The sequence below is a fragment of the Ammospiza nelsoni genome, chromosome 6, assembly GCF_027579445.1.
Source record: "Ammospiza nelsoni isolate bAmmNel1 chromosome 6, bAmmNel1.pri, whole genome shotgun sequence".
Classification (NCBI taxonomy): domain Eukaryota; kingdom Metazoa; phylum Chordata; class Aves; order Passeriformes; family Passerellidae; genus Ammospiza; species Ammospiza nelsoni.
The window spans coordinates 55,014,808-55,158,986 of record NC_080638.1 but is presented as its reverse complement, the minus strand read 5'-3'; the positions used below and the strand labels follow the sequence as shown (position 1 = coordinate 55,158,986).

At 39.4% G+C, this 144,179-nt stretch overlaps 3 protein-coding genes and 1 long non-coding RNA gene across 5 annotated transcripts; 2 read left to right on the top strand and 2 right to left on the bottom strand.

The window, feature by feature from the left end:
- Positions 1-10,369: 10,369 nt before the first annotated feature.
- ASPG (asparaginase) lies at positions 10,370-55,077 on the bottom strand. Its single transcript, XM_059474422.1, has 16 exons — positions 54,877-55,077; positions 49,917-50,046; positions 47,178-47,289; positions 44,370-44,495; positions 42,817-42,900; positions 41,707-41,833; positions 35,499-35,611; positions 33,806-33,991; positions 30,706-30,819; positions 27,315-27,434; positions 26,176-26,271; positions 25,125-25,288; positions 18,735-18,821; positions 12,728-12,827; positions 12,362-12,420; positions 10,370-10,791 (listed from the first exon to the last, which is right to left on the bottom strand). Exons 1-15 carry the CDS (start codon positions 55,037-55,039, stop codon positions 12,367-12,369), a joined length of 1,776 nt encoding a protein of 591 aa, XP_059330405.1. The 5' UTR covers positions 55,040-55,077; the 3' UTR covers positions 10,370-10,791; positions 12,362-12,366.
- Positions 55,078-67,827: 12,750 nt separating this feature from the next.
- Positions 67,828-120,294, bottom strand: TDRD9 (tudor domain containing 9). The gene is made up of 35 exons (XM_059475303.1): positions 120,193-120,294; positions 113,543-113,640; positions 112,862-113,083; positions 110,762-110,884; positions 108,367-108,447; positions 105,346-105,510; positions 100,544-100,647; positions 99,717-99,775; positions 96,785-96,836; positions 96,546-96,630; positions 95,759-95,816; positions 95,103-95,207; positions 93,315-93,412; positions 92,821-92,952; positions 92,055-92,217; positions 91,909-91,972; positions 91,377-91,440; positions 89,868-89,912; positions 88,329-88,382; positions 86,645-86,761; positions 85,738-85,845; positions 83,648-83,748; positions 82,843-83,016; positions 81,487-81,598; positions 79,917-80,129; positions 78,905-78,994; positions 77,486-77,746; positions 76,098-76,247; positions 75,011-75,081; positions 74,547-74,656; positions 74,290-74,383; positions 73,483-73,621; positions 72,276-72,385; positions 69,921-69,993; positions 67,828-68,597 (listed from the first exon to the last, which is right to left on the bottom strand). The coding sequence occupies exons 2-35, from the start codon at positions 113,567-113,569 to the stop codon at positions 68,502-68,504; spliced, it is 3,720 nt and encodes a 1,239-aa protein (XP_059331286.1). The 5' UTR covers positions 113,570-113,640; positions 120,193-120,294; the 3' UTR covers positions 67,828-68,501.
- An 8,952-nt stretch (positions 120,295-129,246) lies between these two features.
- On the top strand, positions 129,247-132,336 carry RD3L (RD3 like). Of its 2 annotated transcripts, none has more exons than XM_059475301.1 (4): positions 129,247-129,427; positions 129,666-129,757; positions 130,404-130,709; positions 131,587-132,336. In XM_059475301.1, the coding sequence occupies exons 3-4, from the start codon at positions 130,411-130,413 to the stop codon at positions 131,882-131,884; spliced, it is 597 nt and encodes a 198-aa protein (XP_059331284.1). In that variant the 5' UTR covers positions 129,247-129,427; positions 129,666-129,757; positions 130,404-130,410; the 3' UTR covers positions 131,885-132,336. The 2 variants fall into 2 exon arrangements, with proteins under 2 accessions (XP_059331284.1, XP_059331285.1); XM_059475302.1 differs by having other exon boundaries at positions 129,303-129,427; positions 129,669-129,757.
- Positions 132,337-139,799: 7,463 nt separating this feature from the next.
- Positions 139,800-143,949, top strand: LOC132075106 (uncharacterized). Its single transcript, XR_009418715.1, has 4 exons — positions 139,800-140,026; positions 141,148-141,271; positions 142,876-142,896; positions 143,752-143,949. It is a non-coding gene; the product is annotated as an uncharacterized LOC132075106 (long non-coding RNA).
- Positions 143,950-144,179: the final 230 nt, after the last annotated feature.

Sequence of the window (144,179 nt, the reverse complement as noted above, 5' to 3'; positions counted from 1 at the left end):
TTAAAGAACTGAGTGCTGTTTATGCATTTTGGTGCTCCAGATCCTATGATCTTTGGCCCTTTAAAAATACATAGGAGACTGAAGCGGTCCCAGAGGAAATGCCCATACAGGAGGCATCCCAGAGCAGCAGAGCAGGGAGAAGGCCTTGTGGCTGTGCACAGCTTGTGTGAACGTGGTGCTGCACCAGAAGCTGGAGTGATGGAACCAGAACAGGTTGCTCTAGAGCCTATGCAAACCTCATGCTGAGGAAGCTCCCTGGATCTAGGCTGGAGGCGTTTCCGTCTGCTTTGGTACAGCCAGCTCTTGCTCTTCTGCTCTGCCCTCTCACACTCAAACCCAGAGCTTAATTTTGTGCTTTCTTCCAGATAGCCCAAGCCATAGGGGGTTTCTGGACCTTCTCTTTCTCCCAAAAGGATATTTGCTTGCCTTGGATAAAGGAGAGTGAACTATTTGTGTGTTCACTCAAAGGACACCTCTGTCCTTGGCATCCATGGAGATCTGTGGAAGCAAGACTCTCTTTACACCCATTTGTGCTGTGACACAGTGTTCTAGGTCGTCCACTCCTGCCAGGGATGTGTACAGCATGTGCAGCATGACTGCATGGGCTGTATTTTATATATAATCCTTCATGGACTGCACTGGCAACTCTCACCTCCCTCTGACAAACACAAGCTCGCACCCACACCCACAGCTCCACAATACCACCCAGCTAAATAATCACCTGACTGTCCATACTGGCTTGGTTCAAGAGTCCTTTCCAGCCAAACCAGTCAGAACCTGCTCCTGCACTGGTGAGATATATAATCCCCAGGGATCTCATTGCTGTTCTGGTCCTGGGTCACACACACATTGCAAATGGCCCCTAAAGGACTCTGAGCAATAAGGGGGGAACCTGTCTGAGGCAGCCAGGCTTCTCTGAGGTACCAGAACCTGTGTGGTCTTTAGGCAGGATGAACCATCTCCTGCTTTCAACTTCTTTTTAATAAGTGTCAGTGGTTTTACAGTGAATGGGTAAACATACCTTTCATTTAATTATATAAGCATTTAGTAGGTTCTGTTTCTCACCCATATACCCTCAATTATGGAAGTAAGAAAGTTAACATCCTGCTTGCTCCCTTCACTAGGTGGAATCTCAGAGAACAGGCTGAAAGCTTTGAAAGGTAGAAGAGTAGAGGTGCCCAAAAGTGGAAATGGACAGGCAGCACTAGCCAAGGCATGAGCAATGTGGTGTTCTTCCTCTGTGAAAGGTGATTGAAGCATTAAAGTAATGGAATCAGTTCTGAAATTAAATAGGGGGGAAATGAGGAGTATTAGAAGGAATAGTAATTAGTCCATTGTTTGTAGTGATGGTTAAACTAAGTATTGTTTATATCAGTGGGACCCAAATGAAAAGGACTGTGGTCCCCCCCAGCATGGCCTCCTACACTGGGTGCTGAGAGCTCTCTGACTGCACCAACACTCCTGGAACCTGGAGGAGCAGCACATGTACCGTGGAACATGATGGCTTGGGCCCCTTGGACAGAATTTTCTTGGATGAGGAAAGCAAATACCAGTCACCTTATGGTGTCAAAGAGAGAGGGCAGCACAAAAGGAGACATAACGCCAGGGGTGGTTGCAGGAGACAAAGAGCTGGTCTGGGAGGAAGTGAAGATGAAGGGCAAGCTTGTGGGAGGACATAAAAGGCTGTGCTGTTTGCATGGCAGAATATGGAAGATCATGAATACTTGGTAATGAGAGGAGGATTATATTTCAGGGAGGCTCTGCTTTGAAAAAATTGAGTTATGAAAAATGACTGGAAGGTGCTATCATTATTACCAGTCAATATCCCCACGCTTGTTTGGCAAAAGCTCCCAATACTTTCCTGCCAATTCCTTATTCCACAGGTAACATTATGGAAGGGCATGGACAACCCAAAGTATTATTCCATGTATGTTTTATCTGACAATTCTGGACTTAAATCCAGCATTAAAAGTAAGCATGGACATGGAGCTTACCATGTCTCTGCTTATTGTTTCTACTTTCCTCGTTATTTCCCCACCAATTTCCTACTCTTACTCATTAATGCTCACCTAAAATTAGGCTGGAAGTTTCTTAAAGAAAGACCCAGAATCTGACATGTCCTGGAAAGTACTTTTAATATTTTTGGGTCTGGTAAACAGGGAAAAAAAAAATCTCTGCAAGTGGATTTTCTCCCACCCTGGGAAATCAGCATTCCATATGTTCATAGCAAACAGTGATGGGGCAACTTCATGTTTACTTTAGTTGGTGTAAACTCATTTGTCAATGCAGCAGCCCACTGTGTGTCACATGTGAGCATAATAATAGTTTGATACTAACTTGATTTGCAGTAATAAACACCCTGAGAGATGGCCTAATGCTTCCTCATATAAATAGGAAGCCTTTTGAGATTACTGCCTACATAACAGCAAGTGATTTATAGATAAATGGATGAGGTGGGATGTTTTTCCAACCAAGAACTTTTAGAAAGATTGTGGGTTTGCCATTCAGTGGGTAGATTAATAAAGAAGTGTTAGAAATTAAAACATGGCTAGCAGCTTCTTATGAGGCCAAGAATTCACATTTCATTCAAAATGCCACTATTGTGTGCACAAAATTTTGATTAAATCCAAATTTAGCAATTTAGCAGGAGTGAGATTTGTATCTCAAATGCTTTATCTAAGCATGCATTTCAATGTCCCTGAGCACTACAGAGGTTACATACCAATTTAATGTGTAATACTGCTTTTCACCATTTTCCTTGTTCTGACTTAACATCTTGTTCATTCCAGAAGCTAACTGTGTAAATTACATTATACAAATAAATGTAGTTTTTCCCTTTTTGGGAGAATTTTTCAAGTCAATCTCTGTCTGTATTCAGTGGCACAATAGCAAGCAGCAGATTACCAATTTTCTGGTTTCTATTTCAAATTTTCAGTTTAACTGTTAAACACATCAGTTCTTCTAATAACAGTTTTAGAATAAGGAGACCTTAAGGCTTTGCACAGTTCCAGGCTGGTTCTGTGGGTACAATTTCCTGTGCTTCAGCAGCTACAAAAAGGAAAATATGTGAAGAGCAATGGTTGTGCTGCAGAGATGGTGTGTGAGTTATCAAGCAGATGTGTCCTGGGAGATCCATCCATCCCTGCATTGAGACCCTGATAGGAAGGAGAAGCTTCACCTCTGGCCCTAAAAACATCAGGAAAAGCTCATTGGAAACAACAAGGAGGTACTTCTGCAGCCCTGGTGTAGATTATACTTTGTCATGACTTTCCACTCAGGAGTCCCAGCAGTGTGCTGAGATGAGAGCTGGAGATCAGATGATCACAGAATAGTCAGGGTGGGAAGGGACATCTGGAGATCATCCAGTCCAACCCCCTGCCAAGGCAGGGTCACCTGGAGCAGGTGACAGAGGAACATATCCAGGTGAGTTTGAATGTCTCCAGACAGGGAGACCTCTCTGGGCAGCTGTTCCAGTGCTTTGCCATCTTTACCATAAAGAAGTTCTTCCCCATGTTGAGGTGAAACGTTTTGTGTTTTAGTTTATGGCCCTTGCTCCTCTTGCTGGGTACCACGAAAGAGAGCCTGGCACCATCCTCTGACACTCACCTTTGAGACATTGGTATGGATTAATGAGATCTCTGAGTTTTCTCTAAACTAAACAGACCCAGCTTCCTCAGTCTACTCATTAAAGAGATGCTCCAGTCTTCTGCTGGACCCTCTGCAGTAGCTCCTTGTCTGTCTCCTGTGGAGTCCAGAACTGGACACAGAGATGTGTGCATGAGAAATGAGTCCACCGAGTCCTCTTTTGCAATCAGCTCTCCCTATAGTATTTCAAACTTCAGGAGAGCATGGTCTCATGGTTACTTTTTTATCTCCTCACAATCAATTCTCCTTTCTCTCTCTCTCCCTGTTTTTAGCTGACTTTTATTAAATGCTAGCCACCTTTTACTCTACCATGAAGTTTCACGCTAAACCCTGGAAGCTAACACTCGAAATCACTCACTTTTTCTGAGCATTTCAGCCAAGCAGTTCATATTTAAGATTAGCTGCTATGCATTAAGTCTGCTTCAATAACTTTATAATTGATTGCAATGCTTAATCGTGATAGCCATCAGAAACCTTGTAGCAACTTGATTTTTCATGTTCACCAACCAGCTGTTTTTTCAGAGTTGGCAGGATTACGTGTCCTGGCCCATAAAACCATGAGAAAGGAAGTGATTACTAATTATTTGACCATCTATCAAGATTTCCTGGGCTTTTGCTGGTTCAGGCTACTGAACATACAGAGTCAGAGTGTGACTTTGCCCTGACGTAGCATGGTCATTTTTAGCAACATCTCCTATTTCCGGTTTTCTGTCCTTGGAATATAGAACTTTCCAAACAACAGCGGGGAATGGTGACATAGTTGTGGGCAGAGAGCTTGGTCAAAGTGGTCCAAGTAAATAAACTGACTTATTTCACATCACACTCTTGTCAGACAGAGAGATAACAGGCCAATTGTCTGTGCCCTGAAGCCCTGGAGCTCTACAGGATTCAACAAAGATCTTTGCTGGATGCCTCAAGGGTGCTGGAATCCTGTCATCCCAATCTGACCCTTCAGTGGGAATAAGAAATTCACATTTGCCACAGAAAGAATTGAATGCATTGAAATCCCAACTTCACTGGGCCCTGGTCATAAAGATCCATTCCAAAACATACCCAGGAAGGAAGCCACACCCCCTGGGAGATGCAAGTGTAATTATTCATGCACAGACAATCCTCATCAGAGAATGTCCCCAGCACAGCAGCTTCCTGCATGACAGGATTAATTGACAACTGCCTGTTCTAATTGTGATAACTTCATATCTCTCAGCAAATGATTGCCATTAAGATTCCTTTTTTCTCACCCTGAAATTCTTTTCTTTATACTCAATTGCCAGGATTATCATTTCCCTTCTATGCTAATAATTAATCATTTCGTGTAGAAATAATCAGCTGGCATAAACAAACATAATTGTCATTATCTTGCCCCTTTCTTAGCACCTTTTACTGCGTGGAGTCTCATCTAATTTCACTTTTAAGTGCTTAAAACCGGGATTTGGGCTGGTGAACACCAAGCACAAGAGCCTAATGGGATCTGCAACAGTGGCAGTGGAGGAGAAGCACATTAATTATGTACATAAACATGTAATAATGAGGCTTATCTGTACTCAGAAGTGCCGCTGAGGATACTTAGCAGGCAGCTTTGGCCAGGCAATATCTCCCCTGGCCACCATTCTTCTGATCCCATGTGGAAGCTGAGGAGATGCGAAGGAATACTGTGGCTTGAGAGAGGGTTTATTTATTGCTGTGGTGTTTAGTGCTGCTGCAAGACAGGGAATGATATCTCAGCCTTTTCCTGCCCCGTTGTGCAACGTGCCCCGCATCAGGTCGCGCAACGCCGAGGCCTGGCAGGGCCTGCCTACGGAGGAGGCTGCGGAGCAGGGCTGCAGGATGTTGTTGGTTGGCACCTTCCCATGGGTTCCCTGTGATGTGCAGCATCGTGGAGTGGGAGGGAGGTGCTGGTGTGAAGCTCACAACGCCAGTGGGAGTGCGCGAGATATGCACCGGCTGAGCGTGTCCCGACAGGAGAGCCCTGGCAGGGCACGCTGAGGGGGAAAGGGGCACAGCCTCTGCCCTGCCAGCCTCTGAGAGCTGGGCCCCACTTGTTACAACCTCCTGGTGTATCAGTGGCAGACTTGGACATCAAGGACCAAATCTTTTGCCCCTGAGATTTGAATCAACTCTTCCCAAATGGAGCCACGTTAAGTAGTGCTGTGTGGTTCACACTAGACGTTTTGCTGCCATGGTTCAGGATTCTTCTCAGCTACACTTTCGAGACACAGGCTTCTGCCTCTTCCCATTCAGCTGATCACAGGTAAACAAATGTATGTATAATGAAGTCTCTAAAGTAATTTCCAGATAGACACTTTGCAAAATAATAAATCTGGTAGTACGAGATTTTATTCTGACTCATGGACTATCTAAGATGGCAACGTTTGAGTCCCACAGATTCATTTGTATGGGACTTTACATATCTTATAAGCATTCTACATTAGTAGCTTTTCCAAAAGAGCCACTAAAATTAAAGTGCTGCTAGAAACATGCAATCAAACACCACTGTGTCATAAAACATTGTTAAAGAATCATGGAAGACTAGTCTTACTAGTCTAGAAGATGATTATACTGCTGATAGAGTCCACTTGGAAGACACAAACATATCAGCTGTGCTTCTGATAATATATGCTGCACACATTTGATCAGTTCTTTATAAATTTCTTGTTTTCACCCACCATGCAATTACTTCAGGTTTATCTCAGTGATCTAACAAATTGCGTTGCTGGGAACTGAAAGGATTTTGTTTCTTAACTGCTGTAATAGGTCGTATGGAGGGATGAGCATTGGTGCCTGGAGAAGGTGATTACCCCTGTGGGTGCATTTGATCACTCTTTGGGTCCCTTAGTGCTTTGTGTAAGTGGAACTGGGCTCACTTTGTCTTCTGTGCACCAGGGATGCATTTACCTCCTACTTATCTCACTACTTGAACAAGCCTTAAAAATGGAGGAATCTTCCAACTAGATCACAATCCTTTTGGAAGAATTCCAGTTGATCACACTGTTCAGAAGACTGCAAATAAAGGAACTCTGATGCAAGGAGGGGTTTAATTTCAGATGAGGGACTTCATTATCACTCACTGCTGAACAGCAAAATCCCTGTATGAGGCAACTGAGACATGCTACAGTATAGTAAATCTAAGTTAAGATGTGCAAAACTGGAGATATTTACCTTTTTAAGTAGAAGGAACAGATCCTGAAGCCTTGTTGGACATGATTAATTCAGCAAATACTGATCAGACACAGTCAGTGTGTCCGGGGGTCAGGCAGCCTTGTCAGATGTCAACAGTTTATTATGTCAACATTCAGTAGGAGAGCAAGCACATGCTGATTTTTCAAATAATTAACAGTGCCCTTCCATGACAAACGTTTTAGAAGAGACTCTCCAAACAGAAACTTCATATTTTCAGCCATCAGTAGAAAAGAAAGTGATTGCATTCAGGAAAGAAAAGCTGTAGCTCAAGTCAGACAGGAACTTGGACATGTTAGTTGTGCAAATCTCTGCTTTCTGCAGTGTTAAGAGAAGTGCTGACATAGGCCAAGTAGTCCCTATCCCTTGGCAGTATTAGCTGGATCATTAGGAAAAAGAAACAAAGCGGAAGCTGGGTGTTGTCTTTCAAGTGAGGAAAGCTGTAGAATTGATGTAATGTTTGACTTTTAGAGGAAGCATTCAGTGTCTTCTCCGTGGAGAGGAGCAGAGCTTCCAGCACCAGCATTCATTCCCAGAACGTCACTGCAACTTAAAACATTCAACACTGGAAATAAATCCAACATTTGTGCAGCAGTTACAAGTGTCACATTATTGATTGTGCCTTTATGCTGTTCTATGGTCACTGCTGGAACTTTGTACAACAGGATGGTCCAGACCCTCAGGAGCCTCTCTGACACTCAGGTGCAGGCTGGGAGCTTGTGCACTTTTCTGCTGTGGCATTTGATCCAGAGGTGATTCTGCAGGGCAAGGAAAACTACAGCCTGACCACTTGCACTATTACACTGAGGCTGGAAAAGAATGGGAGCCACTGCCATTTCCTAGCACAAAATAAAATGCCACTTTATATTCTAATTAAAAACTGATAGTAAATAATATCACAAGCTTTTCTGCACAAAAAACCACAAACAAAAAAACAGCAAAAAAACAAAAAGAAAAATAAAAAGCCCAAACCAAAACCCAAAAGTAACTTTATCCAGTTTCCACCATGCCATTTCGATGTGTACTGTGTATAAAACACCAAGCACAGATCTGCAGCTGATCCTCACAGGCCAGATCTCCCAAACTGCAGCTGGATGTAGCTGTGGAAGGGTACCTGCACATCATGGGTGTCTGGAGCTGCTTGAGGAGTTGTGAGCTGTACCCACAGTTGGTGCTGGCAATGGAATGAGTGTGTTTGCAATACCCAAAGCCCTGTAGGGCTGCTTAATCTGCAACCCTTTACTGAGGATTGCTGGATGAAAAGAAGAGTGTATGGGATCTTTTCAGGAATGATCTGAAGGAGAAAAATTAGGATGTTTCAAAAAACGAAGCTGCCTCTGGGATGTCTAGCATACTTCAACTAATGAAAGACAGTATCTGCTGCTCATAGTAACTGAAACAAATAGGTAGAAACAAATAGGATCAATTTTATTCCTTACTAATATTTAGATTTTACTTTTGAGCAATAACTATGCAAAACTGAAGAGTTACTACACACAAATAGATTCATCATAAGACTGGGAGTTATCACAGAGAGTATAATTATGATTATTAAATCCAGCATGAAGCAAAGGGTGTAGTAGATGAACAAGACAACACAGAATCTCCAAGGTGTTACTGAAGTTCATCTCCAGCACTGAGTCAAGAGCTGAAGTTTCTGGCCTTTGTTGGGTGGTTCTTGCCACAGCACCCTCTACATTTAAGTTAAGTCAAGTTTCTCTTAACACTTAGAGACTGTTAACAGTTCCTGAATGAAATTCTGATATATATAAAAGAGATCCAGTTCTTTCTCAGATAAAAATTAAATTTGCATTCATATGTCTGCCATTAAAACACACTGGTTTATTTATAAGGCAAATCACAAATTTTCTAAAAAGTTGCAGGAACATTCTTAAGTAAGATGAGATATTAACAGGATATATATATATATTTCTGTAAAGATTTGTCAGAAAGTAGCTAATACTGCTTAATTCTTAATTTAAACATGACCCAAACCGTTTCATTTTAGCTTCTAACTAAAAGTCTTCTTTCTGGATAACATCTCAAAATGTTGTACTTAGTGTCTTTAACTGGCTTATATGCAGGACCAAAATGGTTGGCTATTTTCTTCCCTCTCCTTCAGTTTTACTGTTGAGACCTATTATTTCAGTAGTTCACATTAGAATATAATTTTTTGTTCAAAAGAAAAAGTATTTTTGTACTACAGATGGATATTTTAGAAATGTAAGATGTTTTATTTAGAAATTTTTCTGTAAATCAAATGGGCCTTTATTGAAAAGTATGAAGAAAATATTGATGCTTCTGTCTGTGCTGCAGTCAGTCATTTTGATACAGAAATAAAGAATGGGTGCTGTTGTGAATAAATGATGGCATCTGAGAATAATTTAAAAATAGAAAATATTCTAATGCCAGGAAAGTCAGTTGTGGAGAAATTTATCAAGGGACTTCCTGGTTCAGTGCATCAACACTCAGACTATTGAAGAGGCAAGATAATAGTTCTGAACACCATAGGAAGAAGACTCTGTGCATGATTTTACTCCTGATTGTAAACATTTTCAGAAACAATACTTTGCTACATACATCATCAACTTTATGTATTTACAAATAAGACACCAAAAAAATACTACAAATTTGATGTCTGATTTTTGATGTTAGATCTTATTTATTTAATTCTGTATTCATTTTATTCAATCTAAATCATGTTCATTGCTATGTAATATCAATAATTTAATAATGAGGCAGCTTAGTTGTGATTTTTATGACCACAGTGAAGATGTGCACTACTCTTCACATTAATCAAGTATTTTTACCATTTTGTTTTTAACTGGAGTGTATGCAGCATTTTCTCAGACTGCATGTACAGCCCCCTTGTTTTGGTGTGATCTGACATGCAGTACACCTTGGGAATCTTTTAATACCAGCAGGCTCAGCAAGTAATCATTTCTCCATGATAAGAATAGCTGTGGGAAGGTTGAGTGGTATAAAAAGGAAAAAGAAAAAACTATCTGCACTTCAAAGATTCCCTTCAGATGCAGCAGATAGAAAATCCACACAGATCACTGCAGAAGCTGTAGGTGAAATTAAAAGTTGCCATCTCCAATATATGCATTTGCCTGAAGTATTCCCTACATTTACATATTCTAGGGCAGACACAGCTGTACACGTACATATCACCTTCTTTATTGAGTCTGCAAGAGTTGGGACTTTAAACTGGGGTCTGTTAACAGTGAGATCCCATTTACAGTCCAAAGAATGATGTGTCCAGCATGTAGCAATCTTGATTATATTCCGGTCAGGATGTGGGAAAGATGCTATTAGAAACAAAACAATCAATTCACTCAGGCAGTCCCACAAACATGCTTTATGGCATCTGCCTCCTACTCATTTCAAGTGAGGGTTTACAGTGACACATTGGTGAAGATTAGTACACAACTGCAGGCAGATGCCCATGACTGATTCAATTGTTTGCACTGACACTCACAATTGCTGTAATTGCAGCTGGAGTGATAAAAGTCATTGCAAAAAAACAGACCAAGTGAAATCAACATTGTTCCTCAGAGGTTTTATTAGCTGAAACCCAGAAATGCACAATCCACTGTTTTTCCTTGGTATGAATTCAGCACAGCATTTCCATTTGCTATGCCTGCAATACTGTCCTCAGTGGTTTAATGTCAGAACATTCAAAAGGCCTCTTTAAAATCAGAACTTGTAGCAGGAACAGCCATGCATTCCAGCCTCACTCACTTAAAATAATTTATTTCCAGAACAGTGATTAAAAAATAAAGGCAGCAAATGATTTTTAGACAATCAGTGTGATCCTAAATAAAGAATCTTTCTAAGCTGCAGCTTTCCTGCATGCCCCAAGCAGCACCACCATTGTTTCTTTCCTCTCTTCCTCCCATAATGGCTTAACACCATGAATGCTTCAAGCTGGTATTGCTGATGAGCAGTGACCATCTTCTCCAGCCCCTGGAGAAAGAGGGAATGGATGTTTAGAGCCAGGCAGTATCCAAAGCCTTCCTGAGAACAGATCCCCTGTAGCCTGCCAAGCCAGTTCTCAGGCAGTGCTGGAGACTTCCTTCAGACCGCCTACACTGCTGGGGGTTCAGTCCAAAGGAATTGTGAGATGATCCATGGAGGAGCTGAGGATTTAACACATTCACTCCTCACTTACAAAAGAAAAGTGACTTTTGCAAACTTATTTTAATGAAAATGGAAATCCCTTTGTAGCATAACTCATATTCTAAAGGTATTTTAGCATTGCCATCCTGACTACTGGAAAACTTCCATTTAAATGCTCAAGACTGTGATTGTATCTAGTCCTCCTATATCAGATAAAACCAAAGAAAACCCCAAAACTTTAATGGAAAGCAAAAAGAAATTTGCCTGATTGCATTCTTCATTAATTTATACCAGTATAGAGAAAATAAAAAATTCCAGTTGCAGTCCCCTCTAACATCTCTCAAATGGGACACACAAGTGGTCAGATAACCACTGATGCAGCAAAACCTTTAACTACATTTTGTGCTAATTTTAAGAAATAAAGGAGATAATCTCCTCCCAGTATTTAAATTTGGATTAGACTTGCCAATATATTGGAGATATCTAAATCAACAATGTATTGCATCAGAAGGAGCTCTGAGAAATGAAAGGCAAGTGTTTTAAATGTTTCCAGTTCCAGCACAGCACTGGAGAAGGTCAAATGCCCCAACAAGTTCCCTTTAGAGGGACTTGCCAGATCTGATGCTCTGAACAGGAGGCACACACACACAGGGCCAGGGACACACACTGAGGATGATGGCAGCACAGAAGGGATTCGTGCCAGGCACAGCCAGGAGCCGCCCCCTGGCCTGAGGAACAGGGAGGGAGGCTGTGGCACTGCAGCCCTGGGCACAGCTCTCTGTGACAGAGCTGCCTGCAGGCCTCCTGTGGAGTGCAGCTAACTCTGCTCTGTGACAAATGTGAATTTCCCATGTGGCTGATGATGTTACACCAGGAGATTGTCCAGCTTAGGGTGCTCCATCAAAGCCAGGAGGAGAGGGCAGCTGGAGGTGCTGCAGGTGGCACAGTGGCCCCTCCTGAATGGCTGTGGTGGCCGTGCAGCTGTCCTGGGAAGGGGACACTCCTGTGCTGGGACACAGCACCCTGAGAGCCAGGCCTGGCCAGTGTGCCTGATAAAAGGCATTTCCTCTCCAAAGCAGACAAGACAGAGGAACCTTTTATTGCAACAGGCTGATGAAACATCACATTGTTGCTTTCAGTGGTTTTATTTAGTAGCTTTTACATTCCCAACCAAGTTCAGAACTTCATAGTGGAATGCACAAAAAAGCATTTCCAGGTTCAGGCAGAAGGAATAATAAACATTAGCCCCACTCTACAAAGAAGGATTAAGTAGTCAGAGTCACATCAGGAACCAAGACAGGGACAGCAGATGAACCCAGATGTCCCGGGGTGTACTAGGGCTTAAATACAAGATCCCTCTTCATGCTTGTGCTGATGATACATTTCAGTACTCCAGCACTTAAGAACAAAATCTTACCTTTCCTACTGCTTTTGTCTAAGGAAGTCAAGAACCTCCTTCTGTCCTGTAGCCTCTGCCTGTAAGTAGAAACATGAATAAATTCTGTCATCCTCTGCACCAGGACATGCAAATACTCACTTGTGGGAATTAAGACTACGTTACCACAAAATCATTAAAATCCAATTTAAATTTTAATTCCTCCAACATAGAGAAAACTCTTGCTCCAACTATTTACTACTTCACAATAGCACCAGATTTGAGTTTGTAACAAATTCTAATCCAGTTTATAGTCCAACATATATTTTTCCCAAATAAATATTATCCAAGAGCACGTGTCATTGCTCAGCTAGCACACCAAGGGAGCACAGCTGTATGGACACTTACTACTTGTAGGGGATTCCTGCCATCATAACCAGTTTGCTCCAGGTCTGCACCAGCCAGGTACCAGGCATACAGCCCATCCAAATCACCTTTAGCTGTAAGGCTGGAAAAAGAATAATTAATATTGGTTCTAAATCTTTCAGTTAATTTCAGTGAGCTCCTGGCTCCTGTCAATGAGCTCAGCAGGTGAAGGCTGAACCAGGCTCAACATGGTTGCCAGGGTAGAGAGGTAAGGAACACTATTACAACAGCTTTGAATAGCTGAGCAAGCAACACAGCCTGATGAATCAGTTCCTTAAATTATTAGGGCTGTGCTATAAGTACTTACAACAGGCTAGTTTCACATAGTGGGTGTGACTATGACCAAAGGGGAAAAAAAAGTCATGCAGTTTCATATTTCACAACACAATATTTATCTCATGAAATGAGTTGGGGAGAGGGCAATGGCTAAATCAAGATGCAGCTGAGTGAGAGCACAAGCAGATGTGCCAGCAATCCACAGGACTTATTTAAAACCCCTGAGAAAGCCCCTTCATGAGTTTGCATAACTGTGCTTGCTATTAGTATTAGACATTAAGTTCATTTATGTGATATTATTTGGACAGTAACACAGCTATATTTGAGTTTCACAAAACACTTTGTGGGATTTAAATGGGCAGCAAACCGAAAAAAGAATAAAGGTCTTTTCAAAGATGACCTCTGTCTGCCACATATAATAAGCAATAGAAAGGATCAGAATGAATCCTATATAAAGAAGTGAGTTAAAGTTCTCAGAGGAATGCACACCAGGTAATTTCTTTGCACACCTGCTGGTGGTCGCATCCACAATATGTAAAGTTGATTTTTAACTCTCATTTTGGTAAAAAGGCTAAGAGCATATGCAGAATCATGCCAGTCTGTACCAAGCCTGAAGACGGGCTGAACTGAGGGGAAGATTGGGAGGATGACCTTCAGACTTTTCAGGATACCAACATCTCTGAGGCTTCAGACCTGAGCTTGCCATGAGCTTGCAGATTGTTTCAGCAGAACCCTGCTGATAATCATCAGGTGAGGTTGAATCTCATTAAGAAAGGGGAAGCTTCCCCAACATTATTAAGTTCAGAGTTTTCTGCCTTAACCAGAGCTTGCTGTGGGTGACAAGCACTGTGCTGGCAGCAGGGATGGGGATGGGGATGAACTCCTGGGGGTGATGGCCAAGCCAGGCAGGCCTGGTGAGGGATGGAGAAGGCTCAAGATGCAAGGGGCAGTCATGGAAGAAACCATGAAAGCAGGGCTGCAACCTTCACTTCTCTGCTAGGCTGAAATCACTTCTGTTGTTGATTAAATCACTTAAGTACCTGAAAATATGTTTTCAGGGGAGTGGACACCTCTAATTGCAGCAATCCCAGAGGCTGGGCATGAAAAGGGAAAGCAAATGGTCTCTGTGTTCCTCCATGCAAGCCCCAGGTGACCCACAGCTGAGGCCTTTGAGGACAGGGAAGTGGTAGTGGGGTACTAAGAGGTTTAGCAGTGCTTCAGTCTGGCATCATGAAGGAAAGGATCAATAAATCATTAATGAAAACTGCCCTCAGAACAGAAAAGGCCCCTCAGAAGCAGTAAAGAAACAGAGGAAAGCAAAGGAGGTCCAACAGGAAGCTCAGTGGGAGGTTGGTAAGGAAACTTCAGGAAAGAGGGGTGAGCATTAGTAAAGAAAAAGTGTAAGCATTAGTAAAGCAAAGAAATTGCTTAGCAGCCACTTCTGGAACACATGAATTATCTTTATTTACAAAGCCTAGTCTCTTGCTGTTAACACTGTAAGGTCACAGGTTAAAGGAAGAAACAGAAAGCCTACCAAGAGAGTTTATATGAGCATCACCAACACTGGACAGGACAGCACACTGTATTTGCCAAACAGAATCACATCATTCAGCCATGCGTGAAGTGGAAACCACTTTGGTCAAAGACTTTCAGAAATATTACCAACCCACACACCCAGGGCACCTCAGCCACATCTGTGTAAGCAACAAACAAGGACAGCTGTGCTAACTCGAAAATTAACTGCCTGTTAACAGCACCATTCAGAAAGAGAAAATTAACCCTCGCTGCAGAGGGCAAAACTGTGGTCTCCTTTTGTGACATTAGAGCAATCCAAATACACAGAAGTATCTTCATTTTGCAGCAGCCATTTACTGATCAAGTGAGAACTTTATTCTATGGAGACTGTGATCAGAGAACAAAAGGTGATGTAGCTTGTGAGAAAATGTAGATACCAGTCTAAATAAAAGATACCTACTATTTAGTAGATTGATTATCACCATAAGCACCACAAAACATCTCCTCCAAATCCAGATTTCCACAGTCAAGCCATAGACATCTGGATTTCCTTTATACACAGTAAGTGTTAAAATACATACAGAGGCCTTCTCAATTTACACTATAGGAACCCTGACTCTGTATTTATCTCACAGATATTTATGCCAGCAATTCCAACTACAAGTGCAACCTCCAAGAAGCAAGTCCATCACTGGTATATAATTGAATGGAACAAAGATATCTTCAATTTACACTTCCCATGATGTTTAAAACCTGCTTTGTTGATAAAGAACTATCTACCACAGTTTACTAAACTCTGATACCTTTAACAGCTGATAATCCCAGGCATCCTGCCTATCAGTACTCTTGCATTCAGAAAAATGATTATGTATCCAGTTCACAGTTTCAGCAGGGCTAATGTACCATGATGATGACAGAGCTAAGATCAGGAACAGTGACAGTGCTGTCTGTGCCTACAATCACACCAAAAGCTGCATTTTAAGGGGTGCTCTGTTCCTGCCAGGGGACCAGGAGCAAAGCTTGTCAGGGCTCAGAGGGTTATAAGGACAAGGACCAATGCAGCTGTAGATTTGGGAAGTAATAAGTACAGTCAAATACACCTTGGGTTCCTTCCTGCCTCTTCATGTACTGGGATTTCATCCTTCCCTGGGACACAAAGCTGTGCTTTATCAGCAATTCTCATTTTTCCATGTCTATATAAAGTAATCAGGACAGACTTCCTTTTTTTCAGGTATATCATCAGCCTGACATAAGAGAAAAATCTTTTTCCTCTTTTTTTCTCCTTTTAAGATGAAGATCCAAAGGGGGAAAAAAAAGTCCAGCACAAGGCATGGATTGTTCTGTCCTGAACAGATTTGGGAGTGCTGTTCTTAGCTTGTCTGCACATCTCTCTCAGCTCAGACAGACTTCTTTGAAAAACAGCAAGCAGTAGAAGCTTGGTCCTTATCCTGCAGAGGGATATTTACCTTTCCTTCCCCAGCCTTACCCCCTCTTTATGTTAAATTGAAGAGGCCTCTTATTCTGAAAGGTGGTGATTTTGAAAGGCTCTATCTTTCTATATATCATAAAATATCATTTTATGAAATCTAAGAATATGAGAAAGCTGGTTTGGCTTTGTGCCCCTGTTTCATTTTGTGAAGTACAGACTTGAAGTACCTCAATTCTACACAAGCTTTTTTCCCTTTAAAAAACAAACACACAACAACTGTTTACCAACTCCAGAAGTCCAGAAGCTTTCAGAATAAGGGTGTCCCAATTTATCTCGTCATGGTTTGGTTTTTCAGACAAATGACAATACTAGTGCAAAATGAGAAGATATTCTGACATTTTAAACAGATTACTAACACTGAGATCTCATTTCCAAACAAAGCCTTGAACCAGATACCAAACATCAACAAAGTGATTTTAAAACCAGACTAACACCTCTCACTTTAAAAAAGACACCAGCAAATGAAACCATGAAAGATTTAATAACTATGTGCATCTCCACTTCCTACACAAGAGTTCCCACTGATACTCTCAACCCTCAGTTTTGGCTGGTACTCCTTTCTCTCTCAAACATCACCAGTGCCAAAGGAACACATTTATTTTCATTTTATCTCCATAACCTTCCAAGTGAACTATTCTACTCCTATCCTATTCTATTCTATTCTATTCTATTCTATTCTATTCTATTCTATTCTATTCTATTCTATTCTATTCTAAAATTATGAGTCTAAACAGAAGGAGGCTGAGGAGACTATTCATGGTCTTTGATAACAGTCTGTTTGAGGATTGGTAGGTGCAGAGGGAAACCATGCTTATAGTTTAATTCAGAGAGAACTGCATGGGGGAAAAAGTTAAGTTAGCCAAGTGCAGAAACACTGAGCTTATCAGAAAGCAAGCAGCTTTATCCTTCTAAACCCCAAGAACTTGACATATTGCCTTGGTGACAAATTCAGACTTGTAGAAATTGCAGCTTAAGGCTCATTACAAGATAGAAGAAACATAGGAAAATAGTTCAAATTAGACAAAGGGAGATGTTATAAACAGATGGTTCTGTAAACAGCTTGACCATGTGGCCATGTTCAAGCTGTGCCATGAAGGTGCCAGTGCTTGCAAAGAGGGGCTTAAAACAAGAGAGAGGACAGAGAAGTGAGCCAGAGCATGCTGGAAAATGAGCCTATCACTAAGGTCATCTGGGGACACTGTGGAAATATCAGAGACAAACACCAACACCTCAGATTTAGTAACAGCTGAGTAACACTGTGGAAAAAGTCCACTTTGTTAGAAATGAGTATGCCAGACCCTCTGAACAGCAGAGCAAATGAAGAGCTGCAGCTCTGCAGGAGCAGGGTATGAGCAGCCACTTCAGCACTGTCTTGAAGGCTGACCACTGCCTGGCTCTGCTCCTGGGACAGGCCATACAGATCCAGGTGCACAATGATCCCTAAAAAGCTGTAACAAACTGCATGGGAACCCCATTTTGTTATTGTGTGTGAAGAACCCTTTTCCTCTTCTTGGTTTGTATTTTTTTTTGTTTGTTTTGGACATGTTACTGCCAGGTCAGCTAGCCAAACTGGTTCTGCACATGCCACCAGAAAGAGGCCAGTTTATTTGCAGAGAAATGTCATTCCCTAAACCTTTTTTTGGCAAACTGCACAAACCAAGGGTTTAATTCTGTCCTGTCACTTGCAGTGCCCTGTGAAGTGCATATTTTTGACTCCATGGTAAAAGTCTTATTAGCCAGTCTCCTCTGAGCATGTTATGACAATGGAAACACTCCAGACAGTGATCCTTAATTCCAGAATTACTCAAAGGACAGAGTCCAGTCTCCACACAGAACACACATAAGCTTCACCTTGACCTTGTTTGGTGAACATTATACAGCACTGACCAGTCCCTGCAGTCTCATGATTTCCTGCCAAGTCCTGAATATAGAGGCCAGTGCTCAGGGGTTTTATGTTTGTTTTACAAAAGAAGAGAGAAGAGGAAATTAAGTAAAAATTACAAGTAACTTTTGGAAATACATGGAACCTTCTCAGAATTTTCAGAGTAATTTGTAATTCAGGACCAGTACTGGAAAAAATGAAATCTAACATCTATTTCTTTTTATAACACATATCCACATTGCTATATATTGAAAGTAACTGTATGGAAAGCCAGCTTTAAGAGAATTTTATCCTCTTAAAATTAATTATAGTGATGGTGAGCAGCAGTTCACAAGTTTTGGGGTTAAACCTATTAGTCTATTTGATTATGTTATTTTAAGAACAATACTATGTACTAATTAGAATGGAAGCCATTCCAAAGTAAGTGAAAAGTGGACTTTAAGACAATAAAAATGGTGATTTGTGCAGCTTTATTTTTAGAGAGATATTAGAAAATCACACCTTGAAGAGCTTCTTTTCACCATTCCTTAATAAGAGACTTTGGGGGGAAATGGGATATTTATTTTCTTCCAGTTCACTTATCCTCACAATCCTCTCTCCCTTGGATCTCTCTTGAGTTATTGGTGCTTTGAAACAGAGTTGATTCTTCATTTCATCACTTCCCTTGTTGCCTTATTATTCATCTATCACAGAAAGAACTCCCTCATGTGCCAGGAACCAACTGTTTATTGAAAGTGCTCCATTTTTGAGTCTCCTCTGAGAGGAGAAAAAAGAAAAACCATCCCACTCCATATCCATTTTAGGGCCACTTCATAGATCACATTTACCTGCAGAGAATTGTTCCAACATCCTCCAAGTCATGGCTTGACAGGTGTGCTCCTGTTTCTCGTAGCAAGTTAATCACTGAGAAGTGCCTTTATGAGAGGAATTGAAAAAAATGAGAAAGTGACTTGACCTTGAAAGTGACATTTTCCCCCTGAATCCAACATTGTCATATACACAAACAGTCAGGGAAAGTTCTCACATTCTCTTTTCCACAATCACAGAACCAATGAATCTTTTCCAAGGTGACAGATGCAGTAGACAGAGCTTCCCTCCCTCTCAAAAACTCATTCACACACTAAGCTCAAGGAAGTGTTAAGTTCAGCTCTAAAAAGGAAAGGGATGCACACCCTTCTCTTCCAAGAGTTCTTAGTGTCTTAACCTTAGAGCTAGTTTAATTAAACAGTAGAAATATTAGTAACTGAAATACATGCAAATAGGCAGAATATTTATTACATAGCATCATTCCTGTATTTTAAAGAATACAGTCCCCATACATATCAGTCTTAAATAAAACATTGTGTCTTGCAGATAAGCAACGAATCTTTATGTTAATGGAGAAGCTAATCAGATTTTTAGGGCTTCAAAATAATGGTAAGTATTCTTACGAGCCTCTGTAAAAAGCACATATTTTCCTAACTTCCTCCCCCCAATACATTTATTATTGATTTCTACCTGGAGATTTTAGGAGGTTTTCCTTGTCCTTTCCTTTAAGGTGAAGGGACAAATGGCACTGCCAGCCAACACCTACATCTTAGTCAGATGCTTAAGAGACTCTATGGAAAGGCTGCTCTCTAAAGGTACTATTGTGGGTAGAAAATGACAAGTAAAAAATCTGCAAAATACATTTTTCATAACTAACCTAGTGGAAGGTTTAGAACTAGGTTTGAAAAGGAGATGACAGAATGCTTCTGTGTTAAACAACTGATCTAGTTTACAATTTAAAACACAAGTTTTTTTCCTCCAGAAAGAGCATGATGACCCAGTAGATCTGGAATAGTTTCACAGTTCCTGTTTTAAGTAAATTTATATAATATAACACTTTAAAATAAAGAGGTAGGCTTATAATTTATTAGGAAATACATGAGTTTTTCCAACCAATAACCTAAAAGATCATCTGTAGTAATTCAAAATTACAAATAAGCTCACATACACTTTCTGCTTAATCACTTGGTGGTAGCCATGGGCCTTTCCATTTTTGAATTGGACTAAACTACTTATCTAATCCCTCTGCCTGTTTTTAGGAAACTCCATCTTCAATCAGAAGTTACTTTACAGTTATCCATATAAAGCTTATATGTTCCATATAAGAGCTTTAGCTTCTAAACTAACCAAAGAACTGTGCATGTGCTATAGGAATCATTTCACCTTTCCAAACACAGGTTATTGACCCTAGGAGACAGATTTTATTTTTTTTTTAATTATACTTTGTTCCAGTTGACAGCCAAAAAAAAAATAAATCTTCCTTTGCTTCATAGCAAAGCATTGCTGGGACAGCCCATGCCTCAAGTTTGCTTAGTTATCTAAAATATTTCCTCAGGTGGGTCCCTTACAACATGGCTCGTCATCCACAAGCATCTCCTTGAGCCAGCAAACAATGGCATCCTCTCCTGCTCCTCAATCCATGGTAAGGCATGAATTCTACATGGAAGAATTTTTTAGTTTTTAGTCTTAATCCAAACAGCAATTAGCTGAAATGAAATTTGACCTGAAATAGATTAAAGTAGAACATGTCTGTTCACTCAGGCTCTCATTGGGTACTGAACAGAACATGGGGAGTGTCTGTTTACTCTCCAAGGACTGCCCTGGAGTGTTCTTCATTTCCCACCTTATGCAGGAAATCTCAGCATGAAATGAGCATTTTTTAAAACAAAAGCTTTGCTATGGGACAGCACTAAAAGATAAAAGGCTGCAAAGCATGTAATGTGTGGTATCTTCCCTCAATGTTCTCCACCTGTGAGGACTGTATCTTGATACCAGCAAAAATACAGATTTTCTCTTTCTGTTGTAACTATTTACTCCTTACTGGTAGGAAGAATCTCTCCAGAAAGCCCTTCACACCCCACAGCCATTCCTGCTCTGAGTGGGGCTCTGTAAATATCTGGTACAGACAGATCTGGGATCATTTACCCTGCTCATTTAATTTAAACAATAAATTTAAACAAGGAAAAATAAAAGTAGTTTGAAATAAATTATGTTTGTAAGCATTGTAACTGATAGTGTTTACAATAAATGCTTACAATAAAGCATTTCTAAACAGAAGTACAATGTCCTGATGAATCATTCAAAGTCACATTTCTTGGCAAAATGGGAAGAAGTGCTGTGCACTACTGCTTGTTAAAGACAGGGCAAGGGAAGGAAGACTAGGGACAAATAGCAATGCAAAGTTTAGAAGTGTCAGATTTAGTAGTGAGGCTGTGAAGTCCAAGAAAGCAAACAGACCACTGTGACATTCCCACCACTCCACATGGAAAGTATGTGGGAGGCAAGGCTCCGCAGCGTGTTCCTGCCTGCACCGAGCGCCATCGACATTCTGAGCAAACCTCAGCTCTCCTGAGCACCACTTCTGCTCTCCTGCACCCACCACCAGGGCACTGCTCATATCTCAAGAGCCTGGCTGTGAATTTTCTGATACTGTTATGTCTTAGGCACAGGAGAGGTATTTGTCTTTAGAAATTGTTTCTTTAAGTGCTGCTCTCCTGTGGCTTTACAAAAGCCTCACAAGGGTCACAGTGGAGCTGATCTGAAGTTCAGGTGATGTCATGAGCCATGAACTTCTTGGGAACAGATCAAATGCAATTCCTGTTCTAAGGTGACAGCACAAAACCAAGAACAGAACTGCTGGACAGTCAAAGCTCAAGGTGCAGAGGGATGGCAACCTCCACATGTCAGCCCTGGCTTGCACAGCTTCATGCTCATTTTAGCCCCACCTGATAATGCTTAGCAAAAAACAAATGCTTAACATTGTCACCTGTGAGCTGTTCCTGACCCTCCCTTTTCTTACTGTGTTCTGTCACCAAACCATGGCTCTTGGTCAGACACAGGCTGTAGAAACAATGTTATTCTGCATATGTTACTTGAGATAACTTTTAGTAGTATCAGTTATTCATCCCTCTCTGAAGGAAAAAACAAGAAGGCAAAAGGTGTTTCTACTGTCTCCTACCTGTTAGGTTCCATTGTTCATAACACTGGACATTAAAACTCGAGTGTATACTACTATTTTTAATATATTTGTAGCAGAATATCTGATTTGGTGCAGTTTTCAACATTCAGCACTATGAGCAAAGTTTGAGTTCCAGGTAAAGACATCCACACTCTAACCAGTTCTTGAGGGCTCTGGACTCACAGGAATCCAGGTTCTGTGCAGTACCTGTCATCCCAGGCCCTCAGCTGGCAGACACTTATTAAAAGTGAATTGACTTCAAAAGGGATGAATCATACATGTGAAATTAACACACATGTAAGAGTTTGCAGGACTGGGGCCTTAGGCTGCACACCTTCCACCAACTCTCCTTAAAGAAATGCAGGTGTAATGTAGATCCAAACTTGACTGGCTTCATTCTTTTTCATGCTTGCTCCCCTAGCAACCAGAATGGTTATGGCAGGATCAGCTTAGTTTCACTTATTTGGTTTTCTGCATGGTATCACTGGGAATTTTGTGCTCAAACACTGTAAGGACAGGCTGCAGTGTGCTTCTTGGAGTCAATGGTAGGTAGACTTTCACTCTGCCTTAGATTTCCTGAAGTAATGTAAATGTAACCTTTCAAAATATCAAGTATTTAAATTCATATTTACGTGGGAGGTAATTTTACTACCTCTAATCTGATGTTCTCACAGCACTATATGAGCAACTCCCCATTTTCAACCTTTTACCACTGCTCTACAAGTAAATGGAAGCACTTTTACTACTTAAAATATACACATTTTTTATTCAAGACATTTTCCTGCTGAGAGAGTTTCTGTTATTAAAAAAGTATTATTCTATTGTTTTGAAAATTAATTATCCCTTGAGGGTGCTGTAAGAAATTAAAGGAATGCTACTTATTTTGATATGTCAAACAACTGGCCTAGATTAACAGTGGTCTGTTTAGCCTCATGCATAAAGTGAGAGAGACTACAGGCAAATTGCAGAGTTACAAATGAAAAAGCGGAAACGCAGTAGTTTATTTCTTATTTAGAAAGAAACAAAGAAAGAATCACTTAAAGTCAAAAAATGTAAGAGACTATCATTGACATAAATCAAGTCACTGGTGTATCAGCTGACAGTGCTATGTTAAGAAGCTTTTAAGAAGAGACATAACTCCTGGTCATTTTTACAAATGAATAAATGGAAGAGAGAAATCAGTCATCATTACACAGGTTTGCATGCTGGTTAAAAGGCAAGCCACTGAGAAACGTTACATAAAAGACTGGAAGAAAGCTATTTTTAAGATGAGTGGATACTGTATTGCAGTTAAATGCCAATTAAACAAATATTAATTCTCAGAAAATGGGATTAAGCTGATGCAATGTTCAGTAAAATTGAGAAAGTTACAATATTAAACAGTTTAAAGCATTGACTACTCATTATCATCAGTTTCTCCCCCTTCCCTCTCTGCCACTTTCTATCAGGATAATCTCTTCACTTTCAGCTTGCAAGTGTTTAATAAATAGAATTTAAATACTTCTGTAGCAGAAATCTTTTTAGTGGGTATCTAATTACACACATATATAGCTGTCTGCTCTTTAGCATTCTCCTTTATATGCTTACCAGTGTGAAATGCAGTGTGAGTACACAGCAGATCATAAATACACATTTATGAGATTAGTTCTAAGTCAACTCTTCCTCTCATTCCAACAGTAGAAACAAAAAGAGAAACTGAAAACGGTTATGGTGCAGTTTCCTTTTACAATTCCCTGCATCAAAATGGGTGTGCAGTTTTAAAGAGCTTAAGAGTCATAGTAGGAGACTAACATAGGAGTGGCAATTCTGAGGAATCCAAACAACAAGCTCATGTGAAATTCCTCAGGCGGTAGATGGGTGCGGTAAAAGAAGTAGGTGCCTGATTTGCAGGAACATCTAATAGTATCTAATGCTTTAGCATTTTCTCACATTGGACCAGAGCCACCTCTATTCAACTCCAAGGTTATTTGTTTGATTTGCTGTTGGGCTTGTTTTTGCTTTAAGACTGTAGAGCTTATACATTCATGAGGTAAAGCAGCAGGCACAAAGCAGTTTGGGACCATGCAGGAGGAATGGCAATAGCACAGCGCGGCCACGCCGCACTCCAGCTCACAGCCAGGGAGCTGCTGGGCTTCTGCAGCTGCTCCTGGAAACAGAAGAAGCCTCCAAGTTATTCCTGCAGCCCATGGTAATCCAGGACTGCCAGACCTCCCAGGGAGCTAACTGCAGCTTGACAGACCAGGTGAACCTGTCAACATTAGAAAGCTGCAGGAATATCTGAGGACATTCACCCAGAAAGACCATGAAAATTCAATCCATCTGAGCTCTTTTACAGAAAAAAATGGCTTTTCTCCTCTTTTCTCCTGCCATGATACAGACTGAATATGAGATAAGGAGCTGAAAGCGGATCAAAGACAAGGAGAGATTATGGTGTGCAGCTTCTAACATGCTGGAAGACCAATGGCTCTATGAATCCCCAGGCTATACAAACTAAATCTTAGAAAATTAAATTCTGATTACTGATAACTTTTATATTCTGTGATACGGCCATTCCTTAGGACTGTACAACATGGAAGAGACCAGTAAAGGGCAAGTCCATGACTACCATTCAAGAACTGCTGACATTCATAACAGCAGGAAGAGGAAATCCACAAAGCAGGCAGAGCCATGCAACCATCATATAATTATGAGTGGGTGGAAGGGGAAAATCAAAAAACCAGTCATCCAGCAAGAGACTCAGGAAAGCACTGGTGGAAGGAGAAGATTAAAACATGTCAACCTACCGGTATATTTTGTGCCAACTGAAACAGTCTGGTCTTGATGAGAAAGGGAAGGGCAGAAAGAGAACAGACAGCCCATGGTCCTGCACTCTCACTTCTGATAATCAAAAGGAGTGATCAGTTTGGCTCTGTTTTATAAGGAAGCTTCACAATAAAGAGTGGAGCCCTGAAATTATGGACAAAGTCTTGGCAGGAGGACAGCAATAATTACCTTATGCTAAAATTCTGCATGCATAACAAGTTGTTTGCTTTCATTCCACATTATTTTAAAAAATCTTTTCATTTAGGCTAGGCACATCCTTTGAAATAAGCTGATATGTGTTATTTAAACTGCTGTCATTTACACATGACTGCTGAGACCAGACAAGACCAGACCACAGGATGGATGGAGTTGAAATCCAAAATGACAGAAGGTTTATAAACCTTACATGGAGCAGCACATGAATTGTTACCTGAACTTGATGGCGTTCATCAGAGGGGTAGATCCATATCTGTCTCTGGCATAAACAGTTGCACCAGACATCAACAAATACTCAACTAAGGGCAGGTGCCCTTCAGAGGCTGCAATGTGCAGGGGAGTTCGGCCGTCGTAGTCTCCACAGCTCAGGTTTCCACCCTACAAAAGGACAAATCCTTCACATGACAAAAAGAGAATGGCTGCACATCAAGCTGTTGCAAACATCACACAGTAGCATGTATACATCACACTTTCATTCTGCCACCAAATAGTTAAGCCTGCACATTAAGTATCCAAATAAGCCTGTCAAACATAAAGTTTATCTTGTAGCATTGTTTTAGTGCCAATAAAGATATTTATTCCACCTCCTGCATGTTTCCCACTGAAATATATTCTTTATTACAGCACACCATGGTGCAGCTTTGTGCCCATAGACTGCTAATTGTTCTTGTCTTAGTTAATTCCTACTTTCAAGATATATTTATCGTTTCTTGAGGCCCATTACCAAAATCTCAATAGTAGGGTAAACCAAGGCAAAGAGGGGGGAAAAAAGAAAAGAGATGACAGGGAAATGCCTGATTTTTCTTTGGGTATAACCCAAGTCAGAGCTCTAGGGAGAAACAGAAATTCTGAATTAGCACTGCACTGTGTTTTGCTTAAATATAATCTTCAAGTTCTTTTTTTATTCCTGACAGATTTACATCCAAAAAGTGGATACTATGAATATGTATAGAGAAAGTTAAGTGAAAAGAAAGCAGCACAAATCATTTTAAAATGTTCCAAAGTTAGCAGATAAGAACTTGCATTTTAATCTACCTGTATTTTCACAGTTCAAAAGAAAATGTAAACAGCTGAAAACCAGAGAGGGACAAGAACATACCAGTTCTGAAAAGCAAAGACCAAGAAGTCTAAAAACCATTTGTAACTGTCATAGCACCTTGACTCTACAACTTAGGCTGTCACTTTCCATGAGTATGGCTTCCTATCATAAATTACAGTTTTATTTTAAAATTAATGTTTTGTACACACCGTTCATTCTACATTACCATTTCTGCTATGGCTCTTATTGCATCTATGTCACCCAGTTTAGCTGCAGCACAAGCCAAAGGTGGAATTAATGCATCTCGTACAGCTTCTAACTCCTGAGAAACAAATAAAATTAAACATTTAATATCAGCCTTGCCTCTAATGCGACTGACACCCAAGTCATAAAAACACTGCCCTTGCTTTCATGTAAAGTTCCAAATTAGTCATTTGTATGTTTAGAAATGGTAGCACTTAGTTCTTGGAAGAAAAGAACTCTTGTGTTTATTTTACATTTTGTCAGTCGCACATCCATAAGATTTATACTCCTCTCTGGCAATACTACAAGTACCTGATATCTTTATAAACCTTTTAAGGTGCACAAACTAATTGCCATCTCTGTACTTCCATAGCTACACATCAGTACAGTAGGAGAAACAGTGCTGGGGGGAGTTGGAAAAGACCATATCTTCAAGACTGGATCAATTTTATTCATGTTATTCCTCAGATATTTGAGTAACCTGTACTTTCAAACCTACACTGACAAGCCTCCTAGGCCCCTAAATATTCTCCCATTTCTCATGCTTACTAAAGAAGAACTAAAGAATACATTCAGTATTCATTAGTTAATAAAAATCCCATCCTCCCTGAACCTAAGTCAAGAGAAAAGTGAGTATTTGTATAACCAGTACTTTATTATCTAATTTATATTTATATTTTCTAATTGGGTGGGACTACACACCACAAATTACACTTGTGTAATGCTTCCTTAGTATCAGCTTTCTATGACTGCATGTACAATTAAGCTCTTTTACCCATTATTATTTGGATTGCTCCAAACTGTCAATACATTTGACCACAAAAATATAAAGCAATTCTTCATATCATTGATACCCTGAATTAGAGCATCTGTCTGAGGCTGGTTATTGCAACCAGCCAGCCAAGAAAGTAATCCCAAGAGAGGGCTACAAAGGAGGGGGGGGGGAAAACATTAATATGTTTTTAATTAAAAACATTGTAGTTATAGAATTGTCATTGTGTCCTTTCTCCCTAACTCCATATTCCAATTTTCTTTCAGCTTTGCTGTTCATCTTTAATCTAGGTTTATTTAACTCAGTTTACAGCTTTACATGATACTAATTTTAAATATTTAAGTATATACCTCCTTGCTGCTGATACTTAGAGATTTGGCAATCACTTGAATAAACTTGCTATCTCTCAAAGAGATCTTGGCTCCTGTGGGTACAACAGTCATTTCTCCTCTTAGATTCTCACTCAGCATCTGAAAAGCAAGCAATCAAACTCTTTGTTAGCAGAGGAAAAAAAATGGTGGCAGTCTAATAAAAAAAACCTTATAATCAAGTTAGAAAACTGTTTGGAGGAATTATGGAAACTAACTGAATGCAGACAAAAGATTAAAGAAATAGTTACTGTCCCATGCAGACTGCACGTTTAAAAAGACAAAGGAGGGAGAGAGACAGGCAAACAAAACTTTCTTCCAAAGCAAAGAAAACCAAAATAAGCACATAACAAAACACCCCAAATTTTAGAATATGCGGACAAAAGTTCCCTAGTGGGGTAAGCTGCAGCCTGCTTAAAAACACAAAGATAATGAGTAATGAGCAGAGTGAGGCTTAAGACCAGAATATTCTGAAATGCTGCTGCCTCTTGCCAGCATTCACAAACCTCAGGACTCCTACACAGACTGTGTACATAGACCTCAAAACAAAGCCCAGTGCTGCCTGTAGACAGTCCTGTATTTCCATGGGTTTTCAAACAGCTCCATTAGCCCTGATTTTGTTACAATTTGGACATAGATCCAGCTTTGAATGCAGAAAATCTACAGTAGTAGCACTCCTTCAGTATCCAAACAGGCATGTAACAGTTTGCAGGATGGGTGCCTCCAATATAACTGGGAAAAAAACCCAAATCAAAATGTAAAAAGGTCAGCCAATTCATGTGTAGAAAGTACTTGAATAGGGCAATAAAGAAATGAAAATACCCTAAATGACAGACTCTGAGAAACTTGAAGAACGCAGATAGAAGCCAGTCATCAAGAAAAAGCAACTAGTTTCCTCAATTCTGACCATTTTACACACTGGCATTCTTTCAGAAAAGGTTGCTGATGCAGCTATAAAGCACATAGTTATTTCAATTAGAATTTTAAAAAGCAGGATTGTGAAAGTTTGCAAGAAACAGATGTGATGTTGGCAGGAGGAATGCCCCAGGTTTACTTATGTCTAGGCATGCCCTTTATTAAAAAAAAACCCTCCAAAGCTGACAACACCATAGCTGTCTGCTGGAAGAGTCCCATATACATGTAACTCAGAGGATACCAACTGCTTTGGCACACTTTTAGAATTTGACAGGTTGAGATCATTGCTTTACACAGGTAACCTTAGCAATTGGCACCTGTGCTAAATGCACCCAGTGCAAAACCCTGTGTGCTTATTCAGTCCTACCAGCTCTTCAGACATTTGTATGTGTCTGGGGGCACATTCCTTGCTCTTCATGTTGAAAAAGAATCCTAAAATAACCACGCCAGCTTCAGGAGAGCTTCTGTCTCTTGGGAGACTATTGTTTGGTGATATGTTTAGCTGAAGATATTGCCACAGACAACATATTTCCAGGCTTTCTTCTTCTCCTGGTCTCTATAACTCATTCCTGCCCAGACAATGTAGCATGTTGTTCCCTTAGTTGTGCCAGCACAATTGTTTGTGGGTCTGTACTATGATTCAAATGAGGAAACCAATCCTGCATACTCAAAGAAATTGCAAAAGTTATTTTGTTTTTCATCCCATATAAAGGAGGTCCAGCACACCACCACACAAAAACTGTGTAGCACAACCCAAAGGGCAGCACATGAAAATGCAGAACTATCTTGTGACATGGTACCTAAAACACCTTATCAAATCCTCACCTGAGTAAGTCAGCTATCTCACCTCAGCAAATTGGATCTCAAATTAAGTTTTAACTCACACACCCAGGCAAGACTGGGAAGGTTTCTCCTGTCCCAGGTCAAATAATCTGCTGTGCAAGATTAAAGTGAGCATAAAAAAAAAACCAAGCTAGTGCATGTGTGTTCCAGGGTCAGTGAGTATGCCAAAAGGGTCTCAGTGAAGAGTTGGGGTTTCTGAAGTGCAAATGTGTGGGTACACAGTTTGTGGTAACTGGGAGTGGGGCTGGGCCCAGCCTCATCCCCGGTGGGCACAGCTGTGAGCAGCACTGACAGCAATGAGCCATGGAGTGCCCAGGGGCACTGACCAACCACCAAAGGGAACAGAGGGCACACAGGTGCAATGCATGAACCATGAGGGGGATAAAAGGCTGGGCTAAAGAACAAGAAGGGTGGCTGCTTTAAGCTTTCTGAAATTGTATGGTGATAGTTTGTGTGTTATGGCCCTCTCAGCTCCATCACAAATGCACAAACACATCCAATATCCCTGCTCCTCACAGCACCGTGTCACCTGCCAGGCACATCCTTGCACAGAGCATGTTCTGGGCATCCTCACCAAAAACACAGTTCCTCCTCCTCCTGTTTCACAGCTTTAGCAAACAACCGCAAGCTCAGAGGCTGAAACTGTGTCTAAGCACAGTGAGTGGTACTTTCAGCCACTGCACTTAAGCTTCACAGGTATCCAAATATGTTTGTCTCAAGTGCTGCTACTGGCTGGAAGATGTAGAGCATGAAATAATGATCAGGTTTGTTATGGTTTTAATAAAAATAAAGCACCATCATGAAATACACATGTGCCTGCAGTGTTAAGTGTGGAGAGTGACTCATCATGATGTCATCTCCCAAAGTGTCAGGATTAAGATTTCACTACATCCAAGCACAGAAATTCATGCATTCCTGCAGAATGCTGCTCCCTTATCTAATTCATAGCTATATGCTCCTTGTATTAAGGGAACACAATAAACAGCTATTTAACCTGCAGGAAAAAAAGCCTTGATTAAGCAACCAACGAACAGTAAGAACATTTTTAAAGGGACTCTGATTTTAAAAAGAGTTACAATTGGTTCTAGAATAATCCTCTACTTTTTATGTATTATAAAGTGCATCGCCTCTTACAGAAATAAAATCTAATACTGTCATGAGTAATGCTGTAAAGGAAGAGGCTGTAGGCAATATTTATTTTCAGAATAAGCTTTGTGTGAATGAGTCTGGGATGAAATCTTCACCACACTAAGATCAGTGACAAGATCTTTGCTGACTTCAGTAGGGTTGGGATTCTGTCTCTCATAAGAGCTTCCACATAGAGTTTTCAGTACAAAGTGTCCAAGCTAGACTACTAACACTTAAACATGGCATTTTTATGGCTCAGATATGATCTTCACCTGACTTATGCAGAAAATTCTTTTCTCTCCCTATCTTCATACATTTGTTTGCTTAATACTCCCTTCCATAAGAAAAAAACCAAAAACTGTTCACATTACAGTTCTGGAACCAACTGCTTTTAAATGCAAGAGAAGCTCAAGGCATGAAGCTAAGCAGAAGTTAGCACAGTAGATGTGAAACTTAAAGTCTTTCAAGGTCACACTGAAATATTTACCTGCTTCTTCTCCTCCCAGCTAAGGTTTCCCTTGCTGAGTGTGTATGACAGTTTAGTTAGGGCTGCCTCTGGTGTCATATCACCTCCAGGAATTACTCCAGCATCAGCAAGAATCTGAATAAAAGGGAACAATGATTCTAATTAGCATAGCATTCAGAAATACCTGCACATACAGAAAAGGTGTTTGGAAGATGAGTAGCTACACAGAATGCAGTGTGCAGTCAAGCCTCCACTCTCTTGCTTCTCCTACTGCCACTGTAATTTTTGTACTTTTAGTTATCAAATACCAAGCAAATACTAGAGCAACCTGAATAAAGATGACTTTTACTTTAAATTCCTTTTTCTGCAATAGCACTGAAGAATTCCACCAAATGCTTGCCACGGTCGCTTACCATGCTAAAAGGGAAAGGTTACAGGTCTGTATCAGCTATCTGCAGAGTTGTCAGATTCCCTTTATTGAAAAGCTGCAGTTTCTCTGTTTTAACCCAGTGGCATTTTGAACACTGCCAAGTAGGCTGTTCTCACACAGACATATTTACCATTCTTTTATGGGGCATTGCTTTGGATGAATTCCAGCACTACAGCGTGCTCACAGCGGGAGTGCTTTCAGATTCTTGCAGGCTGTGCTAGCAGTGTATGATTTAGAAGATACAACTAAAATATGTAATTTACACAGTTCTGACAAGAACAACTGAAAAAGATGACCTTTTAACTTATCTTTCTGGTAGTTAAAAAATAAAATGTCTGAACAAAAGCAAAAAGAAGAAGGATCTTTGCTATGATCAGCAAGCCTTGTAAGTGTACAAGACAGCAAAGACAAAGGAGATTTCAGATCTCTTGTCATTAAACTGTACCTGGGCAAATCACAGATCACCTTCTTTGCCATAATGTGATGCCTCACAGTAAAGCATCATGAACTAGGTTCTTTGCACTGCATTTTACTTTTAAAAGTAAACTTTTACTTTGCACTGCATTTTACCTTGTATATAAGCTTCAAAACTTGTTGCGGCTTAACTAATATTTTCAGCAAGATACAGAGCCTAATAAGCTCATTAACCACCTCTGGGAGACCCAGAGTAACATTTTTTTAAAGTCCCATGGGAAACCATATACAGAGAAGGTGAGAAATACCTTCTGTCCTGCAGAGCTAACCAAAGAACAGTTAGGGCTTTTTCAGTGGGTTTGTGAAAGAGGAGGAGGAAGGGATTTCCCAGCTTCCTTCCTATACCTAAAGTCCCCTCAGTTACAAGTTTCTACTGTGTAGATGGATCAGAGGCCAGACATTCAGTTAATTAAAACAAACACTTCAAGGGAAGCCAGGGACTCAGCTGACCTACCTGACTAGCTCAAATGAGTCAAAACTGGCACAGCCATATGCAAAGACCTTTGAAATATTTCATTTAAAGAAAAATCAAAGTAAAATTAACATTACAGCAACTTTACAGCATTCACTCATGATACCTCCTCCACTGAGCAGTTCCTCATGAAAAGGAGAGGGCGGTGAAAGAACAAATGTGAAGTAATTTTGTAGGACTTGCCTTGGTCAGTGTTCTCCTCACAAGATGCCAAGAAAACAAGGGCAGCCTCCAACAACTGATGCTGAAGCAACATAGAAAAAACTCCACACAAAAAATGGAAGCCAGAAGGGAACACATTCCTATACAGCCTTAAAGTGGTTCAGTAAAATGAGTAGAATCATTCAATTCAGCCTATCCAGAGTCTGGATCAGAGTGCAGAAAGCCATTTTAGGTGCCTACTTGGAGAATCTTATAACCAAAGCATAGGAAAGAGGTTTCCTTCTTCTTTCCATAAATTTTAGCAGTTCGTTTCAAGCAGAAGAGCACATAAAACCTAGGGTTCATTTTCATGAATATAAATTTCAAATATAAATTTGGTGTATTTTATTGACTTAACTGCTTTTTCCCTTCTGAGTGAGCTGTTCTATATAATCTATATATTCCTGCAGTATTTGCTACAAAGCACAAGATCTTTGCAAAATTCACTAATTCTCAAAACATCTCCATAAAGTTATGCAAAAGTTTTGCCAACATCCAAATAATTGCCCATATCAGAAAATAGCAAGTTTGGACACTAAGGAGGTATGAAGAAAGTCTTACAATATCCATTTGTATTGGATACTCAAAACAGTCCTTGTGCAAATATTATCTAAAGCTGTGTCAAAACCAAAGCTAAAAGAGGCAGGTTTCAGCACCAGACCAGGGTATTTAGGTTTGCCAGGCAGTCAAAGGAGAGGCTGGCTCTGCCAGACGGGTGGTTGCTCCCAACAAAACCAGGTGTCCAAGGCAGAGGGATGAGTCACCCTCTGGTAGTGCTTCTTGGCTATTTAATATCTGGTCCTTTTCTAAAGGCCAGTTAAACCAGCTTCCCTCACACTAATATATGCAGCACATATTCTTATACAGCTTTGTGCTCTTATTAGTCCCAGTGGTGTCGTGTTTTGGTACACAACTTGTGGTAGAAACACACTACAAAATTCCCTGAATATTAACAGTATGTACACAAAACCTACTTTAAGCCAGCCCTTGTGGGTTAAACAACTGATTTCCATTCTTCAATACAGACAATTCCTTAGATGCTGTTCTGCAATCTCACCCTGAATTCAGTTGTACTTCCAGTCAAATAAAGAACTGGGATTTGGAATATTGCTTGCATCTACAGGCTTTCTTCATGCTCCTACATTGTAGCTAAGCAACTGTTATCCTATCAAATACTACTCTATTTGATCATCTGACCCCTAAGCTAGCTTTTAGCTCAATAGAATCCCTCTGAGAGAGATACTACAGATCTAATGCAAAGTATCCTGGAGTGCTGCACATGACAGGAATGAGCAATCACTAATTTGGGATTTGAGCTACCTGTTTTGACTATTCAGACCAGGAGTAACAGGATATTGTTTATAGATATGTGTTTAAATGCTTCCAGCTTAAGATTTTTCAGAGGTAGTTATTTTATGAGCAACAACTTTATAGTTAATAAACCTGGTTTTATAGGCTGGGACTAGTAGTGGGAGTTTAAAGCAAGTGTCAGTGGGATGTTTGTTTGGCACAGCAGTGGGGAATGAAGTGGTTGCACCCCTCACCTGGCCTGTAGCATAGACTGTTTTCACAGCCCCACGCAAGCACTGCGTGCAGTTCAGGATCACCACTTTGCGTTCGGCCGCTTTCCTCAGCTCCTCCAGCAGATCTTCTCTCTTGTCTGGGGCATTGCCACTGCCATAAGTTTCAAGTACTATGCCCTCAATGGGAGGCTGAAGAAATGCTCTGACCTGGTTAAAAACAAGACAGGGAACAGAGACAAAAGGTATGTTTAGGTTTTCCTTAAAATTTTCACATGTGGCAGAGCATTTTTAAAAGTGGTCTATTCCTGCTATAGTCTTACACACTCTCATGCTCTACAGTCTTCTTACACCCTTCTGTGCTTCCTTTTGCAAAAACTGAGACTGTAAAATAAGCTTTTTAAAAATGAGACTTTTCCTCTCTGGCTTCCTTTAAAGTTTCTGGAGGGTTAGATTTTAAATAAACTGGTTTGTACAGTCATTAGCTGATGTGAAAAAAGATGTTATTGATCAAGTGCTATTAACAGGCTGTACTGTTGCACCACAGTTTGGTGCAACAAAAAGGTACAGTTACACTTATGAAATAAATGTTGAATTATTAACTGAGATTAGAACTCCACACCCCTGCCCAGATTTTGTTTGCTTTAGCAAAGAGTTAAGTTAACCAATGTCTGCCTAAGAGACAGAAGTTTTCACCTTTCAGGAAAGAGCATTCTAACGAAACATGAAGTTTTTCAACCCCAAACCAAATTGATTTAACTTAGAGACACTTATATATTCTAGGCCAGTTGACACTGAAGTAGATATTGTGCCTTAGTGTAAGAGAATGCTGTCAGAGAATGCCTAGCAAAGTCCTCTTCCTAGAAAGATGTATTTTCAACAACCTGGATATTTCCTTGCTGATCACATATGGTAAATGCAATACACTGTAAACCCCCCTGAGGCTAACTATGCAGTTGGTGTTTTATTGCAAATATACCACCCCTCTGTCTTTCCATCTGTTCATATTCACCTAAAAAGAATAGTGATATAATTGGGGAGTGCTGCTTAAACTACTGGATTCAATTTAAGAATGCAAGAGCCACAAAAGACCTGTCAATTTAATGGAATTAATATTAGACAAAAACTTAAAGACCAATTTACCTAAAATCACAGTCTGCAAAATAATTTCTAAAGGCAAAAAAATTGCACTTCTCATTTTCAGCAGCAAAATCCCACTTTTCATTTTCAGCTCTGTATGAATGCTGAGGGTCATGTGAACCATCAGTGTGAGACAAAATGAACCTTGAAAAGAAAAGAGTTGTAGAAATAATCACACTCCACCCTGACAAAGAATAGACAAAGAATATTGTCTATTCTTTGACAAGATATTTATTAATAGGCCTCAATATATACCAGGATAATCTTTTCCTAGTCACTGTAGCTTGCAGCTGTCTAGAAAACCACACTTGACCTATTTATGAGTCCTGATAAGAAATTAATTTTAAGTTCCAGAGCCCAAGCAGTTTATTAAAAAAGATATTTGAAAAGCTTTTATCATTTATGGCATATGGAAATAGTCTTTGAATGCCCTGATATTTCAAAAAAATGCTTATCAGAAGAAGACAGATTCTTTCCCTTCCCTCCAAACCCCAACCACTGCTCCAAACAATGCAGCTTTCCTACAAGTATTTGAGCATCATTTCAGCCATTTCCAAAGTGAAGTGGGGACACTTACAGCAGCAGCTGTGATTCCTGGGAAGATCCTCAGAAGTCCAACATTCCTGTTCATATTGGTGTGAACTCGGAATTTCTTTGTGGTGTTGGCTCTCCAAACCGTTTCCCAGTTTACTGTTAAGAGAAGGGGCCTTTTTAATTTAATATTAAGACATGCTATTAAGTACGCTTGCAGTACTTGATTCTTACAACTCTGTTTTTAAAATTGTTCTTAGGCAGGGAATTCATGAAAGACAACACACTTTTTAAAGAGGAAATGAAGGCTCATTTAAGACAGAAGAATTAGGAGCTGGTCTGGCATAGGTGTGATATTTACTTGTCATACAATGACCTGAACTTCACTGTTATGTAGTTGGCCTGATACAAGCCTGGATTCATGTTTGAAAAACAGACCTTGATCTTCTCAGATGTGAGAGATGACAAATGCAGTTACTGTTGCTGCTAATCACCTCCAGAGTTTATTAGGTAGTTATTAATGATTAAATAAAATAGCAAGGATTCAATTAACTCTGATTATACATTTAGAGCCAGAAGCCAGCTGTTTAACTAATAGTTTGTTTGTGTTGCATTATTAGAAGCCAAGTCATGCATTATTGATTTCAAAATTTTACTACTTCAGTGTAGGAGTGCAGCAGTGGTAATGCTGACGGCTCCTACAAGGCAGTGGAAGAGCTTTAACAAACAGCAGCCAACAGCTCAGAACATTGTGCCTCCATGAAGATAGATCATGCTGTAAAGCTGCCTGCTTTCCCTTCATGAGCTAAGCTTTTGAGATTTTGGAGAAACTCCCAAGCAGCAAGACAGATAAAAGATCTGCGTGCATAATACCGACTTGCTCTCAGCCATGCAGAGAGTTACTCACACCAATTACGGTTGCAATTTCTTGCAATCAGCAGACAGCCACTTCCAACAAAAATATAAAAACCAAGAAAAAATTTAAAAGCCTGAATTGAAGCCTGCTCTATTGCTACACTACCAGAGATACTAAAAACTATACAATCCATTAAGTCAGGACAAATAATAGCATTCTCCTATAAGACTCTATGAACTTTTCTTCCCTGTCAGCAACTAGAGTCTTTTCTTTCTAAAAACTTCCATAAGCCATTAACCAGGTCACAAGCAGTTGGCCTGGCATTTTTTTATCCATCCAGTCACACTTCAGCACATGGATTCCTACTGTTCTGGGAGTGAGAACAGAAATATAAACCATTTCTGCAGCTTCTTTCTTTCTGATAAGCTGTCCAGCATGATTCTGAAACCACCTGGCTTAGTAGCTATCCAAGTAGCTCTCAAAGGCCTCCAAGAGCTTTCCAGAACCATTTAGAGACCTGCAGGAGGAACCAGAGAAGTGCAGAGCCTGTGCATTTGTTCTGCATGAGGTTCATGGGCCTGGCTAAGCACATTCAACATGAGCACTGTGCTTTAAGAAGCAGCACGGTTTAGCAATAAATCCATCCTTAAGCCTTCTAAAAATAGGTTAACTCTTTAAAAGCAGCCTCCTCTCTAAGAAGGGGTGGCAATAAAATTGTACCACAGCTTGCTTTTCTTTTATCCTCCATAAGGTAGGAGTCCCTGCCAAAACTTCACAAATGCATTCTACTACGTTTGGCAACTGTGAGCATCCCTGATGCCTGCAACCAACTTGAAGAATGAGCTGAGGAAACCTGCCTTGGCATGGAGCACTAACACACTGCCAAAAACAGAAGACCAAGGAAAGAGATCAGAGCACAGGTTCAGAAGTCAGACCTACACCAGGCCTATACCTGTACTCTTGGAGAACGCTCTACCAAATAACATCTCCAAGATAAATTTAATGCATGCAGACATAGTATAGTGATGTAATTCCAAATTATATTAAAAAGAAGATAAAGATTGCCCTTCCCCTGAGTTAACATTCGCTTGGTCATGAACCTCGTCAGCCTACATAATGTGTTTGGTGCTGCAGACTCCACAGATGTCAGATTTCCATTTGCCAAACAAGTCTAAAAGGCAGAACAAAAGGCAAATGTGATGCAAGAGCCAAAGACAAACAAATATACATAGAATTCATCTCAGATTTACTCAGAACTGCTGTAAGTGAGGCAGGACACCATGCAGGGGAAAAAAGATATTAGAACACACCCTTTGCATCCTCCATCCCAAAAGGAACATTATTTATTCCACATAGGTAAGTTCAAGCATCTTCATTGTACTGAATAAACCAGCTGTCTTGCTGTGTCATGTCACACAGCAATCTTCTTTTTTTGTTAAGTCAAAGAGCCCAAGAACATAAGAATAATTAACAGTTCTTAAGTAAGAAATTCATATACAAGCAAGTGAAATGCAAAAAGCTCTCTTGGTGTTCACAACTCTTTTTTATCTTATGGATAAGAGTGATTAATTAGGGATACTCAGTTTTGGCACAGCACAGAAAACTCTAACCTGCTCTGACTTGGGTGGCCTGTGCTTGTGAAGAGTTTAACTGATATACAGCACAGTGCATCATGTAGATGTGGATGCAAAAGTGAGGAACAAACACAAGCTAGCTACTGGTGTGGCACAGCAGAAAGAACATTTCTAAAGCAGTGTACATAACATAAAGAAGTAATGGCTATTTACAGACTAAACTCATAATGGCTCTGGATAGATTGCTCTATTCAGGGAGACTGCATTCAAGATATAAAGGCCTTCTGTTTGCTCTTCCAAATCAAACCATCACATAAACAATAGTCTGATATTTCCAATCTCCCCCTCCATACCAAACACTGTAGCCTCTTATCCCGGGGTGACTTCATGATGGTTGTATCATACTGCCAAATTACTGCCAAAAAATTACATCCTTATCTTATGCAGCTTTATTCACACACATACACAAAATATGGTGATTGGGTTAGTGCAAGAAAAAACCCAGCCTGATTTAAAATAAAAGTAACTCTACACAGATCAGAAAGCAGAAAATCCCCCTGCTGTTAACACAGTGCAGGTTTCAACTTATAACAGGAGAGCAGCAACTCAGAGTGACACCTCCCTTAGGAGTGGCAACTGAATTCCAAGTTATGAAATCAAACAAGAAATACAGCTTTTCTTGATTGCAGAGCTGCAGACAAACAGCAGTGCCCTCCTCTCATCTCTCTCTGCAGGGCTATGGGTGAGCCCTGCCATTATATGAACTGCCCCAGTGATTCACAGCAGCAGCAGCTGAGGGGTGGGGAGCACAGGCCAACCCATGGCTGCAAACTCCTGCAGGAGGCAAATGAGCACAGACCCCTTTCTTGGCAGTTTGTGATAAAACAGTCAACATATATCTTTGGGAATTAATATTTCAGCTGACTGGTGTCATTGCACCAACCAAGATGCCTGCTTAGAAGGGAGCAGGGATGGGGACCAAAAGCAATCCAGTGAAGAGAGCTGGGATATGCCTTCATACATAAATGACCTGGGCTTTCTATATAAATAACCAACCAAGATACACACTGTGCCAGTGCCTAACAGCTTCTCTCTAATGAGATTTGTGGGTAGATGAGCCCAAAAGGGCCTTCTGACTGTGTGCTGCTGTGCCACATTTGCTCACACAATCCCACAGGCTCTGTCCCCTGCACAGGTCCCACACATGTGCACCACTCCAGAAGTTATATGCATGTGGGATGAAATAATTGCAGCCACAGAAACAAAGCAAGTTTCATGTGTGCTTCATTAGAACAATCAAGAATAAAGCAATCAATTACAAAATATACTGAGAATCTTTACAGATCTCAAGAGAAATAGTCTTCCTTGTCTCTCCTGTTTTTAAAATATGGGAGAAATCAGGTAATGTATTTTATCTAATAAGCTTGGAGATTTTAGAAATATTTCTTATTATTTCCATACTGTCCATTTCATACAGAGATTTCTGATTCTGCTGCAAAAGTATTTCCCATCAGCACTGGGTTTCTTACTCAGGAGTGGACTAGAATTTTTTCATTTTTTACAGGATTTTCCTGTGCTAAGTTGAAAAGCCTAAGGAAGTTGATACACTTGCTCATCTAGAACTGGGTAACACAACTCCTAGGCATTGCTAACACAGCTAAGGATCTGGCTGAGAACACAGCCAGTTACAGGATTAAACATCCACTGGGAGCTTCATCTAAAAAGGGAACAGGATAAGAAATGGATATCAGATATGAAGCAGAGAACTGGAAGGGTAAAGGAGCGAAGAGGACTAAGCTTCTCCCTCTCCTCTCTAGCTCTGAAGTAGACTTTGTTGCCTCTATATGCTTTGCTGAGCCATGAACAGAATGTCTTATTCCTGTGCACCAACCCATGATCCCACTATGCTCCCCACTTCCTCACCCTCTCCCCTTCTGCCTCCCTGGAATTTTCATTCCTAGCTTTGTTAGAACCAGGGAGCCTGAGGAAGACTTTCTGCACATGGCCTACTCCTCCTGGCATCCTCAGGCTGCTCTCTATAATGCTGAATCAGCCAGAGTCAGCCCTGTCTACAGGAGGATTAAGATATATTATATAAAGTCATTTGGAAAAAAAAAAAAAGTTAAAAGATGCTAGATTTGTTTGGCTTGTTTTTAAAAGCCCAAGTGGTTCCTTATCTCCATGAAAGCTTCATGCAAGGACTGTACAAGCAAACTCAAGGGAGACAGAGATGTTTCAAACAAATACTTTGGACAAAATAAAGCAGCACCAGTAGATTGCCCTTACTATAAACTATGTTCTTTCAAAATGAAACAATCCTTCAATAGTGACACCGTCATCTTGGATAAATGATGCTACTCTAACTGGGTAATCAACTGAGGCAAATAAAAATAGAGCCTATCACACCATCAGTTTTTAAATCAGAAATCCCCACTGATCCCAATGAGGCATTTACTGAAAAGATAATGGGTCCCAATATGGGCCAAGGGAAGTGCTTAATAACGTTCTCATTTTTCTACTCTAGACAAGGAATCACAAAACAATTCATTCAAATCCAAGAGAGGAATAGCCTGCAATTTGCAGCTTGATTTCATTATTGATCAGTCAGTAAACTGAATTTATTTATACCCTGTTTGATGCAGTTCATAAAAACCCAAGAAAGAAGATTCTCCCCAATTTACTGCAACAATCAACTAACAGCACTTCTGCTGATTTCAGAGACATCCTATTTGACACAGCACAACAGTGGCACACTCTCTGCCTGAGAGATGTCTTACAGGCAACTACAGTATTTCACAGGCTTCCTCAGTTTGTGTCTAGCTGTGGCAAACTTTGAACTTTGATCCTGAAATTTTGTTAAGTGACTCCCAGTCATTAGGTGGAAGGGAGAAGTTAATTTTTCCAGATTGCAGAGTGCCTTTCTCTAGAAGTAGAATCCCTTCAGAATGGCACATTGCAAGGCACAGGGCTAGGTCTCCTACTGCCACTAATGGCACTTGGCTGAAGAATTCAGGAACTGTTCCCATTTTTTTTCTAATAATGGAGACTGTCACCAAGTCTACTCCTTTTTAATACCTATTCTATAGAAAAGCAGCTCACATGTTTTTAAAAACTGTACTTTAGTATGTTTGCTGGAAGCTCCTCATTTGGCTAGATTCCAAATTTGTCTCTCTTCTCCAAAGAAAGGGTGTCATTTATCCATGAACATTTAAAAACTTTGCAAATGGTACTGAAACCTTCAGGTAGTTTTTCCCCTTCTTAGGAAACAGACACATCAAAATTACAGGGAGCCTGAGTAAGTTTGGGGGGAAAAAACCCTTTTTAGGTCTGCTGCTATCAGTGTGTTTGCAGTTCAGGTAGGTCCTAAATATCCAGTAAAACATCTTACACAATGACATGCAACAGAGAATCTGTTGAAGCTGGAAGTACTCTGCAATGACTTTTTTCCCCAATTTCAGAGCACAGCATGGTCATTAATGAGATGAAACTCTTTGTTCTTTCAGTTCAAACTCCCTCATTTTATCTTTGGAGCAAGCTTTTTTCTGACACAGGGGCAAACTTCCCTCTGGTTAATCTGGATCTTTACTCAAAGTCAGCCTAGCTCACATCTATATTCAACAGATAAATGCAGTTGAGTCACAAAGTCTCAGCCTTACTAATATTTAAAGAGGTTCAGAGCAGATGAAGTGAAGTCAAGCTACAGGACTTTCAAAGATATTTGACTTTAAAAACGACGTTTCAACTACACAAGCACAGGTTCTTTTCAGCTACAGTTCTATTGCATGCAGCATAAATTACACGGCTTAAGAGATGATGTTGCTTACTTGTAATATCAACCTCAGCATTTGCAAGTGGAGGCAGGTTAGGTGAGGAAAAGGCATTGAAACTCCCAGCATCCACCTTAGTCACCCTATTTCCCCTGTACAGTTTATTATAAAAATACAGGCACACCTGCAAGACAAGTAAAGAAACAGGTCTATGAATAAGCCAGTAATTAAAAGATGCAGTAGATAAATACTGTAGTCCGTCCTTTATAAAGTGTTTTCTAAATCTTTAAAGCAACTCAGAGGCTAGTAGATGTTTACAAGTCTAACCCTTTCAAAAAGTGTTGGCACTTCTGTCACACATTGGTTTAAGAATTTAAGAATAAAATTAGGTTCAAGTTAAGAGCTAACTAGTTTCATAATGCTCTCATGAGGCTTACTCTAGGAGACAGCAAATTTGCCTGAGTTCACTTCAGAGATGGAGGAAAGAAATAGTGTGAGCTTTTTAATAAATTCATCAGTTATGTATAAATTCAGTGTCCAAAACATAACAAAAGGCCTGGTGAAAATGAGGATAACTTCCAAAAGTTACCACACATTATGTTCCTTCTCAAGTCTATTAAAGTTTGTCAATTTGAAGGAAAAGAGATACCTCAAAGCTGTTACCAGTTATGAAGATCTTGGCCAGTCAGCTGTTGCTGTTGTCTTCAAGAACTGGCTTTGGAAGCATGGCAGATGTAAAATAAGGTGTAACCTGCCCCATTTTCTCTCTGAGTTTTGAGCTGCACAGCACACACAGCATGGTACTGAGACTATGGAGGTACCTCCAGGGTGTATCACTCTCAACACTTCAATCTTCAGGAACAGAGCTAGAAGATACTCCTACCAGTTCTATAGTGACTGGAGAAGTTCAAAGTAACATTCAGTTAAAAAACATACTTACAGGTATATTTCAGACTTGAGAGTCTTTCTGGATTGTGTATGGGCAAACGGAATATGACCAATGTGAGAACAGCACGTGCTTTGCCATGCAAGCACTGTTACCTCAGTTGAAATCCATTCATCTTCCTGATTAAGTACAATTCCTTACTGCCTACCAGATATTTAGTGAGTGTTTGTGCCCTAGAGGGAGAAATGCAGCTTCTGAGATGGTCTTGCCAGCAAACAGACCTCAGGAATCACGAACTGCCCAGCCATCAGCAGTGCCCCCAGCAGGTTGTCTCGGCCGTCATTCTGCAGCTCATAAATGGGCACCTGAAGAGCACAGACTGGAATTACACCCTGGCCCTTATGTAAAGCCTACACAGCAGAAAAAATGAGTCCAACTTATGCAATACAAATACATGAATAATTTATGTAACAATGATTTATGACAAAAAAAGTTTTCCTTCTTCGCCCAAACTATTTTAGACTGCAGCAGATGGCGAGACTTCTCTCTCTGCTTAACAGAATTTTGTAATTTAAGTGCTTAAAAAGTAATACAGAGATTTTTCTAATGTGATTAAGAATATTAACACTGGTTCAAAAAAAAATATAAAAACTAGCAAGTAGGCATAGTTAAAAGTGACTGAGCATAGGAGAAGTGATGATAGAGAGAAAAAGCAACACCCCCAGAACATACAGCCCATGTCACTATGGGCTTCACAACAGCTCTCTTGCACCATCTTTCCTCATAGCATAGCAAAACTGAGCCAGCAGGTTATTACTGACAGAAAAGGGCAAGATTAAAAACAGAAATTTAGTCTGCTGAGTGATGATTTCCATGCCTTTTCAGACTGCCTCTTTATTAAAAGAGAGTGCTTCTTTCAGCAATTATTAAAGAAAATCACATGCTCCCTTGCTGGATCATATGTCAGACAGATCTCCAAGCAATAAAACCAAAAAGAAAGCAATGTATCAAAGACTGATGTATCAGACTAGGCTGCTCCATGTCAAGACAGCAAGTGGGAGCCTACTCCTTCCTAGACTTTTGTATTTTGACTTCAAATAGACCACATGTGAAAGGGAAGTTATGAGATTGGGGAGGGGAATTTTACAATGTGATGTTTCATCTTTCCTTTGTGATTAGAGCAGTATTTTACACTCAAGCAAGCTATTCTAGTAAGACAACCCCTCCCCCTCAGACAATATTCAAAGGGCTGATCTCCAGCTAAGAGAATGAAAATTAATAAATGTAGCCTTTAGAGAAAAGGAAACAGACCATATTAGATGCCTTGTGGAACAGAAATTATCAAAAATGCATCTAATGATTTAAGTTTATTTTTTTAAATTATAAAGAATGCAACAATGAGTAATGTAAGTTGAGATAACAACTGATTAAGTGAAAAATACTAAGCTTCAGGGCTTTTAAAGAAAAGAAGACAGCCGACAATCAGTGGCCACCTGAGGCTGGAAAAATGCTTCTCATATAAACCGATTAATACACAATGGCCAATGACAGGCTCTTATGTTTTTCTCTGAAGCATCTGGCTCCAGCCATAATGAACTCCTGGTCTGATTTGGTACAGAGTTGTGAAGTCATTATTGATAAAATTATGGGGCAGATCCTCAGCTGGTGAACAATCATTTCTCACTCATTTCTGTCAGCATTGTGACCATCCTCCCTGGCCAGGGGCCTGGCCTGAACTGCTAAGCTGTACAGTGATAATCAGGATACAGCCAAGTTCTGCATATAAAAACCAAAAATGAAGATTCCTGCTTCAAGTTCAAATTAATTCCATTACCTGAGATCCTGTCAGAACAATAGTTTTGCCCAGGTTCTCACACATGAAGGACAGGGCTGAAGCTGTGTACGCCATGGTATCAGTGCCGTGCAGGATCACAAAGCCGTCGTACTTCTCATAGTGCTCCTGCAGGTGGAGAGACAATTTTCACACTCTTAAAGAAATGCCCTGGCACCAGCAGCTGAGGTACACAGGGCATGACTTTCATTGATTCAGGCAACAGCACAATGCCTTATAGGGTACTGCACACACAACTCCTCCTAAACTTACCTTGTTTCCAGTTTAAATACAATTAAGGGTTAATCGGACACTGAGCACTAGAGTCAGTAATTCTGATTATGGAGCAGTCAAAGAGATTCTTCTGTGTATACATATTAATGCAGCCTTTTTAAACCAGAAGACTCCTAATTAAGAAAAGCTTAGCAATGGCTTTAAACAGGAATGTTAACATATGCAAATGAGGCGTATAGTCTGATGTCTTGTTGCCTCTTTTACTTTAGGGATTACACCATTTACAGGAACAGATTAGGCAAACCAGGCTATCATCATGTAGGGGAAAAACCAATCCGTTTAATCCATGGCAGACAGGCAAACTACCAGTGTCAGAGTGCCCTCTTCTGATGGAAAACCATCCTTTCCACAGCAGAACCTGGGGGAGAGGCTTCTTGTTCATTAATGGACATTCACATGATGGTTTTTGAGAATGCCCTTACGCTATCAGGCACATGCACCATCAAAATCAATTTTATAAAAATTTTAATCTACATACAATTCCACACAAGAGGTGGGGTTTTTTTTTTAATGCAAAGCCATGAATGACACAGGTCATCCTCTGACAATAGTTATCTGCTGGCTTTGGAAGAAAAAGGAATTGGTTCAGTTACTTTAAGAATGATGGACATAGCAAACACTGCAGGGAAAGACACTGATGTCTCTGATGTAACTTGGTAACATGGAAGGGATTGCACAGAACTCTAAGCAGATATACGATGTGCATGGGGAGGAAAAAAGAAGTTTAAACAAGATTTCTTTTTAATTGCACCCCTCATGTTACACTAGGCACACACACTTGGCACCTCCTGATAATAAGGTCATCTCAAACTAATTTGTGGGTTCCTACTTGTCCTTTTGCTATTTCTTCACTGATACTCATGTCTGTCTACCTGTTGCTACCTAGTGGAAGTTTCAGGGGGTTTCTGTTTATCTCTAACAACTGAGCCAAAACAACTGCCAGTGTTGCAAGGTCTTTCTGCAGGCCAAACTACAATGTGATGCAAAAACCATGCTGAGCCATTCACCAAGGCAGCAACAAGGTAAGGAGGCTTCAAGAATGGCCAAGAAATAGCCACCTGTTCTCTCTAAATCAAGTAGTTTCAGTCTTATGAACCTTATTAGATGTAAAAGAACATAGTTTGGTTTAAGGTTCATAATGGAAAAGATGAGGTTGTCAGTTAAGGAGATATCCCACAGAAACATCTTGGAATGCTTTAGTCTGGAAAATCATCATCATGTTAGAGCTGTGGCAGGCAAGTGTCCAAGATGAACACAAAGTGGCAGTGTCTGTACACAACCTGGAGAGCTGAAAAGGGTTCCTTGTTTTTGCCTTCTCAGCAATTTTCATTTGGATTACACAAACTGGGCATACAAAGAACCTATGTACAAGGAAAACAAACCACTTTTTTTTGTAATAAAAACTAATATGCCAGTAAGGGAAAAAGGTAAATTCTCTCCTGATCAGCATGGAATTGCTGCCTTCTCTTAGCCCTGGGCTTTTCCCAGCTGCATCCCTAGAGACTTTCCATGTACACACCAGCTCCAACTCTTGTTTTCCTGGGCAAGATGCACTTGATAGGACAAGCAACCTCCCAAGTTTGGTGGTTCCAGGATGCTGAACCTTCAGCAGCATTTCCTGCATTATTGAACTGTTCAATGCATTGCTACAGCTTGGTGGAAGAAGGGAATTTACACTATAAAGCTCATTATCACAGAGTGGGAGAGCAGTATCTTCCTAGCCCCACAGTTATTTATTTCTGTCAGCTATGTATGAATTCCTGGTGGGAAGCATTTGAAGTGTTTTGCAGTTTTGCTTTTTTTAAAAGCACACAGCTAAGTTCAGACAAGGGGCAGGAGCACAGAAATGCTGGGGTTTTTTTTGATTTTTTTTTTTTTTAATTCTAGAGAAGGATGTAATGAGTTTATCTATTTATGCAGAAATATCTAGGGCTTTACACATTTCCTCTGTGGGAAACCCAACCATGGCAGCAATTTTTTCTACTGGTTGTAAAGCTAAAGCTAGTCCAGTCCATGTGTGCCCAGAGTAAGAAATGCATAAAGATATCAAATTATTTTCTATGTCAATAGCCAACTATTAAGCTATTTGAACACTCAAATGATGTGTAACTAACTAAGCAACCTTCAGCTAAGTTGCCCACACCTAAGGATTTTATTCAACATTTTTGGACAGTGAATTTCAGTCAATGTTTTAGGACACATCAACCTACATATTCCACACCTTACCCAATCACAGCTGCAAATTTATTTTATTGTATGGAATTATGGCATGGCTCATCCTTGGAAGAATTATGTAACTTTAATGAATTTACAACATTTTCAAATGAAATAAAAATTCTGCAAACTTTGCAAGCACAGTACTTCTTACTTTGCAAGTCACTAATTAAGGTACTTTACACTTGAAGAAACAAATACATATGTATAGTGCTACTGAATTGTTTTATCTTCCTAAGTATACTAGATATACTGCTGGTTTTGTCTAAGTGAAAAATTAATTCTTATCCCACATCACTGTACCTCAAGTTTCTTTGCAATTTTGGCCCAGTCATCTGGTGTCATGTTGGAAGAATCAAGCAGTGGTGAGAGCTCAAGGATTGTGTAAAAAATTCTCTTGTTTTGCTTGGAGAGACTGTGAAGAAAGAGAAGAAGAAAGAAAATCGGAAAAACAAAAACTTAGCACTAATATCAACTCATCACTTCTGATTTTTTCTTTAAATCAGTAGTTTTTACATTTTTCCTCCCCTAAATCTAGGTGAAAAATGTCCTAAATCTGGAAATTAAATTCCAAGTTTAGAAGCTCATGGCTTGATATAGTTTAAAGCATAAATACTTAAGTTTAATGTAATAATAAATATAACTTGGGAGGCAGACATGGGTGGTTTCTGGGCTGTGAGTGCACATTGCTGGGCATGTGCAGCCTCTCATCCACCAGCACCCCTGAGTCCCTCTGGGCAGGGCTGCTCTCCACCTGTTCATCCCAGCCTGGATGGACACCAGGGCTGCCCTGACCCAGGTGCAGCACCAGCACTTGGTCTGGTTAAACCTCATGGGATTCACATGGGCCCAGTTCCTGAGCTTGCCCAGGTCCCTCTGGATGGAATCCCGGTCCTCAGGTGTGTCAACAGCCCCTGTCATTAATGGAGATATTTAATAACACTGGTGCCAGTACAGACCCCTGAGAAATACCACTTGTCTCTGATGTCCATCATGACTCTGAGCCATTGAGCACCACCTTCTGCCTGTAATCATCCAATCAATTCCTCATCCACTGAACAATCCACCCATCAAACCCATCTCTCTACCATTTAGAGAAGGATGTTGTTGGGGACAACATCAAAAGTTTCACAGGAAGTCCCAGTAAGCTGTGCTAGCTGAAATCACCTTCCTGTCCTCCATGTTCCTTAGCAGAGCTTCTAGAAAGATCTGTTTTGTGACTTTCCCTTCCCCTCCCAGAGGGGAGGCTGACAGATCAGTGGGTCCCATGATCTTCTTTTCTATCCTTTTTGAAGTTGGGTGTAGTATTTCCCTTTTTCAAGTCACCTGAGACTTCTAATAAAATCTGTAGACTCATTCCCCCTATGAAGCCTCTAAACCTGCTGCATACAGCAGAGAGAGCATTTAAACAATGTGTTTAAACTGACATCCTGTACCTATGAAGTCAGACTTCACATGAAAAACTGCCTTGCTGGATATCACATTTACACATGCTAAGAGTAGCTGTGGAAGTCAGCTGAAAATCTGGGACAAGAAAGCTCTCCTGAGAATGTGCTGTTTGAATAAAACATGACATCCTGATACCAGAAACCAGCCCTGGCTTCAGCTTCTGATGCCTCTCTCTAAAAAGAGATCATGTCATTCCTCTTCCATTGACGTTACACACCAATATACAAAGTTCACAAAATTTTCTCCCCTCAGGAAGTCACAATATTTCCCAACCACCTAGTTAAAATATCACTTGGCTAGCACAAAAGACAAGATGGCAAACTGCCACAACTAACCTCCAGAAACAACACTCAGCAGTGCCAGAAAAACAAGACAAGTTTAGTTTTTAAACCTCAGGTTTTTTATGTGAATGATTGTTTTAAGCTTTTCTGGTTTTCAGGGAAAGATGTGCCAAGAGAAGTATATGCAGGACTCACACAGGTATATTAGTCTAGTTTTGTTATGTTTCTAATCCCTTAAGTATTTCAAAGTTATTCAAGCACCATTTCATAATAGAGCTCAATTTTTCTTAGGGTAAGCATCATATTTAACACAAACTGTATATTCATATAAATACTACTGCACCCAGGTGCCCATTAGTTTTTTCCTTTACTCCTTTTCCTGCTATCTGCCTTTTAAGGGGTTACTTTTAAAAGTTTTATAGAGACCTCAATACAAAGTAGGAAAAAATTAATAAACCTTTAATTTTCTTTGAATATCCTGGTTTTCTCCATAAAGATTAATGAGTATCCATTTTTACTCATATAGAAAACGAGCTATGGCCCCATTTATTTTTGAACAGCTGTGTAAAATCATTGTTTGTGCAAAGTTAGCATGTTTACAGGGGTACGGTAATTCATCACAGTTAGGGAATATTTCATATTATCACACTGCCCTCTAAATAAAACCTATAAGCTTATTAACCACTGCCCAACAGTTAAGAAGCAGTGCAGATTAATTATAAGCCCATTGCTTATTATCATAATGTTGCATAAATTTGGGAAAAACAATCAGCTTTTAGGGCTTTTAAAAACAGAAGGCTTGCAGAACTAAAGCATGAGGACTATTCACAGATGCATTAATTACATGCTACTTTTTCAGACATATGCTGAAGATGATTCACATGGAGCTGTATATAGTTTTCATAGTTTATGTAGAATACTTGCGTGTTTGCACAGCAGCAAATTAATATTAAAAAAAATCCAGGAATAGACTGATAGACTGCCCAGAATGGTTACTTGTTGCCTAATGTAAGTTACTTCTCAAGCAGTTCTAAAGAACTTCACTGCAAATATACCCAAAAACATATGTTCCAGGATTAGACTGCCCAGAATGGTTACTAGTTCCCTAATTTATTTCTCAAGCAGTTCTAAGGAACTTCATTGCAAATATATCCAAACACATATTTTCCATCAGATCAAACATGGTGGACTTTTTTCTTTTAAACTAATAGAGGCATTTTTGCTAATCTCATTACAGATCCTTCATGCCAAATGCCTAGAGATGCAATTACCTGCAAGAGAAGCAGACACTTGCTGCCCCCTCAGTACTTACGGGAGCACCAGGGTGTTCTCGGGGAGCCCATGGCCGTTGTTCAGCTTCGTTTCCCGCGCGTACGCCTCGTCGTGCAGCATCGGCATCGTTTTCAAACTGCTGACTAATTTATTGGCCTCAGGAGCAAGCCCTTCAAAACAGGGAATGAAGGAAGTGAATAAAGGAGCAGGGATGGAAGGAAGCGAGTGGCACACTAAGGAGGGAAGAAGACAAGTGACACAGCAGTTTGCCCATCTTTCCAAATTAAACAGTCTATTGCCAGTTTAAACTGTGAAAAATGAACATAACTAATAAATATTCATGCAGCTATTCTTCTCTTGACTTGAAACAGATAAATCCTTTATTTAAAAGAAATAATGTTTCAAATCTCTACATCAAACATTTGTGCTTTTGCCTATTTTTCATTGTTGCTTGTCTGCAAATACCTCTCAGAAGCAGGGACAGGAAGCCAATTTGCAACTGTAGCAGAAAGCTACCATTCTCTTTCACATCTGCCATAGCTATTACTACTTAGAAATAGTAGTAAAAGCCTTAAAAAGCACCCAGTTGTGATATACACTAGGTACTTCCCACTAGCAGGTTCAGGACTGAACATCTGAACTGGCAAAAGGTAAAAAGGTGCCTAAACCTCAGAACAGAAAACACTGAAAGCATGGATGCATCTCAAACTCTGCTCTCCCTCTCCCTGCCTATGATGGGGTCTATGTGTGGCAGGGACCCTAAAACAGCTGCTGTTTAAACTAACCTAAGAACTGCTTAGTGTTTGGTGGACCTGCAGGTGTCCTGGTTGCAAGCAGGTATTTCAAAGGGAATCTGCAAGTTGTTCTCTGTTAGCTAGTAAGGCACTAATGTTGTGATGTTAGAGTCCTCAGCATCACAGAACTGAGTTCACCTGTGAACCCAACCTGCAACTCCTCTCCCAATACCCTGTTTCAGGAATGACAGTGACAGTCCTGGCATCCAGAATCAGAAGCCACTCTGGTTTTCTGCAGTCTGACTTCTTGAGACGGTTTCCTTACAAGGAACATCCAACAGAGGTACTTCCTTCTGGACTTCAAGATTTTGCTGTCAAGTTCAGTTTAATCTCAGTGTTTTACATCACCTGTTTATATGGCAAGCAAACCATTAAACCTCATTATTCTACTTCTGATAGTTCTAGTTATTTCTAATCTGAGGCCAGGGAATTCTCTCCTATTACCTAGTTCTGATTATTTAAACATGATTCTCATCCAAGTTAGCACCTCTAATTATTTTTGGTTCACCCTCAAACAGCATGGTTTATTTCAAATACCCAAACCCAGAGAATATTTTCAATAGTATTTCTAGCTTTTTCCATTTACTTTCCAAGCTGATGGAAAAATCCTTAAGAACTCCCTGATCTCCCTCCTGGCTTGCCTTAAATTAAGAAGGGGGCCTCTTCATAGCCAACTTCCTCACAGGACAGCAACAGCATTTGACTGGATTTCGTTGGATTACTGCCAGAATACTTTGCTTTACAAATTATACTTAAAACACTTTCAAGCCTTGGATGTTTCATTCATTCAGCTGTAATCCCTGCTTTTCCTATTAAGGATGTTCCTAGCTTAGTCACAAATGGCCACTTCTGCTGTGCCTGGGCATTGAGTCATTTTGGCTCAGAAATGCAGCCCAGTTTCAAGTGTTTCCTGGGTGTTTTCTGATTATTCTTCTCTTTGTCCAGTGTTCATCTTGCTCTGAATATTGACAGTGGATTAGACTGTTTATTTTTTGTATTTGCCACAGGAACTGGAGAGCTGATGTAAGCTAATGTTCTTTAATCCCTTCCCTATAAACAGCAGTTCCTCATCTCTTAATCACAAATCTGTCAGGATTTTTCTGTAGTTGCTTGCACTGAATGTAAAAAAAAAAAAAAATTAAGGCATTCTGCAGATGTACCCAAGATGACCCACTTACAACCCAGACAGCCCCTCACATGCATCCACATCTAGCAATGATTTCTGCTTTATTACAGCTTCAAGAAGCAAACACAGGGGAACTCAAGTGCAATGGTTTTAAGAACACTTCTACTTTACTACACATGGAAAACAGCTTTTGTGAGCCAAGCTTGTTGACAAAGTATTTGAAGCAACTTCACCCCTGCAGAGAAGAGGCAGGCTGTGTGACTTGTCCAAATAGCTCTCACCACCTTCTGTCCTGTCCCTTGCCAGCTGGCCAGCCCTGGCATCACAGAGCAGGTGGACAAAGGCAGAAGGGCAAACAGGCACCTGTGGCCAAGGAGCACAATCAGGGTTTTGTCTCACCTACAGTCCAGGACTCTGCTTTTCACTCTGGTGCTATAGATAACACAGTTATAGCTACCTGCCAAACAAGATATCCTGCAACCTGTGCTGCTGCAGAGAACAGGGAGCAAAAATATTAAAAATATTAATTACAGCAGTTGTTACTTGGAGCTTTCACAAGTGAGGTACAAAGATTTCAAACAGGAAAAGGTTTGGACTACAGCAGCCAGTCCTTTGGCAATCTAGAATGTCTAAAAAAGACACATCAATAACTAAGCTACCTAAGTAGACTACTCCAAGATAGGTAATCTTTCTAAGGGTGTTTATCTTAGTTCTACTTGGATTTTTTGGGGGTTTTTTTCCTCATTACAGGTAAAAGCTAGGAAAGAGACCTAGGTCACGTGCCCAAGGAAAAGATCTTCCTGAAGGCACCAGCACAAACTGGATGGAAAGATCACTATCACAGTAACCTCACTCTGGAGTGCAGTAAGGTTCTCTTCCTGAAATGAGCTACTGATAAGCCAAAAGAAACTAATGTAGGAGGAAATAAGTAGGAGTAAGAAGCTTTAAAAAGGCACTGAAGTGGCTTGAGAGCAAAAACATGAATACTGAGAGAGTCTGCACCTGAGTCTGGTTGTCATCCAAGTCACATAAACTGAAACAGACTATTCCTCCTCTGAAAATGACTCCTGGACAGGTAATGTAGGTGTGCAGAAATTCCAACAGGAATTTCCAAGATGTGCTGGAGTTGAACTACTTCACTATGCTTGAAGTAAAACACTTGTAGTTCTAGGAAGGGTTGTAAACAGGCACTTTCCATCCACTGATAAATAAATGAGCATCTATTGTATCTTCCCTTGAAGCATGCTGCCTTTCCCATGCCCTTTCAGCAGCTTCTCTCTGAACACTGAAGACTGCCAAATATTCTGAAAGAGGTACTCTGGCTGCTCTGCAGCTAGATTTGGGTATGAAAAGCAGGTCAGAACCCCCCCACAGGATGCAGCAAGTCAGCATCATTGGATCACAACTGTTGGATTGTTTGCACATGCTGTAATGATTGACACTTATTAAGCAAAAGGAGAAAAAACAAGATGAGAAGAGGTTATAAAGTTCATTCATAAAAGAACGAGACACGTGATTATAATTTATTCACTTAAAAGAGGAATTTAGAAAGCTGAGGCAATAAAAGTAGGAAATGGTTTCAGTATAAACAATGCAAACTGAGAAAGCAAGTCAGCACATGGCTTTGAAATATGGACTTTTTTTTTACAACTTTGACAGATTAAAAACAAAGATGACAGCCATAAAAAACAAAGAACACCTTATAGCATCTTTACTACAATAATAAGGATCAGCCAATTGCCCTCTCCTGAGAAAAAAGGACATTTATTTGAAAAAAATCAAGTCTAGGAAGCTCCAAGGTGAAGCCCCAAGTGTTTTAATCCTACAACAAGAAGCAGAGACAGCATTTCAGGCAGGGGCACAAAACTCTGTAGTAGGGATCACAAGTACCTGTGCTTTTGAATCTAGACAGACACAAGCTGTGGAAACCCTGGGATGCTCCACTGCCTTCCAAGTAAAGGAGGAAAGAGATTAAACAAGTATTCACCAAAATTGGACTGTTTCCCTCTCACTCCCACTCCTTATGTTACCTTGTTTCCCTTTAATCCAGCGCTGGCAAGCACATAGCCCTACAGCAAGTCAGACCTGACTGAAATCCATCTTTTCCCCAGACACACTAATGGGTTGATGTTTCTCTTATCCCTTGGGATCTGTGTCTACAGAGTGATGATTGAGGGATGCTCAGGTGCCACCCCAACCAGCTGCTGGACTGGGGGCCTGTGCAGGTGTCAGCTGAGTTTGGGCACCTACCTGATGACATTTAGGGGCACATAAAAACACACAGCATATACCTGTAGGTACCTAAGAAGCCTTCAGATAAAATGCAGGTGTTATACTGACACATCTCAGTGTTCAGTTTTGGATGTAAACATTTTCCAGTTGCAGGGAGAGAGTTTGGCATATCTAGTTAGGCATATCAAATTTGGCATATCTATCAAGTCTCCTCCTCCCTCAGTGAGGTAAGCCAAGGCAGAACTCTTCAGTGATTTCATGAAAGAAGCCCAGAGCTGGTGGGAGAGCAGCAGAAACCTGTCCCAGGACTGGCACTGCATCCGATCTCGCCCATCCTGACACCTGGCAGCTGCCACACTCGCATCCGCTGCGCCTGCCAGGTCACCACTGGAAAATCCTCGTCACGGCCGCCAGCTCCAGCGGCCCACGCTCTTCCCAGCAGGAATGCCAAGCACACGCTCTCTGGGCGGCCGGTGACAGTGGCTCATTTAGGGCTAAAAACAGCCTGCATGACTAGCACGACGAAGTCGGTTTCATTTTCAGTGCGCAAGGTAGGGCAGAAAGGACTCACGCTGCAGGAAACACGTTGTCCTCTGCCAAAAGCCGCTGCCGCTCGCTGTGACGCTCACAAGGATGCCCATCAGCTGAGCGACCGGGTGATCCAGCGGATGGGAGCCGGGGATTACAGGGAGCCGCTCACAGCAGCGATGCTGCACCGCAAACCGCGCCGGGTCCCCGCGGTCGCATCCCCACAGCCAGACCCGCTCCTCACGGCCAGCCCGGCTCCGCACGGCCAGCCCCGGCCGCATCCCCACGGCCAGCCCGACACCCCCGCCGCCGGCTCTCACCCTTGACGTCCTGCACCATGCCGATGGTGCCGCCCGTGTTGATGACCAGCACCCGCGCCTCGGCCTTGGGGGTGGGGTCCGGGGAGCAGCCGCGGAGCTCCTGGGGTCGGGGCCCGGCCAGGGCTCTGCGCAGGGAGCGCGGCTGTCCCGCTACCCCCTCCATCCCGCGTCGCAGGATCCGCTACCTCCCGGCCGCCCGGACAACGGGGAGTTTTAAGGGGCGGGAGGGCAGGGGCGGGGCCGCTCCTTCCCGCTGCCCCGGGGGCGGGCAGAGCCGCCGTGCCGGCCCGCCCGAGCGCGGGGAGCGCCCGTGAGGGGCCGCGGCCGTGAGGAGCAGCCCCGGCACCGCCCCCTGCACTTTGCGCTGCCGGCAGCGCCGGCCCGGGCGGACGGCAAAGCCCTTCATGCTTGAAGGAGAAGCCAAGAGCAGCCGCGCGTTCTGGGCCCAGGGAGGAGAGAGGGGACACAGGGCTCAGGGTCAGCTCGGCGAGAGCACCTGCGTCGTCCTCTTTTTCCTCATTTCCTCTTTTTCCTTCATGGGGAAGAAGGTGGGAACTCCTGCTTACCTGGCCTCAGTGGCGACTCCTGCCCACCCAGAGTCTCCCACACCAGGCAGCGAGGCAGCAGCAGCACCCCTGCCCCTCCATTCCAGCGTTCTAATCTGCACCCTCAGCTTCCATCCAGATGGATTCCTTTGAGGATCGGGTAGGAAATCGGCTGTGAGGAGGCTGAAGTTGTTTTCGAGGAAATCTGATAAATCTGTTGTCATAAGATTTGCTATTGCTGTTATAAGATTTGTTATTACTGTTGTTATAACTGTAAAGCATAATCAGCAAAGCAACTGGTTAAAACGCAACGAGCCAGTTCCTGGGGGCAGTAGCTGCTGGGAAGCTGCCTGAGCTGAGACGTCGCTGCTGCTCAAGTACCTTGAAGCTAAACGTGTCACTGAAGTGCCTGAGTTACCCAGTACGTCAAAGGAAGAACGTACTTCCTGTAGGAACATGGTACAGTTGTTTTGGCTCCTGGTCATATGAACTTTCTTTGTACCCTGCACTGCACCTCCTAAATGAAATGAAGGTAAAAATAGGGATTCTGGGATAGTCCAAGCAATTTTTTCTACTTCCAATTCCTGTGAGTCCAACAGGAATAAATTTTATGTGCTCCCCTCACGTTGTCGATCTCTGTCTTGGTCTGAGTGGCCAAAACGGGGCACAGAATTCCAGATGTGGTCCCACAAGTGCAGAGTGGAGGGCAGTAATCATTCCCCTGTTGGCTGCTGGCTCTAATTGTCCTGCTCATGCAGCTCAGCCTTCGCTTTCATCGCTGCAAGGACCCTTTGCTGCCTCATATATGACTTGTCCATAGGACCTCCAAATCCTTTTTGCACAGCTGCTACTTACATTTTTTATTTATACAGTAGGCTATTGAACAAAACCCAGCAGTGTCTGAAGACAGAAAGAAACAGTGTAGTAACTCCAGCTGCTGGAGTACACTGTGTGTATTGACACATCCACAACGAAATATTCTAAGTAAACAAACAAACATTGTGGATCTGCTGCAGGGAAACACTTTATTCAAAAGAATGAGAAATTACATCTAATTCCTGTTACGTATCAAAGAAGCACATTCCACTTCCTTCATACATTTCTGGCACAGATCTCAAAGCATCTTCATTCACTGTACTCTTTTCCCTGTGCTACTCAGAGTAAAAAAAGTAATCAAGATCACATGAAAAGAATGTGATGAAGAGTTTTAAACTCTACAGAAAGGTCATTTTAGGTTCTGCGGGACTCCCTCCAGAAAGAACAGAACTGAAGTTCCATTTGAGTAGGATTACTAGAGTTGTTCAGAAATTTAACACTTTCTTTCACAGAATAATCAGCTTTTGAAAACATTTCTGGCAAAAAAAAAAAAAAAAGTTATTTTCCTTTTGTTTTTTTAACATTGCACAGTGTTGATTTATTTTTTTCAATAAAAATATTTTTTCATTCAAAAAAATAAAAACTGTATGCTATTAACTGCATACACCTGATAATCACTTTGTATGTTAGAATACAGAATTCTGAATGACATCCTTGGATTAGAGAAGTGATCCCAAATAAATTACACAATGATGTGCAGAAATTACTCATTGCACAAACAGAAGGGTGAAGGACAAAAGACCAAGTGGCACCGCTTCCAGAAAAACCAGTAAGAGAATTCATGAGAATAACAACTGAGTAAGAGATGTTGAAAATAGAAAAAGAAACCCCGTGGAGATGCTCAGAGAGCTGCAACACACATGCACTTCCCTGGAATGATGCAACAGGCAGCAGATTGCATGAGGGCAGAGAACTCAAGCTCAGAATTAATTTCCAGGGAAGAACTGATTGCAGCATTTCTAACAGCTCAACAACAGACCCAGGCTGTGCATCTCACAAAATAAGCTTGGAAGGAACAAAAAGTACCTCTGAAAACATAACTGGCAAAGCTACATCCAAAAAGTGATTTCCTTGCAAGCAAAGAAAAATTATGGCCTTGGATGATTTAATGCACAGGAGTTCTGGGCTTGCAGCAATTTAAAGCAGGGAGTTTTGGAAGCAGAAGAGCAAAGTGGCATTTAACAGAGGAAGGGGGTATTTAACCTTCTGTACCTCACAGCATCCCACACATGAGAAGGAACATTGATGGCACTTGTTGGAAAGAGTTTCTGCCCTCACAGCCTGGTAGAGTCTCCAAGAGCTGGACAGCAGCCCTGCAGCCTGTCAGCATGACCTTTCTGATGTATTAACTGGTGTTCTTGAAGGCAATGGACTCTCCATATCTGCTGAATGAGCTCAGGCCTCCCTTAGAGAATTCAGTGTCAATTTCTAGACCAGGTGAAACAGCAGCAAGAAAGGAAAGGAGCAAGCCAGAAGAAAACCTGTTCCCTCTTCCCCTGCCTGCCACAGGTAGAATAATTCTGCTTTAAGCAAGATAAGTCATGCACATACATCAAGATGGGAGGGAATATCATCTACCTGGGAGGGCATCTGGGAGCTGGAATGGGTTTTGGTTGTGCTGTGGGTAGACGGTGGCAGAAGATAATGTTTGAATACAGAGCAGTGTTGGAGACCAGGAGGATGATGAAAAACAAAGCAAGCTGCAAGAAAGTATCACTTTGTTCCTGAGCTGGTGTTTTAAAGAAGGGGGAAGGAAGGTCAGGATTGGGCAGGGACTGACCATGTAGCAGAGCTTCAAGGCTCTGCTTAGGGCCTTCATCATTAAGGGCCGCCCATAAAGCATCCTGGATGAGGCTGGAAGAGGAGCTGGCCAACAGAAATGAAATTGCTGGGGATCTCAGGAGAGGGAGACTCTTCCAAGGCAGGTGATGCTTGGAGTGCCTAACTCCTTTGGAGCTTCAGCCTCTGTCTTTCCTTCTTTTCAAAGTGTCAGTGACCTAGACCCTGTGTCTGTGAGCTGTGCCAACTGAAACCCCCTGGGCACAGACGTTGCCAAAAGATGAGGGGAATGTCACCCCCAGTTCTTCAACTGATTCTTAGCAGTGCTGCAGAGCACTTGCTCTGCTCTTCCAGGAGAATCACATTGTCAGGATGAGCAGCAAAAGGGAAAAGGCTATAACACAGCTGGGAATTTCACAGTTCCTTCCCCAAAGAGGGTGTGTAGGGATTAGGGTGCTTTGAATGAACCCAGCTGAGTCCTGCTGAGCCTGTGTTCCCTTGCACTGTGGCAGCTGTGCTCTCTGCAGGGAGGGCAAGTGGGGAAATGTCAGTGTGAATGATCCATTTCCAGAGAAAACAGGACTGTCCTCCTTTAGCTGGGTGGAGTTTTAGGAGGTCCTGCTTTGACCTTTCCTAGCAGTGTTGTGTTGCTGTTGGCATCTATTCCAAAAGCTTGCCCATCGATTTTACAAGAGCTTTTGTTTGCAGTGCAAAGAGAGAACTGAATGACCAGGATAAGGAAGGCCAGAGATGGAATTTGAGTAATGGTGACTTGATGGGCCACAGTGAGTGCAGTCCCAACAGGCTCTGCCTTGCTTGACCTCTGGTCAGGTGTCCCATGCTCATTTACAGTGAGCACCTCCTGCTGCAGAACTCTGACATGCCCAGAGTGAGAACTGGGTGAGACCAAGGGCTGTGAAAGAGTCACACAGACAATGGCCTGAGTGAACAGAACTGTCTTGGAGAAACTACAGCAAAGCTGCAGCCTGCTAACCAGAGGTGAGACCCTCTTCTCTGAACCCAGGATTTGTGGAGTTTGTTTGATCTTGAGAAAGGAAAACACTGTTGTGAGTGACCAATTGAGAGATCTCTCATGGCTGTCTCAAAATCAAGTCCAACACACAGAGTCTTCCTGCAGGCATTCTGGAAGCTTTGGTGAGCCTTTATTTATGTTGTTTCACAACAGCTGAGGTGACTGCCTAGCTAGATAATTCATCAAAAATAATGAATCTCTTAGGAAACCTCCACATATTTTTGACCCATTTTTGAGGATCACCTTCTCTGATCTCAAGAACTGTCCCTGCCAACAAGGAAGAGATCAAGCAGAGGTAGGAGGCCTGCATGGATGAATAAGTAAGAATTAAGCATAAGAAGTGTTCAAGAGGTGGAAGAAGAGACAGGTGTCCCAGAGGAATTTAGAGGTACTGTCAGAATATGCGGGTGTGTTGTTATGAAAGGCAAGGCACACCTGAAATTGAATTTACAGAGGGATATGAAGGTTCAACAAGAAAGTTTTCTAAGGTAAGTAAGCAGCCAAAGGGTGACTAGGGAAAAGGTGTGGCCAAGGCAGGACACTTGGTGACAAAGGACACAGGAAAGCTGACAATGCCACCTTGGTCTCAGCCTTCACTGGTTGTATTTGCCTTTAGGAACCCCAGGCACTTGAGGTCATTGTAAAATGCAGGGCAAGGAAGACTTCCTGTCACTGGAGAAGGATCAGGTTAGGGAATATTTAAATAAACCAGACCCTGACAAGTCCCTGGAACCTGATGGGTGGCACTCACAAGAGCTGAGGGAACTATTTGATGGAGTTTGAGGACACTTGATAACCTTCAAAAGGCTGTGGCAATGAAGAGGAAGGTTCTCAAGGAGAGGAAGAAAGCCAATGTCACTTCTGACTTCAAGAATGGGAAGAAGAGGAGATGGAAAACTAGAGGCTGGTCAGCCTCACCTGAGTCCCTGGAAGTGGTGGAGCAAATAGATCTGGAAGCTATTTCCAGAATATGAAGGTCAAACAGGCAGTCAGGAGCAGCCACCACAGATTTATCACATTTGATCAACCTGGCAGCCTTCTCTCACTATGCAACTGGCTCAGTGGTGAGGAGAGAGCAGTGTTAATATCTAATCAAGATATTAGGTCTTTGGACTGAAAAAATACCCAAGCAACATTCTACTTTATATACTCAACTAAATCACTAATTTATAATTTTTTTTGCTAGTCACACGTCACTTAATATACCTGAGAGGAAAGATTAATCTTTTTTACTGAATTCAGCTACCTAGAAGACAGACATCTAGTTGCAAAAAATCAGTTTACTAATTAGTGGTTAATAATAATATAGTAACAATCAGAGTTTCTTGAGAGGCATGGTGCACATCCAGCATTCACAATTGTTCACCATGAGCTAAAAAACTACTTGGGTTTTTGTTGGATTTTAGAGGATTTTTTAGTTCTTCTGGTTTGATCTGCTGACAGAGGATATCCAGGTCAGAGTCCACGCTGTGTCATAAGTTCTCAGTCTGCAGCCCCTTGAGTCATGGATTACAGTGAAAAGGGAGACAAGAATGATAGGCAGATGCTGTTAAAATTTCTACACTGGGCTGCACAAGTTTAACTCCCCTTTCTTTGAGGGGTGGAGGGACCAAAACTTTTCTGCCCAGCCAAGGGCCCACTGAGATGGCAATGGCATGGAGGTATTAAAAGGTGGTGAATCCACAGGAATTCCATTTCTGACCTAGGTGTGAAGTCTCATAGAAACACTCGGTCGCTGAAACACCAGTGCAAATGCTGAGACAAATCCTAATAGGACATTAAGTGGTAGCAGAATTAAAAGATGCACTGCTTCACAAGAGAAGCTGGCCACCCCTGCTTTTCTTCAGGCTTCAGATTGTTAATCCTTGCCATTTTTTAGTTCTGCCAGAAAACTGAGGGTTGGGCTCTGTGCATCCCTGATGACCATTCTGGAACAGGGAAATCACATCTCAAAGCTGGCTGTGCTGGCTAGGGAGGCACTGGGAAGGCATTGTGTCCATGTGACCAAAAAATGATCCCATCTCAGCCTTGGAATTGTAGCTCTAGAGAAAACACCCGTGACAACAAAACATGCCACTGAGATGACAGAGAACGTGCCACTCCACACCAGGCAAGCCAAGGGCAGCAGTGAAGTGACTCAGCAAGGAGAAATTTCCTCAGTTACCTCTCCTTCACCTCTGGGCTGTGAGCTGGCAACAGATCCTGCAGCTGGTGCTCAGGAGCACAGCCTGGCACCAGGCTGCAGGCACTGGCAAGGGCAGGCTGAGAATGGCCTTAGGCAAAGTAAGAGAAGAGATCTGACATCAGGAGGGAAAACACAACTGGAGGAAGGCAGCGTACATGAGCACTGAAGTGCAGCAAGAGCCTCAGGCCACACAGAGACTGCAGGCAAGATAAACTTGGAATGCTGTTTAAGGCTTTAGGAAATGGAACAAAACTTATGAAACCCATCCTGACACACAAGTAGGAAACAGCAACAAGTGCCAGGAGTTTGAGTTAATAAAGCACGTGCTGGGATCAGCCTCAGGGAGGATACGAGATTGTGGTGTGACCCACACAGCAACTCATCAGCAGGGAATGAGGGTGGAGGACAGAAACCTGCAGACTGATGAGGTCAAAACAGTCCACCTGCAGCACTTCTGGCCCAAGAGGAAGGTCTGGATGTGTGAAACTTGTTATAGATTTTGAACAGCAGGTCAGAAATATCCTTCTTAAGAGTTTTCCTAGCAGTCTGATCGCCAAGCTGCACCAGCAAACCTGCACTGAGGTGGTCTGGAGAAGACACTGCTCTCCACAGGAGAGTTTCCATCCACTGAGGTCTACATCACTGGTCCATCACTGCTGACCTCACCTGGAGGATTTTGGGATTATCTTTTATTCAACACCACTCCCCCAAAACAATAAGAATGCTGTAGCCTCTGGCCTGTTTCCTTGCTTCTGCAGCCTGCTTAGCTCACTCCTCACTCATCAACTCCAAAAACCTGGCTGCTGTGCCCTTGGGCACAGTGATCTCACCTTGCTGATGTTCTTCCTCCCTGCTCTGGGGAAATCACACCCAAGAACAGACTGGGAGGCAGTGTTCCTTTTCTTCTATTCATAGCTGTCTTAATCACACTTTTTATTTTTCCCTGTGTGGTGCTCATTATGCAGGTTCATGAGTTTCTTAGCTCATCAATCCTGCACACTGCTCAAACTCAGTCAAAATACCAACCTAAATAACTCAGTGTACTGGCTGAGCTTAAGTTACAATAACAATTATCAGAACATTATGACAGCCATCACACCAAGCTGTTAAGAGCTGGGAGTGAGCAGGGAGCCAGAAAGTTGCTTTGCTGCTCTAAGATGTCCTCACTTGTTTAGCAAGTAATTTTTCAACTGTCTTGTATCTCACAAATTCTGTGAAACAGAAGGGGTGCATTGTCAAATGTGGCTTCTTTGCTATATCCAAGAGAATAAGAGCCTTCCTGTGAACTGCAATAAAAGCAGAATTCCTAATTTCAAGTTCTCTCCTACCTCACATCAATTCTTCCTGACACTAAATGATAGGAAACCACATGGCAGCCACCTTTTTAGTGTAGTTCTAGACAAATTTCCCTCAACCTCTAACATTCTTTGAATATCTATGAGAAAACCAAACAAGTCAAAGGTCATTTTTCTGTAAATGCCTCCTAGTGCCAAGAGCCTCTCCAGCCCAAAGGTTCCTTTTTATACCAATCCTATAAACCACTAACCCACAAAAAGCTAAAATACACAATATATCTCCTTTTAATCTCCAGCACTAAATAAAGAACAAGAGAACTGAAGACCATGTCCAGTACCTCCAACACTTCGCTATTCTGGCCAAGTCTTCTACTATCAGATCACATTACATGCATCAAACAGTAATGCATATGATGGGACTGCACAGATAAACCTTGTGTTTAGAGAGACTCTAAAGAAAAAAACATATAATAAAAATATTTTATTGCAAACTATAGACACCTGCATCTTGGAGCAGGTAATGTGGCCCTAATCATTATGTCCCCCAACAAAATTTGTGGAGCTTTTTCATTTACTTCAGACAAAAACTAGTTCAGATTATATTAAAACTAGTTATTGAAATGATCCTGACCTGGGAAAGCTTTTATCAAAAGGGAGCCAACTCAAGTTGACTGTAGGTCAATACATGAGACAAAAACAGGAACTGTGTGAAACTGCCCTAGAAGAGCTTAATTAAATGTAACTAGATTTATAGTTGTCAAACAATCACATGACACTATATTGTTATAGCAGAAAAAAGAGGAAAAAATTAAGAACTGTCTCAGTTCAAATAAATTGAAAAAGAGTAACTTGAAAACTGGCTGCAGTAAAATTAAGACAAACATTTGCATTTTAATATGAAAATAAAGATAACGTCAGGGAATGTTTTCTCACACATAAGCACAGAGGAAGGATACAAGAAAGTCCTTTCCCTTCTCATTCCACTCTGGGGTATGGTGCTTTTGAACACTGTTGCTGTACACCCAGCTCTAGATGGATTGTTCTGCTGTTGTTCCTGTCCTTCAGCTGAAAGCATCCATTTGAAATGTGAAATATTCCCTCCAGGAGCACTCACATACCCTCTGGACGCTCCTATGGTACCAAGGACTGTGCTTCCCTTCCTCATCCTGCATCACTGACACCCCGTGGAGCATCACTACCAATGTATTAGCTTCAGAAACTACTCTCATCTTAGGAATTGCCATCAGCAGCAATCACTTTGTGTTTTTCCCAGCATATTTTCTACCTGCTTCTCCTTTATAAATAAAAATTCAAGCAATATCTATTCCTTAGAGAATATGTAAAATAATCAGAGGTAAAGTGTGCCTGTTCAATTCCCATCTTACCTGGCAGGTGGGCAGGAGGAAGGTGTTTGCACAACTGCTGTCAAGACCAAGTGGAAGCAGTTCAAGACAGAGCTAACATCTTCAACTGGAGAGGAACTCCCTGCAGCTACGTTCTGTGATCTCTTGAAATATGTGCTGTGGGAGATACTGTCTGCATCAAGAATTTTAATAAAAATCTTATCTGCTTTCCTGTCTTTTAAATGTGGCCTTTCTGCCCTTATTAAAGATAGATGAAGAAAACCCCAGGTACATATGTATCCTCTGTGCTGGTCCTGATTATTCACTCTAGATTTTTGCTATTAAGAGACCAAAAAGAGAAGAGTGAGCTCTGTAAATATTGAAATGCTGCCAACAGCTGTACCCTTCCTTCTTCAAGCACACACAGAAAGGTACCCCTGGGTGCTGTATGCTGTGTTTAGGAAGAAAACAAAATGAGAGAAGTGAGATACTTAAAACTCCTCCATGGTTCTCCACATGGCATGAAGAACAAATGCAGGAGGGGCAAAGAAAACCATCACACTGGAGTGGCTGTGGAGCACCTGGGGCTCATCCCTCTGAATGGCCCAGAGAGGAAACAAGTTTCATAAGCATGACATGAAAAAGTCATGAACTCATCTCACCATGAGTGAAGAAGTTTTGATTGCAGTTTTTCAGAGCAAAAAGCAGTCTCTGCACTTTTTGGAGCACAGAAGGAAATGAATGCCAGCATTTCAACCACACACTTCACCTCCCTCCTTCCCCTGAACCAAGGGGCAGCCCCACTTCTCTCTTTCCCCAGGGTGCCTTCCTGTGAGGGAGGGAATTGCTGGGGTGAAGGAGTGAAGGCTATGACCCCTCAGGACAGCTCATGGTGTGTGCAGCTCACTCCTGGCTCACCTCAACCCCTGCCCTCTGACCAGTCTGATGGCAGAAGCAGCAGTGAGCATCAGCACCCCTCACTGAGCAGCAGCACCCAAGCTCAGCCCTTTGAGCCCTTGCCCTGAGAAACATCCAGACTCATCCATGTGCCAAGAAACATCTGCCAGGATTTCCCCATCACTCACAGCCACGTTAAGGGAGTGATTCCCCTCTCTTGAAGGGGAGGATCACTAGGAAAGTCCTGTCCTTGTCCTGCAGCTCTCAGCAGAGGGAACAGCCACCTCTGTTTCCTCAGGGCATTTAAATCACATATCTGGGAGATTAGACTGACACTCCTGGTGCTTGAGTGAAAGCTAAATATAGGAGCATCAGACAGGGATGACAAATACACCTACCCATGTAGCTCAGTGATTAAGAAAAGAGCAATTTATCTTCCTACAGATTCACCTGATCGGCTCAGAGCTCAACACTCCTCCGGAAGAATTATGTCTGAGTATCTCAGACATACCATCCTTGCCTCAGGTTTCTTTAGTTCATTTACCTCTTCAGAGTTTCATCTGCTTTTTTCAAGGTTCTTCTACAGAAAGAAATTCCAAATCAAACTATACACTGATGGTGGGTTTTTATTTCTCTGTTCAGTTCCATCCCTTTCTATGAGGTAGACAAACCCTGCTCTGTGTTACTCTGGTCCTTGAAAAACATGCCAACAACTTGGCAAGGCCAGTGTAACTCCTGCACAGTCTATGCCAACACCTGTATCTGCTTTAAACCATGATCCATAGCTTATCCTAATTCATGGGGCTGTTTTCTAACACTTCCATGCAGACTGACATTGAATTTAACCTGTTGGGACTGCACTCACTGTGGCCTATAAAGTCACCATCCCTTCATTACTGGAATTCCATCTCTGGCCTTGCTTTGCCTGGTAACTCAGTTTCCTCCTTGCACTATAAAATCCACAGTGCAAGTTTTCAGAATAGGTAGTTCAACAACAGCACAATACTGCTAAGAAAGGTGCAAGCTTCTACAGGATCTACATGCACTCACCTGTACCTCCTAAAATTCCACCCAGCTGAAGAAGGACAGTCCTGTTTTCCCTGGAAATGGATCACTTCACACTGACATGCACTCTCACCTTGATTTCCCCACTTGCCCTCCCTGCAGAGAGCACAGCTGCCACAGTGCAAGGGGACACAGGCTCAGCAGGACTCAGCTGGGTTCATTCAAAGCACCCTAATCCCTACACACCCTCTTTGGGGAAGGAACTGTGAAATTCCCAGCTGTGTTATACCCTTTTCCCTTTTGCTGCTCATCCTGACAATGTGATTCTCCTGGAAGAGCAGAGCAAGTGCTCTGCAGCACTGCCAAGAACCAGTTAAGGAACCACAGGTGACTTCTCTGTAAAAGGATTCATTAACGATATTTTCCACTTAATGTACCTGTCATAAGGAAACACTTTGGCAAGGATAAAAATAGACATTCTTTCAGTATATTTTGTGAGATTCTGGAATTCAGTAAGACAGGGAGTTCAAGTTCCTCAATTTTAACAGTTTTTAAAGGATCTTCCTTCCCTGGAGTTCCAGCTAATTTTTCTATTTGTTTAAATATTCAATATCCACCAGAGCTCATGGCATTAAATTCCAAAATTAATTACATGGAATGGCAAAAAATCTCCTTTTGATTTAAAATTGCTATCAGGTACCATTGCAGCTGTGGGGGGAATTATGAATAAGTGTCAATGCACATTGTTTCAGTTACTAGAAGCACTGTCACTACAGTTTGTTACCTTATCATTATTACTGGAGGAATTTAAGAGCATTAATCTGATCATTTATAGATTTAAGTATTTCCACCTTAAGCTCAAAGAAGAAATACAGCAAATTATGGTAACTGAAATGTCACTCTGCTCAATGCTGGTGAGCACCTGGAGATAAAGCAAATCTTGACAAGCAGTCATGGCCTTTTTTCTTATGAAACAGCCCCCAAAAGCCACAAATCTGAGCTGGGATCAGGTTCACAGTCACAAAGATGCTGCTACTTCACAATATTTGTTATGTCAATAGTGTGACATACTATTGCCCTTTGAGAGGGAAATCCTGAAGCTACTTACCTCAAACTTGTTCAAGTGACTTTGCAATGCTGTTGAAGCCTAAATCAAACTATGAAATACAGCAGCTCCTTTTTAAATGTTGGTACTGTATATATCCAATTGCAAACAAACATCATCACCCAGCAAGGCTGACTTGAAGGATGCTGAGCTTCCTTCAGGGCTGTTCTGTCCTGTATCACAGCAGCCCCCACCTGGTGGCAGCACAGTCACACACACAGACCCACACATGGGAGAAACAGTGTTTAAAAATTCAAAAAATAATATGCCTGTTGCTTATGTGGAATGAATTCCTTCATTTTTCCCATACCTTTGTGTGTTGCCAAGTTTCCTTTTCCTACAGAAAGTCCCATCATTAATAGACAAAAGCAAGATTTGAAATCCTGCCTGATCCACTTGCCCCTGAAGGTGTTTAACAGGAACACTTAATTGATATACACCACTTGGCTGAGAAACACTCTTGTCTAAGCCACTTGAGATGCAATTTTTCTGTTAGACCTCTCTCACTAACTATTCTAATTCCCAAGGATCATTAAAATGGGTCTAAGAAAGTAATGCTCTAATAAACCACTGAAACTGCCTGTTAGACAGTCATCCCTCGGTATAATTATAGCTTAAAGAATTTCTTATTCTAAGCATCCCCTCGTTTTCCAAAAATCTGCCACTTCTTTATGGTGACCACTGATTCTCTGTCCTTCAGAGGATGACTGGATATTACATGACCTTCAAATCACTGAATGAACAGTGAAAATTAATTCTCTTCCATATATTGTTTCTGTATTGATGTATTTTGTGAATGCAATCACATACCTTTAATAACTAAATTTAGCTTTTATTAAGCATGAACACAAAGGAAGAGACAAAAACATTTTATTTAATTTCTGCATTTTATTCTGAAACCAGTGACCTCATTTTTAGGGCTAAAGATCTCTCAGGTAAAAGTAAGTTGAAAGGATGAAACAAAGTGCCATGAATTAGTAATTCAAAAGCATTCTTCTGCCATACAGGAATATAAATCATGTTATCTTTTGCTGCACAAAAAAATTAACAAAAAAATTGTATCCAGTATATGAAGATAAAGTTTGGATCAGAACATCATTTAGATCATCAGTTTCTCCTGACTTCTATTTCTTGGGTAAGGAAAACTCCAAATCCCTTTGTTGCATATTTTTTTAAGAACTAATAAAAAAGAAAACAGGAAAATACAACTTGCAATTACAGACAAAAAAAAGTAAGGCCCCTAATTTATGAGGTTTTGGCCAGAAAATGAACCACTAAGCCTAGATTTGCTTCATCTTTTGTGTACCTTGAGATAAATCTGTTCAGAAGTACTATTAAAATGAAAATTGCATCCTGATTTACATCAGTTTCTTTTATGATTGAACTTGTCTGCTCTAGGCTAGCAAACCTCAGTTTCTTCAGAAACACAGGAACATTTTCCAAACTGTACTTCAGTACATTCAGTACTCATCTTAAGGAACAGTCTTGCAAAACATGCATACAAGACAGAACTAATTTTTAGACTAATAATACCTCATCCTCTGAAAGACTTCTAGAAATACTTAATCCTTCAACAAAACAAGCTTGTGGAGCTGATAAACAAGATTTCCTCTTTCATGCTGCTTTTCAGACTCGTCAATAACACACTGAGAATCCACCTGGCCAAAAGAAGCAAGATGAAAGTCAGAATGCATTCTTAACGTTTTCCTATATAACACAGCTAAGAAAATGTCTTGAAGAATTCTGAGTTTTAAATCATACAAGAATTTCACTTCCATGCCACACACTGCAACAAAAGATCCAGGGCTACAAAATGCTTTATCTCATGGTTGCCATGATTTTAGAACACTATTTCACAATTGATTCCAAAGCATTACAGGCAGTATTTTATGATACACAATGTCCTGGGATTCTTCAGAGACAGTGGAAAAAATCTTGATTCAAGGCCTACACATTAGCTTGTTATAAAAGAAAAACACCAGCAGAAGTGAGTGTATTATCTTCCTAAATCCAAGGATAACTGGATTTGAAATATGAAAATAGAAACATTTTGACCTAAGGCAGTGTATCAGAACACACTCTAAAAAAAGCCTTTTAGAAATAAGTGCCCTTGGTTTGTTCTGTTGTCCCTCTTTTCAGGGGTGACCCAAACCCCTCCTTTACAGGCTGCAGGGTGGAAGAGGCACAGGGAGGGTGTGTGTAGCCCTTTTATTCCTGCACTCACTAATTCCTCACTCCCTTTTAATTAAGAAACTCTACTTGTTCTTCAGGAAATCCAGCAGCCTGCAGAGGCCCTTACAGAAAGAAAGGCAAGATTTCTATGGAGTAGGAAGCTAGGAGAGTTCTCCCATGAAACCCTCCTGGGTCCTGAGAAAACTGCCCTCCTGCCTGACCCCACCACATCTGTTATAGAACAAGACACGTTTCTGTCTGCCCAGAAAGGAAAAGCCACCTCAAACCACAGCAAGCCAAAACAAAACTACAATGCACTGCATTCAGGAAAATGTAACTACAGCTGCTTATTAATAGAAAGAACAGAAAATTTTAACTTCAACAAATGTGAAGTTACCTTTACAATCTCACCTTACAACCATGGAGAGTTCTGTTTAAAAATACTAAATGTTTATATACACAAAATTAAAAAAACAAGCCACTCAACAACTAAAGAGACCCTACAAAAACAGGGTATCAACAACCATAAGTGATTACATAAATGAAAGTGTTTATGCTTCAATTTAACTCTAAAGTGCTTTTGGTATTTTCTAATTCAATAACCACAGAAGTTCTCCCTCTCAACACTCTTAACTAACTGTACTGGAGTACTCCGACACCACAAAAAATCAACCAACCAACAAAAAACCCCACAAAAACAACACACTAAAAATAAAACCAAAAACAAACAAATGAAAAAACCAAACCAAACAAAAAAATCCAAAAAAGAAAACCCCACCCCACAACAACTTTAACATTTATATTCTTACCTGATTCCATACATATGGCTTCTCATACCAGGTAGGATCAATTATGTCTCGAGGCTTTGATTTGCAGATTAAACTGAAATTACATAAATACAGCCTTGAGAAATACACCTGTATTTGGTTAATTACAAACTTCTTTTTTACATGAGATACAACCAGGTATTTACAAGGTGTCTGTGCTAAAGGGAATCTTAAATTTCCCTCTTAATCTAGTCCGATTTTTCACTTCTCTGTACTTTGCCCATCCAGTGGAGTAAGTCAAAATAGAAATTTTCACAGGGACATATCAAGTATCAGAATGTATCTTCTTCTAAGGAAGATAATGAGATTCTTTTTTCACAAAGCACTAGAATTTGCAACTGTAATTTATTCCTTACATTTTATGTATGCTTACTCACTAGAATGTATAATACAGCTATTTTTAGGGTATTTTGTTTTGCATGACAACTCAATTACTATAGATTGTCTGTCTGCTCCAGTTATTTCCTCAAGCTGTGCAAAGTACAACAGTAGTAGACATTAATTAATTCTGTCTAGATGTGTTTTTCAAAAACTGATTTTAGTCTTAAGTAGTGGTGACACGTTGTAAATACAATTAGCTTTTGAAAAATGGAAAACAGTTATGAAAGATTGGTCAGGCTAAATTTTTACCTATGTAATTGAATTAATAAATGTTTTCCCAAAACACAGAAAGTACAATTGGAAAAAAAAAAACCAAAACCAAGAAAGATTTTGCACAAAGGAAAAGAAGTAATCATTACAATAATCAGACCGTTTATTGCTTCAAATAAAAACACACAAGAATAATATAAAATAAAAAATTTAATTAAAATATCTCTAGGATGGTTGGAAGACAACCAATAAATGTACAAAAATTCTAGGAGAGAAAAGACTACCACAGAAAGGTAGAAAATCCTGAGGACAAAAAGCCTGGGGCTGATGAGTGACCGAGTCAGGCAGTCGGCACTGACTGAGCTGGGAACACATCAGTGCCCAGGACCTGTGCCAAGGTCTGACCCTTCCCCTCCCAGCTGGCTGCAGATGTCTGAACAATCAGCCCAAAATAGGTGCCCAAAGTGCAGCAAGTATTCACATGTCTGAGCAAACAGCAGTGACATTTTAGTGCCTTCAGTTCAGCATGCAGGCGTTGATGTCCCAGCATGAGCTGTTACTGTCACAGTCACCTCCAGACAGGGGCTGTGGCTCTGCCTCTTTCTGCCTGTCCACATTCCTTGACTTCTCCATTGCTTGTGCTCTTTTAATTTCATTTCTAGAGCCTCAAAAGGTAAGGCTGTTAATTTACTATGGAATGCACCCAAATTTTATCTGGAGTTTTGGAAATAGGAAGTATGGGTGTCTGCTTTTAACTTAAGGCAATTTAATAGGGTTTTTTCCACAGATAAGAGAGCAAGTACTTTCAAAACCAAGGAACACCTGAAAAATCAGCATGAACAGCTGCTCTGATAATCATTCTGATAACCCTGGGTAAGAGCAGGGTTCTGATCTTTATCAGCACGATGAATTGCCTAACTTTGACATAGTGCAGTTACTTCAGCAAAGCTCTATTGGCAAAAAAAGGTCCTATTTCTTACAGATGAGGCTGGTAAAAGTTATGTTATGGCCTCTGGAGCAGAACTCTTTTTAACATAGTTTAGTGGAGAGCCAGGTGAGGATGAGAAAAGTCTCCTGATGATACATTCAGCACTAAAATTCTGCTAAGTGTACAAAAACAAGGGAAGATTTTTCACATTAAGCTCAGCAATGACAGAGAGAAGGAGCTGTTCTGGGATATTTCACTGCACTCCTTCTCCCCAAGTACAAGCTGAAAAATTCTCCAGGCTGGCTGCACTGAATCACAATGGTCTTTTCAGAACCTGCTTCACTTCCAAGAGGCTTGCAGGGAAGAAAGGCAGGTGGTCTTACTTCAATTCCTAAATTCACCTGGGCCTGTTCTGCACAGGTCTGCAGAGGGAGGAGAGGCAGCATACATGATTCAAATTTAATATACAGGAAGAAAGAATTCTGAATCTTTCTGCACTGTTATGCTGTAAGACTCCATTAGCTTTGTCCTGGGTGCAAAAACAAGGATACATAAGAGCTGATATCCTGTAGAACAGGTTTTACAGTCTAGGTTTTATGACTCTTCAGTGATTTGGCTTCCCTGAAGAACCAGTGCTTCCACGAGAAGTCTAAGGTTGTTTAGTATACTGCTTTATAAATAAACAAAATAAATGAAATGCATCATTAAATGAGAGCATATATTATTTTTCCAAAGCCTAACCTGAGCTATGCTTCAAGCAATCGCTCATTTTTGCTGAGACTGTCAAACAGAAGATGTCATTTCTACAAAATCATTACCAGAGAAGCTTCTGACGAATATCCTCCTGCAGCTGTGCCACTTGCTCCTGCCCAAAATGCAATGCCTCCTCACAGAGCAGCTTATTCATGGCTGTCCTCAGACTGTTTATCTGTAAAACACCAGATACAGAATATAAAGCACTTTAAGCCAGCACAAGATCTGTATCATACCACACTGACATGAAGGTGGTTGTGGCATCCACATCACTGAACTTCAAATGCATTAGTATTTCCAGAAGTAAAAACATCTGAAGTTTCAGAAATGCTTCTTCCTGCAGCTGCCCCTCTGGTGGTCAGTGATGTTAACATTTCAGCCACCTGGTATCACAGTTTTTAAGGTTACTCAGATATGCCATAAGAATACAAGCTACCACTTGCCTGGACTTTTTCCAAAGCAGAATTCCTTCTGTGAAAGTTTAGCATTTTCTCTCTCTGTCCATAATTTTTCACATACACAGCAGCTTGGTGTTACCACTCTGGCTAAGGCATCATGAATACAGCCAGCACACCCAAATCTGTGCTTCCAGAAAATAACAGCTCACAGATGTGTGCACCAGCATGTCCACTGTGTCCCTGGAGAGCCTTCAGGAACAACCCCAAGGACCTGCTGCACACACAGACCTGACCAGGGCACGTCCTTCACTGTCCCAGGCACTGTCCTGCACTGCACAGGTTGTGTACATGCCTCCCTCTGACACACCTCACTCTCTGAGCTGCACAAGGCAGTAATGAGGAGTGCAAAAGCTTTACTGTTTGTCTGGCTGATCTGCTCTGAGATGCATCTCAATACAGATGACTTATCAGAGCTCTAAAATCAAACTGAAGCCTGCAAAGCATCAGTGCTCTGCTTGTCAGTAAAAGCCATGACAATCCTAAGAAGAAAACTAGTAAGCATTGACTTCCAGTTAGTGCAAAATTGATGATTATATTTTGAAAAGTGTGCAGCATTCTAGAGTATCTTATTAGTTCTGAGTGTAGGGAGGGGGCACCTGCTTCTCCTGATAAAAATCTAAGATTATAAAAAGGGAGCACATTGAAAAATCCAGACAGACAAAACTGAAGAAAAAACTACAAACAAACAAAACTACAAAAAACCCAAACCCCACAGTCCAAACAATCTCTTTTATTAACACTAAGAGTAACAACCTCAGATGCACTGACTTCTACTGATTTCCAACCATAGTGAAAATTCTTACTCAAGTTTTACCTCTGTTATGTCTTCCAGTCCAAAATGCACATCAAATGTCACCTCCATATCATTTGCTGGGAACAGTGGAGCCCCAGATGTCTGACTCCAACCCAAACCACACAAAACACCAGTAAAATACTTCCCACTTTTATCAACTCTACAAGAAAAAGAAAGAAAACAGTGTCACCAAGAGATGAAGAAACAAAACTCTTATGAAGACAGCCTTAAATGAATTTGTCTAAGCAATGCAAAGCAAGACATGAGTTTGAAAGAAGCTGAAACAATTGAGAGGCATTCATCCTCAGTCAGTCATACTGGTTTTTAAAATATACAGTGATGATACAAAACTTAAGCTCTGGTTATAAAAACCTCAAAAGTTATATCCTCATAAAACTTACAAAAAAAGTATACATAAGCAAAATAAAGGAAAGCAAGCTTCACTATTTTGAAATGAAAGTCTGCAAACACCAGAAATTCAAGAAAACACAACAGTGATGCCACTGACAGAGCTCAGCTTTTACAAAAAATTATGCAAGTCCCTCTCCTCATGCAGATTTAACATTCCCAGTTTACCATTCCATCTTCCCAGGCTTCCAGCACAACTGGCAGGAGCTGTAATGCCTTATCATGAGAGGAGACTCTGCAGCACTAATTCATAAGTACATGAACAAGTTACTTTACCTACATATTTTACTAAAACTCATAAAAAAACACCAGGAAGAGAATACATAAAATGCTAGAAGCAAATAAATAATATCTGTCAAAGTTTTGTGAGGATCCTAAAGAAAGTAACACAAGAGCCACCACTTTGAAATGCACAAATACCTGAGCTCTATTGCAGGAGCAAACAGCATACTGAGGAGTGCAAGCAGGCCATGAATAGGAGGCATCAAAGATGTTTCCCCTAAAATCACAGACCCTGGCACCAAAAGAAAAAAAGTCAAATAACTCTAAGGAGCATTTAATAAAAATAAAACCTCAAAAAGATGTAACACAGAACTACAGTGACATATTTACTCATAGAGCTACTGATAAAACCAGCAGTCTAGAGAAATCATCCAGATGTTTTTATTAGGCATTACCAGCTGCAGTTACTGATATATCAGTGGCCACCAAGAGCTGCTGAAAGGGATCTTCTGCACCATCATGGACAACAATGGAGTTTATGCTCTCCTTATGTATGAAAATGTTTCTGGGGAAGAAATATTTTCAACAATAAAAATATTCCAAACTCATAAAAACATGTAAATAAAAACACATTTTAAATTCACAACAAAACTCAGAATAGAAGCTTGCTGTTAGCAGACTTAAATGACAGTTAATAAATAATCTCTCTATGAGACAATAATGAACCTTAAAACTACTCTAAGATTTTAAATACAATAGCATGTGTATTAATGCAATTTAAGTTTGACTCCTTCAGCTTTTCAATGAATAAAAATTTGGAAAAATATCTGTAGGAGTAACTAGGTGTTTTTTGCCCAGTTTATTTATTGAAAATAAAAGGTAAGAACATGACTATACTTCCCAATAAGTCTTCTCATACCTGAATTGGGATATATTGGTCAGACTGTAGCATTTCAACTGGTAAGGACTGAATGGACCAAAAACTGTTACCTTCAAAAAAAGGGAAGAGAGACATTCTAGTTGGCCAGCACCTGGAGCTCTTCAAATCTAAATGCTTTATAAATTAAAGCCAAACACATTTCAGCATGTACTGAGCAACACTGAGCTGCTAAACTGGTAATACAACACTTCCATTTCACTCATCTAAAGCAAACTTTGCTTGCTGAGGCACTTAAATAAAATTATCTATTTTCACAGGTGCTGCAGATTCATGACTGTCCTCTTGCTTAAAAACACAAGCACAGACTTCATAGATCACTGAAGAAAATCAGGTAATTTTATTTACATGATGAGGTCTTTAATCTTGAAAATCTCTCACTTTATGAAGTGGGCAGTTAAACAGGATTACTCCTGGGGATAAATGGAGCATGATTAGGTGCTTGAAAGCCTGAAATTTTGTCACATCTGAAATGGAAAAATAATCAGAATGTAGATGAGGCCTAACTTGTAATCACAATGCAGAAGAGGACACACATCTTCCTGTTTTATATTCCAACTTAGTAGTGACAAGATAGCTCAGAACACACTTCTGAGTTTGGCACTGGCATAGGAAAAGCATCAGTACCACTGATGCACCTATCCCAGCTGCTTACCTATCACTGGCTGATGAAGAACCAAACACTGTGTACAGTGAAAACTGTGTTTAGATTTTCTGAAAAATTGACAAGGTTGTAAACTTGCTCTTTTGCTATATAATGAAGACTACCATGTAGGGAAACACTGCATTCAGCTGTTCAATTTTATCTCTGCTCTGCCTGAGTTCAAAGTGCTGCCTTATTAGAAGAGCAGGATCCCTTAGCTCTCAGGCTGTACTTCAAAACTCTGTTCAAAGCTGCAGCAGACCAGTCAAACAATGGTCACACTATGGCTTTCCACCAACAGAAAGCAGAATGATGAAATGCATCAAATAGAGCTTCGTTATTTGTGGTACTTTCAATCCTCATCTCCATTCTAACAATGTGAGAAGCAGTCATGTGATGACAGGCCAAAACCACCACTCAAGTTACCTTATGGGTTGGTGCATCAGATTTCTTTTCAGAAAAGCAGTTCAACAATCTTTCAATGAGATGCTTTTCCTCCTGTCCTACAGATATGGGCATTTGCTCTTCTTTCTTTGCTCCGTCCAAAAACAATTCCTTGAGCAAATCGTGGCTTTGCTACAAAATAATGGGAAGTGCTAAAAGCCTTGAACAATTATTTCTTCAAAAATTTTACAAACACGGTCCTACACAAAGAAATACATATATACAAAGCCAAAAAACAATGTTCTGATGACTTTTCAGATTACATAAAACAACAAACTGGAAGAGAGTTAAAACTGAAGTGTGACAGTGGTCACAAGGGTTTTGAAGATGAGAGAGAGATGAGAATGCTGACTCTATGTCCAGAAGGCTTGACTTATTATTCTATGATATATATATATATATATATTACATTATGACTATACAAAAAAGAATAGAAGGAAAGTTCTCAGAAGCTAGCTAAGCTAAGAATAGAAAAGAATGAATAACAAAGATCTGTCTCTTGGCAGAGAGCGACACCCAGGTCTGCCATGAGTGGTCAGTAAATCCAAACATCTACAAGAGACCAATCATGGATCCACCTGTTGCATTGCACAGCAGCAGATAAGCATTGTTTACATTTTGTTGCTGAGGCTACAGATTCTCAGAAGAGAGAAAAATCCTAAAGAAAGGATTTTTCACAAAAGATGTCTGTGACACTGAAGCAGTTAGTTTTTCAGAGTTTCAAGTCAGACTGGAGCAGTCCAATTGAGGAAATCATTTCCCAGGAAACATCTTTTGCAGAAGGGGTCTCAAAGCAGCAATGCTTTTGGCCAACAGCTCAATACGCATTTTGCACACACACAAAAATACACTGCCCTATTCAAGTATTTACCTTGCCACTAGTCAAGCTGCAGCTTGACATCTTTTGTGAAAGAAAAAAATAACAGACATCTTTTGTGAAAAATACTTTCTTTAGGATTTTTCCCCCTTCTGAGAAGCCGTGGCCTCAACAACAAAATGTAAACAATGATTATCTGCTGCTGTGGAATGCAACAGGTGGATCTGTGATTGGTCTCAGGTCAATGTTTGGATTAACTGACCACTCATGGCAGACCTGGGTGTCTCTCTCTGCTGAGACACAACCCTTTGTTATTCATTCTTTTTCTATTCTTAGCTTAGCTAGCCTTCTGAGAACTTTTCCTTCTATTCTTTTTAGTACAGTCATAATGTAATATATATAATAAAATAATAAATCAAGCCTTCTGAAACATGGATTCGGCACTCTCGTCTCTCTCTTCACCCTGAAACCCTTGCAAGCCCTGTAACAGACAGGCACAAGTGAAACAAATCAGAGCAAGCCAAGCAGCAGCAGCAGCTCAGTGAGGACCTACCTGTGACTTGTGTGACTCCTCAGCCAGCTCGGCGTGGCTCTCCTCGATGAGCACGTCCCGAATGTTCACCAGCCCCCGGCGCCCCGAGTGCCGGAACACATCCACGTGCAGGACGCCGTGCACCAGGGAATAAACCTCCACCAGCAGAGTGCAGCCACTGACCAGAGAGGCAAATCTCTGGCTGGCACTGCAGCTCCACGGCTCCCCACACACCAGGGATTTGGCAGAGGGGCACATCTTGCAGATCTTGAACTCTAAAGCCTAGAGCAGAAACATGGGAAACAGCGCTCGACTGACCAGAGAATCAGCAAGGAAATATTTCACTCTCTCAGCAACTTAAGTTAACTCCTACAGCTGCTGTGAAGCTACCGTCATCACTCCTGCTCCATCACTGCCAACACTGACAGCTCTTATCTCTTCAATAGAGTTGCTAAGGAATCAGAGCAAACAGTCCAAAACAGGTAATTTGGTAGTAATTCACTATTCACAATGAAATCTTAGGAGAACAGAGATATCTTCTCTGGAAAAAACTTGAGTCTACAACTGTTTTGAACGAAGATAACAGAAAACTTGGTAACACCACTATGGCTCCTCTGCTCCTGGCAGGCAAGAGTAATTAAGTTCCCATGTCCACAATCACTCCCTGTAATTATGTCTTTGAATGAATTTACAGCAGGAACCCTGAGTTTTTTCTAGCTAATCAATAAAAGCGGTCATTAAAAGATCAGGCCTGAAGCAGAAATATGTTTCCATTTAATACATGTGCAGAAAATACAAAAGAGGATGCTTCTTGCCAAAATTATTTTTTTACATCAATTACTAAAGAAAACCAAACAAAATGAGCCCTGTCAAGATCTAATCTTATTCCTGCTGGTGCATTTCTCATTTTCATCATCAAATGCTTCTGAAAAAACAATCAGTATGACACAACTGTTTCTACTAGCTTAAAAATATCTGAGTGAGCAGTGAAAAACTGAATTAAAGTATAGTTACTTTATTTATTTCAGAGAATTATTTCTCTGAAAAACTAGCTACAGAATCCCTTTAATTTGTGTGAAAAGATCACTAGATCTATAACACTCATATGTAATCATGGAGAATTCTGTCTGAAAAGATCCCAGGAAAGCCAGCAGTTCAGAGAACAGCAAAACAGCATGAAAAAAACCCACAGTGTTACAAAATCAGAATTTCTCTACAATTAAATACAACACAGTTCAATTACACACAAGAATTTTAGCTCTGTAAATACACACATCTCTAGAATTTTATTAATTAAGGCGATTTGAAGGTACTTCCATCAGCAAAATATGTATTATTTAAGTATTACTCTGAAAAGCATCCTGACATGAAGTTCACTCCTGTTTGCCAGGCCAGACACAAAAATACCCAGCAAGCCACAGCCAACAGCATCACCCCTACCTGGAAAGGAAGCCCTTGAAGACACTTTGGAATCTCTTTTAGTTTATTTAAAGGCACTTCTGATCTATTGCCATAATCCACAAAAAAAACCTGGAATGAGAATCAAGAGATTCAACAAAGATTCCACAACATTAAAACTGCTACCTTTAGTGGCAAGAAAAGTCATGACTTGAGTTTAAATATTACAGTACAACACAAATGTTACCAAGTCACATGGAAGCAAATTCAAAGTCTAGAAAGCATGCAAATGAAGTCATGTCAAAAAGAATATGTCAAATACTATCACATCTATTATTGGATCCCTTGGCAAAAATATCTGCTGTAATGCAAGTAATTCACTAAATCTAGAAAAGGCAAGGTTCTCTGAAAGACTCCAAATTCTTTCCCCACATTCAAGGCTGTGTAACCTTACTCCTTCAGTGAGAGATACTACCAAAACCTGCTTTTAGCTAAGCAAATGTGAACAGGTATTCAGTGACTGTTAATAAACTCAAATGAGAACGTGACGAGATTAGCACTACTAGTCACTCATTTTTCATTACTTTAAATCATGACAATATTCAATATTAACTCTATAGTGATGACACTCAGACAGGTTAAGAAATAAAAGGAATTCAAAGGCCAATCTTTAAAAACTGTCCTAAAACTGCTGAAAAATACTGGCCTGAAAAGTCAATACCAATCTTGGACTGTGGCATTAATTTCCATTACTCGCATCAGCATAAAGAGCCAAAATATTCAGATTAATTTGATGATGATATAGAACTCAGCAGCATAAAGACCACTCCAAAAAAAGCCCCCATTTTCAGATTCACTGCAGGTTTTAGTCTTTATTTTACTTCATTCTGCAAGAGCTTCTCAATACTAAAAATTCCTTTGTTCTGGAAAATAAACAAATGAATCTATTCTGGACAGAGTGATTTGTAGAAAAAATAAATAAAAAACAGGCAGCAAACTCCAAGATTGTTAACCCAATTACATGCTGCCAACTCAATATGACACAGCACATTACCTCAGCAAGATCCCCATGAATGTACAGAACGTGAGCTCTGTAGTATCCTCTCTTTCCCAGGTAAGTGAATGGTGCCAGACAAAGCACATCTACACATGGAGGCACTGCCAAATCCATCAGGTTCTGATAGTCAATTTCAGCACTCAGAGCTCTGAGTACAGCTGTGTTTTTTTCATCTGTCCTATAACCCCAGAAGTGTCCGACTTCTACCACCTGCAAGTATAAAAATGAGACAATGACAGATTTCATATTATTCTTCCTATATATAAATACAAACCCTATCTTAGCAAAATACATGAAAACACTCCTACTCCTGACACAAACAGTTCACACACACTGCAACAATGTAGTCAAGAATTTCTCTCTCATAATTTAGGATCTTTTGAAAATGTTTATTTTCTACGCTACTGCAACACACTTTTCATCTAAACAGATTCTGAGCTAAGCATTACTAAAATACAGGGACTGGTTTCATTTCCCTAAACCAAGGTAACACACAGAAAATACAAGATTGACTAGACAGGTGCAGAGGTTTGGTGTGCCCTTTTTTATTAGTGACAGAGTACCAGTCAGCTACGTGTGCCAGCCCATCAGCAGTGTCACTGTTCTGATGAGCCCTACCTTAGGGAACTGGTGAGAACATACATCTATTTAAAGCTTATTAAAAAAGCAAGTAATCTTTTGAAATGACTCTTCAGAGTTTATATTTACTGCTTGTGATAAAAAACAATCTTTATTCACAATATTAAAACAGATAAAAATTCACCTATTAAAACAGAAGTAGCACAGACAGCCAAGTGATTGCAATGGGTCTGATCACATTTATTAACATTTTTCATCCAAGAGATTTAGCTGACTAAAAGGAAGAAAATATTCTTTTCTCCACTTGCAAAACATGCCACTACTAACAAGAGCTGTATTAATACCTAATCTCATAATTTCCCCTAGCTCAGTGCTTTGAATGTTTTTATTATTTCTATTTCAGCAGCATATATATATTGGTATTACTCTAGTAAGACTAATGAAGATGATTAGCAAAACTAATGAAAATGATAGCTAACACAAGATTTTAAAATCTCAGGTTCAGATTTCAGAAATGTTTGTATATACGTAGAATTTTCCCCAATACACTTCCATGCATGAAATACTTTTTCTGAATGAGCATATATTACCATCAATTAATCTCATTTTTCATATGTACATTTTCTGAAGAAAACTGGCAGTTAATAACCAAGTAAATGGCCCAAATATCTTCTGATTTTCATTTTTATAGTTTACAGAAGTATTTTACCTCTTCCATTAATCCTCTTTACATTCATGTCTACTTCCAGCTAATATTTACTGCCAGCAAATCCCACAAATTTTGTGAAGTGCAAACATGTGAGTACTGTTTAACAAAGAACTACTAAAAATAAGACCAAAATATTCCCCATGCTTCTTACAGGCACCTCTGCACTAAAAACATTATCAGTACTAAATTTTTTGACAAAAGCTGGTCAGATATTAATTTCTGCTAAGCTACCTAGGTACTCATTATTAGATATGACTTACTTATATATAACATTCCTACCTCTGTTACCCTGATGGACAGAAAACGACTTGGGATCATCTTTGACATTTGTAAATCACCAAATAAGATTTTCACAGGCTCCACTGTCTGCTTCTGACAATCCACATTTACTCTAAAATGGAATGAAGATGCTAAATACTTCACTCACAAGGGAAAACTCAAGAGGATGAATTTTTTGCTTTCATCTGCTTCCAAGGTATCCCCCAGGGCACATTTATGTACTTAATGACCTTTGTTTAGAAATACATTCATTCAATTAGAACACAAATTGACCACAAAACACCAAATTACTGCAGAGTAACTGTTTGAACTGCAATATAACCAAACACAGAAAGATAGATACCAGGGCACAACTCTGCCATCACTTTATTAGAAAGTGAAAAAACTTAGGGTTAAGTAGTGAGGCTTTTTGTGATGGCATTTTCTTCTAAACTTATTTTTTTAAAACACAGTATACCAAACTACAAACGTAAATTCAGCAAATTTTCAGAGAAATATATATACATATAAATAAAAATTTCTTTTACTTGACAAAAGATAAGAACTTTTAAGTCTTTCAGCCTAGGACTCTTCAGTTCCTCAAGAGCCAATTTTTACCAAGACTTTAAGTGCTATTTTGGGCAGAGGGAAGGTGCTAAAATATTTTATTAAAAGCTAAGCACAATCAACTGGAAGTAAAATACACACCTGTACTTTAACATTCTCAGTTCCCTGCTGCCTTCCTATTCTAGATTTATTTTAAAACACTGAAATGGCTGCAGACTAATTAGGAGCTAAGCAGAATGCCATTTTATCAGTTACTTGTATGACCTGAAGCTCAGAAGCACAGCATAGAATAACCCCAGAACAAACATGCCAGATTTTTTGAGCAAAAGCAGGTGTGGACCAAAGAGACTCAATACATTGCATTTCTCAGCATTATTTCCTATTATGTTGTAACATCTCATGCTCTTATGTTCTCCCACTTTTGTTAAGCTCTGTCTCTCTCCCTTTCTTTTTTGTCCCCAAATGCTACTCCCTATTTATTTTGGTTATCGCAATCCCCACATTGTCTTTGTCAGGAACAGAAATAACTGTGTACATTCCTATTTTTGTATGTGAAAGGAAAATGGACTAGAACTTTGGGGGTGGGGGGAAAGATGACTGCATATTGGAATTCTCTTTATCTATAAAGAAATATTTTAAACAATCACCTTATTTCTAGCCCTGCAAAAACATTCTGCTTAGACAAAGTTTACATCTGTTTTTTGAACCTAACATTTTTTCCTTGGTGACACTTCCAAGGAAATTCCCAACAAACCCAGCAACCCTCATTTTGCTGCAAAGAAACATATTTTACATAAGTAATACAATTACCTTACAAATTCCAAACCTACAGCTTCTGCACCTTGCACTTGTCTTCTGATATCCTCTGGATGATGAACACACAGCTCAAAGGGAATCTTCAGCTGTGACATCTTGACTGCCAGGTACACTTCAGGGAGAACCTTAAAAACCTCCTTTGGATTACGGGAGAACTCCACAAAAGCCCTGTTTGCAAAAAAAAAAAAAAAAAAAAAATTTTTCTCCCTTTCATTATCTTAACAGACCAGCAAACAGTAAAAGATACACTCCTCACAGGCTCTGCTTTTATGTGCCTTAAAACTTTAATTATCATGATGGTGATAAGAAAACTTTCCAACATTGTCACCAGCACATGTTAAATTTAATGCAAACAGGATGTGAACATATATGTGACTAAGAAAGGCATTAAAGGTTGGAAAAGGAGTAAGAAGGGTTACATGAATTCACCTTTAGGCAGTCATAGGCTGAAATTAGTCAGATTATCAGCTCAAAAAAGCCATCAGACTGTACAAATGAGCTAAATTCAGCATAACAGACAGAAATAAAGACAGATGATTTGCAATTAAGGCCCACTGTTAGAGAACAGCAGAGACAAACCAGAAGGCTCTGCCTCAGCTACATTATCTAATGTTATTCCAACCAATGTACATCAGACTTCAAAACCACCTTTTTTCACTGATACATTAAAAGTAAGTCACTGAATCCAAGGAGAGAAGAGAAGAAATGAACTAAATTTTTCAGGACATCACTGCAAAAGAAATTGATTACTGGATTTGTAACTGAGAACATAAGGCAGGATATTTTATTTCACACTCACCTTGATCCATTGTAGGAAATAGATTTTACCTGCCCACACTGTCTAAGCAGTGACTGCAACTGTTTATGGTATATATATCCATAGGGAGGAATGTTCTTCAGCTGGAAAGAAAAAAATGTTAAATTTGGATCCCTTCAATTGCTTTAATGCATTTTCAAGTTCACCTAAATAGTTAGCTTTCTCCTTCACCTGAGCTGCAATATATAATTATGTACAATCCAAACTCCAACAAATTCCAAAGTGCCAGATACTACAGTACATTCAAGAATCTCAAAAGACAATAAAAAACACTGTTTTGCTGCCAATAATGCCCTACTACTTCAAACCAGTAGACAAACTATAAATGAAGCAAATTAATTTGTAATTATATATATATTAATCTGATACTTGTTACAAGAGCTGTCTAGTGTCTCCTGATTTTGCCTGTAACATAAAACACTGGACTGCTATGATTCTTTTTCCACAGTGGGCAACTCTATCCTGTACAGCATGCACAGCCTGGGAAGCTGAAGGATCTACAGCTCCTGCATATCCTGGCAGTCCTATCACACACTGAATTACTAAGATATGCTGGGACAGCTTGCACAGCTGGAAAGCTCTCTTACATAGACATAAACCTCTTTGGGATGGCAAAGAGCACTCTCATCATCTTCCTTTTGTAGAGGTGTAACTCCACTGTAAGGTTTCACAATTATTAACATGCAACTACAGTCACGTGTCCATTTCACTAACTTTTTCTTAATAGTATCTCATGAGATCTTGATTTAATGCAGAATCATGAACTCCGAATTACAAACTTCAAACTTTGAGACTTTGAACTATTTTTCAGAGTCTATGCAACTGTCTCTTCTTTTCTTTGGCTCTTACAACTTCAGACAGGAAAAAGCAGATTGTTTTTTCACCATGTTCCTATGCCATGAGGCTGCAGCACTCAGATCAGCTGCTGGTCAAAACCATGGTCTAGGTCAGACTGCAGAAACTGCCTCAAGGGAAAAGAATTTACAGAGACCAGGGAGTGGGAGGTTTAATTATCTTTTATCTCTTCAGCACACCATTAGGAGCAGTATATGGCTGTAAGAATCTCTCCAGGTGAGAGCTTGAGGAACTTGCAGCATTTGTGCCCAAGATGATCATTTACACTGATGAAGACACAGCAGCTACTTCTTCCAAGGTAACAAGCAGCTGATGTAAGGGCAGATCAAGAGTTAAATACATTAAAAGTAAGCAGCTATTTAAATCTACCAATTTAATATTAATCAATGCTGCTGTGGCAAGACTTTATTCCACAAGATTGAGTCTAGTGTGATATTTTGCTTCAATATCCTTAAACTGTATGGAGCACAAAAATTCCCTTGTCAACAAGATTTTCTGACACTCTCCCCTTTTTTATCTATTGTCTCTTGTGACAGTAAAGTCTATTCTTTGAGGCTTGCTGGTAGATTTGGTTTCTTTAAGCACAGGTCATGGCTGTTTTACAGTGTAATACCTACTTCAGATACATCAAGCATTTTCTTAGTTTAGACTGCACAATTTTGCAAAATCAACACAGCCATTTTAAACTTGCACATATGCAATCAGCTGAAAAGCAATTTCAGAAGATAACAAAACCCAGTGTAACACCTAAGTAACCTTAAAGCAACAAGCACAGATGCCATGCACTAACAAGTAGGAGATTACAAAAAAACTAAGACTGAAGTTGCAACCCTACATTAACTTAAGTACTCAGTAAAAAGTACCTATCAAGGGTACTTTTTACTGAGTACTCAAGTTAATGTAGGGTTGCAACTTCAGTGTTAGTTTTTTTTTGCTCTATTTTTCCAATTTTTTTTTAGTTTGATGAAAGTTGTTTGCCTGTGCAAGACTAGCAATCAAATGCACAGAGGCAGTTCTCAGGAATTCTTTGGAAATTGCCCACCTACACAATGTTCATTGTATCGAAAGAAAGGAAGGTGGGACACACCAAGCAAGGACCAGTGTAGGTAATTATTTCTCTCCTTGCCCAAGTCAGAACAGAACTTGAAAATAGCACCCAAACACTTCATATTTCTGTTACTTGATTCTAAATTAAGTCATTCGTCTTCTTAACATACCATTACAGTGGTTTTTGGATCCTTGCCAGCAAGGTCTTTCATGGCAATTTCTCCATTACATTTTCCAAAAGTACAGTAGTTTGGGTAGAAAGCACCAGCTATTACCACCTGAAATCAAGAAAATACTTTGTGAAACACAGCAGATTGTATTCAGTTTCTTGAAATGAAATACACTGGCAACATATAGAGACACCAATAGATCTTCATATTAATATTTTTTCCCGTATCTGTTCAGGAATTACCAGAACTGGGGACTAAACACAAATTCTTAAAAATAGATTTTGTGAAAAGAGCTCAATTTCTGGAACAATTCTACAACATTAATGCTTTTGTATGCAGACTTGCTCTATTCTATTGGTTGAAAACTGCAATTGTTAGTTCTGATTTCAAGAGCCTAAATTAAAACAAATTCACACAAAATAGCTACAGGTAAATTGTTCAGTTTTCAAGCTGTATCTTAAAATGTTCAACAACTCAGCTCCAAGAAGCTCACTGCTTACACAGTTAAACCAATTGCCACTGAAATGATAAATAAGTCTGGGAAAATAAAAGCACTGCTAAGCAGTTCAAATAAGACAAGTAATTTAACTGGAAATTACACAAAGTTAAAATAGCTAGACATGAAATTCCCTCCACTCCCTCCCCACCAACTAACCAAGCCAGTGTTCAAATAAAACACCTCAAGCAAGGGATAATATAATTTTCAATTAACTAACATTAGCTGTCCTTCTGCACTGCCAAAACACTGCTTTTTTTTCTACCCAAAACTGCTACATCCACATAGAATTTTGGAAAACAAGTGAAATACTAGTTCATCAATATTATGAATTGAAAATCATGAAAATTGATATGAAGATTCAACTGCAATTTTTGCAAATAACATTTCTTTATGACAGTAAAGCATTACCTGCAAGATGAAGCGTTGTTTGCACACATATTCCTCGTCCATAGGAGACGGCTGAGCTTTAACATGCATGTTAAATGCACTGACTCTCTTTTTCAAGTTGTGAAATAACTCTGCCACCTGAAATTTGATCTCCAAGTTACATTTAAAATGGATCAAACCCAGCCACAAACTGAAATAAAATCTGTTAGGTAAAGTCTGAAATAACTGGGCAAACTCCCTTCCCTTTTCAGGTGACTGGTAAGCATTTCACCAATATACTGCTCAGCACCTTTATGTTGGAAAATAATTTCAGTACTGTGATTCAAGCAATTTTCCCAAAATCTCCTTATAAAGAACAATTCTGTATTCACAAAGCATATCATGCATATACGACACAGAAGAAAACTAGGAAAAGAACTGAATTACCTTGTACAAAATAGTATTTTCTATTTAAATCATTTTAGGTTTGTAACTTAGGAGGTAAAAATCTTGCTAGCAATCTGGAATTCTGCACCCAACTGCAGCAGTGACCATGCTGCACCCTCAGTTTAGCAGACAACTCTGATTACTGTGAGAGAGATCAAACTTATGCCCCCCAGCAGAACTTATTTCAGCTTTTCCAATATTCAGCATTTCCAAGAAAGTCCCACAAGCAACCACTGGTCCTCCAACCACACAGAGTGAATGCCTTCACTCTCCCAAACGATTCTGGAGCAGATGTACAAAGCACTGTCCACACAGATTTTTTTGTAGCTACATTTCCCTTTCCTTTCAGCTGCTGGCAGTTCTAGCACACTACATAACCATTGCCAGAAAAGAACCCCTGGGACTGACTCAGTTCTGCAAACTCACTTCCACACAAGTGATTATGAAATTAGGATCTTTAGGTGCAGCAAATAGAAGCCCCCAAATCTTACTAAGTGTTAAGTGCAGGTGACCATTCTAAATTCATATATTATGCCATGTACAACCTCTTCCAGCATTATTTAAAACTGAAAGGCTGCCATGTAAGACTGATCATTCCACTGTCCAGTTTTACAAAATTTGCTTTTATCTCTTTTTTTTGGTTATCACATCTCCAAGTCATAAAACTACTGGCATTTCTTATCCAGATGGCTGCTCACTATCAAATTCTATTTTTATTTCCTGTGCTTTTTGAACACAGGCCTTGCACTGCTCATGCCAAAGGTGAAATAATGGCCAAGGGCATTCTGCTGATCAATTAGTCTTATTTATCTTATTTATTTTCTCCTCAATATATCCCATTAAGCTTGAAGCCCACTGTGATGCTGAGTTTTCATTAACTGCTGCAGTAATGTTAGCAAAAAAGCCCCACAGACTCTCAAGTCCAGGCATCACTATGTAACTGTGTTTGCTTAAGAGTCTTCCCAACCAGAAAACAGAAGTTATTTAACAACAGAAAGCAGTCACACAACAACCATGTGATCTGAGGAACCTATAAAATTAGCAAATAATAAGAGGTTTCTTAAAAATATTTTAAAATGGTAAGCAGTTAATAATTTAACCACTCTGTTTATCATAACAAAATTCCTTTCAACTAAATTCATAGTTTATTTTAAGAAAATATACATCTATATATATATTGCTAGATATGTAACACAGTAGGTTTATCCAAGATTTTAACATTTACAGAGAATAAGAAAAGTCCTTCTGCTTATAAAAACCATTACCTACTTAATCTTACCTCTTTGATCTTGTTTATATGAATACAATTAGATCGACCCCACTCAAGCTCTTCCTGAAAAAGAAAGTTAGAATTTTTTTTCTTCTACTGCTAGTAAACTTTATCTCACGCTTTTCTAGGTGGACACAAATAATAGTTGCATATAGCAACAGCAGAATTTAATCACACTTCACAGCTTTGCATTCATACTAAGTATTATGACATGCATGAAAATGTAAGACAGTTATTTGTTTGACTAAAACTGTATTTTGTTTTATGACCAACGCAGCTGTGGGTCATCTAACCCTCCCATTATCAACCCACAAGTCCAACTGCTCTGTGCTACTACTAAAAAAAAAAGATCTACTTTAACATTCCCACTTAGAGAATCACAGGAATGCTACTGTTCAGGAAAACCTCCCAGATCCTCAAGCCCAACCACTGACCCAGCAATGCTGTGTCCAGAACTGAGCCATGTCCCCAAGTGCCACACCCACATGGCATTTGAAGAAATCCAAGGACAGTAACTCCACCACTTCTCTGCGCCATCTGCTGCAATGTTTCCAGTGAAAAAAAAGTTCTTAAATACAACCTAAACCTCTCCTGGTACAACTTGAGGACTGTTTTCTCTGCTTCTATCACTTGGGAGAAGGGGCCAACCCCCAACTCAACATAACCTCTTTTCAGGCAGCTGTAGAGCAATAAAGTCTCCCCTGAGCCCCCTTTCTTCAGAGTAAAACCTTCCAATTCCCTCAACAGCTCCTCACCCTGGAGGTTTGTGCTCCAGACCCTTCACAGCCCCACTGCCCTTCTCTGGACCTGCTGCAGCACCTCAATGTCCTCCAGTATTCTCTACACAGGACTCAACGTGTGGCCTTCACCAGTGCCAAGCACATGGGGGGAAAAAATCATTGCCCTGGTCCTGCTGGCCACATGACTGCTGATACAAGCCAGGATGCCACTGGATTTCCTGGCAATCTGGGAACACTTAAACTCAGAACTCCTTTCTTTGCATGCACATCTTTATCAGACATTCTGGCTACTTGTAACTCAGTGTATGTTATGCACTGGTGATCATAAAAGATATTACACTCTGGAAGAACAAGGGAAATAAAAAAGGTTTTATCTTGTACACACAAAAAAAGGACTAGGGGCATGCTACTGGTTTTTGTGACTGATGCACTTAAACATCTTCCATCTTTCAGGGTTTTCTGAGGGCACAGAAATCTGTATTTAAAAAAACAGAGATACTTATGCATAATAGAAGTATTTCTTTCAACTACAGCTCAATTTCCCTTTTTAGGTTGGATTTCAAACCCTCTGGCCACTGTTGATACATCTGTGGAAGGAGCTAACATAGAGGATTGTCTTCAAGTAACTCTGCACTGGATTCAAATGCTCATTTTCTCTCAAAGCCTAGCCTATTTACGCATTAAAAAAATCATAATTATTATAAATAAACACTGCTAGAAAAACTTCTTTTCATATTTACTATGAAAAAAATACTCCAGCACTTAAGTCACCAACCTATAATAGAGAAGAAGAAAAAGTTTAACTAACCTTGGGATTTCTCAGCTTCCCTTTTTCTTTGCAGGCCTGCCATGCCTAAGGAAAAAATGGTGCAGTATTCAGATACAAAATGTAATGCTTTAGTAATAATTACTACAAATATTAATGTGACATTTAAAATGATAAACTTTTTTTATTCATACCAACACTGAAGGTAATTTTTTAACAACAGGCTGTCCACCTGGCTTCATGAGAGGAAATGGATGGAGTGTTAAAGCACATGCAACCACAAATTATTAGAACAACTGTATGCTGTAATTTGACACTTTAAAAAAGCAGATTACTTTCAAAACCGTTTCTTATTCTCCTGGCTTTGGGACAAAAACAATGAAATGACTGATTCAGGTAAGTTCTGATGCAAATGCCTCCCAGAAAACAGGGCTGGAAGAAAAATTAAAATACCCAGCATATTAATGAAAATTACTTCATTATTAGGCAGCTTATGACAGATGCCTGCAGAATACATTTCTATTTTGACAGCAAGTCACCTCATAATACAATAATCCAGTTTACTGGGGACACAAAATACATGCAAGGTTGAGCAGCCAGACTGCATTTCCCTACCTTGACAGAAAAGAAGGAATCTAATCTGAACCAAGGAGTCTGGAAACAAACTTTCCTGAACCTACCTGTTCTTTTCTGATACTCAACCATTCAAAACAAAGCTTTCACATCACTCACACACAGAGATATTTCACTGGAAGCTCTGTCTGAATGTCCCTGTTTATTCTCCAGGATAACATACTGTTTTACAGAAACAGCATATTCAGATGCACAGGTGATAATTACCAGGTGACACAAGGGAAATGTGTAACAGGATTTAGGGAATTCTTAAAACATTATTTTTGAGCCTCAGGATTAGTGGATACATGTGCCATACACGCCCATGTATGCTTCAAAAAATTCTAACAGCAGAGTAGAAAAAATCCAAGTCAGTGTTGACCAAAGGGCAACATGCTCAAAAAAAGGAGAATAAATTAAATCAGCAGCTGAAGATTTTGGACTCTCCAGAAGATTAAAAAACACACCAGAGCTTGCATTGTAGAAAATGTTGGAATTTGAATAGCAAGATCTTCTAGCAGAAGCTGTTGCTGGGCTTTATCAGCTCTGCCTCTAACTGGATGAACTGACCCCTGTCCATGGTACTGAGCCACCAAACAGCCAAGACTACCAAAAAATAACATTTGCACAAAACCATCCCAAAGCCAAAGCTAAGAAGTTTGGAGAAAGGTCACCAAACTCATTCTGTATTAGAATTTACCAGTCCAAACTGTCCTTGGTTAAAAACTATCTACAAACATCACCATATCTCTGGCATTTCATTTTTGGCTGTTAGAGAAGAGACAATTGAAACTTTACACAGTTGGAACAAGACTGCAAAAAATATCAATATGATGTTTTTAAGAACTGCTAAGTAAAAATGCTGCAGTGATCCTACAAAAGTGAGAACCTTTGGTCTATCAGATTTCACTGTAATCTAAACTGGAACAAAAGACTTACCCTAAATGCATTCAGAATTGCAATACAGTCACTCCTACTATTCCCAGCAAAAAACATTTTTTTCCTGTCAACATAAACAAAAACTATTAGCAACAATATGTTTTTCAAATATTGCATGTATTACACAGCTGAGTAACATCCTCCATGTCTTTAATAAACATGATCAATACACTGATTGTAATTACTTGTTCTTATTCACACATCCTCACTGAAGGAGATGCTCTGTATGAGCAGGATAATAATAAGTAATTGTCCTTGCTATTTAAAGAATCATTTTAATAGACACTGCAACATGAAAAAGGCAAAGCTGAAGAACCAGGCCTTGTGCTCAGCAGATGGTGAGTTAGGCTCTGTGATTTATGTTCCCACATAAATAGATTCCAGTATCAGCTACTCAGACAAGCTTCTTTTTGCACTTCTTAGCATTTTAACAGAAAATCAGACTCATGAGACGGAAAATTATATTGGGAAATCAACTCTGCCCTAAGCTGTCAAACGTAGTTAGAAAGTGATGAAACATCTGGGGCACTACCTGTATGCATCAACATGCTTTTTGAAAGGTACTGCAAAAAAATTCCGCGAAGAGAGCGCTGCAGCTACAACAAAAACAAATCAAAATTAAAACCTGCAAATCATCTGGTTCTAGAGAAATGTTCTCACATGTTTTCTTTCAGTTACCTATAATAAGGCATTCCTCTAAGCAACCAAAGACATGCCCCAGGACTATCAATTTTCCAAGATGCAGGTCCAGTGGCAACTGTGTCAGCACCGTTCCTAAGAAAGTCAGCTCACCATCATGCAGATCATCTTCTGTTTGCACAGAGGTTGTAAGTGCTCCAAGCTAGAAAAATTAAAATGTATTCACTTGTAAAAGCTGACTAAGTACACCTAAGACAATTTTTAAAGCCTGGCAATTTTGAAACCAAAGCTGCTACATATACTGGATATAAAAGCAAGCTACAAATAATGCAAATATTTATTTCTTATGCACTTTGGGAAAAAAAACTTTAATGCAATGAAGATTTTCCTTAATTTTTTTAATTGAAAATCAAAATTATTATCCTTCTTGTACAGGTGAGAGGGGTATCTTCAGACTGACCTCTATAAATCATATGTTTATGAGTCTGATTTTTTACTTATTTATAAACAATATCGCTTACAAAGGGTTTTTTGGCTATTTCTCTGTTCTTTCTCACCATAGATGCTAGTCCTCAAAGAGTATCATTACTCCCTGATGAAATTACAATTGTGTTTTAAAGATGTAGCTACAGAAATTATGCTAAAAGGATGGAAACCCAACAAGAGACCAAGGCATGAAAGACTCTCTAGACACAATTCATATCTGAGGCTCCAGTTAAGACTGCTATACCTTAAATACAAAGGAAACCACTTCTGCAGTACATTCCTATTACCCTGATTTTAACAACTTTAAAAGGAAGCCTACCTCTTTCAGCTGAAGTATTGTACGTTCAATGTCACCCACACTGGGTGGAGAGAGAGCTGTGGCCAGCAAGGCTTTTGGTTCCCCCATATCAAGCTTCTTTAATTTTAAGACTGTAGATCCTAATGGACAATGCTGAAGGGAAGACAAGATTATTGTTACTCTCCTCTTATGGCAAGTGTGACAAAGTGTTTTATATGAAGTAGTAAGTTTACAATTTAGCAAAATCTGCAGTTAATTGTGTACAAAAAGAGTTTGTTTTCTTTTGAGTGGATTACTTATTTCTAATCCACATCAATTTTACTGCTATAATTTATCTCCTTCTATAAGGAAACTATGTGGAATGATCTTTGTGAAATAGTTATCAAGCTGAATTCTAGTCATTGCTATTAGTTATTAATAACTATTCCAATCATCTTCAGAGAAAGTAAAGCAAAGTTTCTCTGCTATGACTACAGGAATTAAAGAAAACCTAATCCTCAACCCAAAAGCCTTACCAGCATCTCAGGTTCTGACTTCTCTGGAATACAGTCTGCCCAGAAGTCCTTGCATATGAGCCTGTAACAGTAGCCTTTGGAAACACGTCCAGCACGACCTTCACATGAAAAAACAAATCACCAATTTGTAAATTGCACAAGTTTTTTCCAAAGCCATCCATCTACAAAGCCTCTGGGCAGCTGAGCAGCACACGACAGCTGATGCTGCAGGCTGAGCAGTCTCTGCTCTCTTGCAGCAGACAGGCCCAGAGGACACAGAAGGGTAGGACAAAAAAATTTTGCTTTCATAGGAGCAGTAACTAACAAAAGAATTACATAACTATTTCACTCAAATACCTCTTTCACATAACTGCCCTCAAATCAACAGCCATTTTTCTCAGTTGAACAGGCATTTCCTATTTGACTCTACAGCTAGAAAATCATCTTCAATATAAACAACTTTTAAGCTCCAATGATAAACAGCAAAATGTCTTTATGATCTACTATTTACAGAAAAACACAATGACTCAGAACTCTATCTTCACAAATCCTAACACCATTCACTTCAAACAACTGAAGGGTACTCCTCTCTGTGGGACACTCCACCAGTGTCCCACAGAGCGGGACTCATTTTTCAGGCCACATTTTTAAGTCACATGCACAAGCCCAAGTCTTCTACACAGAATGCTACTTCTCCTGGTTGTTGTGACCTTGGCTGACCTGGAACCAAATGGAAATAAACCTGTATACTGGGGTTCACAGTGAGGCCTTGGAAGGGTATGGCTATTGTGGTGGCTTCTGTAAGAAGCTGCTGGAAACTTCCATATATCTGACATTGCAAGGGTGTAAGGAAGAAGCAGCAGCAGAGAGAATCTGAGGTGAACCAACCACAATCCCCAATTTCCATCACTGGGTACCACTAGGGCAGAGAAGGCAGAGAAACTGGGAGTGAGTCCAAGCCTGGGAAGAAGTGGAGGGAAGCTGTTTAAGATTTGGCTTTATATCTCATTAGCCAAGACTGATTTGTTTGGAAATAAAATGAAACTAATTTCCCCAAGCTGAGTCTGTTTTGCCTGTGATGCTAATTGCTAAGTGATCTACCTGTCTCCATCTCAAACCCTGAGCCTCCTGTCATCATTTTTCTTCATGTCCAATTGAGGAGAGGGGATAGAGCAGCTTTGGTGGGCATCTGGCACCCAGCTGTAATTGTAAAGACCTCATAAAACTTAAAAATTACAGTATTTTTAGATCTGAAGATATCACTGCTATTAATTTATTTAGTATTATTTCTGACTGAAACTTAAAAAGATTTTGATATTTAAGACGACTATCTTACTAGAAGAGACAATATGGAATCTTATTTATCCTTGTGCTATAAACATTGGTGTAAACTAGAAACACTGCTGTGGATTTTCCAAGTCATTAATAGTGACATACACACATGAAAGTTCTTTTTACTGCTGCACCTCACAAGCAGTTCATAAATACCTAGCAGTACATATCCCCCCTTTACAAAAATGGTGATAAAAAAATTGCTATTAAATCCCAAAGAATCCATGGTCTGTGAATTTTAATACTCTTCAGTAAGATACAAAACACTCCTCTGCAAATATACTTGAGGGAAAAAAAAAATCATTCACACAGAGTTGTTTAATCCCATTTTTATACCCTGACATGGTAAAGACTTACCAAGTATTAATGGCCAAAATAATCTGTTCTTTTTACTATTAATACAAGAAAAAGCCAACAAAGAATTGTTCATGAAGGTCAGCTTCTAAAATTCCTTTGCATTACCTATTGTCATCTTACCTTTTCTTTGATTACAGTTTGTCTTGGATGCCCAGCAAAGCCTCAAATTTTGGTAATTAGTTTCCTTATCGCAAAACAGAATTTTAGTCAAGCAGAAATCTATCACTGCAAATAAAAAAAAACTTCCTCATGGCAGTAGAAATACACAAGAATAATCTGTATTATCAGAAAAGTCTGAATAACTTGAATAGCAATAAAAAGAACAACAGATTTATAAACAATCAGACCCAAGATATTCTGAATACTAAACAAATTGCTAACAGATCTTACTACAAAAATAATAAATCACTGTAGATGACAATCATTAAAAGGCAATCATTTCTGCATTTAGAAACCCTGTATGAAAAATTGCTTAAACTGATGCAATTATTTCAAAACCTAGTCAGAATGTGATTAAAAACCTTAACTTGTGACATGAGGTCTGGCTCTGCTTGTTGCTGCACTTAAAATTACCCCTTAGTGAAGACTTAAACCAACCTCCCACTCAGTAGCTCTATATGTTCATGTATTCAGATTTCTCTGTTGTGAATGAAATAATTCAACATGCCAACAGCAGTGCTTTGAACAGTGAAATATCCTGGAGACCAAACCAAGTACAAGTATGGAAAGTATTACAAACACAGTGTATAGAAAATTAGAGGATTTAGACAACTTACCATACTTAACATCAGGAACTGTTACAGAGCTCTCAGCTACATTGGTAGCTAGAATAACCTGAGTTTTGAAGCAAAAAAAATGAGCAAGGAATGCATAAACAAAAAATTACTTGCATTAATGTTTCTACATGAAAAATCTAAGTTGCTATGAAGAAACATAAATGTAATGGCAACACAGCATTTCTGCTCCGCGCAGTAAAAAAAGCAATACCATGGAAGGACAACACAAACCCCTTGTATTTTCTTGTTCTGAGCTGAAAAAAGCATAATGATGTAGTGTGGCATTAGGACAGTGTAGAGGAAGAATGACAATATTTCCTTGTGCCTTTGCTATAAGGAATCATCACACTATTGGCAGCAACACACTCTCAGTAACAGCAGTTGGAGAAAACCAAGGCAGCAGTGACAATGTGGGGCACAAGGCGGGACACTCTCCCATACTGGGGCACTGCTTTGCTGTTCAGTGCCACCAGCAGCCCCTCCTGTTGGGCAGGTGCAGGAATCAACATGCACAAACCATTCTGAAGGATAAAAACAGCAGTAGGCAATAGTTTAAGGGTAACTTCCTCAAGTTATTGCACCTCTCTTGAGGTCTGCACACCAGTTAAAACAAAAGCTCAGTAAGAAAGGCCATCAGTTTACACACTGAAAAACTGAAGTGCTTTGTCCTCATAAAATGCTTTGAGTTAGAACAGCTAATATTACTTAAATACATTATTGTTTGCTATTACTACTCTAGCAGAAAGTTTCACATGCTTTTAAAAAGTCATGATTAAAAAATATTTACTTTTCTGTAGCCAGGAACCGTAGCTGAAAATACTTTACTTTGTTCCTCCAATGTTGCACATGCATGAAGTGGGTACACTTGCCACCTAAAAAAAATATATTTGTGAAATATTTACTGATGCAAGAATATTAAAGTTTATTACACTTCTGTGCTAAACCCTGTTATGCACTTGAAACTCATACAGCTGAAAAACTCATATTCAGGTTTAACTGAATTGAAACAAATGTGGTCTAACTTACCTTTGATATTTATCTGAGAGGCATGAGTGCATGTATCTTATTTCACCTAAACCTAGGGAAAAAGTAATCATGAGTTCAATTTTTCATTTAGTCATGAGGAACAATTCAAAAACATCAACTATTAACTGCCTGTCATTATTACCTCTTTTTTACCATATAATAAAATGTTAGAAGAATTAAACAGCAAATATAATGATAAATCTCTGAAAACCAGTGAGTCAATTTTTGAAGAACCATCTGGCATTAATTTAACACGTAATAAAGATATAAAGGTCATTTGACAACATTCCATTATTAGTCCTTGTTTCAGCTTCTTACAACTGACAACACATGCTGAATATCTGTCTAGTTTAGGCTAAAATTGTGTATTTCAGTCAAAACAAGCTCTTTCAAAGAGTAGAGCCAAGGATAAAAAAAAAAAAAAAAGAAGAAAAAAAGCCATTTCTGTCTTAGCTATCTCACCTTTGGCCATTACAGTGCCCATCTTTTGGGGCATTAATTTCACATCAGCCAGGGGAAATCTTACGACTAAGGGATTTTTTCTATTTTCCTGAATACCTCCACAGATATAAATCTTTCTGAGAAGCTTAGTTTATTTCTTATTGAGACTTCAATTCCAAATGTCCCATTTTCAAAAACCTGTCCCACAGTGGATTTCCATGGAGGTTGTTTTTACAAATAAAAACAACTAAAAAAGTTTGATTTGTGTTTGGCAGAGAAGACTCTGCATCATCACTGTTACAGTAATTATTAATCAGTCTAGTAATTACTGACTAGACACAGCAGGCAGTATCTGCTGACCAGTTTCAGAAGTGACAAAGGTGTCAGAATGAAATGAGAGCCAGTAACACAATCTATCTGGCAAACATACAAGGATAGTAAGGAGAGCAGGGCATGGAGAAGTGCAGAAGAAAATATGGAACAGAAAAAATGAGATCAACACCAGCAGAACAGATAAAATTAGATCATTTGGAACATATTCATGCATGTATGTTAAGAAGATTACTCTACATTTTAACATGGCATCACCTGTTACCTAGAGAGGGGCAAGTTGTGGAATCAAAGGAGAGGTGAGTACTGAAGAATACTTACCTAAACAGAATCAGACTTGGTAGCATTACCAAAAAAATTAAGCAGTGAACAAGACAGGCAATTACAAGGGAAAACATGGCATCCTACTTGAGACAGCTGCAGCTCCTTTTGGAATCAGATTCTGCCCCATCAATGAGTTCCACAAAGTCAGTGGGCAAAAATCACTCAACAGCATCCTCAGCACAGCATTGCTCTTTCTGGCTGCTGCTGCACACTCAACTTCACAGGTCAGTGGGAGTGTTATTTTTAAGGTTCAAAATGCTATGCAATCATTAGCACTCAAAAAAAAAAAAATGAAGCATCTCAAATCAACATCCTAAATGTGGATGTTAAATGTGTAAAAATAACCCAGAGCTCTGTCTCAGCTGCTGTGCTGTAAAGTGAGGGCTCACCTCCCCTTTTCTCCAGTTCTGTATAAACATTTGTGAGGAAAATTTCAAGGGGTGTGGGGTGTTTGCTAATCCTGTGTTCTGGATCAGTCTTGAGTATCCAGTTTAAAAACAAGGTTAAAGACTGAGCAAATAAAACACAAACCTGAGTGTACCAGCTTAATACCGCATGGGCGTTCACAAATCTACCGAATGTATTTAAACAAAATAAAAAAAAAAAAGCCCCCCCCAAAAAAAAAAAAACCAAAAAAAAAAAAAAAAAAAAAAAACCAAAAAAAACCCACAAAAAAAACAAACAAACAAACAAAAAAACAAAACAAACAAACAAACAAAAAAAACAAACAAAAAACCACACCAGACAAACACCAATATCAAGAGGCCAGAGGCAACAGACATGGTCTCCCTACTTTATTAATCACAAACTGGAATGGGTGTTACACTGACACAATGAAGTAGTTCCTTCTAGACATTAATTTTATAGTGAAGGTAATTCCAAGAAAGGCAGCTCTAATGCCTTTTAGCTAGTGGGGAACACTCCAAGGAAAGCTGCTCTGCAAGTGCAGTGCATCTTTCAGCTGGTGAGCTGGGCCTCCAGCCCCTGCCCTGGCATGCCTATTCCTAAGCTCAACACAGCAGGGAGATGACATTCATGAACATTTTACAGAATTAGAAAGTCCAGGTGGGGACAGACTCCACTGTGTCCAAGGAACAGCTGCCCTGGACTTCAATGTGACTTTCCACTTGAACACAACCAAATCTTTTCCAAGTCTTCAACTAACATGCTGAATGTTAGTTCAGCTCATGTAGTAAAACAATAGTTGAAACCACCAGGTAACAGATTTATGATGTTCAGGAAATCTACTCTGCAGGTCAGTTACACTGCCTCTAAAATCCAGCACTGATTAAAGTGAGTTTAAATAAAGAATGGCAGTCAAAACCAAAGCCTACAATAATTTCTGTGCAAGACAACTGAGGTTTTGCTCTCTACAGAAGACTACATCTATAGCCAGTTTTATGATCAATAACCTCTACATCTTCATGTGTACTTTTGAGCACGACAAGCACACCAACCACGTACATGGAAAGAAAAACAGGAATTTGAGCCTTTACAACAATTTAAATGAAGACCACACTATATGCAGATAAGAAAACACCTCTAAAAGAGTCCTAGGAGCTTCATCCAATAATTAATAACTGCACTAAAAAATTTAGCAACTGCATTTCTGTAGTTTAACTACAGAATTAATTTTATTATTTTTAAAATACATAACATCTTCATTTTTGACTCACAGCTTTTCCAATTATTGCCACAATTAAACCAGTTTCCAAGAAAAAATGCCCAAAGAGACCTCATTTAAGTATGTGTTTAATAAATCCCTGGAAGAAGTGCCAGCAGGGAGCTCATTAGATGAAAAATAACAAAAAAGAAAGTTATTAAGACATAGACTCACCTGGTAAAAACACGAGCACGCTGCCACGTTCCAATGTGCCACTGAAATTCTTTTTCTCCCTAACAAGAAAACACAGGTTCATTAGTTTTACAGTCTCAATCTACCTCATTACCCCAAGTTATTTTATTCTGGAAGAACAAGCAGAAGTGCACACTTTTTGTAGCATGAATTATTTAAACTTCCTGAAGAAATGAGATTCCAACCATTATTTTCAACTATGTTTTCTGAAAAATGCAAGATATAAACAGTAGAACCAAAGCAATAAATTTAGTGGTTTTCTCCAAAACTATGACAAGACAAACTTTCTCATTCTGCAGTGAAAATAATCAGAATTAGGTTACTTAACACACAGTGATAGACAAAGTGGTAGAAGTAACTTTATTACATCTTCAGATACTCAACATCAATTTACAAAACACAGCAGAAAAATCCATTATTTACTTATTTCACATGACATTGAGGCACTAAACAGCCAGTGAAAATTAATGCCTAGCTTTTATCCTTTTTTCCCCATAAAATTATGCATATTTTTGTTACACTATAAAGCAGTAGCATTTATATTTATATAATTCTTGATCTAAGTACTCCTCAGCTCTGGTCTACAGTAAAGAATTTATTTTCCATATGACATGGCTGCCCTGAATAGTCACTCATGCTTCAGGGCATGAAGTGCACTTTAGGAACACTGGGTACAAATCAGACAAATATGTAAAATATTGGGCAAGTAAAAATTAAGTTTCTACTAATAACTACGGACTCTGCTGCTGCTTAATTAGCTTCTCATTTCCCCAAGAGCCACTGATTCCAGATCTTGAACTGCATCTTACCCATGGCTCCTCTTTTCCAGCTCATCAAATGACTGAATCAGAGCCACTGCCACTTGATACATTTTCTGTTCGATCACTGGCTGCCCAAGGCTCTGAAGATGAAACTGGAGAAGGAGGTAATGAGGTTAACACAGTGTAACTGGCTACAAGGCTGTAGTTCACACATGTATTTCAATTTCTCAAGTGCTTGCAATTCAAACTGATCCAGTACAGAAGAAGTAACTTCACCTGATGTACTCATTACCTTCTGAACAGATGTTTTTCTTCAAGTATCCTACAATTTTAATGCTGAAGAAATACTTGTGATATTTACCTACTTAAGCACCAACCCACCCTCCATTCATTTGCAGAACATGCCCCTTATCCTAAAGTGTCAGGCACATGGGAACTGACCAGAACTCTTGGGAGCAGGACGACAGGGAGGAATTTGTGTAGGGAAGGCAGAGTGCTTCTCACAGCTGCTATCACACAGATCTCTCTACCTGCCTGCACATAAACCACGTAACTCTTTCTCCTTTAAATTGTTGTTTCATTTAGTGGGTTTTGGTCACACCCTGTCAAAGAATTACTGTTCTGTTGTACTCAACAAAGCCATGGTGTCTACGTTGTTTTCCAGCATTCTGTACAAACTCAAGGCTTTAGTATTTAAGAACACACACCATCAAGTCTTCAGAGCAAAGACAGTAACTAAATCACTTTTCAGTTTTATGCTTAATGAACTACACTGTCACCGACATCTTTTCATAAAAAACCTTTTTTGGGATTTTTCCTCTTCTGGGAAGCTGAGGCCCCAGAAAGAGAACGTAAACAATAATTATCTGCTGCTGTGGAATGCAGCAGGTGCATCTGTGATTGGTCTTCTGTGAGTGTTTGGATTTAGTGACCACTCACAGGAGAGCTTTCTTGCTTTCTGCCTGGACACAGAACTTTGTGATTCTATTCCTATCCTATTCTTAGCTTAGCAGCTTCTGAATTTTTCTCTCTATTCCTATTAGTATAGTCATAATGTATTATATATCAAATTAATAAATCCAGACTTCTGATCATGAAGCAAGATGCTCGTCTATCTCTCTCACCCTGAGGAACCCTTGCAAAGCCATGCAACACTAGACCTGCTATGAAAAAGGTCTATATAGCATTACATGTTTTCCTCTTGTAGGGAAAATGGCTTTTGATAACTGCTCACCTTTCATTCTCAGAGTTTCCCCTCACTCTAGTGCAAACTCTTTACTGAACCAAGTGTTTCAGTGAGCTAAAATCACAGATCACTTAACTATCTAAACTATTAAAATGAAATTAGTAATTTTTCTACCACTTTCCCATTGTAAAGGAGCTCATGCCAATCACAAAAGCACAGCTCCTAGCACCAATCTGGAAACACTGATTTACATCAGCATTTGCCACTGCAACCTCAGTCCTCAGCTTGACTAAACCAGGAGAAACCTGAAAAATACTTGACTGTTTTCTTCAAAGTAATTTTTGCCATAATATATGTGAAAAATCTAAGCAAGTTATCTCTTCTGGGCTGCTCCAACATAAGATTTTTTGGTTTATATTATTCCTGCTTAACTAACTGTCAAATTTGTCTTTTCAATTTTGCTGCTGACTGTACCTTTAGCATTCTCTAACAGGACAAGGCTTCCACATCACTCCCAGTAAAAGGTAATAATGTGACAAACAGCAAATCCAAACCCCAGTCAGACCTGACTGAAATAATACAACACAATCAGAACAGCTTTGGACAGCAGCTCACTACCTTCCACCAGGACTCTGACTCTATTCCATGGACACGAAGGAGTTTTTACCTTTGCAAGCCAAAAATGGGCTGCATTTTTGCATTTTCCTTCCTTTCTTAAATTTGCATTTCATATCTCTACCACTATCCAGAACAAAAGGCAAATATTTATACATCCAGCTTGAAAATTGCCTATAGATAGAGTCTTCATGCATTTTTCATGAAACCTGTGTTTCAATGATTCCTTGGGCCTTAGAGGTCACTGGTATGAACAAAGTCATTATTCCGTTAAAAATCCAGAACAATGTGTTTACCAAGCTCATTATGCCACAAGAAAAATAAACTAGTTTTTTGTAAGCCCATGCTCACAAACTGAGCAGCACACCTATAAGTGACCCAGTATATGGGCAAGGGCAAGCCAGTGCTACACTGAAAAATGTTTCTCCCTTTTTTTTATTCTTTCCTACAAATGAAGTAATTCAAGTAGAAAGCTTTGTCTTTGATTCAGCTAGATGTCTGTCTAGCCACAGCAGAGGGTTGAACGAAAACACACATACAGAAAAAAAAAAAAAGACTGGCATTTTTGGTCATCTTCCAAATCACAACAGCATCAATGAACAGACAAATTATTCAAGTCAAAACTACTCCTAAAAATTTATTTTCAAGCACAGTTTTAAAACACTATCACATGCAGAAATGAGTGATGTATTAAAGCCAAGAGGTCTGCAGGATTCATGGAAGAATTCTACATCTCTACAGTAACATCCAATTATTCTAAGATTTTTTGAGAAGGGATGAAGATTCACATCTCACAGCCAAGAGACAACTGCAAACAACTAAACTGATTTTGACTGAGATGCTTTAGGAAATGATTGAAGATTTATGCAATGTAGTTTTACAGTTACTAATTTTAAAATCAAAAGTAAACTTAGAAAAATTCTGTTTATCTAAAGAGCAATGACTGCATTTACTCTTAACTGCTGTGTTCCTTTATGTAAATTTTACAGGCTTTTATAGGTGAAAATAAACCATCAAGAATTAAAGCCTGAAGCCTGTACCTCAGGCAGTTATCTAATTGATTTAGATTTTAGCATGATGCAAGATGTGCCTCAGCCTCCATATGGCAGCATTAACTCATTAACTGTCTTAATACTCACATTCTACTTTTCATTTTATTAGGATGTTACACGAACCATCTTAGACCTTCCACATTTTAATTTTTTAATTGTAACTAGTATTCAGAGAAAATCTTCACACACAGCACCATAAGAAACTAGATCCAGACCAAGAATCAGTGCTTTAGAATTCAATTTCATCCTTTTTTTATATAGATATTAAAAAAAAGAAAATCAAGAGCACTTATGTGCTTCTATTGTTGCCCTAAGCCACAAGAAACATCTTGGACAAACATACTCTCCTCATCTTGCTGAAAAACAGAATGGCTATAGATAGGACAACACAAGATACAGAATCAGATGAAAACTTTAAATAAAAAACACAGAAAAAATAAAAAAGTATAAAAAGGGCTAAGCACTGAAGGCAGTTCCTTTGTTCATGACCTCTGAGGTGAAAGGTGTGCAAGCTGACATTCAGCTCCAAGTGCAGATATGACAAATCAAATTTGACTGAAGGAGACTTCTTACTCAATTTCCCGGATATCTTTTTGTTGTCATCATCAAAAACCTTTTACAAAGCCCATGTATTACATAATCTCCTCCCTATTATCTGACTGTGATACTAACGTATAAATGCTGACGGGCCAACTGCTATAAGCAGCTGAGTTTGTTCCTTTGTTTGCATTAGAACTTCTATGGTTGAAGCCTTTGATTTTACCTTGCCTCTGTTGAAGCATAACCAATGCCAATATGTACACATACTGCTTATATGTACAGCATAAGCAATTAATTTTCTTCTGGGCTTCCTATTTTATTTCACTATTTTATCTTCTGTAGAACTGATGGATGAAAGCTAAATAATAATAGTGTGTTCCCCCCTCTGGTGCTTTTTAAGTGCATGCCCCATCTCCTTCACTGTAATAACATTCTAATAGTGTCTTGCATCAAAACTGACCAATAATTACACCCACATCCCAGTTATTTTTAGACTGGGTATCATAATACAGCCTGAGTGCATTTGTTGTACTCTGCTTTAACCTGTTTATTTTGCCTTGAACCATAATATTGAAAGAGCTCACTCAAGTGAATTCCTGCCCAGCTGTTTTTCAAATGTAAAAGAAACTCCTATTATAAAACCACAGAAAACAAATCACACATTTACATTCATTCCTTCATTATCTGATGTCTACAGAGATACCTGCTATAATGTCAGAAACTCTAAAAACAAAATATAAAAATTACATTCTGTGCAGTTTATAAACTAGATTGATAAAGCAAACAAATCTTCAGCCAGCACCTACTCTCGTTAAGCATCAGAGAAGGACTTCTCCAGCACAGCCCTCCAGGGATCTGAGAGGTATCAGTGATTTTAACATGTTTTCATTACTCAAAATTACACATTTGCCACGGTGGCTTACATGGTTACAACAGAAAAAGGTTCAAAATTACTGCATAACATCTCTGGCACTATTAAAAAAAAAAAAAAAAAAAAAAGAAAAGCAACAGGACAGAAAAATAGGAAAGTCTCAGCTTATAGAGAAGCCAACTTGATAATATCCAAGTTCTAATCAAAAATGATTGCTTTCTCTTCATTTCATTGCACTTTGTGCTTTTGATACACAACAACAATATGAACCAACCCAGGAAATATTCCCTGATTTTGTCAGCTATATTCAAACAGATCTCTAAATCTATTTATGTTACTTTCCACACACACTTTCACACTGTTCATTTTGAATGCAACTATCAAACAAAATGCCTCATCCCACTGAAACGTTTCTGTTTCATGAAATAAACTAGTCTGCTCTTAAGAAGACTCCTGTTTTATCATCATCTATTCTTACCTAGAATTGTAATATAAAAGTGGCTATATGTCATTTTATTACACAGTTTTCAATTGATTATTCCAATTTCTTATTATGTCAAAAGAAATTAAATTATATTTACAATACCTGTATATCAAAAATGTCCTTCAAATCATCAAGATAATATTCTTCAACTGCAAAAGGTCTGCCTTCCACCTTAAATATGCAGACTGGATTCAAGCCATAATGAACTGGAAGTGCAAAGTAATCAGCTAGTTCTTTAGAGTTGATGGAAGCAGACATCAATATTATCTGTTAAAAAATTTATAGCAGAAAATTAAATGCAAGATTAATAAAAGCATTAATTTTAACACAAATTGTCTTGTTACATGGAACTCTCCATTTCCTCCTCATGTTAAATGATCTAATTCTGGTTACTACAGATATGTAACCTAAGGATATTAAAGACAATCAAATTAAATGCTTAAGATACCTTAATGAGCACATGGAGAGAGGCAAGCACCTGTAAGAGAATGGCTCAGGCTAGAATGCCTAGGGCAGACAACGTGGTGAAAATTCAACCAAAACCACACAGTACCCTTGATAAAGATCTCACCACCACCCAAACCAGAAATGCTGTAAAACACAAAAGCATCCCTCCCTTACAAAATGACAGGAAGGTAAACTAATGAAGATTGCATTGTACAACTGTGCTCAGGCACAAGGAACACATGGAAAGGGCAGGCTAAACCGTGAAGTTTTCCAACATGATCCTCAAAGGAGAAATTTGAAATGACATAATTCTGCAAATATATGAAATCTGTCCCACTACAGCATGGACTGCCTCATAGCTCCACAGATAGTGACTCACCTATGTCAGGGCAATAGGCTAAATGTAACCTTCTCTGAAGGCTATCCAAACAAAATCCAATCTAAGGCTGCAGTTAGAGGCAAGGAATATTAAACTATCCCTTCCAGACAACTTTTGTAATCTGGACTCTAATCTGTGTGGAATCCTTCCAAAGTGGAAAGAAGTGACAGATTCTTTACAGAGTGCCTGAAGGGTCACATAACTGAACCAAAAGTTTGATGTAACTCCTGAAGCAAAAATTCCACAAGCACGAATCACCAACGTGGCAGATGAACACATCAGAACAGATGGTAATCAAAGCTCAAGACCAAGCAGTCCAAAACCACTTGTACAACACAGATATGTCCAAAGACCCACTAGATGATACCAAGAACTGTTACTAGTAACTGTGGAAACTGCACTGTTTGGTTTGACCTAATAGAGCCACTCTCAGTCTCAGGTTTCTTTCAAAATCCTATCCCAGCAAGATCAAGCTCAGAACAATCCAACTTCTGCTCTGTGATCTAAAAATAATAATCTGCAGCAGCCACCTGCCAGAAAATCCAGCATCATTTACACTGGTTACTTCAGCAGGTAGATCTTGTCCTCAGTACACCAGAATCACTCAACTAACTCCTGTCAGTTGATGCAATGTTGAATTACCTGCTGCTTCTGAGGTTTGCAAATTCCAAACCAGGGAACAAACAGCTCACATGCATTTCATACCACCCTGAGTTAAAAATGTTTTATTTCCTCTCTTAAATAGGGCTCCTTGCACCCTTTTGTTTCATGAATCCAGGGAGATGGGAAGACAACCTTACATTTTCTAAATGAATTGGCCACATCAAAGCTCCCTCGCTTTACAGTTTTTTCAGAAGGGGATGAAAAGGAATGAAGTAGGAGACAATGGGCTTAGTATATAAATTCAAACTGAATAGCCCATTCCACTCTGCTCAAGGCCAGCAAGTGAGATCAAGAGTTCTCCCTTCTTCAACATAAAAAAAATTCAAAGGGACAGCCCTCCACTCTCTCAAATATAGGTCTCTCTCAGATTTGTACAATATTAAAAAACTGTCATCTGCAGAAACAACTGCAGAGAATGATATAAAGGGGATAAAATTTTTCAGTGACAATTTCAAGAGACTGAAATGGAACTATAGAGAAAAATGAAAAAGTTGTCAGGAACCTCTTAAAGAAAAATATTTTCTAACAGAAAAGATGACAGGGCCTGTAGGGATTCCTTCCATTGAAACCAATCCAATAATCAGAATAAAGGGCAAACTTCTCACAAACTCAGTTTGATCAAATTATAGCTCTTCTCTGTAGGCAGAGCCAAGTGATAAAAATGGCTGAATAGTTTCACATAACTGTCTCTAAATCTAAAGACAAGAACTTTCTCTAAAATCTAAATCAGCATGAAAATGGATAAAAAGTGAAAGATGTGAAGTGCACAGCCATGTCCTATGCCAAATGAAAGGGCCCTTTCAGTGACAGCATGTTTGGAAGACCTAAAGACCAAGTTTGAATCAATGTGATGGACTGCACAAAAGAACACATCATTCCTTCCAATGGCAACAAAACCAGCCAACCTAGACTTTATTTTGCACAGAAAAAAATCACATTAAACTATTATCTCAAAGCACTTAAGAGACATGCAGTCTCACAAAGTATCTGTAGTCCCAAACAGATGCACAGCAAGATACTGAGTTAGCCTAACTCCCATCACTTTTTCTTCATTTCTAACATTTCAGGAGTTCATTAGTTTGAGACCCCAAAGACCAAATATGTCAGGCTAAATGTCTGTGAACTCTGCTTTAGTACAAAGCAGAATTGATCAACATGCAGAGAACAACCTCAGCCAAATTTTACTACCAGTTCTGCCCAGAAATTACAGTACAGCACTTCTGATCTTTTGCTATTTCTTCAGATAAGTTGTCCCACTTAAGCAAAAAGGCTTTTTGTATTGCCAGGAGTTAATGCTACCATTTTAACCAAGAAAAAGCACTGCCCTCAATATCCAATATGCAATTCTAGTCAAATATCCTTCGTGCATTTTTAGCCTTAAGCAGGCTTTAGAAATTAATGCATTTTAACATGAGGGGGAAAAAAAAAAAGAAGTGTCTCAGAACACATTACAGCAGCCAGGAAAAGAATGCCCCTTAGCTTGCTTACTTATGAGGAGTGGCAAACTAAAAAATATTTTGGTAAAAAGTAATAACATATCAATTTGTGGTGAATTCTTTAAAATAGGGCCTTCATAGATAAAAGATGTGCAAAAATTTTCTGGCAAGAAAAAGGAGAATTCAGTTTGAACCCACCTTCACATTCTGTGAATTTGTACACAACAGTTTACGGGTCACCAAGAGCAAGAAATCAATTTCTTCTGTACGCTCGTGCACCTGGAAGACATTATCCACAATTTAATTTCCATTAATTCATCCTCTGCCTTTTGACGATCTCTTACTTTCCTACTCAATTTTATGCTTTATTTTTGTAACTTGGAATAACAATACATTTTCATACAAGAAAGCACACACCTTTTGAGCCTAGGCATGCTAAGAATACTTTAAAATCTCAACAAAAGTCTTCAGATGACTACAGAACCCTTTGTGAAAATCATGTCACTCTAAAGTCAAGAAAATCTAGAAAAAATGACTAAAAAAAAAAAATCAATCTTGAGCTCTAACCACTGGTTGTACTAGAGCTGACAGTCACAGAAGTCTGTGATGCTGATGCTGGGTAAATTAATTATACTGTTAAGATCCCAAGTGATCCAGGGACTGTTTTGGTTTGTCTGAAAACTAAGCAAAATAGACAGATGTGCCTCATTCCCAATGGCTCCCAGCTGTGATCCAATACACAGCTGCTTTCTAAAACATTCATTTACACCCAATTCTTTATATATCCTAGCACCCAAGCCTTCTGCCTGCTCCTTACAGTTCAGTAAACACTTCTTTCCAACATTATCCATGATGACCATATCCCTTTCTTGAATTACAATTTAAATATTTTAAGTGCAGCAGCTTTTTCTGGAGTTCAGCCTTCACAAGTCAACATTCATGTCCTGGAGGCTAATTAGCATATTCTAATATAATGTAAACCTAAGACATATTCAATGCTGTCCCATAACAAAAACTAATTTAGCTAAGGTAGTTTTCAGGCTGACAGTAAGATCCTGCTGAGAGAACCAAGACTTTTGGTCCTAGTGTGTTTAAGTATGGTCCTAAATGTCTGCAGTACACTGAGAGGGGTGAGACCTGCAATTAAAAATATTGTGGAGAACATTCAGTTTTTAAAAACAGTGATTGTGGACTCAAGATCCCAATCTCTGTAGTAGGTGTGGAGGAAAAGGTGACATATGAGCAGCAGGAGGGACCAGAACCCTGGCTGGGGAAGAAAACAACACACACAGTCTTGACAGAGGGATGCTGCTGAAAGAAGGGGTACAAACCAGTAACATCAGTTCAAATTACAGCACCCAAGAAAACAAACTTTGAAAAACCTCTGCCATTCTCCTCTCTAAGGGGCCAGAAAACTTTATTCATTCATTTTCATAATGAATAAATCTTAAAACTAAAGGAACATAACACTTTATGCGTGCACCTTCTATGTTTCAGCTTTTGAATCTACATTTAACCTGAATTTCCTTACTAAAAGAAATATTATGGTTTTCAACACTCTGCTAATACACTGGAGTACTCAAATCTTTTCCATGAAGGCATTGATACAATTCCTTAGGCTCTGGGGTTTTTTGTTCTTTTTCTGTTTGTACAAGGAAAATTTAATACTTCATTCAAAAATGTAATCACTGGCTCAATCTTTTCCAGGTTTCCAGTGCACCATCTCAGGTACAGTCATGACAGCCTTGTTACTGTAATAGTATAATGGTACACTAACTATTGTCTCCCTGATCCTCAAATATCCAAGAATTAAAGTAGCTCTCAGCTACACTGCCAGTCACAGGATAAAAATTAAGAACGGTACTTATAAAAAATACAAGCTAGAACAAAACACATACACACAAAAAAATACCCAAAACCAACCAATCAACCCCTCAAAAACCCCAAACCCCTCAAAAACCCCAAACCACTAAGTTCTCTTCTGTATACCTACATCCCAAGATGTTGTACATCCTACATGAGATTTACATTCATGATTTGTGACAGTACAATTTCATATCTGATTATGATTAAAAGTCAAATATTGCTTTCCATATAAAAGAAGCATATACACATGTAAAAATATACAAATTACAGGTGTATTGTCTTTAGCTTCTTAGTGAAGTGACAGCAACAATAATGAATCCTCATGAGTGAACTGTACCCACAACCAGGAGTCAGAACTTTCACAGAGATATTTTTCAGGACATCCCTGAAGAATAAAGACATTTTAATATCCCAGTGAGTAAAAAGTAGCTGCCTTCTCCTGACAGTCCTAGCTGGACAGGTTCTTGAATTCCACAGGACTGGTTTCAAAAAACATTTCAAGGCACCTACATTAAAAATTATGGACTCCCAAAAACCCTCCCCACACCTTCAATTCCAAACATGGTGCTCAAAGGAATGCAGACAAGCCTATTTCAGCAAGTGTTACCTTAGAAAACTTATATAAAATACTTTTAAAAGCAGATGTCTGCATTTCTCTTTTCTTGCGTGGTAAGAGAAAAAAGAGGTTTTATTATTATGAAAATTAAACTTACTCCCAGCAACTTACTTCATCAATGAAAATGTGTGTGAACTGAGTTAGGCTCCTGGCAGAAACAATTTTCTGAAGAAGAACTCCAGTTGTCATATACAGCAACCTCGTCTCCTTTGTTGAAACGTTCTCTAAACTTAACTAACAAGAGTAAGAAAAATACACACTAGCTGAAAACATATTTATTGTAGTTACAGAAGCATGCACATGAAAGAACTCCAAAATCAAACACAGTGTAAAGTCATCAAAATTATTTACTCCCACTTGAACAAGTCTCCATACAAAAGTGTTCTTACCAGAATCAATTAACTGTTTTTTCTTTGGGAGAAGTTTCCAAAAATTTTAAAACTCTGAAATTTTATGAAGTAACAAAATTCCTTGCTGGGACTTTAGACTGAGAATTCTTCAAAGACTTCTAAAGGTACATGCATACGCCATCCTTTCCATTGATATAAAGAGCAAGAAAAAGATTTTGCCAAAATGTAGTTTGCTTACCAGATGGGAAAGGAAAGAGGTTTAAGTTATCACCAAGACCAGGCAACACACTCCTGAGAGAAAGGTTCTACAACCCAATATGAAACAGCTTTTTGATTTCTAACATACTTGTGGTACCTTTAGCTATCTCAGGGGTAACCTGCCCAGGCAGGCAGAGCTGTGAGCACCATGTGCAGCTTTGGATCAGCCCAGAGCAGACACAAGTGCACTCCACCATTTCCCTCTGCTTCTGCCCAGCTCACACAAGTACTGGTGAGACAAGCACAGCACATCCACATACACTGTCCTGAAGACAGTCTGGAAGCACAGTACTATTTTAAGTCTTTTAGACTCAGTAGTCTAATGAATCAATTTACCAATTTAATAATGAATTACTGTAAAGTATCAAAAATCACAAAGGCTTTACATATAAATTACTTTAAAAAAAACAACATACGTAACTTGGGTTTTGCTGGGATAGAGGTATTTTCTTCTTAGTAGCTGGTACAGTGCTGTGTTTTGGGGATTTAGTATGAGAATAATGTTGGTAACACAAGTGTTTTGGTTACTGCTGTCATGTTTATGATGTGGCGCAGAAGAAAACAGACATGGGGAAAAAAACCAGAAAACAGATGAAGCAGAAGCCTGACATGTAAGAGCTCATGTTATGAGCCGCACTGTCACTCAGTTAAAAATCAAACCCCTTCAGACCTGAAAATTGTACAAAATTAGATTAGGGGTAACAAAGAACACCTAACACAAATAGCATATTAGGAAGCAATCTGAAGCTGCAGATCTATGAAGAAACAGAAACCTTTAAATGCACGCTAGCAAACATACACATATTACTCTAAGTGCAAGAAAGAAACAACAAGAAACAGAAGGAAGCAGAGAAGAAGAGCTCAGCAAATATTGCTCTGAACAAAGCATTCCAGAAGCAGAGAATTCTCCATGAACTGTCCCACTCAACAGCAGTGTGAACCCCCTGGCTGAGGAACCAGAGCAGCTCATGCAGACAGAGCTGTGGCCAACCCAGCAATGAAACCACCATCACTGCAGCTCAGTGTGGCTGCTGACAAGGAGCTGATCACAGCACCAGGACCTGTGCCAAAAGAGGAATGTGGCATCAAGTTTAAACAGAGGGACAGAAGTGGGCTTGAAGGTGAGCAGAACAAAGCAAAAGGAAGAGACTAATTTAAGAGGAAAAACTAGTTTGAGTTTTTCACTTGTTAAAAAAGAACAACAGATTGTTTACAGAAAAACCTGGTCATAAACGCACTGAAGTGCTGACAGAGACAAGTAAATGTAGTAAAGTCAAACAGATAGTAAATTACTTAAGGAGTTGAGAGGGAAAATGACATAACATAGTTCTCCTGCAACAATTTCAGTGATTAATAATGTAGACATGTCTGATGCAGGCACCTATTTTCTGTTGAAGTCCCACCACGATTTACAGTTGTTCAAATGTACAAGTTGATTTAAGTACAATCATTTAGCAGGAGACAGATAAAAAAACAGCAATTCCACTTCAAAAGCAGATTCTCTAACATTTCTTCAGTACGTTAGATATGTTTAAAAGTAACCAAAAAAGAATATAGAGTACTTTTTAATGCATTTTTAAATACAATTTGGATTTCCTCATACCTGGTATCCTACAAATCCCCCAAGTGTCCATGATCTTTCCTTGCTAATCCACCTGGCAAGGCTGCTGGCGCTGATTTTGCGAGGCTGGGTAACAGCAATGTTGCAGGGCATAGACCGGGTCATGCAATAATCCAAAATGTACTGGGGAATCTGGGTGCTCTTTCCACTGCCAGTCGCTCCTTCCACAATCACAACTGAATTGTTTTGTATGAGAGACACAATCTGAAACAATTTTTCAAGAAAACTTGTAAGTATATGAGTTTTAAAAGATATAAAGAACTCAAACATATAAAAATTCAAAACAGGTTTCAAACAGATCTGAAATATCAACAGCTTCCAAGCCACAAAGCAAGTTTCTTCAGCACACTGTGCCATCTTTTCTATCAGAGATAACTGGAATACTACAGTGCATTAGAAGATGACAGAAAAGAAGATGGGCACACAGCCTTGTACATATTTTACATGAATACCTATAAAGTGTAACAGCAACGTTTCTTCCTCTAAGAAGTTTTATGCAATGGTTTTGTAAAAAAACCCAGAAGTTTTGTACAGTGTTTAAAACAGGAACGGAAATTACCTTTCAAAACACAATAGAAACAAACTAACAAAAAAACTACCCCAAAGCCACAACAAAACATTATTTTCAGCTTTATTCTATGAGAGAAAGTAAACTGACATTACCTTTTCCCTGTGTTTGGCTGTAGGCATATCCAAATATTTACACTTACTTATTGGTAGAGAAATTGAACCACTTGATTCACACTGAGACAATGAAGTACCTAGGCACAAAAATAAACAAGAGTAACATTTCAAGAGAGAAAGGAAAAGACCAGCAGGAGATGACGATGACAGTATTTGGAAACCTAACTTCTCTAAAATGTGAACCACATTCTTTAAGTATTAATAGAATAATTTTTTTTTTTTGTTAGTAGACTGAGGAGATTTTCTGTATTTATGCAACTGCTGCTATACTGGAAGCAACTCTGAAAAACATGGCTTCTATGCTTAACCACCATCAGTGGAAAGGATGTATACAACTCTATGTTTATCTCTTAATTTAAAAAACTGGATTTTTGCAGTTTGCATTACAACTGTCAATTCTATCTGTACACCCAAGAAGTTTTTACAATACTGAAAATAATATGCCTTATTCATGCACCCATGTTGTTTCCCTTAAGTCTACTGTATTCACAGCACAAAATAACCTGTAATAATTTTACATTAATACCATTATACTTCTACCACTTGGCCATTAAAATGTGCTAAGCACCATAATGACCTTTCTGTGTGATAGTACACTCTGCAGTCTCTTGGCAGTAATCCACATCAGCACTGGGTAATACAGAACAAAAATCTTTCAGTGCCAGCCTAAGTTTCTGCTCAGAGCTCTGCAGTCAGTTTGACCATGCAGAACAAAAGAAAAGGTCTGGGGGTGCAGAAGGGGAAAACCTGAACAAGACTGTGATAAGCAACAATTCTGCAAGTTACAATTAAACAAATAGTTAAAACGCTCACAGCATAATGAAATCAAAAATAGGAATGCTTTCCATTTCAAATGGGTTTCACCAGGTATTACAGTGAAATGGATATTTACATACAGGAAATAAAACATACAGGTAATAAAACCCTATACTTCTTTTTATGTCATTTTTTTCTCGAAGAAATAGAGTAGTGACACAGAATTCTATTATTCTTTCTACAAAGGCAACCATTATTTTAAAATAAAGGCTACAGCCTAAATACTTGACTGCAGTTACAGTGCTCTTTCTTTGGAAAAGTAGTGACAATCTCACAGCAGTGAAGCAGGAGCAGGCAGAACAGCATCTTAGCTCTGTGCCATACCCCTCAATGTACTGACAAATTGTCTCAAAGTGTCAAGGAATACAAATTAAGTTATTCTAACACTAAAAAAGAAAACCCAAAAACTGGACAGCTCACTATGACAGTTTCTTAAAGCACTAAAAAGACAGTTCTTCTAAAGCCATATTCTGCAACAGGAAAAATTATTTTACCTGGACTCTAATGCAGTAGTGAAAGGTGATCACTGCTCAAGGATCTACTTAGCACCACTAAACACAAACAAAACCAGAACTTGATAGCAGTACCCCTTTAAAATACTAACTGTCCTTTTAAAAATACTTTTGGTCAAGGTTCTAAATATATTCCCCAGAAAAATGCATATATATAGCATTCTGCCACAGCAGCACTGCACAAAGGCTGCCTGGCTTCCCTCTGGCACAAACATGTCACAACTGAGACATCCATAGCTGTGTGAGATTTGACCAATGCTGGAAGAAACCTCAAGCTGCCAGGGGACAGATCCCAGCAGCAGCAGATTCCTGCTAAAGCAAAATCACTTTCCCACCTCTGTCAGGTTTTCAAAGAAGCAACTGCAATTTTGCAAAGGTAAAATGTTAAAAGAAGAAAGCAATTTTTAATAGTGCTTATAAATAAGGATGGAGGTACAAACAATTCAAAAGGTAAAATTCATATAGTAATCCCCTGTAATTCAGTACAAACCCCAGTATATTAGTAAGAAATCATTAACCTAAAATTCAACTTATGATTTTAAAAATACAAAGAAACAAACCAGAAACAGAGAAACAGCCACCAGTATTCACGTACCTGCTGAAAAACAATTTAATTAATTTCTTAAGTATAATTTTTTTTCACTGATAACACAATTTTTTTTAATATTGTTTTTTATATAACATTTCTAGGACAGCAGCATCTTGCTCTCTCCTAAGCACAGCCATCTTGAAAAAAAATTATATCAGAAGTAAATGGTGACCCAGTGTTGGCCACAATCATCACACAGAATTTAAGAACTGACACCCACACAAGCATTTAGCAGATGCTGCAAGTACTGAACACTGTATGGTTTGGGGTTTTCCTCTTCAAGACATCTCTCAAAGAGAAAGAAACATTCATTTGCTTGGGGAACTAATACTACAATACCTGTGAGACTTCTGTCTGCAGAGACAGAACAATTTTGGGCCTCAGCAAACTTGAGATGAACACTGACATGACCCAAGCAGCAATGGAAATGCCCCACCCTAACAAACTGAGGACAAACTCCATCTGAAATCTCTTATGATCCTTAGTAAAACATAAAACAAAACTGAGATGGAGAAACTGAACAACCATCTTAAAAGACCTTAACAACTTCATCTTTGTTTTTTAAACATGAAAGTTGTTCTGAACCACGAGGACCTGCTGCAGAAGAGAACATTTCAATGTACACCCCAATGAAAGGTTATTCTACTGATTTAAATAACCATTCATCTGGGGACTCTATACCATACAGTATAATTACCTTTAAATGTTTGAGCTTGCTTGAGGTTTTTCTTTTTTATTTTTTGTATCTTGTAAGTAATAAATCCCCCAATGATAACTGTCTTCAGAAAAGCTGGTCATTTCTGCCAATACAGACACATCTAAAAATCCAGCTACAGGTCTACAGAATTATCAGCAAGGGAGACAAACTTTTGCTTTTCAATTGCTTTTACTTTCTGAAAAACATTATTAGGACTGGGACAAGTGACCCAACCAGTGCACACCTGTGTCAGGCATCATGCTCTAACCTGCACCTTGGATTCTGACACAGAATGCAGGATGCTTCCAACCTGAAAACAGTAAATTGAGAAAGCAGGCAACTGCCACCCCTACTGGTTTAGGACAAACAAAATATTTCACTGTATAAGAAGCATTAATGCCAGTTCAGAATAAATAGTATTAATTTCTCTATTCGGTGTCAGTGCAAAAAGAAACAGAAAACTTGGTTATGGGAAAAATGAATTTGCCTTCTCACTTCCCTTTCAATTTTTATGAAAGTCTTGTAGAGATGACAATGACTACAACAGTGCAGTGCCCATGCAAAGAGCAATTTTTCAGTATCTCAGTATTACAGCCCATACAGCAGATGTACTCCCTCTGGTACCTGTTTCCTGAATTGAATTTGAAGATATCCTTTGACGTAAGATTAGATTTTTATATTGACCAGTTCTGGGAGAAGAGTTTGTACAGGTGTACCTTGCTATCTGCCACTAAGCAATTAAAATGAGATGCTTAAAATAAAATATACCAGAAAGTACTGGTTAGATGAATCAAATTAGATGCTCATTAAATCACTGATCATTGTTCTGCTGAGCCACAAACACACAAAGTGATTACAGTTTGCAAGGAAGTTCACAGGAAAGGAAAGCCACAGGTAACAACTGGCTCCTACACTGAGCCAAAAAGCAGAAGGACTTCCCAGAACATGGTGCTACCTCAGTCAAACTCCAAGTACACAAATGTGCTGCTGACTGATCCTTGATAAGCTTAATTCAGATCATTCCTAAGAAAACACCTGTCTGGTGAGACTTCTTTACTGCAATCCTCTTCAATTTACACTTATCTTACATACAAAAGATTTGGGTGAGGATCTGTGCTATGAATAATTTTCCTGGCATTCATCTGTTCTGAATTCACAAGACACAAGGTACTTCAAAATTCAGTTTCTTATATATCAGAAAGAGTGTCTAAATTTATTCTTCTCTGAAAGAAATTACTTCAGGTGGGACCTGGAAGGCCTCCAAAAGAGATCCATCTATAGGCATGAAAATCATGAAGACAGAGGGGAAAAAAAAAGCTGCCATCCACGAAGCTTCATGAAAATAAGCATTTTAGAAGCTTTCTGAAGTGCCAAGCTCTAGTCTGTATAGTTCAGAATTCCTGAATTTGGAAAAAAGATATTTTCTACAAGGTGAGTAAAGTGGTAAGTGTCCCATACACCCAGCTCTGGCAGGTTTCCCTCTGCACAACACCCCCTGACCTCAATGAATCCAAAATGTGTGTAGCTGGAAGAGCCAGTACCAAATGTGAAACAAGCCTGGTGGGACAGGGAAGAACTGCTAATGCTCTACTCAATTTGGGTAACAGTTATGACAAAGAATTTTCTTCTGCTTTTATTTAGTCACTTCAACTTCCTTTGCACAGCAGTATCATTTCTACCATGCTCTGCAGAAGCCAGAACTCTAAATGCAGATCCCTGATGATCTGTTTCCCCAACACAGAAGCAGATCAGGCATTTCTGTTTGCCATCTCAGTATGAAAGCATATGCTCTTTCAAAGAAATTGGAAAGCACAAGATTTAAACTCAATAGAACTTCATCAAATAACAAGGCACAAGCAGTACAAACACAAGCAGTTTCAGTAACTGCAAGATTTAAAACAGGCTATCAATTTGCACAGAAAATACTGCCTACAGTCAGAACAGCAACTCTAAGAGAAAGAAGCTGCAAAAGGGGTACCAATTCAGAACCTTCAGAAAAAAATCAGTTTCTCATTTCCATGTTGTGAAGGTTATTTCTTGATTACATTTGTATTCAACACAGCTCAACTCACAGGTTCTGGTCTAGATAAGTCTTTGATCATTTATGACAGCTCCCATGTTCTTGAGGAAAGCAAACTTTCAGATCAATATAGCTGATAGTTACAAATACATCTCAAAGCTCTTAAAATCTGAATGATGAGCACACTACATTAAAGCACTTTGAAATGCAGAACAACATACCCATTTACAAGCTATAAAATGAACAGTACAATTCTTATGCTCACTTACTGAGCTTTTTTATTCTACTATCCTAACACAGTATTTCTAAGTCTGTCTCTAAGTCAAAGTTAAGGGCAGTAGAAGCAGGATTTTCTGAGGCTTTTATGCTATTCTACATCTAGGTGGGATTTGGCAGCTCAGCCTCAGAATGCCTTAGGAATGTTCCAGTCCTGTCACTATCCAGTTTGCTTGGAGTCTGCCATGGGATCACACACTGCTGGCAGCAGAGCACTGATGAGAGCAGGCAGCCATCAACACTGCACAGAACAGCTCCTGAAGCAACTGAGAGTTCAGACAATGAGACAGACAAAGAACAGAACAGGGGGAAGGAAGGGGGAGCAAGAAACTGAGGAAAATATCTAATGCATTAATAATTAGAGATTATGTAATATGTCAATACTTTAATAATGTTTATGGCTGTTTGTCAACTAGATGCTGTTTCAGTAAGTTACAACTGGAAGGCAAGAGTTAATACTGGAAGGTGAAATTTCAAGGACAAATATTTTAGGGTAGACCAAGAGAAAAAAGGTATTTATAAAATAAAGTACCAGGACAACTACACAGAAATATTTCCTAAAAAGCCCAAGTTATAATGGCATTTCTTTCACAAAAAGAACACTGCTAGCATCAGTCCCAAAGTCATGCAGGCCACCAGTGCTGCTAAAGTTGCTAGCCTTTTATACAAGATTCTTATTTAGTAAGCAAAAGACACTGAATAAGCTATGGTATTTCCTTGCATCAATCAATACCACTGTATTATTAAAGAAACATCTACAGAACTTAATCTTACTCAACTTGTTGCTGTGTCTCCTTTGCTAGTAAAGCAAATGAAGAACTCAGGAAATGTCATTCCTGAATGGCAACACTGGAAGCTCCTTCCAGTCTCTTTATTCCCCCATTTCCAACTTTTAATACTTCCTCTCCCACAAACTTTTGCAACATCAAGGGAACAAGAGAGCATTTTGTGGTTAGGACAGTAAACAAGGTACACTACACATGGTGAGCTAAACAAATGCCCCTACTCCATCTCAGCTGATGACAAATCCCACAAGTGGCTCCATCAGCCTGAGTTCCAGAGGCCAGAGAATTTGCAGATGCACTGAAAAACAGTAATTTCTAGAAAATTTCTCAATTTGTCATATTTTGGTATGCCAGCAAAGGTATACAGAAAGTATTAAGAGAATGACAGAGAGAACAGATAAAACATAAACGTCCTTTTCTCAGGAAATCAACTGCATTAACAAATCTGGAAATTAGGAGGCACAGTAAGAGTTTGAAGCTGAGCTGCCCTGACAAGTGAGTCAGCCTCACAGTGCTTTTACCAGAGCTCCTAGGAAAGAAGTGCAATTGAAATTCTCTCTAAAGGCAGCTCAAAGCAACAATCAAGTACACAAAGAATATGAATAGAAAATGGGAAAACGGAACAAAGGCATGAATCTAATGAGTGCTATCTTGTCCTTGCAGATTCATTTTAATCCTATATCTACATTTATCAATATAACAAGCCAGATGTATGAACACTTACCTGTGCAACAGCATTACACATTGTAGTTTCCAGAAAATAAGCTGAATTTTAATACCATGCTTTATCTATAACAAACTAATGCACATAAATCAATAAACAAACAAGTACATTCAATTTAGAGAGGGAGATAGCATAAAGACAACAGGGAGAAAAAGGACAGGTATACCTGAGTTTGTAACAGGAATGAAATAATTTTAGCTCTTTTTTTACCTGGTTTATAGACAAGCTGATAATTTCCAGCTACATTCAGTTCTCGTTCCTCTCCTTGTCTGTATTTTTTAGCATATTCAGTTCCAATGTTCTGTGAGATAGGCAATCTGAAGAGGAAAGAAGTGATGAATCAGTAAGTGCTTCCTAATACAAGTCTTTGGGATCTCTGGAAATAACAGCAGTATATAGGAAGTTCTCCATGTCATGCAGGAACTACCTCAATAAACAAACTTCAGAAAAAAAATTAGTCTACACATCTAGATACTAGCCTGAGGAAAATGCCACATTGCATCTTTTTGTCTACACCCAAAAAGACTGAGCTCCCAAAAAACCATCCTGTAAGGCTTCAATCCCTAGGAATTTCTCTTCTAATGAAAGACAACAATTTCTTCTGAACAAAGATGAAATAGCTGTTTCTTCAATTATTGACACATACAATTAGGAAAATACATGTAATTCTTGCATGATTCCCTGGAGACAGGGGAAGTAGACAGGAGGAAATACAAACATCTCATTGCTTTTAAGAAAAAAATTTTGACAGTAAGCCAAGAAATGATGGTGGTCAGTGAAAAAAATTACATTCATTTGAATAATCACTGAATTTTATGGAAATCTGTTACACACAAGAAACATTAATCATGATATAAATGTAATTAAGTGAGATTTTCAGAAGTCTCTTCTACATAAACAGTGTGAAGAAATTCACATGAAATTCACTAGAGAATAAACAACATGTAAACAATGATTGTATGGTTATTAAATCACAGGTGAACTTAAACATAGAAACCTTTGTAAACACCAAAAGTGATTTTTTAAAAATAAAACAGAAACTACAGTTTTGCACATTAACTTCAACTCTGGGCCATGTGCAATCCTTACCTATGCAGCAATTCATGAAGGCACAGCAAATCTGTTTCTAAGTTTTATGAAAGAACAGTGTTGTGGAAGTGTTTATTTCTCGTCCCAAAAAATAGGCAATGCTGACACCAGAAAAAATGACACTGAAAACTACATGAGATTTTTAACATGGCACTCATCACACAGCTCTCAACAGAGGGAAATTCCCAAGATTTTGATGCCACTGCGCACTCACCTTCTTGCCAAGGCAAACTCTGCCAGCTTGGCTCTGCTACTCAGCCCAGTTCAGAACAGGACACCAAGTATTTGTCACCCAGTGCTGCCAACAAACTAGGAGATAGCTTCTGATCCAATTTTAACAATATTTTAGGCATAGAGCTACAGCAATTTCCCCCAGACCTCAAGTACTTCTTAATGCAAAGTTCAGCAGAACTGCACCCCACTGCAAAATGGCAACATGAGCAACAGCTGCCCACATCCAACTTCATCACTCAAACCCTTCTAAAACACTCCTCAAAAGGTCTGAATCTGCAAAAATATTTAGAAATATCCATACACATGGTATCTGACTGCTTGCAATGTAGGATATTCCACTGAGTGCATATTAAACACAAACAAAACCTAAAAATTCAATGATGGTAATAAAGTCAAGCATTCAGTAGCTGAAAATACCATAATGAAGCTTGGTTGAACAATCTCACTTGGGCAGCACTGTATGCACATATTACACACATTTTGACAGACAAAAGCAATTATTTTTTCTCTTCCATAAACCTGAAGCCTCACTGAATGCACTGGACACACATATTCTGAAAACAAAACCACGTTATGCATTAAATGCAACTTGTCCTTAGGTTCTCCATGAGGAGAAAAGCCATGCAGGGCAAGCGGGCAGGGCTGTCACAGAGGAGCAGGTACTGCCAGACTGTCAGAGCCTGGAGCAACAGCAAGGAAATCACCAACAGCAAACTCCCACTGAGGGGCTAAGGCTGGGAAAGGCAGGACTGTGCTCCTTGCTTGCAGTTAAACCTTGCAGATCCATCAGCATCTAAGGAGGAGCTGAAATCAGTTAAGGAACAGAGGAGGAATAGTAATAACTACATAAATAAACCAATAAACTTATTAATTATCTCTCTTGGAATTTTTAAGAGTCCAAAACAGGCTCCCAGAAATGTTCATGTATATCTGTGTGTGCGAGCTTTCAACCTTTGCCTGTACAGCTTGAGGAAAATGAGGACAGCGTGACCTCAGTCATTCCCGAGAAAAGATTAATTTTTTTTTTTTGTTTGGACAGCTGAATATTTTATTTCAAGAATTAGGTTTTCTGTCTTCACAAAACAGCACGCAGTAAATGAACCTCAGGCTACACAATGAATAAACAAGATATTTAATAGCCAGTCATTAAGAATAAACATTGTGCACTTGACGTACCAAATCAGGCTCCAGTCTTGAGGAAAATCATATGCAACTGAAAAATTACATATGGGAATATGAAATGAACAAATAAGCTTCTCTATACCATTTATTGATGTTTTAACGATGTACTTTTCTGTATTAATAAAATTAAAAGCTTACAGAATAATGGGGGGTTTCAAGCAAAATGGAAAAAAATTACTATAAAGCCCCCTAGAGCTCTCCTAAATCACCAGAATCATATATAATCCTTCCAAGTAATCATTAAGACACCATTAGCAGGGGGATCATCCTATATACCTGGATAAACAGAAAAAATTCCCTCAGGTGGAAATATAATGATTTTCAGCAAAATTTGCTGACAGCAGAAGAATAACAAGATTCAGAAATGCAAATCCATTCCAGGCTAGAAAACAGCAATGCAAATGAAGGGACTTTTCTGGATTCTACTTAAGAATCACCTGTCTGTCCCACACACCAGTTATTCCTTCCCCATTTCTATTCCTCCTGACAGTCAAAACCCACCTTCAGTACATTTTATAATGTATTTTCCTCAGGATTTCCAGAGTCCAGCCTTTTCAACTGCACATCCAAACCAGTCAAAACTCCACCAAATTAAGAAGCAGTAAAAAGCATTTTTGTGACTAACACAATCACTGAAATTTGAAGTCACCAACTGAAGGAAATGTAGGAGATTTTAAATATTCTGAGTTTTCTTCCTTGCCCCTCATTTTACAAAGTAAGTGAACCTGATTCATACCAAGGGCATACTTCATCCTCAAAAGCGGCCAGATCTCCATGGCAGAATCTGAAAATGTGTGAAATTCTGTTCACCCCAAGTGGAAGAAGGCAGACAGAATTATAAAGCACTGAGAACACAATCAATCACTGACTTCATTCAATAAGTAACTCCTGCTACATCCTCAGATTTACCCATGTAGGTGTGTACATTCCAAGACCTAACCATTTTCAGAAACACTCTCAGAAGCAGCAGACAGGACTTGGAACCTGACAAGCAGTGGCCAGCAGGACCCCTTCCATCAAGACAAAGAGGTACATGTCTCTTCTTGGAAAAGAATTAACACTGCCTTGTGAGGTAGCAGGGTTCATTGTTTACTCTTTCTTCATTCTAACAACTGTAACATTTTTCTGAAATGTGAGTGGTCTTGGTACATAAGTCCAGTCAAGCTAATTTTGAGCAATTGATTGAAACAAGGTATTTTTAAACATAAAATTAAATACAGCTGCCACTTCAGGGGAATTAATAGAAGGGAAACACAGTTTAAAACCAAAAATTGTTGACACAAACAATTGTAAATGCTTTCAAATACATTGAGGGTGCCTTTCTTTACACAAACTGAGCCAGAGAAAGGTCTTTCTTCAAGCTATAGAATGACCTCTAATAAGTCAACAAGGCATCATAACAAAGTATAATGAGTAAATATTTGTATTTGAGCACTTGAAATAATAACCAAAGCATTTTTGCATACACTTAGCTGCCAAAAATAGAATCAATTGCCCAATATCACCATAACTGTGGCAGGTAATTTGTTTGGCCCTTTCCAATGACATGCATGAACTGCAATGCCAATGCCTACAGTGAACATAGTTAACACTTCTAGAAGAAATGCTTGAAAAAAGCTTTATTAAACTAATAGACACATGCAGTCTTACTCCCTGAAAAAAAAAATTAAAATTGCTTATGCAGCATACCTAAATGTATAAAGAAAATATCCAAACATGCAATGAAATTCCAAGGGTTATGATGCTTGCTTATCCAACTTCAAAAAATATTCTATTAACCACTTAATTTTGAGGTAGAAGCTTCTACTCAAGGCCATGTAACTTCTGGAACATGTCCATCTCAGAGACAAAAATGAAACATCAAAGTCTCCTGGGATTGAGTTTTCAAAAATTCTTATAGATGTACTTTCTGCTTATTTATGTTCTGCCTCATTTAACACAAAAAATCCAGTGCACATGGGACTAGAAGTTGAACATAAAGCTAGTGTCACCCATTTCACAGATCACAAGAGAAGGACTGCCCCAAGTCATGGCTTCTGTCACGCACACAAACTACTCACCTATTTACAGATCTTTGGGGAGGGGGGAAATCACTTGAAAAAAACACTTAGCCTCATAACATACAGAACAATATCTTGCTGCACAATTTTAGTAAGATATACACAGTAGACTGTTTCAAAGCTTCTCTTCTGAAACTAAAGTAATGTGACACTTTACATAACTGAACATTTGCCATGACAGTAAATAACCTTCCACTGGGTTTACTGAAGGACATACTAAAAATTACTTTCCTTTTAACTGGAAGATGGATTTCTATACAAAAGGTTGGTTCTACCTGCAGAAGTACACTAACTTCAATTAAATCATGTACTGTCATTCAAAATCTACATTTCAGCTGCAAAAACAGACTATTAATAGAATTCAGAATAAATGTAACATATTAAAAACTAAAATACAGATTTCACAAACTCAGTACTTGTTATTTCAAGACTCTAAGAATCAGTTAGGTGTATGCTTTTTTTCCAGTAAAAGAGCTGTTCTAAAATGTAATTTGCTAGATTTAGTGATAAAGTCTCCATATTCAAGCATTTTAAAAGGCTTGCACAGCTCTTCCTCAGGTGTAATTCAGATTGCCTGTTTTAAAACCTTAACTAGCTGGGGAGGGGGAGAAAGAGGAAGCATTAAAAAAACTTCGTAAAATCCTGAAAAACTCAAATGCTAATATTTGGATTTGGATAGACTATGGAAACTCAATAACTCAGAAATATTTCACATATGTCAAACAAAAAGCTCTGCCCCTTATCCACATTTAAAATCCAAGAAACATAAAAAGCATAAATGCCAGGATAAAACAGCCCAAATCCTCCAAATTACTGTCTTCGACCCTGGGATTTTATGTCAGTAGGCTGGGCTTCAAAGAACTGGACTTTTCTAGGAGATGAGCTGCTGATGAGCTTCTCTTCCTGCATTTGGTTACCAACTTGGTAAAATCCAGATTAAACAAATCTCTGAGAAAAATAAAATGCAAGAGACTGCTCTGAATTTAGAAGAATGCTCTTGAAGATTAGTATTAAAAGCAGGACTGCCTCAATTTCAAACTGATGCCTGTAACTCCCCTGCCTGTTAGTGATGTGTCATCAGCACCAGAGACATTAATGCTACAGACAGTCCAAGTGGAAGAAATCAGCCTCAAACATTTCCTGTTTTTATTCAACTCAGCACCAGCATGCAATGATAGCTTACAGAAACTTCTGTCAGCTAACACTGCTGACAGAAAGTTATTCTGCTGCTCACTGTCACAGCAGAAGACCAAACAAGGAGCCTTACCAAGAGGCCTCTTGTGTAGGCTCATAGCAAATTTTGTCCATAATTGTTAAAAAAACAAAAGCAGTAGTCAGATGCTGTCTCAAGTGGCCAGAAGAGGTAGACTCACCATATGTCTGCTGCCCAGAACAGCCAGAGTGAGTTGTTCTGTCAATCAAAAGAAGAATACACTACCAAGCTGATTAAACCCACAGAGCAGCACTACACTTATAAATGAAAGGAAACCATCCAACCTGTTAGCTGTGGATAAATTATTTTTGAAATCTCTCTCTGCCCAGATGATGGGAGCATTGGCAACCTTCCTTTGTAACTGTTCTGGACCTGGCTGGGATAGGGGTTTTTTTCTTCATAGTTGCACTATGATGCTGTTTTAGAATTGTGACCAAATCAGTACTTCTGAAAATAAATGTTTTAGTTACTCCAGAACAGCATTTGCACAGCATCCAGGACCTTTCTGTTTCTCACTCTACATCTTCCCCTGCTCCCCATAAACAGGCTGGTGGGTGCACAAGGATTTGGGAAGGGGCACAAGCAGGAAGGCAACACACACCAGAGAGAAGCCATTTAGAGTCATGCTCAGCAACAAAAAGGGAGAAGAGTGGGGTTTCAGTTCAGTTTGCCATCTGTTGCTCAGAACTCGGCTGGGCATTGGTTTGCCCATGAGAGATGTGGGGCTGCCTCTCCATCACTTTTTTTGTCTTCTTTCTCTCTTTTTCCACTTCTTAAAACTGCTTTTATTTTGAACCCAAGCTTTTTTCTTTTCTCTTCCACTCCTCATTCCCTATTCCCTTGAGGAGGACCAGCAGGTGATCAAGGGCCTGTGTGGTGTTTAGGTGTCTACTGGGCATAATCACCAGCCCCTCACACAAAATCTGTGGCAGCAAACCACAGCATATGATTATTATCAACAGAAATGGGAAGAATTATGGAACATGCAACACCACCCCAGTGTGCTGAAAGGCTAGCTAGGTAGCAATGCTCATGATCTGCTATCAGCACTTTTGGTCAACTAAGAATTTCTCAGTGTCACATTGAGTCTCACTCACCAAGAGAGCTATACTTCTTGCTTCTTTCAACTGCTATAGTCAACAGCATCTCACATGATATACAGACATCATAAAATTTTCCAAAGACAAGAATAAGAAGCTTCTCTTCCAGCCATTCTCACCATTTATCATGCCTGGATGCTCACATCAGTGTAATATTTTGTTAAATGGAGCTGGTTTTGAACAAACTGCTCTTCAGCACCAACATCTACTCAAATTGGCTTTGTCAAAAAAAAAATTAAAAGCAATACTTCTAAGTTACATCTTAATTTTCAAGTTCTCCCTCACATTTGTGATGTCAAACAGGAGGAGACAAAAGAGGAATTCCCCAAACAGATGAGATTTAGAGTACCAGATATTTTCAGGTTGATACAGCCATGAACCATACTTCCACTCTTTCACACCAAGCCACCCACATGGCAGAACAAAACCACTCCAAAAATGAGGGTTCTTGCAAAAATGCTGGGTTTGGTTGCAGCTCTTCAATACAAACCATACCCAGAACAAACAAATCACCGTGGGTGCAAACATTACCTTAAGGAATTCTTTTAACACAACAGGTACTAACCCCACACTGACAGTCCTTTCACCTCAGACAAATAAGAACTAATAACAGACTCCCTAAATACACCCTGGAAAATCAAGAAGTAAATAGAACTGTGTATAATTTATATTCAGGGTAAAAGAAAGCAACAGAATAAAGCCACCTCATTACTACAGGAGCTGTTCTGCCACACACACCAGGGAATGCTCCTTGTTCTGACTGGGGATGCACAAAGCTGACCACTGAGACATAATTAACTAAGTTACTAATAAAGACAAACTTCACAGTGCCTTTAGGAAACAGACCCACTATCAGCCAAAGTCAAGCCAAATTTTTCACCCTGACACAGCATTTTAGATCCAGGATTACATTTAGAAACAGTGGGTAGAATTTTGACTCTCAAATTTTCCAGGATTAACCATGGGCTAGAAACTGCATAAATTACCATTCTACTTTTGAAGTCCAGTGTCCACAGCCAGCCCCACATAAGCAGCCATCTCTTCACACACCTGAACTGCATACAAAAGTAGAAGCAATAGAAATTTTCAGCTTTAATGCTCTCCTACCAATGGAAAAATACACATGATCCTCAGGATCCTACCTTGAATCTTCAATGATGCAACCAAAGATTAGGTTGAAAAATAAAAGTTGTAGGTTTCTCATTTAATGACTTTGCACACCTTCCAGTATGCATCTCTAATTTGCAAAGACATGATAATGGTTTTACACTGTACAGCAGTTTACTTGCAGATTGATACAGTGGAAAAAAGTGGTGACATGTTAACTGTGCTGTAAAGGAGGTGGCAAGGAGCATTTTAATTTTATCTGAAAATCTGTCAGGACAGTTCTGTCATCATAAACCTAGCTCCCTTCCTTTTTCATAGTACCACATTCAATGCAATGTGAAAACCTTCCAGTTGAAGAGGATTAATACTGACATTTGAATTTTTCCAATGTATAAGTAGTATCAGCTTTAATAACAGCCATACACGTCATCCTTTATGTTGCATGACATCTAGAACAAATTTAGAGAACCTTTGTTCTCCCAACTGCTCAACACACCCATGGAGGGGGAAAAGTAGGGCTGAAAAATACTTAAGAGGGGCACAGACACTGGTTAGAAGAAGGGCAAGAAGAAAGGCAGTGTTTCTTATACCATGGCTACTGCTTAGATTAATAGGAAGAGACCAGATAACTGGAACGGAAAATGGCTCCTTCAGCGACCTTTAGCGTGCACAGTGCCATCCCCGAGAATGAACCTTAAAAATGGATTTGATCAAAACATTCATCAAGGAAGCAAGGAGCAGGAAGCTGACAGCCACTTGAGAGAGAAGCAGTGTCTATGGTAAGACTTACGATTCTGGGCTTTTTAGATCAGTTTGACCTCAATTTGCATCTCCTTATCATTCTATTCCTTTAATTAGATTACAGTGTCTTTCATGGCAAACTGTAGGTGTTACAGTCTGGCTCCCTTAAACACATTTGAAATGTTAATTAAAAATGCTAACAGCTATGCACAGTAATGAAAATGTATAGAACCATGAGATTGATGAAATTCAGCTGGAAGAAACATTTAATGTAGCGACAAAATCCCGAGCAACTGTCAAATACCTCTCCTCTGTCAACACTCACTTAACAAAAGCTTTAGATGATCTTTACTAGAGAAAAACTATTCTTAGCTGTTTAAAAATGACAGCAGAACAGCCTGATCCCCCTCTAATGGGAGATAAGTCTTCCAGCATCTCAATGGCCTGAAAGTTTAGTTTGATGATAAAAGCAACATAGTTATTTTTAGCACTCTACGGGCATAAAAATACAGCTCTAAACTGTGACCTACAGCTATGCACAGCCAAGCATCACATCATACGACAGCCTTAACTTTAGCTACAAGCACGTCTGGAGTTGCTTCAGACTATCATTATTCATCTCACTACCAACAATACATTTGGATGGATTTAGCAACAAGCATTTGAAACTGTTACCATCTTTTTTCAAATTGCTGCCATCGGCAGAACTCAATTCAAAGGTAGGAGATCTTAATGGACTTGGGAGAAAGTATTTGAGAGACCATGTTAGGTTAAATGGATTACTGCTTCTCTCCAGTATGGAGGATGAAAAAGAACCTTAAAAGCAGAAAAACTTAAACTGTCATATTCAGTACAGAAAGTCATTTTTTCTGGGCACAGTTTGAGTAAATGAAAAAAAAAAAAAAAAAAGAAAATAGAAAAAAGAGAAAAGAGAAAAAAACCCTTGTTTTCTTCCAGCAGTACCAAGAACCTGCAAACGGGATATGCTAGAATAAGAGACCTTCAAGCAAATTCACCTGAAACAACACTGCTCACAGACAACTGCAAAGGTAATTTATGTTATTTTACTCTAATTTGCATGCTTCTAAGTGCATGATTTGTTACAAAGTACAAATCAGAAGTCTATTCTACCAGATTTCTGTCTCCAGATTATGTGAACAATAATTAAAATATTTTAAATAAAAATTGATACATAAGTTGTAAAACCAGATCAAGCAGAGTTTTAGCACTTTACTAATCAATTAATTTCATTTTTAAATATATGTGTAAGTTCAAATTTTTGAGGTTAGGGGGTTTGTGTTTTGTTGGGATAGAGTGTTCTTATATAGTTGGGCTTTTTGTGAGGTTTGAGGGGTTTTTTGTTAACTTGCATGATGGGATTTAGGGGTTTCCTCACTGTTTGTTTTTTAACTCATGTATACTACGGATAAAATATTAAATATTTCCAAGGCGACAGATATGTACTTTCAAATGTTGTAAATTCAACAGAGTATGTTATCACAGAAAAGAGACACGAAATATTGTAAGTGCAAGACTTGTCATATTTCATTATGGCCTGGTGATTTTGTTCAGCAAACTATTCTAATCATTAATAAAGTTTCATTCAACCATTCAGTTCCTAAGAAAGAAGTCTACAGGTAAAAAGAACTAATCAGTTAGACAGACAAGCAAAATTATTTTTTTTCCTCTCCCCAGCTTAAAAATGCCACTTTTTGGTTGGATGAAATGGTCAAAAACTGATTCCTACAAATCCACAAGATGTCCTGGATCAGAAGTAGTGACAAAAACCCTCCTGAGGGAGTTGAAATGGCACCTGAAAGAGCGTGAAAGATTAGTGCAAGAGATCGAAAATGAACAAAAAGTCCAGAAACCTGGCATGGATTACAACTGGCTCAAGAACTACCAAAACCCTCAAGCAACAATTCCAGCTACTGAGCAACGGCAGCTTGAAGTTCTGTGCTCTCAAATCCAGCCCTGCCAAACAGGAACTGTTCTGAGCAGGTAATTGTTTCGTATTTCCCTGACTCTGAGGTCTCTAGCACAACTAAGATGTTTCTCTACCTAATCAAAGTTTGTATTTGGCTCTGCTCTTCCTAAGTAGCAATGACCAGCAACTGGAGAGCATTTTTACAGTTGTTTTAGGAATTAAATCTTCACTTGAATATGTTGTACTTGAAGGAAGTTTTAAATCAGGATTTTCCTGGTCTAATCCAAACAAAGGGAAATCTCGTATGACCCTTCAATACTTCCTATTTTTCCTATTACTTATCCCCACTATTTATTAAATAGCAACCCAGTAACTAAAATACAAATAAAACAACTAATGCAATGCACCATTATGCAGAAATCCAGCCTTGCTGTCTACAATACCAGAAAGCTTCTAAAAATCTGAAAATCAGTATAAATTAAGAAAAAAAAAAATCCCTCCACACATTTTATGAAGAAAAATTCTCCTATGCCTGCATTTTAAGTACATTTTCTAGGGACTCAGAAATGACAGAACAAGTCCATTTGCCTTTTAAAGCCCAGAATATACCTAAGGGCAAAGTCAGTTTGAATCAAGTTACCCAGATGGGCCAAAGAAGAAAAAAAAATATTTAAAAAAAAAAAAAAAAAAAAAAAAAAAAAAAAAAAAAAAAAGAGCCTACCCAATTACAACTGCTTTCAATCCACAATAGCTGGAGCACATCCAGTGGATTGTTAGAGCTCTTTTCCTCTTACAATCTTCTGGGGGAAGTGAGTGGGGAAATGCGGCAGCAAGGAAAAAAATGACACTAGAACTCAAGTCATTTCCTCCTTCCCCACCCCCAAATGACCAGAGAGGAAAGAGAAAAGTTTTCAGTGCCGATGATTAGATTTCAATTTTTGTTTTGCCTAGATTTCGGGAAGTTCTGGCAGAAAATGATGTTTTACCGTGGGAAATAGTCTACATATTCAAGCAAGTTTTAAAAGATTTTCTTACCACCATTGAGAGAGAAAACCAAGCAGAGCAGCTGGTAGATGCATGGAATACAAATTGCCCTGAACATTTCAGTCTGCGTGGTGACAGCTCCAACAAGTCGGACAAAGATGAAATCCCCACGGTCTCGAGTTATGTCGACAAAAACACACAAAGCATGTTTCCCACCTTCTCCCACAGAATCTGGAATCTACCCTACTACTACCCATCAAGTTAAGTTGGTTTGTGTTACTTTCAAGAAGATATGTAGCCATCCACATTCCTTTGTTGTAATTGCCATCCAGACACACAGGAGTAAGAAATGTGACATGCTCCCCTTTTTATTCCAAGTTTAGAAATTAAAATCCTTTGTATGGTATGCAGTAACTTAAGTATCTACTCACCTTCTACCTTTATAGTTTCTTAAGAGTTGTTGTGTTTGAAGCCACCTTTTAAAAAAATGTAGAAGTTTCTGCAAAAAAATCTGAGGCAGTTTAATTATCAGCCATATAGAGCTAGAAGTATTTAAACAACAAAAAAAGATATTCTGATGAAACAGCATCAATCCACAGAGTGCTAGACAAAAACTTCTGTGTTTGTCACATAGCTTTTAGGCTCTATGGGAACTTTATACTGTGTAAAAGAAATGGCTTAATATAACATCAGTTAAATAAACTGGTAAATACTTTCTGGAGCTGAATAATTATTTCTTAACTTCAAGCATAACTGCATGTAAACACTGACAGAACTCAGCTGCATGTACTACTTCTATGGTTTTTCTCCTAACTATGCTCTGCACATGCTGAAGTATGTGAAGGACAGCTAAACAAAACCACTAAATATTTAACAGCATTTAACAACTAGCTCTCTATTCTTTAAAAAAAAATATTGAATTATTTAATTTTAAATAGCTGTTTTTCATTTGACTTGTTCTGAAACCCAAATTCTGCATTAAACCCTTAATATTTTGACCAAATCAGATGGTACGTCTCTAGAATAGCCGAGGAGCCAACAGATGATTTCCAACACATAAGGTGTTCACTCTAAATTTACACATAACAACATCTAATGTTTCTCAGCCACCATGATCTATCACTGTGGGTTCACCAAGTTTTACAAGATTAATCACATACATAGCAGTCACGGTCACAGCAGGCAATTAGAGCAGAAAATCAATGAAAACATATGCCAGAACTCAGCTGGCTACATTTCCAATTGTGCTCCCATCACTGTAACAAGTTTTTACATGTTTCATATAATGTCTTCTTCTCTGTATTTGCTTCTGATCTGTCTGCTGGATCAGAAAATATGGGCAAGACTCACGTGGCCCAATTCACAGAATACACTATTTCATAAACTAAACTGCTTCCTCTGGTATTGTCTTCAAACATACTGAAGAAGCCAATCAGATTTCATCAAGTTGGTGAAACAACTTTAAGGCATCTTATGCTCCACAGCTGTATCCTCCATTCCAGAAAAAAATTACTAATAATGCAAAATAAACTGGAGGAACAAATGGCACAATCATTTACTAAACACTTTTAAAACTTCTTTAAAATGGTTTTTAAAAGTCTTTGAAAAGCTTATTATATAGAGAATATTTCACGTAGAAAAATAAAACATAATATTCACAAAAGACAAAACAATGAGAACTCCTACATCCACGTAAAGGACAAAGACTGGAGGACTAGAGCCAAAAATTTCTAACAGGTTTAAAAGAATAAAAGCTGCAGCTCAATCCCAAAAGTAATTAGCCCCTCCACCTCCTATTAACTAAATACACAAAGCTTCACAGGGACATGCCAACTTCTTATACCTGCACTCACAGCTGCTGTAAACTCTTTGCTCTCTTCTTGTCAGTTTGTGGATTGTGCTGAACTTGCTCAGCCCCACTGATGCAGCACAAGGAGCTGGAGATTCTCCTCCTGCAGTTCTAATCTAATCCCTGCATGAGGGCAGCAAGAGATTCAAAGGAAGATTTTTCCACAGTGATAAATCTCTCACAAGTATTAAATATAAAGTACCTTTCCTAGAGGAAAGAGGGTAGCAGGTACTGAGTATTTAAAAGGCATTGGCAAGATTAATATCACTCTGAGAATTAACATTCATAATGCTGGTTTCAGATAGCTTTGAAGTGGTCAAATGTGCAAGATTCCTGCAATTGCAATTCATGTAAGTTTATTTCTTAAAATGGCATCCTCACAGCTCTCTAACTGAAAAAATAGGTAAAAAAACTCTAAAACTGCAGCTTCCAAATTTTCACTTAGGGAAAATGAAAGGTCAGTAACATGGAAGATCCACTTACCTTAACAATCACCGAAAATGAGTAGGGAAAACAAACACAAGAAGACAACCCCAGATACAACTTACCCATTATCCACACTCTGCAACTTCAATTTAATTTTAACATGAGCAAATGCATTTTTCCAAATTCAGAAAGAAGGACTATCAACTATGCCATATTTTAAAAGGCAGTTGCTGCACAATGGTTTAAAAATATAGACAGGCATCATAGCAAATTCAGTGTTAAACCCCTATATAGTGCCAGGGAAATGCACAGAAAGGCTCACCTACTTTTATATGCATGTTTTAATCAGATTACTGCATCCAGTTCTAGTGTCTGCATTTGGGGGAAAAGGAGGAGGAGAAAGCAAAGGAGAACTGCAGAAGGTACAGGAAAAAAATATCCAAAGGCTGAGAAATTGCCATCATCTAAGGACTCACTTTGGCTATTTTTTCAAATACTGATATGTAGGGAACTTGGTGGAGTACAAACACTTCCCCCTGACCAAATTGTTATATACTCTCTCTAGTTAAAAAGGAGAGAAAAGCATAGAAAAAGCAATGGGGTAAGGGCAAGAAGCCAAACTAAAAATGTTGAATATATTTTAAAGAAATTTGTTAGATTTACCTCAACATGCTGCCAAGAAAATCTGTTCTTCAGCTCAGCAGCTGACACAAGGCATTTGCTAGAATTATGCTTACCCTTGGAATTCAGCTACCTCAGACAGGAGTAAGATTGCTGAAGACCAGTCACCACCACCCTGTGGGAGACCACTGTCCAAGCAACTGCTTCCTTAAGTATTTTACATTTATGCCCTACACAGTTTGCATGAGGTGTTCTAAAACGACATTGCTCCTTATACTGAGCCAGCAGGTATTTCTGCAATAGGCAGCAGCCACCACAAACCACCCTGGTGACAGAAAGGTGACTGGCAGTAATTCCAAAGGACAGCAGGGTCTCCCACCTGCACAAGCATCAAGCAAAGCAAACAGCATGCAGTATTCCCAGCCAGTAATTCAGCTTCAAAAAGGCGCTAACTTGGTGAAACGTACACCTATGAGATGCAGGAAATAAAAGAGTTAATAGACACCTTTTACACAATTAAGCCCTTAACTGTCTTAATGTGAACACAGTTGTGTTGATACCAAGGAAAAATTTAAAGGTTTAAATTTCTTTTCTTTCAGTTAAACATAATAAAAGGAATTTACAAAGTTAATCAATGAGTTGTTTATGGGCAGAAATTCCAGTCAGATTTTATGGTTTCTATTTCTACCACCTTTCCCCAACAACCTCAATTACTAATACTGCTATTCTAGAGGTAGTTCAGGAAGCAAAAGAATCTTAAAACCTTGGAAAATGAGGCATCATCAGTAAAGACATTCCACATGTCTTTTTAAGGGAGACACGAGGCTTTTAGATCTCATTAAACAATCTCAGTAACATTTCTGTAAAGTATTATTACACACACTCGTGTGCAATAACACACCTGTTATTACCAATCTGGTAATAAACCCACAAATTTGTACATATAAATTTAGACAAAACTGGTAGGCACGGAAGTGTCCATCAGTAATTGTATATCCAGCTTCTAATAACCATAAATAAGCATTTCAAAAATCTGAGTAACTTTGGTTTTGACTCTCCCAAGAAACAAAAAGAACTTTGAAGAAAATAGACAATTATGCTACAAGCAGCCTCAACAAATGAGGAAAAATTCTTTTGTTTTCAGCTCCTTGAACTCTTTCTTAAGAAGCCAGTGAATAAAATACAAGCATTTCCTTTAACCTGCTTGAATCTAAACCACTCGAATCTAAACTTCCTATAGAGACTTCAAGTTTTGCAAGAACACTCCAAATGCAAGCACACTGCCAAAGCTGTGAAACAGAAGTATGCATGAAAACAAGAAACACCTAAGCAAACACAGCTTCTCACAGAGATTCCTTCCATTTTGTGGCAGGACAGACACACACCTATCATCTATGCTCAAAGGTTTTATAGCTGTTGTCAAGAAATTCTGTCCATGCTTTCATAAATGGTCATTTTAGATGCATATCACTTCTGTCCCACTCAGACATGGGGAAAAAAAAAACTTACACAACCAAACCTGTAAAAATAATTTTTTCCCTACTAACACAACTGTAAAACTCACAATCAGGTTATCTGCTAAGACTTGTGAGTGGAAAGAGCTTTCTGTCCTACCAAAAATAAAGATATGCCTCTGCCTCATCACACAAGGCTTGATCAATCATGCTTATTCCTCCTGTGTACAGAAAATACACAAAATAGACCTTGTAGCTTAGTACTCAGCTGGGTTAAAGAGTCAAACACTTAATAAATACTACAGAAATGTTACTACCACCGAAATAAAGACTGAAAAGTCAAAAACATCTTGCTTGATGCATCACATTCACAGAAATAACTTAAAAGAACTGTAAAATTTTGTCTGGTCACTTCTGGAAAACTTTAACTAATTACACAAAGGCCAGTAGCTCTCAGTCAGCCATTCAGAGCACCGAAAGATAAAAAGGAATAGGTATCTTGAGGTGCCAGTTTTGTCCTTCACTTGAAGCAGACAGAAACACTGCTAGCCTCAACAGTCTCTGCTGAAATATCAGACTACCTGATAGCAAGATGTTACACTAATAAGAGTTCATTCCTTCTCAGCTGCCAATGTACACCTTTTAAGATAAATACACCTTCCTGAAATACAGCAACCTCTATTGCTGTGCAACACACAGGGAAAAATAAAGCCCAAAACACTCGCTCTGGAGCTATGACCAAGCTCATCCTGAAAAATACTATATGAAAGTGCATATAAAACATTTTTCTACAGCAACCACAGATACACTGCCACACTTGCTCTAAACACCAAGATTATTATGGACTGCCACAGTCCAGGCAACACCCAGGGAAAAGTAGTTTTTGGATTTCAATATTCAGACTCCAGTGAAAAGCAAATGTACCTGGCTGCTCTGCAAACACACATAGACTTCTTGTTGCATGTAAACTCTCCCATCTGAGACTAACCTATAAAGAACAATACGTCGAGATACCTCTGACTTGCTTTACTCTGGTAACTTAAATGCTTCCAAAGGTCACGACAGCAACGAACTCGTGAATCTCACTTATCACTTGCCACTGATAAAATTTTAAGTTAATGCACCTGAATCAGAATTTTAAGTTAATGCACCTGAGTCCTTTCCAGTAAGTTCTACAGTTTTTTCAACAGGACTAGGTGCGGCTGCACTTCAGAGAAGGTAAACTCTACATGCAACACATCTGGTGATGACGGAGACAACAGACCTAAGCAGCAAATCGGAAAACAACATTAAATATCAGGCGCACAAAAACGCATCAGCAACAAACGCTACCGGAGTCCAAGAGCTGTGCCCAGCCTGGGCCCAGCAGAGCAGGGGAGCCAGAGGAGGCTGCCCTGGCTCTGGGGAATGCCCGGGGCACCCAGCACAGAGGAGCGAGGGCGGCCATGAGAACAGCGGCCCGGCGCCCCGCACTCACCCTGCAGCCGTCAGCGGTTCCTGTGCGGGATGGCGGGGAAAAGCGCCGGGGCGGCCGATCCGCGCCTCTTCGCCCAGGAGCTCGACGGCGGTGATGGCCCCGCCGACGGTGAACCAGTCCCGGCTCCGGCCCTCGGGGAGTTTCCGCAGCATGGCGGGGAGGGCAGCCCAGGCACGCGGTGCCGGCCGCCGCCCTTCCCAGCCCAGCCCGGGCACACCCAGCCGCCCCCCGCGGCACCGGCACCGCCCCGCCCCGCTGGCAGCGCGGGCTGCCTTCCCTTCGCCCGCAATGCGCCCGGAGCTGCGCGCCGAGTTCCTCTAAACCGACCCCCAACTTTTATTAAAGCCTTCCTTAGAAAGGCAGGACATATGGGCGCAGACCAGAAGTATAGGGTCGAACACTAAGGCCTGCCATCCCTACTGGATGAATTTCGAAAGAAGAATAGGAATTAAGATAAACGTGTCTGTTGAACTTCCCTTTCATCCTGTCATCCTCTCTTCTGAAATAACTACAAACATCTGAGTGTAATTTGTTAAATCAGGTAAATAATGAAAACCAATCTGAATACAGAGTAGACCCTTACTTTCTTTAATAGGATTTATCATCTCCACACTGAGTACGTAATCTAGTGCAGGCGTTTGGCTGCTTTAGAACTGTTCCTCTCAAGTAAATACAAATCTAGGATATATGCAGAGACAGGTGTATACCACAGCCTCTGGCTGCTTAATGTATCAGCCTCAAAATCCTAAATTAAAGAAGGAAGGAAATTTTCCTCACTAAAATATCAAAAGGTTTTTAAAGTTTTAAATGAAAGAGGTGACATACATGCAGTATTTTGACATAACTTATGCTTCTATATTAAATGCAAAAAATGCCCATGTAAGATCCAAGCAGTCTTGTTTGCCCCGTGTGACAAAGCTCTTGTGTAGCAAATCTATACACCTGCAGATTATGTAAATCACTCACAGGAAAAGTAAATGCAGTCTGTGATCCCACTGAAGCATTTTAACACACACTATAAAGGTCTGAGCTCTGTTTTCCTTTTGCAGCCTCGAGAGGCCTGGACGGTCATTCCCCCCTCACTCCACAGAACAATGCCTGAGCACAGGGATTGTTGGAATTCCCGTCACTCTGTCCTTCCCACACCTGGAGGAAACGTTGGTGCTTCAGACTTCATCATTATGGCCCAGCGGGTGCCTCCCACTCCTCCGGGACAGGCTGTTCCCTGAGGGACACAGGGAACTGCATAGACTGTGACAGGCCCCTTCCCGGCATTGTCCTGGCACCGCACCTGCTGTGCTTGCCCTTGGGAAGCAGGACTGAAGTGAAGATCTAAACTGGAGGAGTACTGCCAGCAGATCGATGGAGGTGGTCCTGCCCCTCTGCTCAGCCTAGGGGAGGGGAATGTGGAGGTTTGTGTTCAGTTCTGTGCTCCTCAGTACGAGAGGGATGTGGAGCTCCTGGAGCAAGTCCCGTGGAGGACAACAGATAATGACTGTGAGCCTGGAGCATCTCTCTTATGAAAAAAGGTGGAAAGAGTCTTTCAGGGCCTGAACAGCCTACAGAAAAGACGACTGAGAGAGGACCTCATCAGTGTATATAAAAATCTAAAGGAAGGGTGGCAAGAGGAAGGAGCCAGGCTCTTCTCGGTGGTGCCGAGCAATAGAACAAGAGGCAATGGGCAGAAAATGCTGCACTGGAGTTCCACATGAACATGACGAACTTCACTGTGCAGTGACCACACACTGGAACAAGTTGCCCGGAGAGAGTGTGGAGTCTCCCTCACTGGAGATATTAAAGAACCACCTGGATGTAATCCTGTGCCACGTGCTCTGAGATGACCCCGCTCGGTCAGGGAGGTCGTTCCAGGTGTTCACTGCGGTCCCTTCCCGCCTGACCTATTCCGTGATTCCGAGGGCAGCGGGGCCGGCACCGCCGCGGTGCGAGGGCGCTCCGGTCCTCCACGGCCATAGGGGGCGCTGCCGTCCCGGCCGCCGCGCGTCCTTTCCCGGCGCGCCCCGCGGCGGCAGCGGACCCGTCCCCGTTCCCGAGTGTGACCTTCGCCGCTCCCCTGGCACGGTGGGTCTGGGCCCGGCGAGCCCGGCTGAGTCCTGGCGGGCACCGCTCGGGGGTGTCTCGGGTGGGGACAGCGCTGGTTCAGCCTGGGAAGGGAAGAAGGGAGAAAGGGAGCGCGGCCCGCGGCGCTGGAACTTCGCCGTTACCCTCCCGCCCCCGTGCAGCCGCTCGGGGCTCGGGCAGTGCCCCGGGCTGCGGCGGGTTGTGCCGGGGAGGTCAAGGAGACAGCAAACACAGCGTTGTTCCGGGTAGATAGCAGGCAAAAAAATACTCAGAACGGTATCGCGGCCTCACAGGCCCTGGGGGAAGGTCTCTGCCAGGTTTTGGCACGGTGTTAAGTGGAAATAGCAGCGCTTATTCCCTATTTTCTGTAGCGGTGGGGAAATCTTCCCTTCCTGCTCTGGTCAGTCTCCTTCTTTGTTAGTATGTCTTGATATTCTGCTATAGCAAAGTAACTGTTTGTGTTCCACTGTTCATCTGAAACTACAAACGCTGGAAATTTAGGTGAGCAGTGTCCTTAATGCAGTGTCGTTAATAGTGTTGGTGAAAGCACAAAGGTGTTTCAGGATCTTTTGCCACAATCATAAATTACTGAAATGACTGTCCATAAACAAATGTAAATGTGGGTTTGTCTGTAATTATATACGAATTGCCTCAAAGTTGCTTTAATTCTTTAAGAAACACGTGGATTTTCCAGTTGTCTTGACAGGGGCTGCGCTTGCGCCCTCTCCTCCTAGAGAGGAGATGCTTGAGCAGACGATGTTTTACATTTAATAACAGCAGATAAGTGAGCATTACCTCAGAGAAGTTAGCTCTGCTTCTTTCCTGGGTCTCTGGTTTACCATATGCTTTGTATAGCTGCTTTTATTGGGTTGTAATAAGCGTCAATAGTGACTATTGGGTGTGCATAAAACCTGGGGTATCTCAGGGCATGTGGTGCAAGCATGAACTAACATTTATGGGAGTTAGGATAAGCTTTATTTTAAAAACCTCCCACAGTTTTCTCTTTGTCTTACAAAGCTGCATGGAAAGGAATAAACTGCTAACACTGACAGGCTTCTTGCTCTTGGGGCATATTTTGAAAGTCAGATAGTTATGATAAAGCATGAATTCATTAGCTTAACATCATTTATGTTGCTATTTTGAGTAGAAATTACCATGCTAGAAGAGACAGCTGCGAGGGAGGGAGGTTAAATTGGTAGTGCAAGGATGGAGCCTCTCTGGCTTGTCTGGAATGAGATTTCCTCCTAAGGGAATCTGGAAACTTTAGGAAAAAACTGTCACTGATAGAGAGAAATCTATCTGTTGCTGCTCTGTAAATCTTCTGTTGACTCATCTTTTAACCCTTTGTTTTCTTTTTTTTTTTTTTTTTGTGTTAGCCCATAAATTGTAGCCTTAACTCTCAGTTTTCATTTCTTTCCTTTGGAATAAGTACTTTGGTACGCTTGGGGATTTTTTTAACCTGTAAACTGCTGCTGATATGCATTAGGAGTGTGTGTGTATACATAAAGATAGATTAGTATATATATATATATATATATGTGTGTCTGTATGTATGTTAAAAGTCCAGCAGGTAAGAATACATCTGCGAAAGTTAAAATGACAACACTTTTTATAAATTTCAGATGGTGCAAGCCATGATTCCAAAGGCATTGAAACCCATGAGATTCTACTTTTCTACTGTGTATCAAGAAATATGGGTTGGTGTAGCATTAACAGCTTATACCTACTACAAGATTTCCTATGGGGGTAAGTCACACATTACAGTCTTTTTTATACAAGAGAATATCCACAGCTGGAATCAAGTCATTGAAAATAGCCAGCAAGTAAGAAATTAATTATAGGTCTTTCCTATAATAATTTAGGTGTTTTAAATGCTGATTGTAGATGGTTGCACAAAAATACTCAAATGTCAATGTAACTGTGCTTAAATTATGAAGATTGGGTAATGCAGGTATTGGTTTTTAAAATGCAGAGCTAACTTACTTGCTCTTGATTTTGAAAAAAAAAGTTGTTTTAAAAAAGGTTTTCTCACATGAACATGTGAAAGTGTATTTTGGGCTGATGGCACCTCAAAATGAGAGCTACATCACTGAACATGAGAATGTGTGTTACTTGGTGACACTGGATGACTTTCTCAGAGAAAGAAACAGAAAATCTAATGTAAAAATAATAAATTTGAATGGGCCAAGTCCCTTAAAGCAGAAGGCTACAAGAGATTATAGTGTTTTAAAGGTCCTGTTTGTCAGTTTAGGCTATGCTCAATAAGTCCCAAACCCTTTACTGGGTGTTGTGAGCAATGAAGTGTTGTAAGTTAGATAAAGGAGCCCCTTGCTATGGCAGCAGCAGAGATATTACCTCAGTATTTCTCTAGCTTTGTCCAAATCATGTGTTAGCATTCCAAACCTGATACACTGCACTTCAAAGTTTAAGTAAATATAATTAGTTGATCTTTATGGCTGCTTAATGACTATTAAGTAAATATGAGTAGTTGAGGTAGACAGGAAGGAAAAAAAAAGTTTTAACTTTTGTTTTAACCTTTTATTTCAAGGAGAGTTCAAGATGGACAGAGTCTTTCAAGCTTGTCCTCATGTCATGCTACGTTAATTCATGACCTGACATAGATTTTTGAGGGCCAAAAAACCTGGATAAATGGCAACTGTACATTAAGCTTTATTTGAAAGGGAAAATAGTTTTTAATAGCTGGAGCCCTTTCTGCACTTTGGGGGATAATTTTGCAAATAATATATGGAATTACAGAAGAATATGTTGTAGGATAAATCAGATTGGAAGGGACCTCTTGAGCTCACCTGGTCCAAACCAGTGCTTGAAGCAGTTAGATCCCAGTTAGATCAGGTTGCTTATTACCTCATTCATAATTTAAGTATTTCCAAGGATGGAGATTGTTATAAAAGATTGTGCAGTCTTCCTTATGAAGAATTTTTTTTTTCATCATTGTGACCCAGTGTTTTAGGAGAACAGTTACAATGGTAATGTACAATACAAAGGAAAATTTTAAAGCCAACGTTTCACTTCAGTTTACATCCATATCTTGTGTGTGTACATACCTATATATTATGTAAAATAGTAAAATTGCATAAAAGTTTCTTTTGAATTATAATAGAAATCTTGATGACTGTAATTTCTAAACGCATGGAGTGTTGGTTAATTAAAAACAACTTTTAAAAATTAATATAAAGTTTGCAGAAATGTACCATGGGAAGTACATATTGTACACTTTCAATTTTTGTTTAACCTAATAATACGCTAATTAAAATTAATCTATGAAAATAAATAGGAAATATATTTTTAATTGTCATTGTTCAGCTTATTTTTTTTCTTTTTTTCCCCAGGCAAAAAATCATCAGCAAGCAGTAAGTATTAGATACCTAGTACCTTGATATAATTTCTAAATAAATACAGTAAAAATTAGTTCAGAATATTCTACATTAGATAAATTTGGGGCTTAAGTTACAGGTTTAGCAAATGTTTAAAGACTACTTCAAAATAAGTAATTTTGGTTGTATTGGTAATTTTATATCCTAGAAACAGCTGTGGATCTGCACATAAATAATCGTTTGTGTAGGTTTTAGGAGTAAAATGGAAATTCTATATCTTGACTGTGTGGGCAAGGAATTTTTTCAAATAATAGTAACAACCATTTAATGGAATTACTTAAATCAGCATGATTTCAAGAGTACCTGCTATTTTAGCTATCAAGAAACTAGAAAGTACAAACTTGTGATTTGAATTTGCATCTTTATAAAGTAGTGTTTAGATATTTATGGACAGTTTGTTCTGACATCACACTGGAGTTTATTTTTTCATGACCTGCTGTATCTCAGTTCACTTTCTGCACCATGAGAGAGAACCCATTTGCCCACAGTTGAATTTTACATGCAAACATTATTTACATTTTGAAATGTGCAATAAAAGAAAATACTGCCTAGTACCAGACTAATAGTGTAAATAAACTTCAGTTCTGGAAGAACCATAACAAAACCAAGGAAGAATAGGTGTTGACTGTAATAGGGCTTTAAAACTTGCAAAAGAGAAATTTTAATATTTGCTACATTTACTGATGTACATATTCTGAGGGTAGTGTTTTATTTGAATAGCTAATTCTTGTGCTCAGATGTAAGTATAGTTGTCAGTTCTAGGACCTGCACTACATTCCTGAATTGATTTGCTTTACTGTTTGAACAGCCTAAACTGTGTCTTTGTTTCAGAGTCCTCTGGTTCTGGCCATCATTAAAGCATCTCTTCTCTTCCTGGAATATGAATTTGGTGGTTCATCATTTCTACTGCAAATGAAGGGAGTTACAACTATAGGGAAATGAATACTAGAACTGTACCTGATCCATCTACTGTAATTGGAAAAAGAATAAATCCATTGAGCAAAAAGTAATTAAAGATGTTGGACAATATATGCTGGAGTGCAGTGCTAACCTAATTTTTAGAACAAGCTTCTACAGTTCTAAGTACCATGTTAAAATTTTTCAACAGTATTTTAAAAGGGACTGAATCTTTATAACTAAACTTCTTACTAGAATTAGATTCCTTTCCCCCTCCCCCTAATAATATCTTTTTTGGCTATTTACTTCAAAACTGTCATTTAATAGGATGCCAAGTGTGAGGACTTAATCCCCAGTTTTTT

Coding starts and splice junctions, on each gene's coding strand:
- ASPG (XM_059474422.1), bottom strand. CDS start 55,039: ATGGAGGGGGTAGCGGGACAGCCGCGCTCCCTGCGCAGAGCCCTGGCC. Junction 26,272..27,314: donor TAAGTATCAGCAGCAAGGAG/GTATATACTTAA, acceptor TTTGTTTCTCAG/GAGTTAGAAGCTGTACGAGA. Junction 12,421..12,727: donor GCAGGAATCCCCTACAAGTA/GTAAGTGTCCAT, acceptor TTCTACTTACAG/GCAGAGGCTACAGGACAGAA.
- TDRD9 (XM_059475303.1), bottom strand. CDS start 113,569: ATGCCTACAGCCAAACACAGGGAAAAG. Junction 95,208..95,758: donor AGTTCCTGATGTTAAGTATG/GTAAGTTGTCTA, acceptor TTTTATTTGCAG/TGATAGATTTCTGCTTGACT. Junction 75,082..76,097: donor CTGATGCACCAACCCATAAG/GTAACTTGAGTG, acceptor CTTTTTTTGAAG/GTAACAGTTTTTGGTCCATT.
- RD3L (XM_059475301.1), top strand. CDS start 130,411: ATGCCACTTTTTGGTTGGATGAAATGGTCAAAAACTGATTCCTACAAA. Junction 130,710..131,586: donor ACAGGAACTGTTCTGAGCAG/GTAATTGTTTCG, acceptor TGTTTTGCCTAG/ATTTCGGGAAGTTCTGGCAG.